This window comes from Manduca sexta, chromosome 18 (assembly GCF_014839805.1).
Source record: "Manduca sexta isolate Smith_Timp_Sample1 chromosome 18, JHU_Msex_v1.0, whole genome shotgun sequence".
NCBI lineage: Eukaryota > Metazoa > Arthropoda > Insecta > Lepidoptera > Sphingidae > Manduca > Manduca sexta.
In genome coordinates this window covers 13,684,534-13,828,712 of record NC_051132.1, presented here as the reverse complement: position 1 = coordinate 13,828,712, position 144,179 = coordinate 13,684,534, and the positions used below count along the sequence as shown (strand labels likewise).

The following is a 144,179-nucleotide window of genomic DNA, read 5'->3' as shown; positions in this document are numbered from 1 at the left end:
TGGTACAAGTACGACTACCGCTTTGAGGTCCTAGGTTCGAATCCCGGGGGGCCAACATAATTGTGACTGCATTATTCCATCTTAAAAATTACTCAGTCGCAGCTCGGAGTCCGGAAGTTGGTGGTGTGATACCCCCGTGCCTCGGAAAGCACGTAAAGCCGTTGGTCCTGCGCCTGGTCTCTCTCCGGTAATGTCGGCTTGCCGTCTCACCGAACTATGAGAGTGAAGGAACAGAGAGTGCCCCTGTGTATTGCGCACACACTTGTGCACTATAATATCTCCTGCGTACCTGGCTGATCTCCGCTAAGATTTGCTGCCGTGGTCGAAATTCGGCTAGGAGGAGGCTTTGGTTTTTTATATCAGTCGATGATTGTATCAGGAATAATTGTGCCAAGTGTTATGATCGCTAATCTTACAGCCGATTATAGATGTTTTGAATCAATTCACCTCAGAGTCAGTGAAAGTCGAGTCGTGTACAATTATTAACTAAAAAGTGTGTAACCGTCACGTTTCAACGCCATTTTTGTGTTCCGATTGAACTGTGAAATGGTCACAAAAAATACTATTTTGTGTTTTTACCATAGCAAAGATAGATGCAGAACGACAGGTGCTAAAACCTATTTAAATGTAAAAGAAAATTTCATTTTATGAAAAGTTTACAGATACTTCTTTCCTAAAATGAATCAGTAATATGATCAGATATTACGCAATAAATAAACTCGAGCGCTTCGGTAGCGTAGTCGCATGGCGTATGCGATACGACTGCTGCCATGAGGTCCAACGTTCGATGCCCGGACCGGATAGTGATATTTTTTATTGACTCGGATTTTATAATTTTATCCGATAAATGGATATAAGCTCGCCTCTTGTTACATGGCACGCAACATGACTTGATATGTGGGTGCGTTACTTTGCCTACCCCTGATAAATGGGGCGATGGCGTGATGATAAGTAAAAAATTAAATTAATCTTACTTGTGAACCTTTAAGAAAAAAAAATATCATTAATTAGTAGGGTAATTTGGTAACACCAAGAAATATTTACAAATTAATTTGTCTAAATTTAATGAACCCATTACCCAAGTTCTCATTTCTCTGCTAACTCTACATACATGCTAGAGAGATTTTCATTAAATATTTTATTAGAGTAATTACTACCTATAATATTTTCAATTCTCTTACTGAGTTCTAACTCTATAAATATCTGTTCTTCTTCTCTTTATATTGTAGCTTTATTTATGTCATCTTTTGAATCCTATTACAACTGAATTCCTCTAAAATCTCTGACCAACTCAATGGGGGGAGCAGTTACTAAGTTGGGAACGCGGCGAGTACCGGGGTACTCAATATGACTACGGAATAGCCCTCATCCATCCTAATCCTCAAATTGTTTTTATAGCTTCGTGGCGCAACAATCCTTCTGGCAGATTGTCAAAGGTTGTCATCACTTACCATCACAACGGAACGACAAGTAACACCTGATCAGAAGCAGTCGGATACAGGATCGACGAACGTTATGGCGATTGCCATTTCGCATTGCATACACAAAAAGCTCAACTGCATCGACATCTCTGCCTACCTCTTTACAGACACGCGTACTTTGTCCATCAGCTTTTGCCTGCAACTTCGCTTATATTTCTGACAAATATTAAAAAAATACCCTTAATATTAAATTTTATCAAAATCGGTTCAGTAACGCAGTGTAGCGTAAGCGTGACATTTGCAATGTTATTATAGAACCCGCAGTCGAAAGTGTCACAATGACGCGAACCAAGGTACGAGCTTCCCAAGGCAAGTCTAAATACGTCCAGAATTAGGTATATGGAAGTGTACCGCCTAATTTGTACTGTGTACCAACAGATGGTTGGAGTGCGCGGCCCACGGGTGGTCGGGCCACCCAACACGCGCCAGAGCCGTGGAGACGACGCGGTCGTACAAACATTTTGATTTTGTTTCGACTATGGATGCAGAGATGTGCGTTTGTTAGCTTGTTACTGGCAACTGGTATCTGCAAGCTTAACTTTTTTTAGATTAAATATCTGAATTAAAGCTTTAGGTTATCTTTTGACAGGTAATTTTTGGCACCCACAAACAACACCCATGTCCAGAAAAACATGGTTGTAAAATATCATGAGAAACAAAGTTTTTTTTGCCAAACTCTCTCTTTTTAACAACGTCATTGAAGGAACTTTGTCATATACTCACTCTGACGCAGGAGCTGACAAAAGACTATAAAACTCACTTACCTACATATTTATCAATTCTATAGATTACAACAATTAATCCTGGCATAGGAAAATAACTATTAGATACTAAACGTGATGTTAATTACAATGTAGTCAAAATATAAAACTCTCCAGTCACATACACGCCTTCGAAGGATCTCCAGAATAGTATCCGTCTATGTTACTGACACCACAGCCACTCCGAAACGCGTTTCATTGGAACAAGCCACTATAGAAGAGTTCTCACCATGATCTCTATTCAGTCAACAAATTATATCTAGTCCCTTCTCACTAGCAGAACAAACTCCTAGCAGACATCATATCACAGTCAATGGTACATTGATGCTTCAAACAGCACCTCTCTACTGCTTCAAATACAGAGCATTACTATTCTCAGTCCCGGAAGCTGCACGGTAGCAACATTTCAATAATATTTATATATTTAACAATAACAATACACTCCATGCATTTCTGTTCTCACATCGCTTGCGCTTGTCACCAAAACATTTGAGCCACGGCCGAGTCGAGACGTCTCACAATATCCATTCCAATTTGCATCTTGTACCTATTGTTTTAAAATCCATTTTCACGCAACGTCACTCTTTCTCTCACTGTAACGGAATTTGGTTAAGGGCAAAGCAACTCTATTTTTATATCGTTAAGATTTAGTGTCGTTTGTCGTTTATTTTTAAACGCAATGCGGTGCAGTCAGCTTTTATACGCGAATTAAAGTGGATCTTCAAGGATCGTTCTTTAGTGGATAAGTAGGGATTATAAACACTTTATTTGATCTCCCATTTTAATGTTAATAAAACTCATACTCGTTCTTCATTGGTTTATCAAGCAACTGTCTAACCTTTGAGTCTTATTCCAAACGAGACACTATGGTGTGCCATCATACTCAAGGTTCAGCTGCTCCTATATCCTGGAGACTAATGGACATTTTCAAAGACCCCAAACAAGGTTTAAAGTTCTATGTCGAAAATATGCTCTCATTCCTGGCTTCCAGAAATTGCATTGAAAAACGTAACAAAATAGGTATCACTTAAACTAAAATCTAATACACAACATTCAGTGTATTCCTTTATTATATTAGAAGGGCATAATGTACCTTACAGCAAGAATAATAAGGTCCATTGTAGCATACCACTCAAGACGCAATAGTCGTCAGAATTATGCAAGCTCGACTGACTTGTATATTCTTTTAAACTGATACAAACTGTATTAATTCTTGACTATTAGATTTGCCACACGCAACGCAAAAATCGATATGCATCGTTTGGCCTTCAAATATAAAGTATACATACTATTTATTACATATTATATCTCTTTGAGGAGGTCGCCAGGTCAATTCTAATATCAAGACTTTTCACAAATTGGACGAGGCGTGCTAGAAGTGATCCATATGTAGCTGAGTAAAGTGCAGCGTGACTGTCAATTATATGCACAATTTATTTATGCTTCATTACAATATATTACGACATATAAAAAAATCACGCCTGTGTCTCCGAAGGGGTAGGCAGGCAACCAGAACACCTAATTCTGGTCTATGTGTTAGTCGGTGTGGGGCGAGCCTATCACCATGTCGGACACAAGATCCAGACTTCAAGCAGAAATACCCAATATCACTTAGCCCGACCCGGGATTTATACCAAGGACCTCAGAGGATCATGACTCCAATACCCCCTCTCCCCTGGATCCGCCCTCGCCTAAAGATCTTTCAAGTAAATTTACACCATTTCTATAAAAAAAGTCCTTTTCTGCCTTCTATCAAACAAGGAAATGAATCAGAAAACGTCTAAATATCAGTATCCATAAATATGCACAAACGAGTCGCATTTACGACTGCATCATAATCTAGATCAAGAACTAGCTCCAATAAAATCTATAACCATCGACAAATATTTGTTTATTCTCTATGGTTGTAAAATTTATAGCATTTTATTACAACTGTTTCCTGCCTTTTGAACGTGCGCACGGTCAAACCACAAACATGTTTAACTAATATTATTGTGTGTTTGTTCGTTTTGCGAATTCACAAAGGACAGAATTGAGCTGTAGGTTATTTTTAATGCACTCTGGATCGCCAGTATGAGCATTTTATTAAATCAATTTAACTATACTACCATACCATATAGCATACCATATAGCCTTGTTGGGTGTGGAAAGGACTGCTGTGACTAAAGTCCACAAGTTCAAATCTCAAGAGCACACACCTCTGACTTTTTTAAAATTATTCTTTGTAAATTATCGTTTGCTTTAACGGTGAAGAAAACACCATGAGGAAACCTGCATTCCTGAAAAGTTCTCTATAGGAATTTTGAAGGTGTGTGAAGTATATCAATCCTTCAGCGTGGTTGACTAAGACTTAATCCCTCTCAGTAGTAGAGGAGGCTCGTGCCTAGTAATAGGACAGTATATATTACAGGGCTGATATTATAACCATACTACCAAATCAATGCTCAAGTAGTAATGAATAAAGTACAATACATCTTTGGTCAGTTGACACTATCTAAGCTCCACTCCACTTATCATCAGGTCCAGTGAGGTCACTTTCCAGTGCACACGATGGTTTTCTATAACAATGGTACTAACCCCTTCTAACGTTTAAATCTTTAGACAATCATGATCACTTCATCTACAAATCTAATTACTACCAATATCTTTATCATTCCCGTTTAATTCCACATCAAATTCGGACGATTCACTCAGTGAGTAACCCACGAGGAATTCGCAGTCTTTACGAATAGCAGGTCACTAATTACAATGCATGATTGATGCACCCATGATTCATTTGGCCATGCTTATTTAGATATGAAATGCATTTTGGATTAAGCATTGTGGAATATCAGACTGGATATTTAGAGTTTTTACTACAGATCATAAATTAGAAAGATGAATTTTGTGATCTACAAGAAGGCTCGTACATAATTTCCTTCACACTTCACGGAAACTGCCATGAAGATTTTATTAAGAATGCCTGAAAAAAAAATCTTCGTATATCGTCTTTGGTTAAGAATTCCAAATTCAAATTTATAAATGCATTTAACTGGTACATTTGAGTTTCGAAAACATTCAATTATTTGTTTTTTTTTATTAGTTTTTTCTTTAGCGTCTTCACAGCGTAAAATAGAAACCATGAAATATCGCTATATTATAAATAAAATCGACTTTGTATTCCTTCCATACAAAACGCCATTTCATATAAAACCATAGATCTTTTATTTTTTCAGAAACACGAAACCCTATCGGAACCAAATTATTTATTACAAGCATGTCTAACGCGCATCGAAGCCGACTCTATCGACCTTAATGTGTTAATGTCGACCTTCATGGTAAATCTATACTAGCATTTGCATCCGATATCTTTCCCATCTCTATATATCGTGACGAAGGCCTATTTAGGTCCGTCTGGAAATCAGGGCAAGGCCTATACAGCAGTGGACTTTATGTGGCTGATGATGATCTCTGGCTCATCCGACCTAATGCTTTTTACAGAATAAATCTCTGAAACTTGACTATCTTCGTCTTGTTTATTTTTAAGGTGGCTAGATGCGCCTAGGCATGCTACCGTAGGACTATCACCCATCGGATCACATGAAATTATGATTCGATCGATTGAAGTATGTATGTCATGGTGTTGGAATCTAACTTCAGGACATTTCTTTATGGTAAATGGTAGTGCCCTGGTGCAGATAATGCTGTATAACGTATACAAGCAGGTTCTTACAGGAAACTTGATTATATATTATAATAAAATTTCTATTATTATAATTATTTTTAAAGAATGTATACCTAGAAACATTCTAGAAAAGAACCTTTTTACAGTCTAGTCACCGGTATAATTCAAATTCCAATTTTAAAATTTTTTCAGTATTATAATACTATAATTTCAATTTCAACATAATTACTTCTTTTTATAAGGTTGTCAACGCAAATTGAATTGCGTTTCTAAATTTAAAACTCATGCTGTCATTGCCATTTTGTGTGTCAATAAGAGTGACAGCATTTTAAATATAGAATTGCGAATTGACCCTGCTTGACACACATCATAAGTTTAAATAGAGTTGAGAATACTTTCTAACAACTTTAGGGGGAGCCATTTTGAAATTTATATCAGCCATTGACGTATATTCTATAGACATGAACGACCATAAACTATTTGTTCATAACCTGAACTAAAATGGCAACCATAATGTCACTGTTATAAAGTATTTATTCACTTGAACAACAATTAATTTTACTTATTTGACTAATATTTTTTATTCACATCCAGATTTACACTTAGACTCGAGTTCTTATATTATAAGCCACTCCGTACATAACAACACGCTGTCAATGTTGAAATCATTCTAAAGTCAGGTGTCCGGATTGCAGTACAGTTGAGTCGAACACAATGAGTGTACGGAACGCCAGATCTAGTACGTACTACATGTATATTGATGTTATCAGCTCAGTCCATTCTCTAACATTATCCACAATTTTTGTTGACGGCCAATAAGTGAGAAACCTGTTATGACGTCATACTATAGTTTAGAAACATTTTAACCTTTAAAAATCATCACATATGACCAAGATCGAAATAGACAAATAGAAATCGTTACCTTTGTAATTATACACTCACTGTGTTTATGTAAATAATGGTTTTTATCAATAAACCCACTTGACCAAGGACAAAAAATGACACGCGACGACCAAAAAGTTAACACGTCTTTAAAAAAAAAAACACTCCTTAATCCTCTATGGTCTTTCGCTACTCGGTGTTTGATCACAGAGCTAGACAGAATAGAAGTGTCAATATGTGTACTATATTTGGTAGTTTCGTAAAAATATTTTAATAGTTTTATTTATGTTTATTTTCTAATTGAATTTTGGCCACTAACTTTACGAACCAAAGAGTATATTGTTCGGTACTGCGCTGCGGCTGAAATTGTAATTATTTAGCTATTATACACTGTAATATACTGGCTTCAATACTTGAAATCTTAACCCAATAAGTGATTATTTGCGGGCTGTTTGGCGGCCGAAATAAAAACGATAACACCTACTCAGACGGAAACACAAGAAAGTAATGAACTTTGTTTCTTCCTAAGACTAAAACTCAGTCAACGCTTCCTTCCGTGATCCATCTAGGCTTCTAGAAAATCTATAATAAATGATAAAGTTTCCCAAAAGTTCCCTAGCTCTTTGCGCCGCGACAACAGTTTGTGAGTCACTATGCCACCCAACGAGAGGAACCGCCCTGTCTCCCTCTAACGCATACCTCCGTCCCACTCTAGCGATGTTTTTTTATACCTCCATTGAAGAGTTTGCTGTCAAAATAAGGATTGTAAAAGATTTTTGGACGGTATTGTGCAAGAATTAGGAATATTTAGTCGGCATTAGAATATCTCTATACTATTTTTTTATTTAATATTATGGGCAGATATAAGATTCTGAATCTGACAATATAAAGGTATTGCGTAATTCGTCAGAATAAGCTATGTTTTTTTACCAGAATCTGTATTTGAATTTTAATATGAATTATTTTTATGGAATAACTTACCTACTTAATTTTAAAAATATCGTTCAAAAGTTATATAGCAGTAATCAAAAATTTACGTCACATAACACATAAAGGTAAACCAACATATTTATTTTAAATAAATCAAAATATCCATCGCACAAAACTGTCCCAAACAAGTCGAAGCACCGCATTATCTGCCAGACGAATGCACCAATCGTAATAAATATGTATATTGCATAATGCCGTCCATGTTGGCATTTAAAAAAACATCCAACAAAAGTATGGATGTGAGTGATGACTTAATTTTTAGAACCACCACAGAGTAACCGGACACTGGGTACACCCGCGCGACATCTCGGATACAGATTACATTATTAGTATTAATAAATAATTTTAGACTAGGCTACGATTATGTAATAGCTCAATATTTAGTTAAGAAGATACCTATAGCAAATCCTTAAGTATTTTTTAAATTGCAAAATCAAATGTGATGAAAATTTAAGAATATCAACCCCGTATTATTAGATACTGTTCTTACTGTTCATGCTCCACTAAAGAGGTTACAGCAGTCAAATGAGAAATATTGAAGTCGCTTTGAAATTATAACGGAAAATTCTCAAGTATAAAATAGTGTGCGCCATTGAATATTTCCTGATGAGTATCTATATGCCTCACATTACTTCACTTACGAAGAAGACTTAGGAAACTTAAGACTCAACCATATTCGGATTTTTGTAATTTTATTTCCTCTATTATAGCGTAATTATAGAATAACCTCAATTATACCTTTTACAATTCTAGTCAAAAGCATCTATCAACTCGATCTAACATATCGTGCGGGGGTGCGCGTCTGATACCCGACCCGGAGCGGCGCGGGCGCAGCAGATTTCCTCGCGTGACACGCGGTATTAATAACGATACCATCCCAGTGACCGATGACCCCGCCGACCTACTAAATCAACTGTTTTGGGTATTACATATACAAATATATACCTATTAAAGTTACTTTCTTAGATGAAGAATTTGATTCGGAAACTATGAATCGAGTTATTTTCAGTTAAAAAGCTAAAAACACTTGCAAGTGGTCTATTTATATCCAATTATGTCAACTTCATGAACGTTATGTAAATGATGTCAAAGTGATGCGTTTGTGGAGAGGTCACCTAATATACTGAGGTCATTCTGTTTGAAACGGAATAATTAGGGCTTTTGAATAATACATTTTACAAAGGACCTAATTATTCGACCATTTTCCTATCTCTCCTAATTGAATTGAGCCTTGATAGTAAAAATCATAGGTATCTATCGTTACTAATGCATTCAACGTGGTATACATTATTTAAAAATATTTTGGCATCTAAACTTTTTATACTAATGTCCGTGTTTATTATCGTTTTGAAATATTTGAAAAGTTACCACCCTGACACGTTTTGCGTTAAATACGTACCCTTTTCATCCCTTATTTACAAAAAACTAAACAGTAGCCACTAAAAGCTATTTAAAAAAATTCAATCGGCCGCGTCGGCATCATTAATCATGGCGGACAAAACGTCAGTTTGACAGCTGTCAAATTAATGTCAAAATGGCGGGCGCTTTGGTGTTCAATTAACAATGGGAAGGGATTTATTTGTTAAAACAACCTGTGCCTAAGGAGCTTTTTGTAAACAAAAATACAAACTTTTATGCTTAAGATATCTTTGTAGCTTATTTGTTAGTTTTGGTTTTGAGAATTTTCCTATCATACCGGACAAGTACTCTGGGAGACGAAAGGATGTCGATTCGATTCTTTTATGGAACATGTACTTATAAAATCCTTAAACTCTTTAAGATCAAAGCAATACCTCGTAGTTTTCAATAATATATTTTATCTACGATACAAAATATGCAATATAAAAAGCTCTACATCTTTCAAACACATCGAGAGTATAGTTGATCTACAAAATAAACGACCATTTTACCGTAATTTTAACCCTCTTAAAGATCTCCGCTCATCTTTAACTCAATAAGGACACTTCACACCTCAAACAGCCAATTAAACAGTAACAGTTAACTGTAATGTGGTATTACTCACCGCGGTTAAAATAACGCAACGCGTGTAGTTCTCGTAATACGTCCACGGACGCATTAGACACGACAAATCACATGTTAAACGTCGCCCAAAAATGGAGCATCGCGGTAGGGATGCGCCTTATCGATATTAATTTAATCGAGCTTTGGGTTCAACCTTGCTGATAAATAGTTATCGATTTTATGTAAAAAGAAAAAAATAGTAAGTTGGAATCGTATTAGTATACGTCGATCATCAATTTATAATACCAATCAGATTCATAGCACACAAGCATCCAAACTAGTTTAATAATTCAATCTAATAAGTCACAAATAAATCATGGGTTTTATTAATGTATCAAATAAATTTATATGTATAACAAACGACGTTATAACCGTCGACTGCTTTATCGACAAACTGTTTAATCGATATGCCACTATCGATACTGACAGCGCGACTTGGCGCCAAATTCTCTGTCAATCTGACAGCCGGCATGATATACGGCAATATGGCGGACTTAAATAAATGCGCCATTAAGACGCGACGAATAAAAAGTGGCTTGAATTAATAAAATTCTATATAGATGGCCACACACAGTGGTGTTTACAAAGTTTTTTTATGATCTTTATACTAATTGGTCGCAATTGGTGTTGTCAAAAATAGTTTGATGTCGGATAAGCGCCATATTAATAGGTTAGGTTTGAAGTTATAATTGTATGGAAACCAACTGGTCGGGTTTTATTTTAATTCTTTTCATAACAGCACGCGCGGAAAACTGTATTGTGATTTATTTAGGAGGGACCACTATTGTTTTATTTCTTAGCATAATTGATTTTATTATCGAATATTTACGTATAACTAGCATGCGAGCCGGCATAGCAATTTCGATTAAAGACTGCTTACCTCTTTAACCGCATTTGGATTATAAAGAGCTAACCGCAAGGCTCCGCGTAATTTCTTTTTCAAGCTATACAAAATTTAAAACGAATATGCAAATGTTATTACATTAAACTTTAATTTACATCATATAACCTATAATGGTTAATTGATTATTAAGCCGTAAACACGATGTCCGTAGCATATCGAGAATTTAAAAAAACGCATAAAAAACTATTCCAATTAAGTTTTTAATTACTTTCGCTTGACTATGGAAGTAAAAAATTGTCAGCCTCGGACGCTACTATGGACAGATAGTGTGACTGAGTATTTAGAGTTCCATATTGCTATTATTAGTGGAAAAAACCATCGACATTGTGACTTCGTGAATTATTCCTTTGCTAGTTTAATTGATTATTCTTTAGGTATTATAGAGTATAAAAAAACATTATTTTTGAACACGCGTTTTTGGTCTTACGAAATCATTGAGAAGTTATCAATTAAGTGTTAAAACATTTATATTTAAGGCCAAATTACAAATATAAATGAAAACTTAATTAGAAAGAATTATAAAATCCGATCAAATTAGAAGAACAAACTGTCTTTGCCCTCTCCACCATAAGAACAAAATGTACGAAACGAACACTTTGTATTTACAATTGAAAGCACTAATGACGAGGCTGTATGGGCTAGAACCCTTTGCCGTCCCAATAATAAAGGGAATTACAAAATAATAAAAAAAAAAACTTTGTATTTACAATGCAACCATAGACACTATATCCTCTAAAAAGGATATATCATACTTCCTAATTTTATTTCCATTAACATACAGAACCAACAGGGATCATTTAAATGTGATCCGAGCTATTTGTCGGAGTAGTTTTACACGGACATCAGTGCAGATAAGTTAAAAGTTGATGGATCGCGCCTAATAGCACTATTAATATAAGTCCCGGCTGATAAATCCAATACCACTGAGTTTTTACCAACTGTACGTTGATACTGAGAATGGCGTTTTATTAATCTCTTCTATTCGTAGTTGTATTTAGAAGTTTAGTATGATATTAAGTAACTCTAGAATCATATGAACTAAGAGCATTATTCCTGAAGATTCAACAATCAGTTTTGGTAGAAGCCAAGTTTACCATGCTCTGAGAATAAAAAAAAATTAAATAAGTTATACCTTATGTTCAGATAGAGAATGTTCTCTAATCTGGATAAAATCACCAAAATGAGGTGATTGAGGGAACAAATTTAGATTTAGGGCTTTATAAAAAATGTTATTCGTTTACGCCCTAACTCATCCCTCTAGTAACAGGTAAATTATATTAAAAACCCTACAATGGTGCCTAGGAATCTACTCCAGGGCTTTACAGTACTTACAAGTTGCTTCTAAACAAGGATGCGATCCCAAATATCTTGATTAGGAATAAAGCAGCATTCTCAACACCCTATAACGCCGTCGACGTGTGTGGTCCTTCCCACGCCTTCACCATCTCGATAAAGATATTCACTTTCAATTATTAACATAATACTTTCTCGTGACATTTTCAAGGAAATGACGAGACGAGTTACTCGCCTGGGCAGCGCAAGTCTTCTTCCTAGCTAGAGTTTAGAATTTAATAAGGATTGTCATGTACCTAATAATACATAGTAATTAGCTACTGTTCAAACTGTAACAGTGCTAGCATATTGCTGCAAAAATAGACAAAGTATTGAATTTAAACATTTTAACGATGTTTCGATTGGAGAAGATCTAAGAATCAGCTTTTAATAAAGTTTATGGACAGTTTTTCTGAAGGGTTACATAATGCACTTACTAAGGAAGCAAACATTATTTGATAAAAAAAGTCATTTTTCGGGCAACTTATAAGTAAGTATTCATGATTTCTTACTGCCCTACTCAGAAATCGTATCAATAAACTCAAAAATACCCAAATATGCTTGCAAATTGGAGAAAACTAATTTTATTACTAGTAAATCATCAATTCTCAATAACTTATTTACAATAAAATATTTTTACAAAATAAATAAAAGGACTTCGAAGACTAGTGGTTACGCGGCTATTGGGCCTTATCGTGGAGTTATTAGTGGACTCTATCGCGCAGTAACTGTGAAGGCGTGGGTAGAATGGCTTCATAGACCTCACAAGACGATAAAGTTGTCAATAACGGACAAGCCTCTACAGGTTGTTTCTCTTTGTCGATGACAATTCATAATGATACCAGCCCTATATATACTGTTTTACTACTTATCACGAATCTTCTTTACTACTGACGCGGGTTAGGTCTTACTCCACCGCCCTGGCCTACTGCAGGTTAATACTTTTGCAATAAATCATAGAAATTATTAAAAATCTCGCATTCTGGGTGAGAGTCATTTGGATGGATATCATTTATCTATTTCTGCAGCCAAAAAGCGCTGATATTGAATGACATAGCCCATGTTATTACTGGAAATGATGAGACCATATCAGAATGTCGAGAGCCATTTAGTGATTTCAAAGTTCAAGCTATTGTGATTGTCTACGAGTAGTCGTGGCGTTTACTATCAGGTTATTGCCTTATTTGTCTTACCTGGTTTATCGTATTTTTTCTCTAGTTATGTACTTATCGTCTCATTAGGCTAAATAAAAAATATTTTTTCTAAACAACTCTAAAATCAGAAGCATAATTTAACCGTTTGATTTCATAATGAACAGTTAATCAACTTGTTAACATTGCGTGCTACACAAATCATCGGGAATTGAATTACGATTTATTATTAGCTCATTTGAATACTAATTGTTAGTTTTAATTGTAGAACGATTAATTATCTAGGTCATTGTGATTACAATATTTATTCTGCTTATGTAAATGCTGATTATATGGCCGGAAAGACACACCTGGGAAAGAACATGCAATGCTATGGAATCAGTGCCATGAAGACTCGGTTTCGAATACCATTACCTTCATTATTATTTACCGCGTCACCTATAAATAAGCCCTGATTCTTAGGATATAAATAAATTTAGTAAATAACACTCGCTTGTAAATAACATTACTTAATTATATCAATGATCATCAGAATAACCGGCTTGCGTTATTGGAAGTGACTACTCTTGAAAAAGTTGACCACAAAACGCGACTTTTCGAAACGAACAACAGCGGAGTTTTCAATCAATGACAGAAATACAAAACACCACACCCTGTACACACGAATCGTAAACGTACGGGTCCTCCCACGTGGGCAAGTGTGTTTTGCACCACTAAACGTTCGCACACACGTACACTGCAGTATTGACTTTCACTTGTATCAAGTATTGATTATGTTACGGGAGTGCAGCAAGTTGCTATTTTTATCTGCAACTGGGCTGGGTCGGTCAGGCAAATGCTGGTCACCTGCCTGAATGTAAATAAGCCATAGAAACTGAATTCCATAGTACTTCTATTATAGGGGACAGAAGCAGTCGCACTGCGCTCTCAACAAACCTAATGTTAATGGTTTACTTTACCCAGTAAATAAGCTAATTAGTACAATCTCTTTTTGAACACTGTAATAGTAAACAAAGAAAGCTATTGTGATACTGGGATGAGATTTATGAAAAAAAAATGCTAAGTATATCACAGCACAAATGGACAGCCAGTTACAAATTAAGTACATGCGGAAAAATACCAAATGTATGGATTATTAATACGGGACGTAAATTGATACGTGACCATATGAACTGCCAAATATTTATGCTGATGCCAGTAGGACCAAGCCAAATGTGTATGAAGAGGTGACACGGGATGATGCTCCCGTCCACCAGAGTCGGAGCCAACGCGTATGACTTTCGATAAGACCGACGTACTTTGACGTATGTTTTGACAAATTAATTCCGCACTGGGGCTTGCCAGTAATTATATTACGAGACAGGGTTGTCGCTCGCCGAAATATTTTCGAATAAATATGATTTGTTGGAGATTTTTTATCTGAATGATGAGCATGTCACTTGTTGTCAATAACTGTTAAGTATACAGATAACTAATAACGAAATTTGTTCATAATGAATTTCACAATGCCAGGACTTGGTGCCAGATTTCATCACATGGAAATATCGGATGTTATGTTTCTTAATGCTAGCTTTTTACTGACTTAAGTATCCTTAACTGGATTACAATGGACGTTGCCACTTACCACACTGTTGCTCGGCAGTAGCGTAGTGGCCCAATCGGACTCTCGTATACGTAAAAAATAACTCTGTCTAATAATTATTTATTCAAACTAATTTTATTACCGTAATAGACTTTTCGTGCTAGTACATATTCTTTGGGTCGATTAAATAAAAAAATGTATTATATCTGTTCATAGTTGTGTAAGATTTGTAATAATAAGCCCTCTTGGAGGCTGATGGCTACCAAAGCAGATCACAGTTTTATTCCCTTGATCAGACTTTACTGCAGTTATTGCTGGGTTTGGTGGAGGATGTATTTTTTAATTTATTACATTAATATTATAAATTGTGTATGGTATTTATCGCATGTAAAGTCTTCTCTACTTATAAGGAATGAGACACAAACCAAGTCCGTTGCAAATAAGATTTTATAATTTCAATAAAACAGAAATCATAATAAATCGGAATTCCTGCATTCATAAATGTATTATTTCACCAGTGCCTTGCCTTGTCTGCCTTTTCTAAATAAACTTTAATTACGCCAAATCACGCTCCTCCATGCGTGCAATTTGCTTAAAAACGGGAACATTTTTTTCTTCACATACTAAGTTATAGATAAAAAAAATAAAAATATATTTTCCAAACTCTAGCAGCCCTACAGACCAGTCTGGGTGGCCCGCGCGTCCGTACCGTGGCCGATCCAAACAAAAGTAACAAACATGGCCTAGCGTGCGAGAGAGACGCACAATACAACTCCACATACATCGATCCCTCTCCACAATTCGCAGACTTTATCACCGCGTGCGGAACCCTTTAATTATTTTTGTAATTTTTCAATCAACTTTTATTAACATTATTATATTGTCTTCGAATGCCCGGCGGCCATGTTGACATTTGTCTGTGGATGGATCTGTCAAACTGGTCTATGTTTATCTTTTTATTAGGCAATGATGCAATTTGGCGAATTAAAGTAATACGTTTGCTGTCATGATAAAAATACTTTACGACCATATGCGTTTTTTTTTCTATTCAAATTAAATTAGTTGCGTGGCTGATTTTCTTTTGTGACGCTATGTTGTAGTAACAACTAGGGCTATTACTATGGCCTACCTTAGTCTCATTGAGAATCCCATTGGCTATTAGCATTGGCAAGCAGTTGACCCATATCGAGCACAATTAATCTGAATTTTAGTCGTTTCGTTAAATAGTGGCTCACCACATTATAAAAATCCTGATAATTGTAATATCCAAGTTCCTGAACACGCCTGCGAAATACAAATAAAACTAACTACAAAAATGTGTGATGGCAGCATCTAACTTTGTGAACAATGCTATATCATACGGCCCATAACTAATGATACGGAATCAAATTTATCAGCCGCGTACACTGCACGCTTTGAATTTAATATATTACTGTGCGTTGGCTTGTTTTTATATTACTACGATGAGTCAATGGTCGCTTTTGAAGTACGCTATGAAATACTATAATACCATAAACTGGGAATGATAGTAAATCTATTAATATTCCCAAATAGTAAAGCTATCCATAAGATATTTATTATTTTGTTGTGTGACCGGTAACTTTATCTAATTCTCTTTTTCTTTGGCACTTTTAGCTCAAGAAAATTTGGGCAACCTTGGACTTGATCTATCTTAAAATATTGTATCTTATTGATACATTATGTCTTTGTATTCTACTAGTTATATCAAGATGATGGTATAGGTTCTAGGCATACCTTTTGCGCCTATGAAAATACTTTACCGATTGTTACTGTCTTGTTAATCTTCTGGCAGATTGAATAAGCATAATACGGATTCTGTTTCTGAAACACGAAGACTATATATTTTTTGACTACTGCTTGTATCATATTTTTTATGTAAACTGTGCTATTTTACTAAAAAGGACGAATTAATGAATTTTTCTCATCGGAATAGCACATAGAGGCATTAAATATTTTGAAAAGTCATAGCTAGATACATAATTAAAAATAGCTGGCAATATAATGATTTGATCCAACAATGGCCAAAACATTTGTTCTAACATTACCTAAAATTCTTAATAGTAACAAATACATGGTTTTTGTAACGCAAAATTACATATTTTTTCCGTAACGTAAGTAATTACCGTTCGTTAACAACTAGATACACATAATTGTACTGTCGACGCCTCCGCGAGTCGAGCGTGTCTTGTAATTAAACGTTAATTACATTTAATTACACACGTACTGTTTTGTAATCTGTGATTTTTTGTAATCATACGATACGGTGTTATAATAATGGTTCGATATATTTTAGGTTAGGAAAATAAATATGGACCTACATTATTTTTTCGTATGAAATTATACCAATAATTACATATTATGTGAGTTGGATAGGTACTTTGATTTTCTTACGCATTAAATAGATAAAGAACCCTGTATGTCGAGAGTCGACAAAATATCGCTCTGCGGATAAGGTGCGGTTGCGATCTTTCTGTAAAAAAACAAAACTATCATTGCCCAATGTTCATTTCAATTGATTTTGGAGATTCTTTAATTTGTAGTCTGAAATACTTTTAAATGTAAAATACTAAATAAGAATTAAACTTATACTTCCTGGCAATCCTTGAGAATAACGTTCAAACCAGGATTGAAATTTCAAAAAAAGAAAAATAATTAGCCCGCATTACATCTCATTGCTGGCCACATTTAACAAGATTAAAAATAAATCGATTTAAAATAATTAATGTTATTAATGACGAATTTCCGAACGCACCGGCACGGCGGGGCGAGGGCGCGAAACTTGTCAGTGTCAAATTTGACAGGCCGCCATCTTGGCGCGGAATTCCCGACGTTTTACTCTCAATAATGCTCCTTGGGATAATTACTTGAACGATTAGTCAAGTCTTTAGCCAAACCTTTACTCACAACATAACGTAATTTCTGTCAAGAAAGTTGGGTTAAGATTCATCAATTTATTTCCTTCAAAAGTTTTAATGACATCTGATTTCATTACAAAATATAATAATATAAAAATATATACCGTTACAGTTTCGACATACTAGAATAATTTTTATATTTTATACAAATATGTATGCACATTTAGTTATTTTACCAAGTTATTATAAATGAAAATAATCACGTCAAATATTTTAAACACAACTGTGGCATAGAGTCATGACATGCAAAATCAAAAAAAAAACTTTTTCTAGTCATATTACAACAGAAGTAAGTACTAAAGTAGTCTTTTTAGGCGTAAAAACTAAAATAGTATTTTGTATACAACTCCAGTTTTCCTACACTTCGGTGTAACAGCAAGCCATCGGAGTTCAAGAAGGTAAGCCAACAGAGCTAACATCCATTGCCTTTAATTATTGAGTCCGCTGCACTGACGAGGCACTTTCTTACACCCCCCCCCGCGCCCTGCCGCCACCACACCGCCCCCCTCTGTGACCGACACCACGTGCCAACTTACGGTAATATGCACAACTCATTAAGTGTTTGAAGTTGTTAATAGACGATACAGTTATATTTAAGATCTATAGTTTAAAATAGATTTGTTTGTAGACGAAATGAGATACTAAATGTATTCGCAAACACTGTAATGGTTTTTATGTTAATAGCAACCGATAATCACCTGATAGAGGAATACTATAACTTCGAAGGAGAAAGATTGAGAATTGGGAAGGAGAATATTACATATGATCCTGCCACCTTACTTGGCATACGAAACGCTAAAGCAGTTGTACTGCTCTGTTTCTATGAAAGTCTTTACTGGTGGTAGGTCTCTCATATGTGAGAGTCCGCCTGAGTAGCTACCACTGCAATGTCTATTTCTGCCGCCAAGCAGCTGTGTGTAATCATTGTTTTGTTCCGGTTAAAAGAACATTGTAGCCAGTGTAACTACTGGACATTATGAAACTTAACATCTCATGTCTCAGGATAGCGAGCGCAGTGGAATACCAAACAATACTTTGTAATTCAATGTGTTGGATGGTGTTTCTATTGTTTATGGGCGGTCGTATCGCTTACCATCACGTAAAGGAAAAGCTCGTCTCGTCATTCAAAGTAATAAAAAAAACTTCCGTTATCACCTAGGTCACTCTTGTTGTACATAAACATTGTTTACAACGCAGCTTCCCTGTTGGGAAAGTGCGTAGATTTTCACAGAGGCGACAAATCTCGTTCGTGTGTTTGCGAAGTGCGAACGTCTCAAGCATATCACACTCTCAATAAAATAATGATCTATTTCAAAATTGTTAATTTGTGGCAGTCGTCGGAAAACTAATTTTTGTTTGGTACCTTTTTTTTAAGTTGCTTTAAAATTGATTTTATTAAAGACAGGTAAAATATGAAACCTATAGCATGAAAGAGAAGGGGAAAAAACTAAAAGGTCGCAAACAGAAATTGGTTGTTTGACGATTCCCACAAATTGGCAATTTTGGAATGGGTAATTATTTTATTAAGTGTGCGATATACAGTGACCGCCTAACATCAGAAATATTATTTGCATCATGATCTATACTAAAATCGTAACAAAATACATGTATACCATTTTAAACCTATTAAGGTAAGGTTTGTAAGAGGGTACAAGTCAGCTTTAAAACTGATCTGGTTTTGAAAATTCTTTTAGTAACATAGAACTGGATTATTCAAATATAGGTTACTAGGAGATTTTGATTGATTACCAAAGGTATCCAAAGAAACTACTAGACATTGTGAGACTGTTAAGTCATTTGATTATGAAAGTAGTGGACAACTAAAACAATTTAGCAATTGGATCGCGAACAACCTATAAATGACGGATTTACTAAAATACAAATGATGGACTAACTATTTCTACAGGTTTTTACTACTAATAGAATTCTAATATCACAACATGAAATTAAATTAAACTGCAAAAATGTGTAAACAAATAAAAAATTTCAAATCATTTATACAGGCAAAGGTTTTTTCTTTTTTTTTACTTAACTTAAAATTAAATAACCCTTTTGCAGTTTATCTCAGCACTAAAACAATTTCAGCCTCCAATTTCATTCACTTTTTGTAACTGACTGTACATAAATGCATAAAAAATTACACATTCAAATATTCCCTTTTACACTGCGGAATGTTAGAATTTTTTCTCACACTTTTAAAACATGTCACTGCGCAACGGTCGTAGCGATAAAAATTCTAACTCCCATTTAGTACTGTTATAAAACAGAAAAAGGATTCAGTGGAAAATTAGCAACCGGCCGTACCAACGGCAAATGCTATTAATTACGACGCCCACGTTACAAGCGGCAGCAAGTTCATAAGAGAGAACAACATAGCGTTTTATTTTAATATCGAACTTAAAATTGTGGTTATGTCGGTTCGTTTATTATTTTCTATCCGAAATAACTTATTGCTAGCACCTAAGACTAAGAAAGCTTCTAAAGAGTGAAATAGCTTAAAGTGTCTATTACGAGAACGAGACGCAAAACTCCCACTTCACATATTTTTAAATTGAATAGGCAATACTTATGTTTTGTCAATTTTTAAATTGTTATCCTCGAAATAAGAACAAAATACTTAATACAATTCTTGAAATTAGATCATAATTCATATTTTCATATGAATTAATGTTTTTTTTTTAAATTCATATAAAAAAGAAAAAAAAATAATACTTTTAAAATAAAGAGAACTTTGGTTGGGAAGAATTTTAAACAAAAAAGATCTGAAAACAAACTTGAAAATTAATGCTTTCCAAACTAATACGATATCAATTCCAACATTGTCCCAATGATACTGGCAGTCATAAATTGATAAAAATCTCTTTAGTAAATAAAAAAAATATTTATCACAGTGAAATATTATTCTAAACGCCCTCTCTCATCATTTACACACTTTAGGAATTAAACTGGAACAATCGATACTGGCATGCAATTAAAATAGTTTCATCTTTCTACGTAGCGGGCACTCGTTCTTAACAACGCTGTTCACGCGGGCTCACTCGACACGCCATTGTTTCACATTCATTACATAATTGTTTTAATGTATGATATTAACATAATGCTTTGACATTTAATGATAAATATAATAAAGTACTGGTACTATTGTGTTTATGTTTGAAAGATATTGTTACTAGTTTACTGCGATGTTGGGCATTATATTTTTGAATGAATAATAGAAGTATGATCTAGGTCCGCTAAGAACTTTAAGTTATGAGCGACATTGCGTCTGTATAACTATGGCCAAAAAATCCATTGTCAGATCATGATCATCAGATGATGATTAAGTTCAAATCATATTACAAAAAAAACAGTCCCTAATTACTACACTAAACAGGCGCCTTTGCATAACTCGAAAATAAACATTAGTAAAGCCAATTACATATATTTATTATAACAATAATTAATTAAAAAAATCTTCCATTAATCTTCGCATCATTATATTCTACCAAAATTACCCAAAAACAACACATTCTTAAACCCCATTCCAGGCCTCATCCCAACCCCGTGAAAATGCCAATCGGAGCCAAAGTTTCCCAATTAAAAGTCCGTCAGACTGTATTAAGCCGTGAAAACTGTTTAATTGAAATTACCTTTCACAACTGGAAGGGTTATTTCAGTAAGGGGCAAGAAATAGATGTCAGTCTTGTAATTTTAAATTGGAATCCGTTGGAACTTCAGCAATCTTACTGAAAGGCAATATAGCTGCTTCATATCTGTTTTTGTAAGATTTTTTTTTAAATCTTTTTTTAAGCAGCTTGGTCGTCATTCTAAAAGCGGCGATAGCCTAGTTGGGTGTGGAACGGACTGCCGAAACGAATGTCCGCAGGTTCAAATCCCAAGAGCACACACCTGTGACGTTTCTAAAAAATCATGTGTGTATTCTTTGTGAATTTACCGTTCGCTTTAGGGTGAAGGAAAACATCGTGAGGAAACCTGCACATCTGAGAAGTTCTCTATAGGAATTTTGCAGGTGTGTGAAGTCTACCAATCCGCACTAGGCCAGCGTGGTGGACTAAGGCCTAATCCCTCTCAGTAGTAGAGGAGGCCCGTGCTCAGCAGTAGGCAAGTATATAATACAGGGCTGATATTATTTATTTATAATTATTGGTCGTTATTCTTGCAACTGATATAATTGTGTCGACTGGTGCAGGATAATCATCTCTCATGAATCAACACTATCTGGTCCCAACTCTACTTACCATCAGGTGCAGTCCCTTTGTCGTGCCATATAAAACCCGATCGGTTTTACTATCAAAATGTCCGTGCTGTGACATGAAAGTATTTTCTTAGTATGATACTTACTGAGACGGATATAGCTGACGGATGTGACGGATACAGCATAGGTTAAATCAATGAGCCTAGAAGTGTGATAGTTTGCGTACAATGTCATTAAATAATATTTATGGGTATTATTATTGCAAAATTTTCCCCTAAAATTTTTTGAGATTTTTTTTCTTTGAGAAATTGTCTCCGACATACAGTATGTAGAGTAAATATACATTTATATATACACTTAAAATACATGAGTGTAGAATATTTCTCATGGGGGAGAACCTAGATTCGACCTTCAAATCACGTAAATACTTACAAAGTTTTTGCAAGGTATATGCAAGGCAATGCAAATAAACACGTGAAATTCTACCATTTTATTTTGTGTTCTATATGTAATGAAATGAAATGATTTATTTAAACCCGTAAAATGTAATACATTATTTAGATTCCGGCAATATTAATTCTACCATCAGTTCGGTAAGCAGTTCTCACCAGAGAAGAACGGACAAGAAACTCTGGTTTTATTCTTTTCAAAATCAGTTTAAGGTATACAATACATTTAATGATAAAAAGTGCGTCATCCAGCACTCTATCAAATTACGAAACGAAATGAAACTCGGCGATCAATAAATACACTTTTCATCTCTGCCTTCCCCATCTGATAGGCATGAACATACAATATAATCGCCTCCACACTGCCGTGTCTCGATATATGGTTAATAATATAATGTGCGGTTATAATTGTGATTCATTATCAAGCTCACATTGTTATTAAATAACAAGCACTCATTACTTCTTATATAGCTTTGAAATCTACACAGTAATGTCATGAATTATGTAAATTGCCTCGTTAGTGTAGTGGCTTAGTACATCATTGTGGAGTTTTGGGTTCGATACCTAAAAAGGTTAATTAAAAGTGTTTTTTGGAATCAAATTAAGTATAAACAATAGTTTACTATCAAATACATGCGCGTTGTTCTTAATTAGGGTCGTAAAAGTAGATCTCTCGTCTTTAGAGGTAAAGGCAGAAGCCCATGCTACGTATCTATAATCAAACCGAAGACAGACATAACTCTGGTGGTCGTAGATTGATGACAATTCCGTAAAGGTTTACAATAATATATATTTTGTTCTTCCTACACCATATCCAATAGGGGAAGTACAAGTATTAGTAAACTCCAAAGGGGGTGGGGGGTCTATGATTTCGTTATTTTCGATGACATGAGGTACAGGGGGTTTAAGCACTGATGACATCTGCAATATTTATTTAATTATTTTTTGATACAGATTCTGTAAAATTATACCTATCTGTGTTTACATAAGCAAGGGAGAAAGGGGTGAGAACTTTGTTAACTTTTGCAGACGGGGGGGGGGGATACTAAAATTCGTAATACTTGAACTCACTCTTATAGCTATATGCTATACTGGTTATAGTTTTAAAATAACTATACATTTTGCCAAGCAAAAAAACTAATGTTCTATCACACTAAATCACTGTTCGTTTCTTTGTTGCTATATCTATATATATAAAAGAAAGTGGTGCTAGTTACACTATTTATAACTCAAGAACGGATGAACCGATTTGGCTGAAAATTGGTGGAGAGGTAGCTTAGAACCAGGAGACGGACATAGGATACTTTTTATCCCGTTCTCACGGGAACGGGACGTGACACAAGACGTGGTATAAGAAAGCAAAATTTGGTATGGAGATAGTATAAGACCCTGAGAAGGTTATAGGCTACTATCCCCGGAAAATATATAGTAGGACTTTTATCCCGGAAAACTCCTTCACGCGGGCGAAGCCGCGAGCAAGAGCTAGTTTAGAATAAAATGTAATATGTTATAATATTGATAATATTCTAATTTGAATGCCGTTAATACTAGTTTTATCTCTACTGACAGGCTGCTGTTATCACTTGTCACATTAATTTTATTGCTTGTAAAAATTAGCTCGAAACACTTTATTCGTTGGAAATGTGATAAAAAGGTTTATAAAACATGTTTATTATTGACCGAATCGATGTTTTGTTTCTAGTCTCAAATTATTTTATGGTAATAAAATTAAATATATACTAGGTCATTTTTACCTGGGCTTAATGAAACCTCATATTTCTCTTTACCTCTGCTAACAAAGTGCCAATAATTATCTATTATTGACAAATATTTTCGCCAAAAAAAACTGTATTAGTGTTCTTTTTTTTTAAACAACTTATAGTTTGCGAATGTGGGGTTTGCGTGAGTGTATCCTGACTGAAAGTATAATGACGCCGATGCGACGAAGGCTCTTATAGTGGGATTATTGAGGTAAGTAAAATTGTAATTACTTTTTATGATATTTATTTTGTCCAAAATTTTATTTATTATATTATATCTATTGTTTGAATAACTTAGTAAACTGTTGTGTTCAAGAAAAAACTATATGATTTTATTAACGCAATGTTATAGTTAAACGGCGACTGAGAAAATGTTTTAATCTACATGTAATCGTGGTTCTATATGAAGTAAAATTTATTTTTTTCAAAGAGTTCTAGTTGCGCGGCACATTAAATTCATGGTAAACAAGCCCTAAGAATTCAGCTGCGTTACTGCCCCGCAATGTGGTATAACAAAATACACAAATTTTAAAACTTAGAGGGCACGTATTATTAGCTTAGAAACAATTACGATAAATTTAGATTAGCAAATTCTTGCAGCAATATATTGCTCAATAATTTCCACTTACAACCTACAACCAATATTGTATTAGGTTTAAGGTACCTGTAAGGATATTGTCAAAATGATGATAAATAAATAAATAAATAAATCTATTTCTACTCTCACCTCACTACACTTACAATCAGGCAGTGGGGTATTTGGCCGTGTCCTTAAAAAATATAGATAAAGTATTTTAGTTCATGAGGCATATTATCGACATGATCCACCGACACCACTACATCCCCATCGGAACAATCCATTCCGATCCATTAGGCCGGCACTTCGTTTTTCCCAACTCTAATTCCGCTCTAGCTACCATGAAATTATAAAATTACATTTTCGATTGAATTCTTTTTATTTTTCTCTTATCATTGTACGCCATTATGTAACGAAGATTTTGGATATACTTTTAGAAGGATTTCTTTTTGAGTATATTTATAACCTTGAAAGCGATCATTAGCATTTTTATAAATTATCAATTATGGTTACTTTTATAATTCCAACATTTTTCCTATTAATATTATAAAAACAGGAACTGCTGAATGGCTTTGGATGAAATTCACACAAATAGACCAAGTTCTAAATAGCAAATTTCAATAAACAATTCCAATACCAACCGGTCCCAAGAATAGATAAATCAAAATTATCTTTATGTATGTCAAAAAATACTCTGTTATATCAATGAAAAAAAATCAGTTAGTGTATCAAAAAGGCGTTAAAGTCACAAACTTTTATTCTAAAAAGGAGTTCCACACGGCCAGACTTGTGTGCACAAAATAGTACTTTAACTTAATTAACTAAAGTATAATATCCTACCTCTCATTTGAAGTCGTGTTTGACATCAAGTTGAAGGCATTAAGTTAGTGGAGTCCTATTAGTGCAACAATTCAGTCACATCCAAGATCCTCCATTTAGATAAAGCTTTGCCATTTAGAGGTAATCGCCTTACGTATTTAAGTCATGATATAATACTACCAAGGTTGTTATCTGTACGATATTCTAAATAGGATAAGCAGAGGTGCAAGTACAATCACTTTTCGCTGTATTCCTTCCCATAATGTGGCGCGCGTACCAACATATAAGTACTAATTTCATACAACGGGCTGATACTAACAATAATCATTATCACGGCCGGGATTCAAACCAGAGACCTCACAGCAGTAGTCGTACCACAAATGTTTTATACTACGCTACCAAAGCAGTCGAACAATAGATAAATATATTTCATAGAACAAACGAGAAGGTAACTTCATTTTATGATACCATAAAAATCCACAATATTCAAGGCGTAGCCAACCTTACAAGAATCAAAATTTACGAGGCATAATGATCCATATTCACTCACGCATTTCGAAAAAGGATTAGGCAGGAACGACTAGAAACTACGAAAAACTCTCTTATATGACAACCAGAACTTTATACAAGAGTCAGTCTGGATAAAACTCCACACAGTCAAGTAGATTAACGCTTTGCTGGCATCGTTGTCTCAATAAGGCTCACCATAATTAATATAAAAATTCATTTTCTAACAGAGCATTGAGAAGTATAACTTAATGCAATAGATTAAAACTTAATGTCATTTAGTAGTAAAAGAATAATAGCTAAAATAGACTCTATTACAAAGGATTAAAACTAAACAAAATTAAAGTCCCCAATAGACAAGTAAATCCGCGTGTAAACCCTACAATAAACAGCAAAGTAAAATACTGAACGAACACTCAGCACTCAATAACTTAGCGTGATCTCGGATCGCGCCAAAACACATATTCAAGGGGAGCCAGTGATGTCACATTGTCGATAGATTTGATTTATAGAACTTGCAGTTTATCGATAATTTTTTATTGCGCCGGCGAATGTACAAGTGGATAATATTAAATGACCTACATCGATAGTAACTTCGTATAAAAAAAATCAGGGAATAGTTAAGCAAATATGACAAATGAAACGTAAAATAGCAAGCTTGATAGTTCGTAATATGCTTAGTATCAACCTGGAGTCTGGAATTTGTGCCCGCTATGGCGATAGGCTCGCCCCCTATCATATCATCGGACGTAACAAACATAGCAAAAGTGTATCCCTTAGTTACACCTCTGCCTACCCCTTCGATGACAAAGACGTGATATGTGTTCGTTTTTCTTGTTTAATACTTGACATCAATTTTCTGTGGGATACTATCCTAGTACAAAGTATTTCCAATATGACTGAAAAATCTATTTTATTAAAAGTAACTTCGACTGGAATACAGAGCCAAGCGAAAATATATGCAAATTGATGTCTGCCATTGGCTTGCGAACCAAATGCTTAAGACTCTCAATTAATTACTGGTCACATCATTAATCAAGAGGAATTTAGTCACTGTAGACTTAGTGATACTTACTATCTGAATATGAAAATAAACTGAAAGTAAACAAGATGTTCTTTTTTATCAACGGTGTTTGAAGAAGGTCCAGAAAAACAATTAAATATAGTAAGTCTAGGTGATAGTTGAGTATTAAGGATAGTTGTCAAAAACAGCTTTTCCTTCGACCAATTTTCTTTTGCCCGCTACTTTTCTCATCTTTTAGTACTGTCGTGTCTTATATTTCTCCTTGCAAAGCACAAAAAAAATGCTGAGCTGTCAGTCAATCTTGACTAGTTAGAGAGGCATTACAAGAAGAAGAAAAAGAAAAACCGCCATTGATGCAATGGCTCAAGAATGGCTTTCGTGATTTTAAAATCTGTATATTTTTACTAACTATTGTCGAATAACCCGAGACCAAAGGTTTAGGCATTATAGCGAAATTAGCTAATAAGAACTCAAGTATTTTGCTTATTACTATTTTAAATATCTCGAAATGATTGATATATTTTGCTGGTAGGATATATTTTATATCCGGCCGAATAGCGACCACCGTACAAAGTGTTGAAACCCGCCATAGTAGCTCACGTAAGTGTGTCGCGTTTAGGGAACAGCCTGTGTATATCCGGTTCCAACAGAACGGCATAATTGTACCGACTGCCGAGGGGTAATCGTGTCTCGTTAGTCGACATTCTATTGGGCAAAAAAATGCGTAGCTAGTCCTAAGTCTGGAAGTATGAAGGAAAGTTCTCTAAAATATAAATATTAGTATTCAATCAGATATAACTAATAAATAATTATTAAAAACACAGTTATTAATATCAGTCAGACCATAAATATAAAAAAGCAGCTAAATATGTAAACTCAAAAGTAGTTACCTATCAAAAATAGCCAATATCAAAAACCGCTATCGATAATTATACCAATAAAGCATTTATATATTAAATACCGACCCATCTCTGAAAGAAAAATATACTTCAACAAAATTTTCACTTGAGATTTAGATTTATGCACGAAAGAGTAATTTTCCTTTTTACGTTATTACGCATAGTAGCTTCCTTAATTATAAACATGGGACGACAGCAAAATAATCAAGACATTTACAAGTTGATCCTAATTATTAAATTACTTACAATGAATATGCTCTGGTAGTCTGTATTTGGTTAATGCTGCCCTTATACGACACATGAAATAAATAAAAAAAATAAATGAGATTCATTGGATGCGTCTTAAATCGAAAACATCAGTCGAAAGTGTACCTAATTACAACTCAAACACATTAAAATGCAAAAAATTATCGCTTAGCTAATTGATGCCAAAGATACATTGATACGCATAATTACTGGTCATTGTTGATATGTGCTATTAATTAACTTACAACCTTGTTACACAAACATAGACTTTAAGTCTCTAAATAAGAGTTCGTAATGCATAACCATCCTCAACTTCACCTATCACACGCTAATTAAAGATTGAATTACAAGACGTGTACTTTATGCTGCTGTAAATTGAGTTTATATTTCATTGTGTTTTTTTTTCATCAGTCAAAGTTACATATTGACTCGTAGTAACTCGGACAGTATAATTAATGGCTAGATTTTTTCCACATTTAATTCCTGCAGACGTTTATTTATTGGCCTTTTAGTTTTGCACTGATAACTCTTTTTTAATGTACTGATTAACTGATATTTTTAACTGTTTCGTTTAATGACGACCGTTTAATAACAAAGTCGTTCATCCAAGAGTTTTTCTGGCTAGATCTCTCGTACGTATGTCTGCTTCAATATCATTTACCACATCAATATCTGTTTATACTTAATATTAAATATGGCAGTGTAGCCATTATAGTACATTGTTTTAATTAAAAAAATCTATTTTATGAGTAATTGTTACGTCAAGTATCGCGTAGGTTAGCGTTTTCGTCATCCTGTTCGTTATTGTGTACAGGGTCATTTTATACATATTTCGTTACTAAATGAAACCACGTACTTATTTTCTTGAAATTGACTACAATAAGTTATTCGTATGGCATAATTAATACGCTTAAAATTATCGAACTTATTTTTTATACCCAGAGATGGAAACTATAACCACACATAAAATCCAACTAACATACCATTTCAAATATATAACCCCCTGGAATAGAACTTTCTGGTGGTTGGTCATATGTGAGATTCAACTGGGTAGGTACATACCACCGCAATGTCTATTTCTGCCGCCAAACAGCAGTGTGTAGTCACTTTTGTTTACCGGTTTAAAGGAAATTGTAGCCAGTGTAATTACTGGGCATAATAAGACTTAACATCTCATGTCTCAGGATAGCGAGCGCAGTGGAATACCAAACAATACTTTTTAATTCAAGGTTTTCGATGGTGTTTCTACTGTTTATGGGCGGTCGTATCGCTTACCATCGCGAACGGCAAACTCATCTCGTTGTTCAAAGCAATAAAAAAAATAAACCCAAATTTAAGTTTTCCAACGAGTACAAAATCTTATGTTCATGACCCAAGTACACGGGCATCATAATCGATTCGTATTAATAAAAACCCTTCATACAATTAACTGAGCAAGGTAACTATGTAGGCACAAGGTGAAGTAACAATTCAATCAGTACGAGCCATAAATCATTGATCTGATAATCATTTTATTAACAGTGACAGCTATAATTACAGCAATTAATACATAAATCAGTTACTTCGTGTAACAGGCAGTGCATAAGGTATTTTATTAAAGATCATACTTGACGGAAATCGATATTTTTAAGATAATAAATTTGGTATAAAGGTAATTAAAATTCGTACAGAATGATTCATTAATGTCTAACTGGAAGGACATTGTTGCCTATAATTAATCGGTATTATGCCTTAAAGATAAATGAATAACGACTCAAATGTTGAGTGCAGCGCAATGCTACTTCGTAATTGCACAAAATATATTTTTTAATGAATTTTGTTTTTTCACCTATTGGTATTTTAAACAACTTTACAATAATTTAATTTAAGGCATATTTATATCATAATAAAAAAAACAATTACCTTTTTTATTACATTGACAATGATACATTGTCAAACTCTAACAAAAGCATTATTTGATAAGCAGGTGCTGTTAATTTCCACTGAAACCGATTTACTTATATATTTAACGTTAAAAATAATTTACAGAATTCTATCGACAACATATGGGAGTCCCACATCACTAAAAACCAATTTTTCTCTACCCTCCCGCACCCTTATAAATATTTATCAACTCCAGCCAGCTTCATGCGTAATGATTTCTAATTTGATTAGTTTCCCGCGTTTGCGATTCAACACATGCTGAATTACCTTGAGATATTTATTTGAAACTTGCTTTAACTTGGGGTCTTTTTTCGGGGCTCGAACTAACATCACTAACGATAATAATCGATCTTGATTCTATCTGTTATTCTATCCCGGATAAACGAATCAAAATAAGTAACATGGGAAGGTAACGATCAAATTTGATTCTTTTTGGATCGTAATATATCCGCGATCGATGCTGAGATATGATTAGATAAGATTGCTTGTTCATTTTAGTAGTATTTAATTAGGTGTTCTCTTGGATTTAAATCTATTGGACCAAGTACCTTCAGAGTGTCATTTGCGCTGTCAAGGAGTGTACTTGATCATTTTTTTACAGAAAATGTTGTATTAAAAAATATAAGACGTAACACCTAAGCTCTTAATGTGAGGAAGGAATGCAAGACTTCAGATAACTCAAAGATCCGATGGTGTTACTTGTCTTGGACAATCGAGCTGTTGCTCATAATTCCAATAAAAATTCTAGACCTTTAACAGTTCATAAATATCCATGAGTAAATAAAATGATTCTCCTCCACCGACCCTCACTCGTCAGAGGGACCGCCCCTCTTATCTCGCAAAACATCCCCGCGGGGCTGTTACCGAATTATTGTTTATTATACGTTTCATTGAATAACACTTGGGGTGGGGGATGTTTGCGAAGATTAATTTGTACGGCGTACATTTTTTGGTAATGTGCTTTTGACTAGTGGACTTGTTATTGACAATGGTAGTAAAGATTAAACTTTTTTATACGTGCATGATAAAGTTACCCCGCTGCACCTGATGGTAAGTGGAGAGGGGTCCAATAGAACGTCGACTGACGAGAGATGATTACCCCTCGGCAGTCGACACAATTAGGCCTGTTGGAACAGGATGTACACAGGCTGATCCCGGAACGCGACACACTTACGTAGGCCAATATGGCGGGTTTTAACACCTTGTGTACGCTGGTCGCTATCTGGGCGGATATAAAATATATCCTACCACCAAGCCGAACACAGTCAGTACCTCCCTTAATGATGTCACACTACCTATGAATGATAGCAGCCCAACTCAGCATTTTAAATAACAAAATAATGCAGTTGATGGTATTAAGCTACAAAATGTAACCCAGGAAGGTTTTTGCTGCTTAGCAAGCTTGATACCAGACAGATTTCAGATACCTATTACCTAGTCAAAACCTAGTCGTGAAATGGATTCTAAATAGAGTTATAGACTTACCCCTTTATTCATAGAGGTTTTTTATGTAATGCCCAGTGAATTGCTGTGATAACAAGTCTGTTTCTCAGCTTTGTTTATCTGACAGCTTACTATTTTTCAAGTTTGTTTATCTGACAGCCAACTAGATTCAAGTTGTATCTCAATATTAGCCAATCACAACGGCCCTATGTCTACGCACTGCGAAGGCTGCCATGCCGTCAGCACTGAGAAACAGACTTGTTATCATAGCAATGCTCCGTCGTTAGATAAAAAACGTCTATGAATAAGGGGCTTAAGCTATTCAAGTGTGATAATCTGATGATTATAAGAAGCAATGTATAATAAATCAGAACCGAAAACGAACCTCATAATTTTCTATAGACACATTAGGGATCCTGGTTAATTTGTACAAAATGAACGACTGGCGATCTAAATTAATATCAGTTGGCTATTAGTAATTGATCAGCATGTACTCACCGGAACTAGGTCGGTCGCTGTACCTGGTGCAATATACCCAGGCAGGCCACACCATCGACCCCTCGCCTGCAGCGGCACCTGCCGAACGTCACGTGTCAAATATTTAAGGTAACCCATTCCCAGAAGTAAATTGTTTGCAGGGTCTTAGCGTGACTCCTTATATTTAAATCATTTATTTTAATTACATATTATATTCTAGGTAATGTTTATTTCGCTGTGATTATTATGTATTTTTTCCTTATTCTTAGTCTATTTTAATTGCACTTTAAAATTTATCTCCAACTGACGATAGGAAGCGAAAAAAAAGTAGCAATTTTTTATTTTGGATGCCTTGGACTTAATCAAGATGTTTTCGTAGGAAATTGTGTTAAATAGGAAACAATCATTTTAATTTTCAGACTTCCAATTAGAAGCTAATAATCTTTTGAAAAAATAAACTCACCGGCGGTAGAACCTTGACTACTCCCGCTGTCTTCCTTGGACAGGTCTACGGCTCCCTTCTCTCCAGGCTTCACCTCCGGGACCCTCGGCTCGTCCAGCTTTACTGGTTCCTTCACCGGAGAACTCTTCGTCTCAAACTGCCGGCTCTTCACTCTTCTCTTGTGCAGAGGATCCGTGATCCTTCTTCCAAAATCCGCTTTCAAAATATTATCAATACTAAATTTCAAGCAGTTCTGGTTGATGAAATCTCTACCCGATTCCTCTGGTTTTGGGTAATTAAACCGTTTGTCATCTCTCATCCGAAGGTCTTGGGTTTGACTCTTCGATCGTAACCCAAAGTTCAGTCCAAAACTTTGTTCCGTCATACTCGTTTGCGTGATTGGACGGTTTTGGAGATTCATTCCTTTCAGATCCTGCGTCAACATGGGATTTTGGAAAAGCAGGGGTTGGTTCAAAAACATCAGAGGGTTTGGTGTGATTGGACTCGGCCTTAGAAGTAAGGGCTGGTTTATGTTTATGTTTTGGCTTAGCTGAGAGATGGCGTTCAGATGCGTCTGTATGTGTTTGAAGGATGTTAGCTCCTGGTGCTCCTGAGGGCTCTTGTCCTCGTACGTGGACACCGGCGCCTCGTTCCCGACCGACAGCACCGTGTCATCACTGCAGCAGGAGTTATCGTCGTCCACACTGATCTCGGCTCGATCGTTAGTATCCTCGTCCACTGGACTCAAGCTCGCAGTGGCTCTCTCAATGTTCTCTTCATAATTCGGCGTGTTCTGCAACAGTTTATCTGTTGAGAACACATTGTCTGGGCTATTGCTATCTCTCTCTTTCTTCAGCACATTATGTATGGAGAAAGAGGACCTATGTATGTTTCGATCTTCGGATTTATCGTCGTCATGCGGCTCGGGGCTGGTCGTGTCCCGGGTCGCGGGTGAGTATGCTTCCTCATCGCTGTGTTCTTGGATTTTTATCGCGTCTTGTATGTGAGCTGACGAGACGGCCGCCATTTTGAATGACAGTTACGCCATCTGTTAATTAAAAATAAAATTAGGTAATAAGAAAATTTAGGAAAAATCTATCTTATAATAAGTCTAAATATTTTGTCTCAGTCACAACAAAATAAACTTTAAAACCAAAGATCATTACCAACTTGAATTGTTATCATTCAATTCACCAATCGTTAAAAAACCTTCCAAAATTACTACTCAAAATTTTGATTTATCTGCCGTCAATACGATATCTGAATGTCTGACCCTCCCAGGCATGGTACATAATGTTTCACAAAATACACATTATTGTGTAGCGAGAGTTAATAACCACAAAACGTAACCACTGCTCCAACGACCACTGTTGCGGTCGCGGGCGCACGCTGCGGAAGTAGCTCTACCAACAATATTTTGTTGTTGCCACTCTGATACTCTAAAAACCCGTTATTGATATCCTGTGGCTCTCTGTTGGTATATTTTTTTTAAACCATCAACAACCGAAGTTATATTATCCAGTTGCGAAAGGTAACATTTTCCAAAAGAAAACCCGACACAGCATATACTACTAATGCATAAATGTAGTTTGCAAATTGTTCCAATGATATTAAGATTTTATATAAGTTATAAAAGGGAGTCAGGCAGGAATCGAGTTATACGGACCCTTCGCCCTGATGTGATCAAACGCCAATCAATATTTTTAATTCTAAAAGAATCACGATTGCGAAGTCGACCTTAAGGAATAGGGACTAGAGTCGAGAAGGTGTTAAAATATACTGCACACAACAGTAAATTAGCACTTGATGTTGCTTTTAGAGAGAATGGTACTAGTCTGATTAAATCGTCCTATTAATGCTGTAGACAAATATGCCTACGCCGTAGCACCATCACTACACGCGGTTGTTGCGACCTTAGAGTGAATGATACTATATTTTTTGGCAAGAGTTATACTTTATACACCAGCTTAATAACCACCGAATAATTTTATTTGTTTGAAAATGACTTGCCATGATGGTAAAAGTTACCATTTTCCAAAAACATGTCAACCAAACAATCCATCAAACAATCATCTCTTAATTATTTAACTAGGTATATAAAATGGTATAAACAGTAGGTACTTGTTTGTTTGCTAGCATATATAAGTAATAAGGTGAAAGTGCATACCTATACGTGTAAGAATATATATTATTCAGTTGAAACCATGACAGAACGATTAACCAATTCAGAAGTTTACGATGATGTTCATTTCACTCAGTATACACATAATTAATATATTTTCCTAAACATTAATTCTATATTATAATTTACAACCTTTCCAATATGAATGCCGAAACATTTCACAGTATCTGAAATCAAACAAATACGTAATAAATCAAGTGGAGCGTTGGCCGGACCGTTGCCACCGGGACCACACACGTCGCGGCGCGCGCGCACCCAAACCAGATATTTCGCTTAATCTCCGCGCAACCTTAGCGTCTGCCGCCGCATCACCCTATAAACCTCATAAAAACCGCCGCTTCTCCGCTCGCTCAAACGCAAAAACATCTTTGCCCCACTTGAAACCTTAGTAACCAGTTGATACGCAAAAATTTACTTTATTACTACCGTGATAGGGTTTAAATAATTTTCCTTTAACCAAGAACATCATTATGTGTTAAAGTGTAGTATTGAGTCGTTTTATTTCGGTATCACGATTTTGCAATTTCGTAGGTGTTGGTTATTTGCTATTATGGTTTTTATAATGCATTTTTAGTTCGGATCGAGATTGACAGATGGCGTTGTTAGAAAAAATTGCTACGTCGCGTTGTATGATTGCTGATGGCGAGTTATTACATTTTGATTTGAATACGTTTGAGTATGAATAAAATTACAGAGCGAAATGCGACCCACTTTTATTCGAGTTGTACTGTGACCCGGCCACCTATATTACCCGATGTCGAAGATTGTGGTTCAAACTTCATCATGCGGATTTAGGGGAGTTGCCCACCATTAGACCATTTTTTATTGCTTTGAATGACGAGACGAGCTTGATGTTCGCCTGATAGAAAGCGATACTATGGCCCATAAACAGTGAAAACACCATCCAACACCTTGAATTACAAAGTATTATTTGGTATTCTATTGAGATGTTAAGTCTTATTATGTCCAGTAGTTACACTGGCTACGATGTCCTTCAAATTGGAACAGAAGAACGACTACACACTGCTGCTTGGCTGTAGAAAAAGACATTGCGGTGGTACCTACAACATTGCGGATTCTCACATAATATGAGAGACCAACTACCAGTAGGTTTTTGGAAATATTTCACTTTTGAAATAGTTCATAGTAGATGTAGACTTTTCTCTTTCTATTATGAACTTTATGTGACATGTTTCGGTATTTCTATTTTAATCACAATTCATTTAATAGAGTACCTAGATACGATGACAGCGTTGACTATAAAAATCTCATTGGTACCTAAGTCACATTGGTACCTAAGGTAAGGTAAATTGGTACCTAACCTTAATAATCTTCAAAGATTTTGTCGGAAAATATAAGATGGGTAACGTTAGGTATATAGCTCTCATAACACGATCTAATGTTCTTTGTGTAAGACTTTCAATGCAATTTCTAACTTCTTTATATTTACTGGACGTGTTCGTAGAAGCTTGACTGTCCCTATGAAATAGTTATATTTCGTTTGTATCAAAAGGCGATTTTTCAAGTAGAGTCGCAACACTAAATTCATTAAAAAGCTGTAACTCATCTTCAAAACACATTGTTCTAATTATCTACAATTAAAGCCGCTGAAGGTAAATTCACCAAAATAATATAGATTTCATCTAGGGAGGATGGCACTAAAACCTCTCTCCCCGTTCCCAACCCCCTCTTCCATGCTCCCGGGAACGCCCATAAGCGATACGAGGCATCCTTACTTATTCTGTTAAAAAAAACAGTTAAATTCCATAATAAAACTGAATGAAAACAAACATGCGCGTTATTGTAGTTAAATTTAACATTTAAGAGTCGTTAATGTCGAGCGTGATTTGTTTTCGTTTTAAATAGCGGCAAAAATACCGGTAATGTACCGAAGTTATTTTCGTTTCATTCATTCATTCGTTCATTGATATACACCATTCTTTCGGTCTTTGCTTGGTGCGTGTCATTCGTGTTAGTTCAAATTCGGAATTGTTAGCAGTAAAAATGATTGCATTGTTTAACAATGCGGTGATTATGAAATATTAGGTTGTCTATGACCACATTGAAACAAAGGAAATTAATTATATTTTACGATAATTTATATAAACTAATGGAGGGAACTAATTATTCGTGTTTGCTAAATGAAATCTACTATTGCGATTCTATTCATTACGAAGATAAATATTACATTCTTATGGAAGTTTGTTCTAAAAAATCTTAGTTTATCTTTGACTTCATACAATATTTTTATACAAAAATACAAAAGTGAGCAAGTCACCTGGTGGAACGTGATCACCGCTGCTCGCATGAACTACATCCCCAACGCGAGATTCGACGTGTTTCTGACAAAAAAGATCAATGAATGATTCTTGAAACTATCACTCATACCCAACAAGACTTATCAAATTATCCATCAAAATAAATTTGTTTTCTATACCTCTACTTTTAAATAAAAGAACAAACACAATAAAATAACGATAGCTATGCATGTTACAGAACCCTAGCGGTCATATCGCGTTTATTAACTAAACCATTATGCGATATTGCAAGAAATAGCCATAATAAGATAAAATTTATAGACCACGACTCATGCCCGACACTGTAATCGAAACATAAGGTGCTTTATCAAGAATCTATCGGATCAATAAATCTCCGATCGCACGTTTTTGTAACCTTTCAACGCCATCTAGCGGTGCGGTTGGGAATCATATTTTACGCGGGAGTTGAAACGACTTTGGTTTTAAAATAATACAAATGAGTATGACGCCTAAAAAATTGTTTATATAATAATAATAAATAAAAATATTTTAGCTAGATGTTTTTTATATAAATGTTTATTTTCATCTACGTTGCAATTTGATAGCGATCATTTTTGAGTATAAATATAGGTTTAATATATGAAGTATGTACTAACAAGATTTTTTTTTTACACACGGCTTACATTCAAGAATATAAAATCTGTAACATAAACAACTGGAATTTTCACTTGTTTAACATGACACTATCAAGTGACAAAATAAAGTGTTATTAATACATAATCATTTCTTAAGTTTACGCGAATTAGACATTGAAATAAGACATTTTTTCGGATTTTATCGTGGTTTTTCATATTATAATTTTTCTACCGACGTTTCGAAGACTGCAGCCTTCTTGGTCACTGGAGGTTGAGGTGTTGGTCCGAAAAGTCAGTTATAATATCTACCTACATTTTACAATTATATATATAGAATGAATATTTCTTTCAAATTATAATTTATAGTATCATAAAGAATATTGAACACAATAGTACCTATTGAAATTAAAAGTCTATTTGCAATTGAAAAGAAGTAGTATTGACAAATTAGCAATAGAATATGTATTGTGTAGTACCTAATCATAAATTTTTTGCTAAAATAAACCTTATTATAATCAAAGTGTTAGAATGTCAAAGACGAAAAAATATATATAATCATTTAGGTTATTGTATTTTTTATACTTCAATCAATATTAATAAACAAACAGATCAATTTTTTCGCGTGGGCATACCCAAAACATACTCATTCTACTGTGTTATTTTTGTTAGATAAAAATATTTTTCAAATAAATTATACTTAGACTGAAAAGTAATGTCAATAAAACTACCCATTTTATTAATAAAATTTCTTTTTTTATTTGTTTGTATTGTATGTAATTTACCCATGAATTGTTTTTATTTTATTTAAAATCAAATTTAAACACGCAGAACAGATTTTTTTTTTCCTAACTGAATGTTAAACTATCCCCACGCCGCCTTAGCTCAAAATTTTCATGTTATTTAATTGCGAATTGGTACAATTTTCTTAAGCGATAATCCATCTATGTCACCACCGCATTATAAATAAGTAGATATTTATAATAATACTCTATATTTGGCACAGAAAACATTTCATGAAGTAAGGTACCATTGTAAACTGCTAACTGCAGTAGTTACTATATCTGTGTCGCAGTTAACAGCCCCCATCCGAGTTAAACATTACGTGGATTAACTAAACAGAAAACATTAATAAAATTAAATTAATATTGAGGAAAAATAAAACAATAATTAAACTTAACAAAAGTAATGTCGCCCAGCAGCGGCGTGTAGAGAAATAGTGTTCCCGTTTGAAGGAAATTGTTGTCAGTTAATTTACTATGCTTTATATAATGTCTTACAAGTTCGCTTCGCAAAGCGTAAGTAAATATTTAGGGTAGTGTTCCAACTGTTCATGGACATTGCACAGCCGTGACCTAACAAGTAGGCGAGCATAGCCTATTGATTAAAAAAAACTTATAATTAACGAAAATTAATCATCACCAAATTTGAGGACAAGAGATTGTCCATTAGCGCCCCTAGCAGATTACCGAGGTACTATACTGCCGTGCTAAGCTCAAAAGCGGTATTTCAAAAAAAATAAAAATCTTGATTTTTATGTCGTCAGATAGCTTAAAGAAATACCCATCCAATGAAGTTACCTAAATAACGGTATCTTGTTTAGAACTTGTTAAAAAACCCTAATAAGAGTTTCTCTATCTCTGTTTTACATACAAAACTATAAAACTATATTTACAAAACTTCGATTATCTCGAAATAAGGTTTCCCTGACATGCCGCTTTTGCGCTTATTATGGCAGCATATAGGTACATGTTTTCATATTAATAAAAAATAGACTCAAAAAGGAGAAAGTCGAATAGAAAACCGTAAATAAACAATTTAAAAAATTCTTTCTATTTAATCAGAAACATTTGCATACGAATTGTATATGTACATACCCAGAATCTACATAATTATAATTTACAAAAGGTTAAAGTAAAATACCTATAAAATATTATTAAGTATTGTTATTGTTTGTATTATTAAAGCTCTCATTTTTTATAAAGCAATTAGTAAAATCAAAACCACGCAATTCCTTCTTGCAACGCATATTAACAAAAAATAAACCATATTTTTCTACTGAGTTATAACAAGAATGATCTGTATAACCATAGTATTTATTACCTATTACTGATATAAATTGCCCACGTCATGTATTTACAATCTTTTGTATAACTTCATTGTGACATATTTCATATTATTGAAACAGGTGCGTCATTTCATAATTAATATGTCGAGTTTAGCACAATAAATTACTTGAAATGCGTAATCGGCGGCAAATATTTAATTAATATCGCTGGTTTTGTAAAAAGTAACAAATTACAGTTATAAAACCACACGACACTGTATTCTACCAATGTTTTTAAAGTAATTATTTTTTAGACGTACAATATTTTTTAAAACGAGCACGGATAAGTTACCCCACAGTGGCCCGTGTCTACATAAGTGTCTTAATCTATACGTACTAATATATTATATTTATAGACGGGTAAACTGACACGTGACGTGACAACACTGATGGTGAGTGTAAGTAAAGAGTTAGGTCTAATAGAACGTTGACTTACTAGAGATGATTATCCCTCGACAGTCGACACAATTACGCCGGCCTGTTGAAACCCGATATACACAGGCTGATCCCGGAATGCGGCACTTACGTGAGCTATTATGGCGAGTTCTAACAACTTGTGTATGGTCGCTATCCAGGCGGATATAAAATATATCCAACCACTAGCAAAATGTCTACCATTTCTATCCTTTTTTTGGAGGATGGTTTAATTAAGTTAGTTATTAACATATCCCTTTAACCATAAGCTTTAACTGATTATATAGATCCTGTCATGTAGTCCCTTAATTGAAATTATTTAAGTCTCAAATACAAAATCTCTGACTAGGTCAATTCCGTATTAAAAGCGTTTCATGTTCACCAGTTAGATTCTAATGAAATAAATTGATACTAAACTAATAGGAACTAACTTTGCAACATATATATTGATTGAATATAGAGACGATAATTACACATACAGGTGATAATTATTTCAATTTGTGCTCAATTTTGTGACGGGATCGCTCCCTATTACACTATGGGATGGAATAAACAGCGAAAAGTGAGTGTATAAGTTGCGCCCCCTGGCCATTTGGAGCTAAAAGTCGAAGTATTACAAGATATAGAAGATCGTCCAATGTATCCGATATCTCCGATATTTGTTAGAAGTCTCAACCCAAGGTTTGAACTTAAAACTTATATAATATACCTCATAAATAAAAATTAGTTATAATCAGGGGGCCCTATACCTCTACGCAACCATATACATATTGGTTATAGGATATATAAAGAGGTGTGGCGAAAGGTTTATATAACGCGATTCCTACCGGCTTACCTTTTGTAATTGATATAATAATAATATCAGCCTTGTATTGTATACTGTCCCACTGTTGGGCACGGGCCTCCTCTATTGAGGGAATAGATAGCCCTTAGTCCACCACGCTGACCTAGTGCGGGTTGGTAGACTTCACACACCTTCGAAAAATTCCTAATAGAGTATTTCTCAGGCATGCAGGTTTCCTCACGATGTTTTCCTTCACCGTCAAAGCAAGCGATAATTCACTGAGAATACACACATATTTTTTTTAGAAAAGTCAGAGGTGTGTGCCCTTGCGACTTGAACCTGTGGACATTCGTCTCGGCAGTCCGTTCCACAACCAACTAGGCTATCGCCGCTTCCAATTTCGTAATTGATGTAAAATCTAAGTATTAGAATGATTTGCAGACCGCATTAATTCATAGTATATGTTGTGTTTGGTTCTCTTTCGAAAAATTCCACCCTTCGCCACTCATAGCCGTATATAATAGAGGTGTTTTTGATTATTACACAAGGCTGTCAAAGCTGTCCTTCCAGAATGCCCGTAATTGCAAAAAAGACTTCGTCCCCGTAGAATAGAGCCCCCTGACTATATATTTTAATTAATATGTGAATGGATTAAACTTGCGAAGTGTCCGGAGTCACTCGCGTGAATTATGATCGTTTAGCGGGCTACTTAGCGGTTATTTATGTCTCCTAACTGGCAGTAAATAAACTAAAACTGTAAAAGTACAATGGCTTTCTATTCGACGAAAAATGGGGGATAATTCTGGGAATATTAGTGCAGTAAATAGGTAATGTTTTTCGGGGTTATAAGATGTCGTTGGTATTAATTTATAATTTATACGTTAAAGAATTATATATAGCTAAGTATACTATATCGAAAAAAATGGTATTTGAAGTTTGTCACGCTGCAGTAGGCCTACGTGGAAGTCGTTAGTGTCAAGTCTAGCCTAAACCCTCTCTGATATAAAAAATTTATGATACAGGGCTAGTATATATGTGTACTGTGCACCCACAACACACGTACGATATTTTAAATTGACTGTGAATAATAGATATCCTGCTACTTAAAAATAAATGTTATTATTCTGTTATAGTGTATTTAAACGATAGTTGCCTGTGAATGATCTCAATATTGTTATTTATTACTTAAGAAAAGAATTTTATTTTGTTTATTGTTTTTAATTATTATTTTATTTTTATGCAATTTAGTTGAGTCAAGTTAATAAAAAACAAATAACTTTATGTGATGTAATAGTTAACATAAAACTTATACCTATATATTTGTACGGTGACGCAACAGCAAAGCATAGTGAACAAATTATGTATTTCTATAACACCTGTAAACTATTTATGCTTACAAAAAAATAATTTGATTTTATTTGATTTTCAAAAGTCCCTTAAACATTACACGACGCTAGTGCCACCTATTTAAAATATATTACTTCTCATGGAAGCCAATTACCGGGATAAAAAGCCTGTGTGTTAATCCAAAACAAGGTCTACCTTTATGCTAAATTTTATCCAAATCCGTTTAGCTGTTTCTGTGTTTACTTCTAGCAAACATAAACATCCAAACATAACCACAAACTTTCACATTTATAATATTACTAAGAGGAAGAAGTAAAATAAGGTAGTAAGAACTAAGATTGAGGATTTTTAAGATGTTCCTAATTGTTTATATTAATATTTCTTCTCTAGAAATCTAAGTCACGAAAATATAACGCATATATTTTGTGTTATACTGGAATTCCACCATCCCAGAGCCAGACGTATCTGCAGTCAGATCACAGGGAACATTAGATAGGCGGATCACAGACAGCATACGACTCTACCATAAAATTTATAAATGACTAGACTCATTGAAGGCCTTCACTAATACGAAACTCCGTAATTATATTCGCGAGGTCTTTTTATCCGATATCGAATGAGATAATATTGTTTCCTTGAAGCACTAGGTCTTATATAGTTGATCCATTTGCCACGCCCGAAGACCGCCACTGACTTCAGCCCTCAAATCCACCATGTCAGTGGTAGAGACCAAGTAAAGCAGCAATGAAACTAAGAATATGTCCAAGAAGTCATTGTGAAAGCATTATGTTACCCCAATGTGAATTGATTAGTAATTATTATCTTATTTGTGTTTTGTTTAGCCTTTTCGAAATTCATAAGGACCCTAATAATTTCCAACAATTAGAAAAAAGAGTGAATATTTTAAGTAGTATATTCATTTCTGTAAATCAAATGATGAGTGTGAAAGAACTAAATTCCAAATTAATTAAAACTATTGATAAACGAATATAGCGTAAGAAAAAATACTAAGTAGAATTTTCGATTACAATATTCGTAAATTTTATTACAAAATATAATTATACCCAATATAAACCATTTCAAAACTCTAAACCCCAAACAAATACATTATAATACTCAAATCAACAATATAATTTAATCATAAAATTATACTTTATTTACGTTAGCAATCAGAGCTAACACATTAATCACTTAAACAAATAAATTGTAATATAAAACCAAATGTTTGTAACACCCGTGTGGTCCGGCACAATGGCGGCGACATTTGTTCAAAGACAGGGTTTGTCAGCCTTTGATATACGGTCGATTATTACACAGGTTCGCGAATTTATTATGAAAATTTATATGCGAAATCTTAGTATAAGTACCAAATTTTTTCCATATTTAGTATTTCTACATCGACAACCACACAACCTTCATGGACTAGTCTATCGATTTTCTAACTAAAACAAATTAAGAACAACAAACTAACAACTTTACTGGTGGTCGGTCTCTTATATGCGAGAGTCTGCCTGGGAAGGTACCACCGCAGCGTCTATTTCTGCCGCCAAGCAGCAATATGTAGTCCCTGTTGTGTTCCAGTTTGAAGGAAATTGTAGTCAGTGTAACTACTGGACATAATACGACTTAATATCTCATGTCTCGGGATGGCGAGCGCAGTGGAATACCAAACAATGCAATTTGCAATTCAAGGTAATGGATGGTGTTTCGACTGTTTATGGGCGGTCATATCGCTTACCATCAGACGAACGATAAGCTCGTCTCGTCATTTAAAGAAATAAAAAAAAAAAGTTTGTCTTGGCGCTATGACATGTTCCTCTTCAAACCGATGTTTCAAAGGCTATCACAATAGGCGTCATCTTGACTATGCTGTGATTCTTCCGACGCACACAGGCGTCGGTGACCACTTACCATCAGGTAGGCCGTTATCTCACCTACGGAGGCAATAAAAAAACAACTTGTACGCTGTGTAACGGCAGAAATAAACATAGCTTTGATACCCATACTTTCGCATTCGCTATACCTACCATTGTTTTTTTATCCCGTTTACCCCGCCGGATATTATATATAATAGCCCAACCACATAAAGCCGTTGGTCCTGCGCCTGATCTCTCTACGGTCATGTCGGATTACCGTCTCACCGGACTATCAGAGTGAAGGAACAGAGAGTGAACCTGTGTTGCGCACACACTTATGCACTATAATATCTTCCGGCTGTTCTCCATTAAGATTGGACGCCGTGATCGAAATTCGGTTAGAAAGATATCACATAATAGCCCATAAAAAACTACTACAACTACCGCGTAACTAAGTGCAGATACTCTTACCAAAAAAGTCACCACGCGGCAATGAGCTCAAATTGTTTGCCGGCTATTACAAGTTCCTCTCGAAGTTCGCCGAAGTTATGTCGGTCTGTCTGTTTATATCCATCAACTTTGACCCTTATTTATGGGACAATATTTTAGAGGGTAAAAGGCTATTGAATAGGTTTCCGCGTCGAGTTATGTAAGTGAGAATATTTTCCGCGGATTCCTGTTAATTAATTTTGTTTTATAATACATAACTTTGAAAATGATGTGTTTGGAAAATTCGAACCATTTATTAATATTTCAAGAGCTTAATAACATTTTAAATGTAAAGAGATATTAATGGTTAAAAAATATATTTACTTCTCTAACAAAAAATTATATTAATTACTGTTTTACTAATCATTTGTCTATCTGCCCGCACCTTACGTCATAGAGATTAAGAATGACGATAAGTAATGCCCAATTTATAACTCTATGCACCTTTACCTTATAGGTTGGATTAGGTACTAAATGTGGTTTTTCAAATCAGAAAGGATATATTTGAATTAATGTACACGTAGAATAATTAAATCGTAGTTTTTTTTACAAATTAGTCATATTTTTAATCTAAAAACGTGTATAGGTAAGCTATACAGTGACCCTGGGTTTGCATCGCAGATCAGGAAAGACTATATATAGTGATTCAATACGATTTTGCCGGGTAAGTTACGAGTAAAGTTCTCCAGAGAAGGTTAACGTCAAACAGAGTGAATGTCCACGCTTCCGGAAAAATACCCATTAGTGGAAAAAGTATCTACTAACCACTTAAAGGTTTTCGTCAGAAATTTTCATTCCTTATGATGTTACAAAAGGCGTAACCTTTTTCTATTATAGAGGACCTCTTATACATACTAAGTTAGCCAATACACGAAGCTGTTCTAGCGTAATAAAACAATAGTCAAGAGAAATTAATAAAAGCCTTTAGATCCGTTACATGCACTTACTTAAGCTTTTGATGCTATGAAACAATTATAATTAAGTAAAAAAACGTATCTATTGCTAATATATCTCCCTTATAGTTATTCGTTAATCTAAAAAATATAAGAATATGTACTAATTATTTACCAACATAGCGCAATTTTTTTTTTAACTTCTGTTATCGTAAGGTTAACTTATATACTTACACAAAATATTAAAAAAGGATGTGTTAGATACATTCCTACTTTAAATCACATGGATTTAACTTTATACCTATTGAATAAACCCAAATAATAATATATAAAAGGTCCCTTTTCTAAATCTAAATGATGGAGATCGAATTTTAATCATTTATAATTTTCCCGTGTAGAAGAGGCTAAAGTATCATAGCTCATACTACCATAATCGTGATTAATTTGCTTACAGAATTATGTATGAACAATTTAAAAGTTATTTTATTTGAGTGATTGGAAAGTTCGGAAACTACAATAAACTATTTTTTTCATAATATTTTATCGTTTACACCATATACAATCAATGCATAGTAATTTTTTAATTCTCAAGTCTTCTTTAGTTCCTGAACAATACTAATTATTCCTAGATATTACATAATTAAAATTATATAAAAACCAATTTATTCATTACAACAATTTTATGTTTTGATTAAATATACCTTTTTATTAAAAAAGTACATAATATTTTTCTTATTAATGTTATACTTAATTCATGTTTTATGTTAAGTTTTGTTTCTTTTTACATTTATGTTTTTAACACAAAACATTTTTATTTATAACGCCTTTTATTATCTTTGATATAGTGGTGTAGTTTTAAATGAACTTAATCATACGAGGTATGAAATTAAACAGGACTTAGCAGCATGGTCATTGACTTTAATTGTAAGTCAAATTTAAAAATATCAAATTTAAAAATATACATAATATTATATCTGCTAAATTAACTAAGATTTTAGCAGCTACCGTGATTTACGGTCTAAAATAATAATAAAGCCACATATTGTAGATTATTTTCTTCGGAAACCCAAGGAATCCATGCTCTTGGTTAGTTTTCGCGGTTTTCCACGGACTTTTCTATCTTTTCGGTCGTGTAGTACAGCTTTGTCTAGGTTTGCCACCAAGCACTAGTATACTTGACAATTGCGTGGTTTAACAAGAATTATTAAATTTATTTATATAGTCTACCATTATTATTATTTATTACCTAATCTCTCAGAGCGATGAGCGCAGTGCAAAATATTCAGTCATTCGTAATTTGAGGCTTTCATTGATATTTCTACAATTTATAATGACTCGTGGTGCTATAAGTCAGGCATGTCATTCAAGTAATTAATTTAAATAAAAAAGAAATTTTAACTTTTAGCCCCGTACGACTTTTTAAAAATACATAACTTTATATACATATACCTATTAATAATTTAGTTAACGGTCATGTATTTTGCTATCCACTACCAAGTAAATTGATTTTAGTACCTACTTCAGATTATAACGTCTTGATTTATTTGAAAATCGAATACCTAAAATGTTTTATTGCTAATCTAGTCGGATGATTTCATTTATTTCATTTGTGTTAAATTGAGTTATTAATTTCAAATAAATGAATTATTATATGACTAATTTGCCATATAATGTCATATTTATTGTTTCATTTCTTTATTTAATTTATGATTAAATGTTATTCGCAAATTAAAGTAGCGGTTGATTGAACTGAGTTGTTTATGTACCTAAACTAAGGTAAGTAAGTATGTATGTATTTTGGTTTAAATACTTTATTTATGCCTAGTTCGTTATCCTAGGCAGATTCTCATATTCTTTAACGTGAGATTTATGAATTCCTAGTACTCGTGAGCTTTTCCAGCACATACTTTAAGGTTTAAATTTTTTCCCATTTTTTCTTCGATTTTACAATTTTAATATGATTTTTTAGTGTTTACGCTCTACCACTTAGGAATTCGACATTCCAGATATCAAAAACAACTAAAATAAGCTACTTTCGTATCAAAATTAGTTTTAATGGAATCCTTATTCCAATAATAAAAAACATTATCCCCATAATCCAATAAAAACATAAAAATACCTTAATCACATAAATCCCGCAACAACACAACGACACAACACAACACAATCCTGGCAAACTGGCAGATTTGGCACACCGTCACCCAGAACACGCAGACGGGCTGAACAACGAGCACGCGGGACAGTGGTTCGCGAACCGCGAATGCGTCCGGACTGGCGGACGGCGCTCCCCCCACTCTAGGCGTGGCCCGCCGGACCTGGCAGGGCGGGGCCACCGTTTTATATTCTTACGATGTAGACGCGTCTTTATTTCAGATTTTAAACATTGATTTTTGTTATTCTATGTTTGTTTATGTTATTTTTTATTTGTAATTAATAAATGGGAAATTATTTTTGTTTGTTTGAATAATTGTTTTATGTTTTATTTTATATTTTGATGTGAGTTTATTTTCTATTAATTCTTATTTTTTTAAAATGTGTTTTAGTTAATAACTTTTGTTTGTGCTCATGGAACTTAATATCAAAATCCATTTAATTTTCTTAATAATCAATTTAACTTATCATAAATTATGTAAGTAAATACCTACAAGTGTTCAAAATTTCATGAACTTTTCAGTTCACATATTAAACATTGTTATGTTAATTTGTTCGTAATAATTAAATTAAAATTGAAATAAAATGTTTATTGTCAATTAATACTTGAAGTTATTTGCGTAACAAACGGTGACTAATTTCTGTTAATATTACAATACTATATGTTCTTAACAATTGTATATTTAGAGGTAAATTAATATTTATCACAATAATGTACATTTTACATGTTTTTGTGTACAATAACACATGTGTGTATTATTGCTTTGATCTTTAAATAACACTGACTTATCATATGAAATGAACATTACAAAAAAGAAAACAGTCTTGACTCTTTTATTTGATCAGCGTTTTAATTATAAGAATCAAATAACTGACTCTATCATGCGGCACAGTTGAATAATTTAAATATTTTATATATTTTCATTATATACGAAATTACGATAGACATGTAACATATAAACCGCATAAAGATTTCCAGGTATTTAACATTCTTTTAATAACAAAATATTTTAATTTCTTGTATGAACTGCATCCTTAAACATACAAAATTATTAGATTTTAGAGATTATATTATAAAATAAGATAAAGGAACCGCTCAACTTTGAAACCTTCATAAAATCGTTTCAAAAAATATATAAAGAAAAAACATAAACTAAATTGCAATATATAATATTACCGCATTAGAAAAATATAATTAAACATCTACAAAAAATCTTAGTATATTTTTACATTAGGTTTCTACATTATAATACAAAAAGAAACATAAACGAATGGTGGTACATGATAGGAACCAGAATAACTTCGGTCACACTACCTTATGCAATACAATTATACAATTATAAATAACGACATAGAGTCAATTATAAGGCCACAACTTCAAAGAAATTTTCGATCCTAGTCCCTTGAACATTGCATTAAACATACAAAAAAATGTTGTCTTAAATTTTCCATTAACAGTTTTATTTAAATTAATTATTAGTCTTATCAGTTATCAATGATTGTTGGAAATGCATTTTTCTTCACTGGTTACAGACAAATTAATTCTGATACCTACATTGCAGTTGGTAGGAGATATTATATACCAGCTCAGATAGCGACCACTGTACACATGGTGTTAAAACCCGCCATAGTAGCCCACGTGTGTCGCGTTCCGAGATCAATCTGTGTATCGGTTCCAACAGGCCGGCATAATTGTGTCGATTACCGAGGGATAATCATCTCTCGTCAGTCGATCTATTAAACCCACTCCACGTACAATCAGGTGCAGTGCGGTCTCTGTCGTGTCCGCATAACAATGCAGCAAGAAATAAAATAAATAAAAAAATGACAGTATAATACCAGAAAAAAATAATATTTACCACAAACATATCATTGTAAATAGGAATTAAAATTAAAGATAACCATCTTCAATAAAATTTATTATATTTCCGGATAAAAGATTCTAACAAACATTTTATTTTATTCAAAAGGTTTATAGTTTATTTAACACAAATTGACGTAAGGAATAAAGTAACAAAACAGTTACCACATAAATAATTTATTAACGTATATTTGTACAGGTTAATAACAAAATGTTGTCAGTTAATTCAATACATTTTTCTCCCTGAAGTGGACCTAGACTTCGTAAAAACGGTTCTTTTGTCCTTGAAATCCCAGTGAATATAAAATTGGTACATAAATAAAACTAAAATCTCATCACGCTTTTATCGCCGAAGAGGTATGCAGAGGTGCACCCACATTTCGTCAACCATGTTCTATCCCATGATGTGATAGAGAGCGACCAGATACAACCTCCAAACTCTGGGCTGATGCTGAAAAGAAAAATCCGATAACACTTTGCCGCACCCGGGATTTGTACCCTGGACCCTAGAGCGGTGTCACACACACTATACCACTACATCAATTCTTACCTAATATTACGAAATAAATAATATTATATTGCTTAATGCATACAAAAATTCAGCTATGATATATTTTAGTTAATAACTAAATTGTATTTATTTATATGATATCAGGGAATATAATAGCATTAATTCAACAACAGGGATATGTATCAAGCAATACTATTAACGCCATTACATACAACGAAATTGAAAATCTACACCAGCCACATACCATCTGATTATACCATTACATTCTATGAAACATTCAGATCGAACTTTTATACCATCTGATTACTGAACACGGCCCTCCAATAGGTACTGAGAGAAATGAACAGATGAAATTAAATTGGGACACTAACTAACCATTAATTTGTTGACAATTAGATCAAATAGATTAGTTTAATGTTACTTAAAATAACAGTCTTGTCGGAATAGACTGTCTCCTTCTTCAAATAGATACAACCGTGATCTTAGTATTTTTAGTACAGCGAAATAATCCAATGTACTTCATAGTAAGCAGAGTGACGTCCTTATAGAATATTGACTGATAAGAGATGATTATCCTTCGCCAGTCGACAGAATTACGGCGGCTTGTTCGGCACCAGCTTACCTTACACATTTATATATATACTAGCTTTTCCTCGCAGCTTCGCACGCATGAAGGATTTTTCCGGGACAAAAGTCCCGCTATATATTTTGCAAGGATAACCTTCCCAGGGTCTTAAACTATCTGTACACCAAACTTCATAAAAATCCGTTCAGTACATTTTAAGAAAATCGATTACATACATACAGGCAGAAAAGAAGACTTTGTTTTATAATACCTATGTATTTTTTTTTTTAGAGGCATCCAATTATCACAAAGGACAAAGACTCTTATGCTGCGTACAATCTGCACGGTATGCCGCGTCACGTTTCGCGCTTGGAGCGGAGAGGGGGAAGGGGGGATGGCGACGAGAAAATAAAGAAGGGAGCTTTTTAATTACTCACCGCTTTTAAGTGTTACTTTAAGTTGCGTGGTGTGTTTGGACGTGGATAGTAGGTGGTGCTAGTTACTTGCCTATCTTATCCCATTCCCTTAGGGTCGTTCAAGTATTACGTAAAATAATTTCCCGTAAAACGTTACGGCGTGTTACCTAGAGGTGTGAGGAGTTAAAAATACTTCAAAAATTGCGTTACGTAATACTTGAACGGCCTCTTACTTGATGCTGTACTTAACCTAGCACAATATGTTCAATGGTAAGATCAATGGTTTATAATCATCTTCATCATCATCAGCTGCAGGATGTCCACTGTTGAACATGGGCCTCCTCAAATATTTCCAGATCGACTTATTAGAAGGGGTCCGCATCTAGCGACCTCCTGTGACTTGTATGAGGCCATCTGGTGATGATGGTGGTGGTTTATTAGGTGAATGGTTTATAATATTATAGCAGGTGACGTTTTAATATAAACCCTAAAAGATATGATATGATATGATTGTGTCATCATTATAAATTAGGAAAATGAATAACACACAAAAAAAATATATAGGGGAATAAGTACGTATTTATCATCGAATTCGTATACATACATTTATATAATATTAAAATATTATATCTCACATAAATAGGTACAACGTTTATAAATTAGATGCTGGTTATCATGAAACCAGTTGATTGAATATAATACAATTTCTATCGGCTTACTACTATTTTATCAAACATCTTTCATGCCATTAATTGCCAAATATTCTTAGAAAATGAGATAATGAAAGTATTGGCTCTCTATTTGCATAATTTCACCCTTCACCTACCTTTCCAAGGGAGTAACAATACGTGTAGTCAGCAGGCAAACTCAACGCGCCTCAAGACATCCAATAGCTTAAGCGAAGAAAAAAATTCGCCAACAAATAAGACTTTTCCACTCGTAAAGAAGATAATGCTTCGTAACATCACGCCTCGGTATGAAGAGCGGACGGTTTTAATTAAAACTTTTTTTCTGACGAGTCACTCGCCACTCTCAAGTCTTTAAAAATACAAATATACCCCATTTCACTCCATTGGTCTAGTGATTGCTTGGATTCTACAGCGTGAAGTCCTTGATTCGATACCTAGATTTAAAAAAAAATGTTTCCGTACTCTTCACTCACACACTCTATTGCATATGACAATTACCCTAGTGCGCATTTCTGTGGACTTAGCTTGGCACTTATGTCATTTATTACGACACAAGACTTGTCAAACTAAAATTCAACCCTTCCCCGCGTACTTGTAGTGAAACTTTGGATGGAATACATTAATATTATAATAACTATTACTTTAAATATTATAATTGAGATAGAATAGGTAGATAGGTACCTAAAAACAAGTATCGTATAAATTATAAAAAATACATACAAACAAAACGGTTAATATTGTGTAATAATTAGCTATTAAAGTAGTTATTTATATTCCTCATGCAATAAAGAATATTATATGTAATTTCCTCCTTTATTTTTCTGCAAAATAGTGAATAATATCAGTGCTACATCTTGAGTAATGATTTAATTAAGTGCTAAACAGGTGAAGAAAAATTCTCGGTGTTAAAAATAGCGAGATAAGAACGAACAAAAACATGATAATATTTTAATTTCCATAAAAAAAAACAAGTTGTAGCACGGCTCGCTGGATATCCTCGAGTCTAATCAAATATTTTGCAAATGATACAGATATAAAGACATAGTTTGCACGAATAATTAAAAAGATAATAATCTCTTCATTGAAATAATTTATTTTGAATTCATTACCACTTGCGCCATCTAGCTAATAATAGATAACATATTGATATTAAATAATGCGCCATCTGTTATCGATTGGAAAAACTTATACAAACGATAGACTACATCTAAAAATAGATGACGCTTTACATATTTTTAAAACACAAAATGTTATGTGGACATCTACTGGCCAATAGCTTTAATAACAAAGTAAAGTAATAATCTAAATGACTAAAGATGGCGCTAATATACAAGTAATGTTATTGATGAAATGCTAGTTGGCGCCATCTGCTGTAGAATAGCAATAAATCACCTAATGAATAGATTTTACTCGACGAAATACTACATTATAATATTATTTTATAGTTACAGTATATATAATGCTATTACACGTGCATGGGCGTTAACTTCGGTCAGTGCCCTGAATACCTCCAAATAGGAAAAAGAACAATACATTAATAAAATATATAAAAATAATAATGATAGTGTATTTCATTGGTCGTCAAATCTATAATTTATTAGGTTCCTTCAATAATTTAGGATGAGAGTACCTATAACCATACCTAATTTATCCATAAACTATCTTTCGTCAAAATCGTTTCTTGATATTTTCCTTCCGAGATTTCCTTAAATTACTTATCTCCTTCGGACTCCTGGTTTGGCATAGTTAACAATGGCTACATAGTTGTTTTCTTGCATAGAGATTATGTTTCAGCTAAGGAGTGACATGCGTCTTTTTATCTCGGGAAATGCATGGTTCCTGTAGGATTTATGTTCTAGGAATTAGAAAAAAAACATAGAGAAGTCGTAAAATCAACAATTATACATTACTAGACATTGAAGGAAGTGAGGCGTATGTAAGACATTCGATTTCAGGAAGATCAGCGAGGCGTTAAACACGTATTTAGCATAACATTAACTACAGTAAACAATGTTTCAATCTTTTAATAGTCTATATATCATCGTTTACTGTCACACAAAACTTACTTTTTTAATTATTAATATGGAGACGTGAAACTGCAGTAAAATGGTATCTTGCGTGATTCGTCTAAAATTCACGATTTGATTGCAAAGATCGGAAAAAATTACCGTAAGCGAGGCCGGCATAAAAATAGTGATCGTCGCATAAAGTAATGTACACTGTAGCCTAGCAAGCCTAGCAATCATTTTATGAATTCATCAAATATTATGTCGCGAAAACCAATTAGCACCTAATATGGTTCTGAGAAAGAGTGACGACAGCCTAGTTCGTAACAGAACAGACTGCCGAGGCAAATGTTCACAGGTTCAAAACCAAAGGGCACGTAGCTCTGAGTCTTCTGAAGTTATGTGTGTGTGTGTATTCTCTGTAAATTATCGCTTGCTCGGTGAAGTAAAACTATGGGAGAAAAATTGCTTACCTAAGTTCTCTATAAAAAACATTGAGGATATGTGAAATCTGGCAATCCGCACTAGGTCAATACAATTATAAATGTTTTAAATAAAATATTGCAATACATAGACACAAATTATTTTTAAAGAAAATTGTATAGTTCTTGAATTCATTTTTGTTTCAAGGTTTTGTTACTTTATCCATGTAAGTGATCTTTTTCAGGAAAAAAACACTTGTCAGGAGATTTTCCTCAAATATCCAACTTGTATATAACAACCTTGTTAAACAATCCATACCAAATTTCTTCCAAATACAGACGACGCAGTTTCTTCATTAATTTCTACATAAAACTTGACACAGTGACTTTTAACTTGCCAACACGGAGGACCAATTATGGCCACCACTCACCTTTTTGGCGTATGTGTAAATCATATTATAATATACTTTAAGAAATTGATATTTTTAACGTTAAAATCCCTGAGATTTATAAACTTCGAATAATTAATTCCGTCCATAATTTGTGATTTTCAGCTAATTTGTTATCGCTATCTCAAACACTTCATCCTATTTTACTTTTATGCAAGTAGTGTTCACTTCTACAAAGTTGAGCATCTGGTTCCGTTCTTAACTTTTTACGTTCTAAATTTGGAGTTTGTGACAAGTTTAGTGAAAATAAAAAAAATATAAATATTCACAAACTTTCTTAGCATACAATTTCGTAAGATCTATCTCTTGTTATCTATTTGCACGTGTTCAATACAAATTGATTCAATTGATATATCAATTGACAGATCCCTGATAAAATGACAAAATGTGATGTTAAAAATAATTCACGACGTCGTCACCGGTCACAGATAACAAGAGATGACATCTGACAGGTGCATTATATAGCATCTATCACTGCGATATCGTACTTTGAAAGGTATTTTTATTATACGCGACAAGAATAGAAACAAAGTTTTAAGTAAAATAAGGATAATATATACTGTAGGTGACCCACATAATGAAATTGTCCTTGTGCACGCGACGTCAAGATAACTCAATTATTAAGTAGAATTTATCCTGTAAAGACGTCTTCACTAAGTACTTAATAAACATCAATTATTATAGTAGATACTATAATTCTCTCCTTCACCTCAAAAGCATGCAAAGGCCCTCTGCAGCCAGTTTGGTGCACCAGTATTATCCCTAGCTTATTCCCATGTAAGCGTCACACTTTCCCACATCGAAGAACTTACAAACCTGGGAGAAACTCGGAGTATAACGACTCACAGGCCAGATACGCGGTCACTAGACCAATGCTACGATAAAATACATACATACATACCTACATAACATCACGCATTTATCCCCGAAGGGGTATGCAGAGCCGCAACCAGGGCACCCACTTTTCGCCAAGTATGTTCCGTCCCATGATGTGATAGGGCGCGAGCCTATCGCCATACCGGGCACAAATTCTAGACTCCGGGCTGATACTGAGCAGAAAAAAACCAAATATCACTTTGCCCGACCCGGGATTCGAACCCAGGACCTGAGAGAGGCAGTCGATATACATAAAGTCGATATGATAAAATATACTAATCAGCTAAATATCTAGATCTCTTATTAAAATGTTCTGCAAAAAAAAATAAACAAACATATTAGACCCTCTATCATATTAATATCGCCCCACATCCTACGTTGGTTCAATGACAATTATCCGTAAATATTATGTTAACATCCAAAACTTAACATTACATTAGATCTCACAACAGGGGCCTTATTCTCTATCCCGCACGTTATTTTAACAGTGCGTAACAAGCACGTAACACAACGCATCATGTTTAGGACTATAGAAATTTGGCTCGCAGAATACCATTCCACGCACATTTCTCGAAGATAACATGACACGGCCGCGTTACGCGTTTACACTATCATACAGAATAAGGGCCCTGTATGACAAACTGCCAATCAATATACTTATTTTATCAACATGGGCAGAGAATAATTAAATTTGTAGAAGTGACATTAATCTGACACAGTTTCTGTAGACATTCACATAAACAATTGACTTTTGATAAAAAAAAATACTAAAGGATTTAGTAACTAATAATCTAGATATCACATTCATAGGTATTCCATAATAACTTGTCACTCCCATGGCTGGGCACAGACATTTGTTACTTCTGAGAGGATTCAGGTACACGGTAGCCTAGTTTATAATGTCGTACGTATAAATTTCTTATATAACATGCTGAGCTTCCTATTGTTAAAGTTTTTATAGTTTTAAAAACAAGGGCTTTAAAAACTCATATTTATAAACAGTAAAGATGACCCCTCTCAGAGACAGATTGCTTTCTGCCTTTCTAGGGATTATTTTCCCATTTAGCATACCGGCACTGCAAAGTGACATTACGCGTGTCTCGGAAAATAACCTTATTATGTACTGTATAATGTTATATTCCCGTGACACACACGTAATGTCATGTACTGCATGTCCGGCAATAAATGGGTTAATATAGCACGACAAAGGTATTTTCTTTGCATAACTGATGGCATGCGGAATGCGGTCCAAATAGTGCCAACTGTCAGTGTCAGTGTTACACCTTAAGTAAGGTGGTCGCTATTCGAGTGAATATATAACCTACCGCCAGCAATATCGTACATAATTATTATATACCAAATATCAACTGTCGCCTCGGCATTACTACTCTTTGACCAAGTAAATACGCGTTGTGCCGCTGTACCGCGCTCAGTCGCCTCCCGCCGTTCATATACAAGGACGTAATCATGGCGCAGGTTAGTGCATTATACTTTTATTTTATCTTCTTTAATTTGCGGACATTTTGTTGTAAAAGCCGGCAAGTACGTAAGTAGGACGTTTGATATTAAATCTCTATCGGCCATAAATAAAACATTAGAAGAACCATGGATGTGTTTCCGGCCTTTAAGGAAAATAGGTGTAATGAAAATCTAATGTACAAAAAATGACCTTCACTTCGCATTGCTAATCAATGAGACAGTGGGTATAATAAATCATTGATGCACTATAGTCTAGACAAACTAGACTGCCTCCGTGTCGCAGTTGCTTAGCGTGCGCGGTACGATACCGCCCTAAAGTTCTGGGTTCGAATGCCGGGAAAATTGATATTTGGAGTTTTATGTTCAATCAGACCGCAGTCTGGAATTTGTATCCGATATGACGATAGGCTCACCTCTCGCATCTTGGGATGGAATACACACGGCGAAAAGTGCGTGCACCAGTTATGCCTCTGCCTACGCTTTCGAAAATAAAATGTATGTATGTTTAGACAAATATACTTATGGCGTAGCTCGGGAAAGATGTTTGCTGAATTACCTGCGACAGTTTTAGCAGTTTCTTTATAGCTCGGCCGACATCGCAGACGAAGGGTGTAAAAAGACCGTTTTGTTGTCGCTTGAGATTTCGGGAATTGAGATTACGCGGTACGACTTTCGTGCTGTAGTCTAATAATCTGGTAATGTATAGGCTGCGCATCAGCCCGGAATCTGGAATCGTGCCCGGTAAAAGGCTGTACGATCTCCCCATTATTATTACTTATATTATAGCGGCCACTGTACAAACGGTGTTAAAACCAGCAATAATGACCCACTAAATGTATCGCGCTTCGGGATCAGCCGGTGTATATCCGGTTCCAACAGGCCGGCATAATTTTGTCGACTTTTGAGGGGTAATCATCTCTCGTCAGTCGACATTCTTTTGGACCTCATTCCACTTTCCATCATGTGCAGTGAAGTCATTTTATATTCATAAAATGAAGACCTAGATATTGTCATGGTACTAGATAAAATTTCATTCGTTTATTGATCACTCAAGGCAAAAGCAATTATATACCTAAATACATTTTAATGACACAAAAAATGAGAACAAAATAATTATGGTTAATATTACATTTAAACCAGCTATTTTCTATGCTTCGTGACAAAATATATTATTCAAGCTGCTAGTAACTACTTTATAATTATTTTTATGATGATGCCGTGATATTAAGTTTACTTACATGTAATGTATATTTATATAGTATCATTGTATACTAGGATCGGCCTGTCCAGGAAAATAAACAGCCTGCCTGTGGACGCCATTTTGTATATTTTCGTCTGAAAGTTATCGTTGTCATTTAAAAAAAAATAGTTATATATTTTATAAGATAATTTATTTAAATTATATTTACAGTTAATACGCACACGCCATATTCGCAATACAAAATAGTAAAAATAAGAATAAAAAAAGGCAGTTTTAGAGTGAATCACACAAAAAATAAATAAAACAAACCGGATTACATGTCAATTTTATATATTAAGTCATTATTTTAGTCATTAATAACAACGATATTTGTAACAATAGTGATTGTTGTTTTTAATTTAGGGGTAAATATGTCAGGCCATATTTAGGTACCTACCTAACCGTTAAGTATAATAAATGTCACACTGATTATTAAGTCGTTTAAAAAATCTAGCCTTTACGCGCAGTGGCCTTGTATAGAGTGACCTATAAGACTCAGGAATATTTTAGATTCGTATTAGTCAAATATTTTTATCATCCAAACAAAGAGCTAAGTAGCGGCGATAGCCTAGTTGGAAATGGAACGGACTGCCGAGACGAATTTCCGCATGTTCAAAACCCAAGGGCCAATACCTCTGACTTTTCTAAAACTATGTGTGTATTCTTTGTGAATTATCGCTAGCTTTAATGGTGAAAGAAAACATCGTGACGAACCTACATACCTGAGAAGTCCTCTATAAGAATTTTGGAGATATAAGTCTGCCAATCCGCACCAGGCAGCATGTTGAACTAATACTTACCTAATCCCCCGGTAATAGAAGATGTCCATGCTTAGCAGTAGGACAGTATATAATACAATGTTGATAATATTTATTACTAGCTTTTGCTCGCGGCTTCGCCCGCGTGAAGGAGTTTTCCGGCATATTTCTTTCTGACGTACTTGATATGTATCGTTATATTATGACCAACTTACACAAAATCATTATAAATTATAGCTGATGTGTTATTCTGATGTATAAACAAATCTACTGTAAAGTTTCATCCGATTCCGTTCAGTAGTTTTTCGTGAAAGAGGAACAAACATACATATACATACATCCAGCCTCACAAACTTTCACATTTATAATATTAGTAGGATTAAAATCAAAGAACGAAAGTGGCTCCTCAGCTGTAAGTAATATTTTACTACGTGGTAAGCCTCGGTTGTACGAAACTAGGTAGACTTGCAGCATTATGTATTCTGGTCGCCAAGCAACAGTTTGCATGCCAGTACCTATGCAATTATTTATCATTACAAACCTTACCGTGTATTAGAATGCAGTCATAGTGTAACATATTATAATGGTATAAACAAAAATACAAAAAAAAAACTTTCACGTCGACTTGATAACCTCGAGGACTTTTTTTGAATCCGATTAATAAAATAATTAAAAAATAACAATCAAGTACCCTTTAATTCATTGCAGTGCTATAGCCAGATTACAATGTCACTCCTAAATGCGTATAATTATATTCAAGGTTATTTCGAGGCTTGTGCGGTGACCAGGCATTGTACTTAGATATTATATTGTCATCTTTTTATAGCTGAAGGCTCGCTGATGCCTTATTTAGGCACGACGTGATTCCACATGGTAGCAAGTGGAGAGGGGTCCAGATAATCGTGACTGATGATCCGTCGCCAGTCGATACATTTACGCTGTCTAATTGAAGCTATACAGATATGTACAGGCTGAGCCCGGAACGCGACACTTACGTGGGCCACTATGGCGGGTTACACGTTATGTATGCAGTTCTCTATCCAGGTATACTACGACTACTGGTGTTTGGTATGCAAACCGTTCTATCAATCCAAAGAATTATTATACACATGTTACTATGTTCTCCTTATTTGATAATGACCGTATAATAAGTAATATTAATACGAGAATATTTATATTACGCAATGTAAAAGTAAACATAAGATAATTATAATTATTACATACGGTTATAATAGCACTTATCTATTCGTAGCGGTAGTATGAAGTTCACGTGAATGTTAAAATAAAACGTATTTCACGTGTTTTTTTGCGAGTAAATTATTTCCGATATTTCAAAGGTTATTTAATCTTCCTGCGATTTTAGCTATAATTAAAAATACTAAAGGAATCATCTGATATATAATGGAATATAGAAAATAGAAAAGGTAAATATTTAATTGCTAAGAGATTATCCCACGGAAACTTTAACTTTGGTTGTTAATTTATTTCAGCCAATTTAAAATAAATCAAAATCATATTTCTTTCTTTTATACTTAATATTTATACATGTTTTTATCTAAAATTATCTTCTAAATATATTTAAATTTCCCCTTATTAATAGCAAACATAAACTTAATTTGTATTCCTGCTTCAAAAAATAACCATAACCTATTTAATTCAATATCTCCGTGCAAAACATATAAAGAAATTCCTATTTAAACATGATTATCAGACTTACCAATGAACTTGAACTAAGGAGATATCATTGGCCTTGAGGGTAAACAACAGTTGTTATCATTACGTAGGAAATGAACCTTACTGCGATAAATATTAGTGGCATTTTTGAAAGAACATTTCTTTGAGATCCTATCTGCCCGGATTACGAGTACAAACAGTGTAAAATACACTGTAATTGTCCACGTAGGAAAGTCGCGTTCAGGATTAGCTTTTGTTTATCCGTCCGGCATAATTGTGTCAACTGGCGTGTAATTATCTCTCATCAGTCGGTACTGTATCTGAACCCTACTAGGACCACTTAGTGATGCAAAAAGTCCACTTTATTGTGCCCATACAAAAACACTGCCTGCCACAATAGACTAATTTTATTACTGTACGACTGCAATGAGGTCTTGGGTTCGAGCTCAGGGTCGGGCAAAGTTATATTAAATTTTTCTACGAAGCATCAGCCCGGAAACGAATACCCACGGCAGAAATTGGGTGTAACAGTTGTGCCTCTGCCTACCCTTTCGGGGATAAACAGACGTGATTTTTTGTATAAAAAAGGATTAGCTAAAATAATTGATACTTTGTCATCAATTGACGCGTTCTTTCGCACCGTCGAGTGTATTTCAAGTAATAGTAAAAATACAATATTGATTTTCAGGTAAAAATCCCCACAATAAAGCTGAACAATGGAGCTGATATGCCAGTGCTGGGTTACGGCACGTGGCTCGGAATCAGTGAGAAGGTACAACTATACATTCGTACGTTCATGGATAATATTTGTATTTTTACTAACATAAAAGCTTCCCTTTTCAACAATATTATCGGGAGTACAAATATGCATACTACATATTGTGTAGAGTTCGACTAACAAAGTAAATGTGATAATATAATTGCTAAGTAAACAGTAGAGTGTGGACGTAGATAATAAGTATAACTTAGTGTGGGGATCAGGGCAATGAAGGGTTTAATTTGCAAATAATTTAAAGAATAAAATATAGTACTGAAAGTTTGCCACCTTCTTGACATGGTAGAGTATATTTTGTGTTTCGTCTTCTAATTCTGGGTCGGGCAACACTGTGTTTTCTAACAATGTCACTCGGGACTAAATTGTTAAAGGGGATTAACTTCAACAAGCGTGTAGTCGATAACCAAGCTCTTTGTGTAACATGCTTGAAAAAATGTTCGCCAACTACACAGAGAAGTGAAATAAGGGCAGGGATGTATCAGTACTAATCAATGGATAACTAGATAATGACTCATAGGCGCCGGGAGGGGGGTACAAGTAGGTGCACACACACCCCCCCTAACCAGAAATAAATCACTGAATAGCTCTGCAACAATGAGTACTATCGACCACAGAGAGATTTTCTATGATAAAGCATTTTTAAAAACCGCATGATTTGAAAAAAAACTACTACAACTTCTTTAATGCGTAGTTGCAAATGCACCTCCCTAAAACTTAACTTGGCGGCGGCCATGTAACGAAAATCTTTTTATTTCAATAAGTTTTTTATTAAAGAACAGAAAAAGAAAACACAAGTACAAACTAAGCTTCGTAATTATCATTTGTTTGTGATATTTTTCATATACATATTTAGGTGGTAAATTAGTCAGTCAGTCAGTCAGGGGGTGAATAACATTTGACCCTAATATCTAAAAGCAAAACCTCTCATACTAATGTGTAGCTATATGTTTGAGCCACCACTGGGTTTTAGTGTGTAGTTTTGCACGTTAGCATTATATTTCCATTTCTAACATTGTTTTATAGGCGCAAGCAGCTGGTGACGCCAAGGAAGCCTTTTCGGTATGTAGGAACTTGTTTATTACAACATATTTTTTTATATTAAAATCTTCTTCCGACGTTTCGAGGACTTTGCAGCCTTCATGGTCACGTATGGGACTGTGGTGTTGGTCGTCCAAAAAGTCTATATACTGTAAAAAGTATATAACACAAAATTAATTATAAAACCGAAAAATAATTTTATTTCTATTTCTAACATTCGCCTAAACATAATAAGTCATTATAACGTATATTTACTTATGTATGATAATGCTAAGTTATATAAAAACATTTTCAGTTTGACTTTGACGTGAGTGATGCGCCAAAAATGGTCGAAGCTTTGTCGTATGCCATCGACATCGGCTATCGACACATCGATACGGCGCATCTCTACCGCATGGAGCCTGAAGTAGGGCAAATTATCAACCAGAAGATAAAACAGGGTGTTGTGAAGAGAGAGGAACTGTTTGTTACGACAAAGGTGAGGGTCTGGACTCCTGAATTGAATCCTTGAAACAAATGGCACAGTAAAAATTACGGTCTCATTAGTTGAATTTAAACGAAATGTATGGAAAAGTTTTTGGTAATTTTTTACCTCAAGAGTTTTACTCAAACCTTGGATAGTCCCAAAGATTGTTTTGGCTCTTATAAGCATAAAGATCGATTGGCATCAAAAAAAATATGTAATTAACTAATTTTATTGCCGAATCAACATTTATTTTTAAATCGGTGAATCCTTATATCTCAAAAACATTATCGACAATCTCCTAAGACAGTTTTGTTATAGTTACAGTGCTATCCACTCTTACTGCCTCATCTCATGTATTATAATTTCTGGGCTTTTTTCACTTCCAGCAACTTCTAAACTTCCCTTTCTATATGAAACCATAGAAAACCGTTTAATTTTCGAGCCTAGTTAAAAATATTGGCAAGTTTTAGCCCTACTTGGTATGATACTTTGCAGGTGTGGCATCACTTCCACCGCGAGGCTGACGTGGAGGTGTCCGTGAGGGGCTCCCTGCGCCGTCTCAATCTGGACTACGTGGATCTCATACTCATGCATTGGCCCATGTCAATCTCTGTAAGTATTTAAATCTATATCTACATTTTTTAACAGACAAACAACAGCACGGCAAAGCAACCCTGCATCTGGTGGTAAGTGAAGTGGGGTTCAATTTAATGTCGACTGACGAGAAATAATTACCCTCAACAGTCGACACAATTATGCCGGCCTGTTGGACCCGGGTATACACAGGCTGACCCCGGAACGCGACACACTTACATGACAGGTTTTAGCACCTTGTGTATGGTGGTCGCTATCCGGGCGGATACGAACTAATGATTTTTCTTTTCGTTTTTCGTAAATCGGAACGTACTACATTCTTCGACATATGTTTTGTAAAAAAAATTAACCCCGGCTTTAAAAATTTAACTCTCCAAGCTATTCAAAATATTTGTTTAATTTTTTATAGCAATATCTTCAAATGGATTTTTTACAATTTCCAGCAAACAGGCGTTGACGAAAAAATCGATTATCTGGAGACTTGGCGCGGGTTCGAGTCCGTGTTGAAGAAAGGCCTCGTCAAGGCCATCGGCGTTTCCAACTTCAACTTAGAGCAGATGAAGAGATTACTGGCCAACTGCAAAGTGCCACCAGCGAGCAACCAAATTGAGGTATTTTAGATTAGTTTCTTATATTTATAATATAGATGGCGCTATAACACAATTTCATAAAATGAGGTAAAAAGCAAGTTTTAAATTAAATGGAACTTACTAGATGGCAAGTTTTTTATACGAAAGAATCCGTCTATAGTCTTATATATGTAGTTACCATTAATTGTGTTCGAATGTAAGTTAATCTAGAGCCTAACTGGGAAAATAAATAACCATTCTGCAAGCCATGTTGTGGTAAAATATAGAACTAATTTATAATTTAATTTATTGTACTTACATCGTTAACTTTCAAAGGAAAAAAACGTTGCGCCACCGATGTTATAAATGCTTTTGTATTTTACTGATCAAACTATAATTAGCGTAAAACTTAAAAAGCGCTTTATCATGCAGTAATTTCGCAATAAAGCATATTACAGAGAAAAAATAATATATTTCCAGATCAACCTGAACTTGGGCCAGCCGGAGCTGGTAGAGTACTGCCAGTCGAAAGGCGTGGTCGTGGTCGCCTACTCGCCGTTTGGCACAATGGTGCCGTCACGAGCCGCTCCGAACAGCCCCGAACCAAAACTCAACAACCCTACTATGGTGGCCATCGCGAAGAAATACAATAAAACAGTCACGCAGGTCACTTTGAGATATCTGGTAAGAAATAGCAAATGAGATTTTGTGTTTGAGTTATGTGATAGCCCCTGTTAATACCCAGCTGTGGATCGGAAACTCATGGGTTCCAAATTCATTTCGAACAGGCCAAGAAATTGTGTACAAAAACCCATACAATGTCTTCAAACAAACAAGGAAATAAATCCAGTGAGAATGTAAATTATAATTCTGGCAATCATCGAAAGGCGCAATGTCTTTCATTGGTCGAAATTATGTTTGTCACGGAGCCATATTCCGTCTAAGGGGCAAATCTATCTTTTAGCTTTTAGCGATTATACCTGACCTTAGTTACATTGAATTTCTAGGCTAGATTTAAGCATCTATTTTCTAAATATTTATATGCTTCAAAAGCAAATGTCATACATAAAACCAATGTAGGTACAAATTGACCCGATATCATAAGTAACAATTTTGAATATAAATTTGAAGTTAAAGAAAAGTCCTCCGTGTGATATTAACACTATAATTATAACATTATTGATGCATGAATTTATTCTGTTCCAGTACCAACGCGGCATCGTGTCCATACCCAAAACCATAACGAAAAGTCGAGTGCTCGAAAACGCGTCGATTTTCGACTTTGAACTCGACCAGGGCGATGTCGCTACGATTGCTAAGTTCGACAACGGGTACCGGACAGTCCGTCCAATTTTCTGGCAAAACTACCTCAACTACCCCTTTGACAAAGTACCGGAGAAGGCTGAGATACCCAAATCACTGATGGTTTGGAAAAATGGCATCAATCTTGATATTGATTAAATTGTTCAAATAAATAAAAATTATTAATGAGTGTTTTTATTGCAAGAATTGTTATTGGTGATAAATTAAATAAAAATTATAAATAGTGCTGATATACCGTACACGTGGCAAGACCTTTTTTTTATATAGTGGAAAATATAGAACAGAGAGACTAAGGAACAAAGAGGTAATCCACCTCATCAGTGTTTTGTTGGTTAAATATTTTTTTACTTAAATAAAAAATAGTGACGTAAGTTGTTCGTTATGACGCTTAATTAATATAAAATTTATTGAAAGTTTTTAATAACGTAATAAATACCTACTTGAAAAATTAAGAACGAAAAATGTGCTACGTGTACTATAGTAATGTTATTATAATAAAGAGAGTACCAGCGTAGAACAAAACTCAATTAAACTAAATTAACCTACTAAAACAAAGAAATTAAATAAAACTAGTATAACAGCTACATAGCGTTGTAGTTTGTGATTGGAGGTACTCCCGGAAGCCATTTATTTTTTATCGATTCGTAAAATGTCAAACGTGTTTATCACTAAAACAGTACGTAATGTACTACGGTATTAATATAGCAAAGTACTTCGTCAGAGTTACCGCGCGAATATATGAATTATTCTCATGTAATCTTAACTAATAGGTAGTATAAAAAGAAAAATATAAAGTCTGGAAATATGGGCTAATCTTTGAAACTAATGATATAATTCTGAGTTTACCTGTTTTTTATCCTATACATACCTGTTATCTATATATGTTTAGATTATATTTTTTTTATTCTGTGACTTGAACACGAACTAAGCTTTAGCAAAGGAAAGAAATGGATTTATTGCACGATTTTTATTTCGTTTCATTCACAGTTTAATGATTGAATAAATATTACATTAAGTTGTTTTATTTATTTCTATTATATTCTAAAATACCGTATTCTTAAGCCCCGTCTCACATGCAAGTGGTGCTTGCAAACAGAGATGGCGTCACTTTCCTTTAAGTTTAAATCTACCTGTATGAAACTATCACCTTACTTGTAGACTACGAGCGTGATAGACCGAGCCTTTGCAGTAATATTTTATTTGGCAGATATTATAAGAGTATTCAAAAAAACATTCTATCCATACCACCACATTTTTTTATTGTGTTGCATTTTCCTATGTTACTGATTAGATATTTAAAAACTCAACCATTAGTCTGTAATACACGAACTGTGAACTCGACTGTCCTGGGTTCGATAGCCAACTAATAATAAATAAAAAAATATCTAATAAAAGCTCTAAAATATTATTTCGCATCGAGCAGGGAAAATGTCCGCAACATGAGAGGCGCCACAATATAAGTAATGCAGCCGAAAATAGATACTAGCTAGCCTGGATTAACCGCTATGATTTATGTATGTGCTTCTTTACAATATTGCCGAGTTCATTAAAATATCTAGTGTTACATTTACAACCTACATAATGTATCTGAGTACTCTTAAAACTTACTACGTAATCTTGCATCGTTAAAACGAATAGTAAATATAAAACATTGAAAACTAGAAAAATCTCCGACTTATAACAGTATATCGGCGGTCAAGGCAATGCCGTCGGAAATATATGCAGATTAGTATTCTTTGCATCGCGTGTTTGAAATAAATCCTTCGACAACAGAGCAAGTCGTCTACTAGAGATGAGACGCCGTCCGACTCGTCCGAAATATTTTTGTAACAAATCCGGAAAGTTGAAAAATATTTGATTATAAAAATTATACATAACTGCGTTTGACCTTTTCACACACAAAAGAAGTAAGTAATAAGTTGATATTCCTCGTATTTTTAAACCTGAGTGACATTAGCAATTCTATAAACGTAAATATTTGATGATCAAGAAATGATTTTTCTAGTCTCGGTCGGACTAAAGATTCCACCTATTTACCTAATTTTAGATGTTTAGAAGTTAAAACACAATACAAAATACATCCCTATAATGCCATCACTGTATCGTAAACATATTTTCATTATACTTTACCTTAACTAATAAATAATTGCACCAGCAAACATCTCATGAATCTTATAAGATATAATCACGAGTCACGCGCAAGAACACTAACGAAAAATAATTGCGTGAACATGTTTTATGAGGTTCTAAAACAATTGGGACCGACATCTCTGATTTATTCATTGAATTTTTGCATCCGTCGTATGGAATGATGGTTCACCTTGTTTTATGATATCAACTGCTCACATAAACCTAGAATCTCATAGGAATCATGAATGTGTCATAGTCGAAAAAGAAATGGGGTTTAGGAGAGTACGTGAGCTGTTTGAGTCTGCGGATATTTCTTTGTACTAATGATAAAACAGGCGAGCCGCTCGCCTGATAGTAAACGACGCTACTGCCCATTAACAATAAGTAAATTAGACGACCTTTCAATACACTACGCTCGTCAACCTAGTCATTGCAAGTCTATGCTAGTAATTAAACTTTCTACATTGTCTTAATTTGAAACACAATTCTTTCACAATATTTTATGTTGAGGAGCTCCTTCTCCGCACTTAGCCCGTAGTAGGTCGGGTCATTGTGCGTGAATTCTTTCACAATATTACTTGGAGATACTAATAGACATTGGCATGGTACCTATCCAGCCGGCTCTTGCATATGAGCAACAAAACAAATTTATCATGTATCCAATTAAGTCAAAGTAAAAACGTTAATTGCAACAAGATCCCACTATCTGCTCGGCTAGTTAAAAACAATAGGAGGTGATGTAATAAACATGGAATTAAATGATATCCTATGAGTCATGCAGGCTCAGAGATTAATGGTGTCGACAAACAGCAGACGCTGACGGAAGTGAACTTCTTTTTTTAATGCTTAGAATGATGCGATGAGCTTGCCTTTCGTCTCATCTCAAGCGATACGATCACCCACATACGGTAGAAACATCCATCCAACATCTTGAATTACAAAGTATTGTTTGGTATTTCACTGCGCTCGCCATCCTTAGACATAAACTGTTAAGTCTTATTATATCCAGTTACACTAGCTACAATGTCCTCCAAACCGGAACACGGTGACTACACACTGCTGCTTAGCGGCAGAAATAGACATTGCGGTCGTGTCACGTTCCTGCCCTTTGGCTGTCTGGCGAAACCAATGCAATACTACTATACTAAACTAAATGAAAAAAAATAACTAAAAAGAAAAAGTCCAATATGTTATAAAAACATGTGAGTTTGTACGTGTAATTTACTCTGTAATTTTCTACGTCAAAACAAGCAAATATATTATTTAAATTTAAAACAAATGTAACCGTAAACGTTTTAACATCGGACAGTCCGGCAACTCCACCTCTATTTATATGCGGTGTCGGCGCAAACCAGTCCAGTGCGGAACAGTTCATTGTACTGACAACATGATCCTCTATGCTGTTGTGATCGGTGTGTTGTTGCGGGATGTGGTGAGAATATTTTATACTCAACTAATCAACTGATGAAAGTAATTAACTATACTAACATGAAACCGTATTATTATTTTTTCTAATACAATTGTACTGACCAAGACATGATCTGTGCACAGCATACACCTTTTGTAGTTAGGATTGTTATGGGATTATAAAAGTTACAGTTATACCAAATCAATACAAATAAGTGGATAACAGATATTATGTTTACATTTCTGGTAAATATACTACAAATGCTGTGTGTAGATTTAATATCAACAAACTGCGAGGTTCGCCAGAATTGTTACGAACTTTTAGCTATAGGCTTGTAGTGTTAACCGCCCTAGGATCCTTTGCATCTGCCGCTCCTACTGAGCCTTATATTTATGATCCCGCTGCCTATCTCGCGGTTTAAGGAAGGTATATCCCTGAGCCATTCACTAGATATACGCCAGAACTCTTCTCGCCGAACGATCCACTATAAAATTAACCAGCCCTGAACAAAAGAACATCAGAATCCCTTCTCAAACGATCTACTAGGAGACTTCTCGCGTTAAACTCGCCTGCATCTACAAGCTAAGATCGACAATGATTTTATGACACTGAGTGGTTAAGCTAGGCGAGTCTTAATAAACGCAAATTTGTTTTGGCCGAAAACGAAATTAATCAAACAGAAAAATAAGGAAATAGGTAGGTTGTATGTATTAATCGATTTTATATGGCGCGTTTTTAGCATACGTAATGAACTCGTTTTGAGCAATTGTGTAAAAATAATTAAAGTACCACAACTTACTTTTCTGGGTTAATAAGGTTATATTATAATATTTTCCATAACTCAAGTTAAATCTTTTTGGATACCGGGTGTTGAGCCACCGAGTGTTTTTGTGTATAAACGTATTGAATTTAACATGTTAGTGTTGTTGCGTCAGTCTAATTATATTTGTAAAAGGTTATTATTACTATATTATTTTAATTCAGGGTGTAATCTATCTGAACGCCAAACTTCACCCACATCCGTTCAGTGGTTTTTGCGTTTACTACTAACAAACATACGAACGTTGTACCAAACTTTCACACTTACAATATTAATTAGAGGTTTAAGTATCTACGTTATATCTATATTTACTAACTAAACATTTGTATACTTCAAGTTTAAAAATATTCTAAGTATTAACAAACTACTGCATATAAACATATTACTAGTGGGTACCCTAAACAACGCAAGGCCCCAGGCGAAAGCAAAAACAAAATAACACGAGTCTCTGCGCGGGTTTTAAAGTTTTAAAGTCAAAAAAAAGTTCACGGGTTTTAACAGTTTCTTCGATTAGATCATAAAATAGCTCCTCCAAGGCATCGCGCGAGGCACCTGCAAGTCTAAGGTTGCGGGTCGTTGCCAAATTCGCTTCCCCCTAAGGTCTGCAGATTACTCACATTAATAGACTTAGTAGCTTCAGAAATTTTTTATTTGGGAAACAAACAGAACAAATTATGACTAAAAATAAATGAATGTAAATTAAGGTTCTTAATCCAACACAGTTTCCACTAATAGGTAATACATACATAGAAGAGAGTAGATATATACCAAACAAACTTTATTAAAAGAGATATATTTTGTTTGTTTTAATTTATGAAGCTACCGAGTAATTATCTACATTATTTAAATAAATAATGTAGATAATTTAACTGCAATACACAAAGCAAGTCGCGTGTTAGGTTCAAGGCAATATATCTAATGACATGAGGGAATTATAAAGTCGTGTTTGTTTACATCTATTATCCAATTTCCTACATTATTATTACACAAAGCTATATTTTTTATCGTTGCTATTGGTACTCGATAAATATCAAGTTCTATTCTTGTCAGTTTTTTGTAGTATGCTAGTTCAACTTTTTTATAGACTTCCAACTAGAACTGGTTTAAACAGGATTTGCTAACATGTTTTCTATGGCACCATGGTGCTTGAACTCATTTTTTTTACCCTAACTCGACAACATAGCTTCCCAACTTAATATCAAAATGGAGCACAAAGACCTGCACGAGGAGTTGCGCCGCACAACCCAAATATTTTAGCTGCCTTATTGAATACCGGAGCGTGACTCCTCAGTACGACTGGGGCTCTGTTTTTGTTCGATCTCCAAAAAACATTACCTAAGATTTAAACCCTAAACATTTCTGTTAAAAATGTTATAATATATGTTTTATGGTACTTCATCTTACACTAGGAAAATTCCTTATAGGTGCAAAAACCTAACCTTAAAGTCATAAAACAATTTTTTTGCGCTAACACGCAATTTGTCAATACAAACCAATACCTGTTTATAACAAAAACTTCCGTTAAATACATTCGTCTACAGCCTGTTAGCCTTGATTCCAACTATATATGTCTACATAGAATGACAATCACTATTTTTGTTAGGAACTATTGTAACTTACGACATTGTTATAGGGACATTGGCAGCTAGAGTACGATAAATCGGGTTCTAGCAATGAACATTTTAATTATTCAATAACTTAACAGTGTTTTAATTTAGAATCTCACATTTTTTTAAGTCTACGCGTTGCTTTAGAGACTTCTGTGACCACTGATTATCGAAACGCTCCTCTGACTTCCCGGAGCTAAGTGCGTGACCATTTTATCGTTCGCTATCGGAGAGGATATCCAAACTTGAGACATCTCCAAAAAAACTTATCTATTTTGGAATTTAATCAAATTACGTCAGTTTTTTAAGATAACGTAGCCTTTTAATATTTTTTCTTGCAGAGTAGCTGATTGTACAAAAATATTTTGTTTTTTATTTCAGTCCTGTGACGCCATGGATGGCGGGAAACCTCCAAGGATACCACTAAACGATGGGAACTCAATACCGGCTATGGGTCTCGGCACCTTCCTGGGATTCGACCAGGTATATAAATAACCATTACAAAGTCGAATTTGTTTTATCAGAATAAAATCGCAGTTAATTCAACATCTTTTCCAGACTATGACCTGTAAAAAAATATATACTTAATTAATTTATTATTGAAACGACCCTATCAATAATATAATATCCTTTAACCTATCTTAACTTGACTTTAAAGGTAAACGATACCATTTACTTCACAATAATAATAAATATTTTTTAATGACAAGTATTATATGTCGATTACCGTAGTATTACATACTTTCAAATCAAAATAATTACAAATGTTTTTTCCGTCTAGAGAATGTAAATAAAGTTGCAATTAATTAACTGTTAATAGCAATAAAACAATCAATTATATTTATTTCTCTATATCATGTATTATAGTTTACACATTAAACTGATTGTGAAAATAGCAACACCAGAGTTCCTTGCCCGTTCTTCTCTGGTGAGAACTGCTTTCCGAACTGGCGGTAGAGTCAATATTTATTATTCTAAATAATGTATAACATTTTCTAAGTTCAAATAAATTATTTCATTTCATTTCAATTCAATTAGTCTTATTTTGTAGAGAGGCCCGCTGACTCCACAGTCTAATGAAGTTGAATTGGCCGTGAAATGGGGCTTAGACGCAGGCTACAGGTAGGTTATACATTACATACTAACTCCAGTCTTGATGACCACTCCTATTTTTGTTTCTTTAATCTTTTATATTCTACTGAATGTTCACCGCCCGAATCTGGGTCGTCATTCGAGAGGACAAACTTATGAAAAATATATTTATCTATACGTCGCTAATCATTACAAATTTCCCAGTATACTCTATTCGATATACTTGTTCTAGCAGAAAAATTATAAATACGGCAAAAAATCATCAACTGTTTAAAAATTCCAATAGCGGCACCTAGCGGATAATGTTTATTTTATTTTATTACACACAAAACAGGTTATAATCGGGTACGCATTGTATACAAAATAGCTTAAAGTTTTTAACATAATTATAACCCAAAACTTGTGTTCCGGAATGAATATTAACTATTAACGAGATAACAAAGGTGAGATTATCTAAACGTAACTATTAATGCTAACTACACTGGGTTATACCAATGTTAAGTTTCTAAGGTTAAGTATATATATTTTTTTTTTGTGAAATTGAATACATAATACAAACAGGAGTTAGTGTTGAGAAATTAAGCTTAATTTAAATCATTAAGGACATTACGGATCAGATTCTTATATGAAGTCATATTGATGTTATGAAATAAGTCTATAGAGGAATTTTTATTTTTAGTTCATTATATAGCCGACACATACGTACAATAGGATTGAAATAAGATGTATTATTGTTTGAATCACTCCTGTTGGAGCATGTTGATAACTTGCTTTCCCTTTCAGGTTGTTAGATACAGCAGCCCTGTATAACGATGAGGATCAGGTCGGAGCCGCCGTTCGCTCGTCAGGGGTGCCGAGAGAAAACATATTCCTTGTCACCAAGGTAGACTCCACCAAACTTTGTTCCGCCTGAAATTTAACAAATAACTATTGTTGTTTTAGAAAACTTCTCATACCTAGTTCTAATTTAAATATTTTAAACCCATATCCTTGTTGTATTTCGGTACGACTGCAGTGTTGAGATCTCAGGTTCGATCTCCGGGTCGGGCAGAGATATTGGGTTTTTCTAATCACTATCAGCCCGGAGTCTGAAATTTGTGCTTGATATGGTGAGAGACTCGCCCCCTATCACATCATAGTACGCAATACCCACGGCGAAAAATACGTGCACCAGTTGCGCCTCTGTCTACCTTTTCGGGGATAAAAGCCGAGTGTCTGTCATGCCAAAGTTTTGTCACACCACAGCATGAATATATGAGGTCTACTAACCATGACTACATCCCTTCTGATATCCCCTTTTAGATATACACTATATTATAAACTTGTGACCGTAACATTTATGTTCATTATCCTGGAAACAAAATACTACGGTATTTGCATGTTGTTTAATTGACACCAAAAATAGACCAAATGGACGGACTCACTTACACGAAATATCTATTACTGTCTAATTATTCCCATCCCAGGTAATGCATACTGTCTCTTATTTCTAGCTTGGTGCAAACGAGCAACGGAACGTTCTCCAAAGCCTACAGAAGTCTCTGGAACGGCTAAACTTATCCTACGTGGATTTGTACTTGATTCACACCCCCATCTCCTTCAAAGTGAGTAAATTTTTATACTATATGATTGACGAACGAACATATAATTAGAAATGATTGCTGCCACCCTTAAACACGTAGCCAGAGGAATGGCCGAACTTTACGGAGAAAATTGGAAATGCGCAGGCTCATCCAACACACGCAAAGATACTAACGGGCGTTTCCAAACTATCCCGACCCCTAACTATGACTAAATGGTATAAATAAACTACAATAGCTCACCTGTAAACATGTCAAATAATCTTTATTCTGATTGGTAGATCTGCAGTATGGATCTGGCGGTAGCAGTTAATATCATTTTAAATGATCATGATAGTACGCAACGCAAGATTTAATACACTTCAAACCATTTCTCCGTGGCATGAATCTGGCGCAACCAGCTTGTTATTGCTAATATACTTAGTATATTATACTGTATTGATAATCTACAGCTTAATGCTGAAAGCAAATATTATAGTGTTACTCTGCAAAATTTTACTTATAAGGTCTTAGGGATAACTTGTTAAAGACACTACTGCCTAACCCTTTTGAGGATAAAGGTGCGATGTATGATTGTTTTTGTTAAAGATAAATCTTAAAAGGAAAGTCCCGCAATCGTCGAATCAGATCATTAAGCCATTAATTAAGATTGTCATCTTTTAATGGAATTAATTATTGCCAATGATTAATGCAGATTAATATTACCGGCTTGGTGACGACAAATCTTAAGATAGCTATTTATTCGCACACGCGACTTCAAGGTCCAAGGTTGTTACCACTAATATGACCTTCTGCATTTAAAAAATTTAATAAATTGTATGCGATATCGCAAAATAAATACAATTTTAAACTTTAATCAGACTAAACAATATGTATATCTTGATACAATATAGTGTATATCTTGTCGCTTGATCCTATACAATATAGTGTATATGTTGTCGCTTGATCCTACACAATATAGTGTATATCTTGTCGCTTGATCCTACACAATATAGTGTATATGTTGTCGCTCGATCCTACACAATATAGTGTATATCTTGTCGCTTGATCCTATACAATATAGTGTATATGTTGTCGCTTGATCCTATACAATATAGTGTATATCTTGTCTCGAGTTTAAAAGCGAATAGACAAATTTATTGGTATTCCAATAAAATCGCTACAGTACTTATAAATACTTTAAATACTAATTCATTAGTTTTCAAAAACGGTTTAGTACACAATTAAATAGACGACGAATCTAACTCATTTTGCTGAAATGGACAACAACATCTCTCATGATTTTTATCTAGTAATCATCATCATCATCAGCCACATAAAGTCCACTGCTGAATATGGGCCTCCCACAAAGAATTCCTGACGAACCTGTCGAAAGCGGCCTGCATCCTGCGCGTTCCTGTAACCTTATTAATATTTAGGTACATTAATTACTTCGACTTTATTAGTCTCCTGGGTCTAATAATATCAGAAGTAAAACTATATAAGCTTGGTATCACTTACAGCTTTCTGTATTTCTTTATTTCAGCCCGACTTCTCAGGATATGACGACGTGGATTACGTGGACACGTGGAAAGAGATGGAGAAAGCGAAGAACATGGGCCTTGCTAAGTCGATTGGCATCTCTAACTTCAACATCAGCCAGATCGACAGACTCCTGGCGAATTGCCAGATAAAACCGAGCGTGTTGCAGGTTGAGGTAAGATAACTTGACAGATATTACTTTTATAATTTAAGCAAGAAACTAAACAGATAGGTAATGCAGGTAATTCTAATTGGTAATTTAATTGAGACCTTTGTTGATGCCTTCTTATCGAATAGAAAATTATTTAACAAAAATCTCAAGTTGTGTGTTTATGATCTCTGCTTTTACCGTGTCCTAAACATTGCAAACTCCAGAGTCCAGTAACATCATCGATGACATCGGTATTCGACAGTCATATAATTTTACTGCATAGAATTAAACCGAAGAAACGGCTTGCATTTTTTTTTGCGGATTTAATAACGAAACATCGTCGTTCGCCTGATAGTAAGCCATACGACCGCCCATATTGTATACATTTGAAGCTTGACGACATCAGATCATGGTTTATGAAATACAAAGATCATCAGAATATTACCACATCGAACTTTCCAGGTGAATTTAAACCTAGGCCAGGATAAACTGATAGAACACTGCAAGAAGAACGACATAGTTGTGATGGCGTACACTCCATTCGGCTCCCTGTTTGATGGTGACAGCCCCGCGCCACCACCACGGGCTAACCACCCGACCCTCGTGCAGATAGCTGAGAAATACGGGAAGACTACCCCGCAAGTAGCGCTGAGGTATTTGGTAAGTGGGGTGCAGATTTCTAGATATTTTTAAGTTTAGTTCCACTGCAGTTAGGATGGGATTTTATTTGATTCTTTTATATCCAACTGTAGAGTATTGTCCACCTTGTATAATCGTCTCCTTATTAAATTATATTAAAAAATAACAAGGTAATTTTAAATAAAGAACGAAAAAAGATTTTAACAATGAATTATTACTAAATTATCTCGTAAACAGACAAATTAAAGAAAAAATATTTTAATAATCACTAATTATATTATAAACATACAAATTAAAGGCAATGAATCAACTTTAATAATATAAGGTCATTTTTGTCACCTTCTAAGATGTCATTTACATTTGTTGACCACACCTGCATGCAAACTTAATATACACATACGACTTTATTTTATAATAACCTTAAATACCATTTTAACCCAACTATATGTTATCTGACTGCAATATAATTTCGTTGATTGCTGATACTGATCTGTTGATGTTAATCTACAGACGTGTTCGATTTTTTGATAATCATTTGATCAATTATTTAAGTGAGCATTGTCCTTGTGGTAATCTTGAACAGGAATTTGGAGGTTTTCATTTGTTGACGAGCATGAAGATGATTAATGTTGTTAGATATGCTTGTCGTAAATCAAAGTAAAATATTCACTGTACAGTCATCCACAAAAGTAGTTAAACAAATTCAAAACTTCAGAATAGTGAAACACATTGACGTCCATCGAAATATTTTTTTATGGAATTCTTTTTCTAAAATAAAGTAAACTCTTTAAAAATGAAAAAAGTATTGTTGATAAGGACACAAAACTTTGGAATCAATTTGAATTCTTTTGTAGCTGACGTATATATTTGTAATTCACTATTCTAATTTTAAAATACATACGAAAATCGCATGAGTCCGTTAATTTTCGCACTAAACAATAACTAACAAATTATATTTCCAGATGCAAAGAGGTTTAGTTCCAATTCCTAAATCGTTGAAGAAGAGCCGCATTGAACAGAACATCGATCTCTTCAATTTTGAACTGACTGCTGAGGAGATGGCTGAACTGGGTAAGCAAAACCATTTATTATCTGTGGCATTCCAATACACGATATCCAGAGTTATGTAGAACTTCGCGCACCCACACATTACGATAGTGTGCTATTAGTCTATACTGCTGACTTGGTCGATTCGCTCTGTAAGACGAACATATACTACATATAGAGTGGCTCTATCCCTGTAAAATCATCTACGTCTTGCCGAAAAATAACAATTTTCGGCAAGACGTAGATGATTTTACAGGTAAGACTGGCCCATTGGCAGCAGCTCATGGTCTTAGATGGTTTTCGTTATAATTTTAACAATGTTATTATAAACTTTATTTGGGGGGTTTAAATAGATTTTTGTAACCGTATTTCATTACAAACTTATGTGTCTTGCATTGTTTTGTTTGGGTTAACATCTAAACTCATCTGTATGCGCAATAAAAGTATTAAGGTTTGCTTTCAATCTCGCATGATTAAAAATATAATATGTAATTATAGAAGATATAATTTATAAAATATTCCTTTCTAGCCAAATTCAACAAGAACTTTAGAAAAGTATCAATGGAATTTTGGCAAGATCATCCATACTTCCCGTTTGAGAAGAAGGATAATCCCTTACCTGACCCGTTCGGGTTCAATAAAGGTAAAAATACAAAGCAATGAAGTCCAGAGACTGAAGCGAGGAAATACCATGAACCTATGGAATTACGTGGATCTTGGACGTCCTGAAGTAGTTGACTTAATATTAAATACACTTCCCAATTTTACCAGGAATTATTAACGTACTCCACCTATACAGACAATAAAATTGAAGAGTAATCTCAACTGACATATGTAAGATGTAGGAATAAGTGCCAAGAGAATATTTAAATAATAAATATTATAAAAAACAACCTATGTTTCCTTTTTTTTGGGACTGCCCTGAATAAATTTATTATAGCATAATAAAAATATAATTAATATTAGTAGATATATATTGACTGAGGAAGCATAAGTCAAAAGGGTAGCTTTAATATATAGCAGTGTAATAAAAAACATTAATAACTATTTTTATTTAATATATTAATCATACCTTAATAACTAGTGTGAGAAATAATTAAAAAACCTATTTACATTGTTACATTTTATTACACATCGACAGAGTAGGAGCTAACATGAGTATGTTCAATAAATATATAAATACAGGTCGCCAGATACTTCATTTTTAAAATAAAGTTTTACTGAAATAAAAAATAGAGCTTTACCAAGCAGACTTTCGTCGCGCGTTTCGATACTTTTTTTACATTGGCCTTTATAATCATAAGCACAAAGTTTATTTTGCCTTTTCCATGTATAATCGCTAACGCGCGGTAAAAGCTCATCACTTATCTTTCTTCTAAAAGAAGACATTTTTTATCAAAAGCTCTAAAAAAGCCTTAGATGCCAGAAATATAAATATGAATACAATGCTCCTAAATGCCAATATAAATAATATTGAGCAAGAGGACAGTTAGTATGGATTATTGAAAATAAATCGTCCCTGATGCCAGCATGAATTATGCAACTTACAAAAGTGTCGTCTAGCCCAATAATGAAAATTTAATGTCTTGCATAATTTATTTACTAGCGGAACTGGGAATTATTATTGGCCAGAATGTTATAGCCCCATCATATATCATAAGCCCCTAGTTAAGGGCAGTCAATGTGTGTATAAGCCTTACAAGAAGCCCGTACTTAAAGGCCGTCAATATCTGTGAAACTCTGGTTAATACAAATCACAGAGCACGTAGACGCCAAGAACCGTATTTTAAAACACTTCCAATAATTTAATACATAGGGGCCTTTTCAGTATTCTAAGGGCACTGTCAGAATTTCAAGGCCCCTCCCAGTCCACCAGCGAAATTAAACCTTTAATCTAATGCTTATTGTACACAATAAATTCTCCTTGGAGCTCGTCCTCGGTCTGCGCCACACACTTGGCATTAGCTTCGTAATCACACTGCTGTGTTTGTTCGTTGAAGAAGAGTCCGTCGGAGCAGTACATTGCTTGCGGGACGCCAGCCACGCACCGCCAGTATCTTTGACAGTCACCCCTGTAGAGGACAACATATTTTTATATCGAAAACATGACGGAAATTGGGAAAGGTACCTACTAAAGCGACGAAAATTTCAAGAGTCTATGTTAATATTATAAAGGTAATTTGTAAGTATTGGATATCGGACCAACCAATAATATTTAGAAGCTTATGCTCGCGGCTTCGCCCGCATGAAAAAGGTTTTCCGGGATAAAAGTCCCGCTTTATATTTTCCCGGAATAAAATATACCCTATACAGAGAACTTCTCAGGTGTCCTCACGATGTTTTCCTTCACCGTTAAAGCAAGCGATAGCTCATAAATATTAAACCGATTAATTTGAATGTGCTTTAAGTCTCACCAAAACTGTTTACTCACTTGTAAGGCACCTGGCGCGCGGCGGAGTCAGCTCTGTGGCAGTTCAGGTCGTGCATCATGAACCTGGCGTTGACCGGAGAATTGGGACGGACCGTGCCCGCTGCGTCCGCCGTCAAAACCTCTGTGACGATCGTAAATGTTATTCGGTTTCAAACAAGCCGGCATAATCATGTCGACTGGTGAGGGGTAATCATCTGTCGTCAGTCGACACTATCTAGATCCTACGTGCCCTTATAAAAGGTGTATCGTCTATGCGATTTCGAGAAGAATTTAAGACCGCATTTGTAACAATACTTATTTTAATAAACATATTAGAATTGGGAATTCAACAACGTTCTAAACAATATATAAAACCAAGGTCAACGTTTAATAATAATATAAAATTTCTATCATTAATTAAAACGTAATCTCACCAATAGGTCCATTTTCTATTTCCTCTCCGAAGATACCGATGGTCTCTTCTCCGGAACCGAAGCCTGACCCTTCCGTATCAATGTCCTCTTTCGGTACCCTGAGAACGCAGTCAACAGCCCACTTCCAATTGCAGGTCTAAAAGCAATATTTAAATAACTTTTATCTCGTCTATATAACAAAGGTGAATATTTTCTATGACGTGTGTTCAATCATCTCGTGTAAAAATAGGAGGTTTTTTTAGTGTATAAGGTCTGGATTAGGTGGATACATTGTGGGTGTAGTGAAGTGGGCGCAATTCCAGACTCAGGGACCTTGAGACAATGATAACAATAACAATAATATCAGCCCTGTATTTTATACTATTCCACTGCTGAGCACGGGCCTCCTCTACTATTGAGAGGGATTAGGCCTTAGTCTACCACGCTGGCCTAGTGCGGATCGGTAGACTTCACACACTCTCAAAATTCTTATAGAGAACTTAGATATGTAGGTTTTTCACGATGTTTTCCTTCACTATTAAAGCAAACGATAATTCACAAAGAATGCACGCATGATTGTAGGAAAGTCAGAGATGTGTGCCCTTGGGTTTTGAACCTGCGAATATTCGTCTCGGCAGTCCGTTGCACAACCAACTAGGCTATCGCCGCTACTAGATAGTACACTACAGTAGAAACAATATTACATCAATAAAAAACACCACTAAGCTATAGAACCCTCGTCGAGTGCCGACCTAGAATAAACACTCTTATTACCTGCTGTGCAAAGTCGAAGATCAGCCCCCCGCTGCAAGCGAACTCCACTTCTTCACCGTGGGCACACATGTAGAACTTCGCGCAGTTGGTGAAATGCGGAAGCAGCATGAACACCTGAGGAAAACCAACACTGAGTCAAACTGAGCGCTGAATAATAGAAATAGGTAAATAATAAGAATTGCTAAATGTATATAATGATATATATATATAATTTTAGCAATTAAAATAAGCCTTAAATATAAGATGAATAGACTAAGAATATATATAAGAAAATACAAGTAGATAAATAGATTAAGAATATATGTAAGATAATAGCCGTAGATAAATAGTTATGTATAAACTCAGAAAAAATGTAAAAAATAATAAATAAAAAAGAAAAAAGCTAAAAAATACCCCTTGTCCTGGATAGGGGGAACGAGGGAGGGACGTAGAGTCCCTCAAAAAAAAAAAAAAACTGAGCGCTGCCGTCACATACCTAAGGTTCTTAGTTCTTTATAAGAACTTTCTTACAGTTTATTTATTATTCTAATCAATATGTTAGACTTAACATGCTTGCTTGCTTCACTAATAGGAAGATACATTATTAATTACTGCTATATTAGGCTACATATTATCCCGCCAACAATATTTACCTACTTTTTAAAAAAAACATTGCCGGCGAATGAATTATTACGCGAGCAAAACCGCGCGTAGTATTTATACCAATATACAAAGCTGAAAGTTAGTTTCTTTGAACGTGCTAATTTCAGGAAGTACTAAACCGATTTTGATTTTGTTTTCACAAATAGGAAGCTACATCACTCCTTAGAGGCTAAGTTATATCCCGGGAAGATATTTATCTTGGAAAAACTTTCACGCGCGCGGATCCGCAGACAAAAGCTATGTACAATGAAGAAAGAATACTAATATATTTTAATTACACTACATTCAGTTAAATTATTAGTTCAAATAGATAGAATAATTGACGATACTCACGTGTCCTTCTGGATCACAAGACAGTGTGTTAGGATCAATTCCTGCGTAGGCTTTAAAGGTGCCGCCCGACCTCGAGCTGTCTGTCGTAGTAGTGGTGGTAGTGGTATTGGTAGTGGTGTTATTGGCAGTGGCCACCACTCCCACCAGGAACATGAAACTCAAGATTTTACCTGTAAAGACAAATTTAAACGAAACAGGCATGGTAATGTGACTCCCTTGTATCTAATAGTAAGTGGGGTGACATCCCAATAGATAATCGACTAATGAAAGATTATCCCTCGCTAGATACAATTATGCCTGTTCGAAATCGGAAATATGCAAAGTGATTCCTTACAACGTAAATTAGCCTAAGCAGGTCGCTATGGCGCGTTTTACTCCTTGCTTACGATGATCAAAATCCAGGCGACAAAATGTGTATCTACCTACATACTACCAGCGGAATGATATATATATAGTTAGCGATTGCCGTAGTCTACATGTTAAGACACTGAACAGTTACGAATAATCGTCATCGATCACCAGTAAGCATGCAGTCAGAAAGGTCGGCATAATTATAATGTCCAACGAGAAACGCAGAATGTATTGTCATTTGCTAAGTATCTATAAGGTAATTGTATAGATTAGGTCAGTCCTGGATTTTTAAATGGGCCGTATAGGCCGCGGCCTATGAGCGGCAAATTTCAGAGCACGCTCCCTCCATTTAATTAATCATTCGTTTATTTAACTTTAGTGCCTTCCATAATACAAACAAATGGTAAATTATTAAGTATTTTAGAAGCCTACATACATAAATACATAAACCTACCCACATGGGGAGGCGGAAATAAAGTGGCCTACACTCATAAAAAATATAAATCCGACACTAGATTAGGTATTTATATTTTGAAAAGTCATTTCTATTTCAATAAAACCGCATTAATCTATTGCAATAGACTTAAAAAGTACCTATATAAATTATCCACAAGTATGCAATTTTAGATTTAAATGATAACTAAAAAGGATTATAGCGGAACTAATAAAAAGCTACTCAGAATTATATTATCATATAAGAAGCTTATGCATCATAAAAATAATATTATGCAAGTAATAGGCGCCTACAGTGTGATAAGTACCTACCGCGACTTATATGCATGAACGCCACCAAGAATACTTTTAGGGAGGTGCATCTGCATAAGTAGGTACTACATATAATAATATCAGCCTTGTATTATATGTATTGCCCCACTGTTGGACAAGGGCCTCTTCTACTACTGAGCGGGATTAGGCCTAAGTTTACAATTGGCCTAGTACGGATTGGTAGACTTCACACGTTCGGAATTCCTGTAGAGAACTTCTCAGGTGTGCAGGTTTCCTCGCGATGTTTTCCTTCGCCATTAAAGCAAGCGATAATGCACAAAGAATACACACATAATTTTGGAAAAATCAGAGGTATGTGCCATTGCGTTTTGAACCTGAGGACATCGTCTCGGCAGTCCGTTCTACAACCTACTAGGCTATCGCCGTTATTTTACTACGGTTCTACATAATATCATTATATGTATGATTTTTTTTTCAAATAAAAATCGCGCGGTTACTTGCATATGCTACACCATAATCAAACGTCTGTGATCTAGTGTTCCTATTGTCATTCAGTTATTTTTATTGTGATTTGTTCCAGGGGAGTGCACGTGCACCCCCTTGCACCCCGTACCCGGCGCCCATGCCTATATGTATCTCGAATTCAGATAAAAAAATGTTTAAAGCTATGGACATTGTTTTAAAATAATCTTTAATTACTACTAAAATCAAATCAGATAAATTTCAAGAATTTTTATTATGTTATTTAGTGTATCTTTGATACAACTGCCCTCGGGGAAAACACGCTACAGTAATAAGTAGTTTTGTTTTCCAACGCTAGATGGCAGTTTTGCTTTGCTTTACGTACGACCAAATGTTGAGGTCATTTTATACATGCATACTAATGCCTTTCTCGCTTAAAAGGGTAAATTATGACATTAACAATGAACCTAGGCGAAGAGCTTGTTGGAGACCTTAAAATGACCTAATCAAAGGACAAAGACCAATCTTTGGTACATTGTTAAATAGCGACGATGATCGCATAACACTCATAAATGTAATCATGCTGTAAATGATAATTTTTTCCTTTTGTTAATTATCAATCAGGACGAGGGTACTCTATGTAAGCAATAAGATTTGTATCTTAGATCTAGACTGGACTGATAGATATCATTTTATTTGTAATAATGTCAAGTCAGTGACTGTTGAGTTACGAAATACTATGTAAGTAACAGGAAATGTATTTCACATTTTACATGACAGGCAATAATAGTGTTATGTTTATTTCTTTGTTGTCTCTTAACAATAATCGGTCGAGACCCTAAGGAAAGCCGCTATCACTATTTTCTGGATTTAATGATATAAAAACAAATGCTTGTTAGAGGAAATAAATGAAAACTTTTTCAAATATTAAACAAAATCATATAGAATATTAGGAATTTATTTCGGATAATTGATGCTTTTACAAATGAGTTATTAATTTCGTGTTCGTGAGTATCTTGTAAGGTTTTGATCTGTATTGCGTGCCAAAAAGACAACCTAAATACGAGTATATTTATACGTTCATTAACCCTATGTTGTAAATTCTAGTTATACCGAAACAAAATCGGATTTAAACTACGTATTCTAGAGTCTCCTAGCCACATTTGCAAGTTATTGGCGCTACCCTCAAAAAGCCTAATTTCTCAATAATCGTACTTAGTCGATCATTCGGATTACTGCGATAAATTAAAGTTGGTGATAGTAATAATGACAATTACCGATTGCACCACGGCGATAAAGATCTCGCAACACAGTCGTCGCGTCACTATGGACCCGATATTGCAAAAAACATTATTTAGAAAGTTCTTTGTGTAGTACATCCTTAGACTGTCTAGAAAGTGCGCACCATGTGCTTATTGCCGCGAACAAAAACTTCTGTCACTTTTAATGTAACTGCAACACAGACATACACATAAATACGCCATGTCGAGTCATTATTAACGCATACATAAATAAATCTTAAAAACTTGTCTGTTTTACGCATACTAATCTGCCACCATACTTGGTGCTACATGAATTAAAATTCAAACCGGGTCGTTTATTTATATTGTCTAACGATCAAATCGAAAGAAATAATAATAGAGACTCTCTTCTAGTTTAAATACGACCTCAATTAATCATATTATGAGACTTAAAACCTAATATCACAGGATCACCAGCGCAGTGCAACAGCTTAAAGTCTTGCCTGACATTATTATTGTTTACGTCTGCCGCTCATCATTAGGCTTCATCTCCGCTCATCAACTGGTCTCTTGATAGTATAAAAATATAACCTGATCATTTGTTTTTCCTTAATTTTTTATCCTAGTCCTCTTTATTGGGGCGTTATTATTTTAATCGGCGATAACTTTTATCAGAAGATTGATTACAATCATTTAGACACATTTTCTACAGAAAAGTTGTCAATATTTTGTCAGATAAAAATGATTTAATCATTAGACGAATTCGCTTAATAATCAGTAAATGTTCGATTAATATTTTGCATATATATAATATAAGATAACACGTTCAGACAGCGGTAACGTACTATCAAAACCTCTAAAGTTTAATTTTATATCAACACTAAGTATTTGGAAGAAATTAGCAATAGGGCCTAATTTTTACTTAAACCAGAAACTGACCTTAACTTAAAAAAGTAATAACTGATTTAAAATAAGGCATATCGCCTAACGAAATATATCAATTAATCGATAATAATTGGATTAAATTAAAAATAAACCCTATCGGATCGTGCAATCGCCAAACAACATGAATTGTAAGCATGAAAACATGACGAAAAAAATCGATAAATTCCTTTTCTTTAAGTCAGCGCCTTAGAAATGAGGTACTAGGTAATATCTAATCATAATCTTTTAGATAATGATATTTAACGAATATTGCTTGATTAGTATAACATTATTTATTACTGTATTGTGCACGATTTATAGTTACTGTCATATCCGATCGGCAATACTACTAGAGTAAAGTCACATACAACCTTATAATTTTATTATAGATACCTATGTAAAAAAATTGTGAACGTTTTTTCATGATTGTTACAAGTAGACTTATATATTACTGGTGGTAGAGACTTTCCCGCCCTTACCCTTGCCACTACAACTTCTATAAGTCAGGATCAGCAGTGAACACTATTGTCTTTATTCCGTAACAAAATTAATCAAGTGGAAAGATAGGCAGGAGTTGAATATAATAATTATCCACTTCCTTCCATAACAGAGCGAAGTTGCAAAAAGCAAATTAATGAACTAAGGAGGCATTTTAACCTCGAGTATAAGGACATTTACAAATTTCTGGTCGTAAGAAATACCAGATAGCGACCCCCATATACATACAAGGTCTCCCGCCATAAAGGGCCAGGTAAGTGGGATACATTCTGAGATCAGCCTGTTTATTACCATAGGCGTAAGAATGTGTGGCTGCTGTCCGCAGCATACATATTTTTATATGTCCTTGATTTGACCGCTCCCCCCCAAATTTGAGGTTAGCTCCAGCTCCTCTGAGGTGCACTATGTAATATTTATGCCAGGAAAGCAGTTTCATGCGAGTAGAGCCGTGCACTAAAGCTAGTAAAATATGAATAAATTTATTAATGTGTCGAAGAATCCAAAATTAAATAGACCTAGCTAATATTAAAAAAGATAAGTTCACAACATGAAAGTATTTGGATGCTGTAGTTGAGTAATTGTATTTTGTATGCGGTACCACACCAAGGTCGGGCAACGGTCGGTCAACTCAATCTAAAATTTCTGCCATGGGTGACCCCTGTCAAACCATGAGACGAAACACATAGCGAAAAGTTAGTGCCTTCGTAATTGTACCCGGCATGCATTTGTGTGTGTTTGTTTTTGTTCTATAGTAATTAATTTCCCACTTTCATTTCATTTCATTATTATTTCGTTTTTTATAGTTACAAGTATACGTTAATAGATGGCGTTATATGACAATTGTTAAAGTAGACATTGGATTGTGTAGAAAATAGTTCAGTCTTCTACATAGTCTGTGGTTAGTGCATACTCAACATTTAAGAAATATCTGTCTCTTTGGCTAAATGCAACTTAGTGCAGAGTCGTAAAGAAAAAAATATCGGTTGTCATTTCTGAGTCGTTGTCGAAAAAAGTGAAATCACTTCTTGTTATTGTTTTGAGATCACATTCTAAGCAAAGAATATTACTTATTCTATGGCATTGACATTTTATGGTACATTATTTACTCTATGATCGCTAATGTCAAACTTTTATTCAGAGATTCAAGTTATGTATGTTTTCAAATTTATTTTATGTTTAAAGTGGCGAAAAACTTATTAAAAGTAAAACATGTCCTCGGATTCGGATGACGATAGCTACAGTAAAATTGCTCAAAAACTACAATCCATGAAAAGCGACTATCAAGATAAATCAAAGCCGATAAATTTATTAGAAGACAGTTTTGATATAACAGAGAACTTAACTACCGATAACAAATTCCCTAAGATAGATTTAGAACAAACAAAGTTCAATGTAGATAAACAGACTAAAGAGTTAACATTAGACAGCATTATTGAACAGAACAGCGGTAAAAATAAAACAAGAGGTCGGGGAAGAGGACGTGGCCGCGGCCGCGGACGCAAGCGGAAAAGTGAAGATGATGAAGCGGTCACCCCTGGTGAGTCAATAGACAGGGGGAGGCACAGGACCAGCAAACGGTTATCACAAGATAGAGCTAGACTCGTGGCGCACGTGGACGAAGTGATTAGTGAGTTATCAAAAGTGACCAGTGTTGACGACACATTCACCAGCCCGGCACGAGGGAGCGCTCCGTCGCGTAAGCGCGGGCGGGCCGCAGGCAGAAGCCCAGCACGAGGACGGGGGTCAGGAAGCAGCTCAAGGCGGGGGTGTGTGGGGACACCGGCCCGCAACGGTCGCCGAGGGAAGAGAAGACACAGGCCAAGTCAGTCTAACTCAGCCGTCTTTAACTTCTTCCACTACAACATAGGGAACACTGAAGAGTATGAAGACTTGTCTGAACAACAAGATCTATTCTCATCAGATGCTGGTAAAGTTATTGTATTGGACGATGACACAAATAATGAAAATGTGAATGACCCCTTAGATGAAAATGAAGAGCTTAATGTAAAAGTGTACTGGCAGAGTTCTGAGATATACAAATTCACAATAAGACAGTACCAAAAGTTCACACAAATGTATGATTACTTTGCAACAAAGGAGAATGTTGGTAAAGAGAAGTTGTTGTTTACGTATAATGATAAAATACTGAGTGCAGATGATACTCCAGATACCATTAATTATAACATTTGCAAATTTATTGATGGTGGCATTGTTAACCAAAGTCTTAGTTCACTGAAGAAACAACAGAAGCAGGTCGTTGTAGTGAACGGCATCAAACTGAAGTTCCAGTGCCAGAATGTGCGGAAACCATGCGAGATTGTCACCGAGGCCAATGATAAACTGTCTTTAGCATTTATGAAGTGTGCCGAGCACTTTGAGAAACCAATAGACAAGTTAAAATTTTATTTTGATGGTGATTTAATATCAGGTATAAATTCCTTTTAAATATTTACTGAGGTGAAAGGGAATGAAAGGGTTTTTATGGATAACAATGGACGCAGATAATTTCTCTCTCATCTAATTAATAAAACTATAATTGTAATAAAGCTCCCAATAAAAGTTTAGTCAGTCTGTTTGTGTAATAGCAAACAAATTTCATCCCTATTCATACTCATTTACCAAATTAGTATGAAATTATTGAATACATTCTTTATTCCAAATTGTTTTCCTAACTGGTCATATCTTTAAACGATAGACACATACAACTATTAGTCAATCCAATGTTTGGATTTTGAGGCATTTAAGCTTCTTTTTCACACAGTTAGAAGTAAGTTTCAATGTAGGGTTAAACTTTGAAAATACTGCTCCTAATCTGAAAATTCATTAATAGAAAGATACAGTAACCCCTAAGTTTTGTTACTTTATCAAACAAACACAACTATTGGTAAATATTTTCATTTTCTATAGCCAGTTATCATAGTTAATCAATATTTATAATCCATGTGTTTATTCTCTTATTCTCAGCTGCGAAATACAATAAGTATTTTTCATGAAAATTGATAAGTTTATTGTTTTTGCAAAATCCATTGAAATATATTTATTGTTACACATTCTATCGGAATATTGTTATTGAGTAGCTGAATCATTGTTGTCTCAATATATGAAGTCCTTAATTACTGACATAGATTTGTGATAAGATTTTTATCAAGTATGTTTTTTGTTGTCTGAATGTGGTTTAGTAAAGAACAATAGTTTTAAGTAACCAAAGAGAAAACTGATTTAAAAATATTTCTTTATAGTTTATGTATACTTATGCTTGCATTAAACATTTTTCAGTAGTTTAACTTGCTAGAACTAAAGAGATTCAGTCTTTAACATGTTTGTTTCAAAGTGAATTAAATAATTACTTTTTGTTTTATTGTGTTATCAAATTACTCATATATATTATCATAAATAATTCTTCAAAAAGCTTATTTTTGTTTACAATTGTATTATTTATCATATTACCAATAATTACTAGGAATTCAGTGGACGGTAAACAATGTTATTCATAAGGATTGTTTGTCATTGACATGAAATTTTATTGTGTTTAAAAAAAATAAATTAAAACGAATTATACAAATAACATTAGGTTAATAATATTAGATTTTTTTATTCAGTATAAGTAGTAGTGATTATACTGAATAAAAAACCCAATATCACTAGTCCGAGTCGGGATTCGAACCCCAAGAGCCGAGACCTCAGAGTGGTTGTATTAAGAAACTAATTTTAAATTATTTTGTTTCAGGTAAAAATACCCCGAAAGACTTGGAGCTGGAAGGCGGCGAATGTATTGACGTTGTATTTATTAGCTAATGATAATTATATTTAATTTTTATATAATTACTGCGTTTATTTTTTTTCGTCTTGAAAAAAGACGCGTATTTCCTTTTACCCTCACTCGCTGTAGAAGCTAGTAGCTTCATGGAATTTAATATTACGTACAAAACAAACTAAATGTGGACTCCTGAGATTTTAGAAGACACGTCGCGTCGCATTCTTTAATACTCACTACTCTGCCGTACTAAGCTCAAAAGCGGTATCTCAAAAAAAAAACAAAATCTTGATATTTATGCCGTCAGATAGCTTAAAGAAATACTCATCCCATGAACTTACATAAATAACGGTATCTTGTTTAGAACTTGTTAAAAAACCTTAAAAGAATTTCTCCATCTCACTTTTACATTCAAAATTATAAAACTATATTTACAAAACTGCGATTATCTCGAAATATGGCTTCCCTGACATGCCGCTTTTGCTCTTAGCACGGCAGTACTATGGGTGGTTTTTTCGTGGGGGGGTCCTTTTGATCTGCGTGTTGAGTGTGGCATTTCTCTACACTGCAATCTATGCTATACCCTGAGACATGGTTCCTTAGGTGAATTGTGCAAAGAAAACTATCTGCGACCTATCTTAATTACATTTTGATTGAAATTGCGTGAAATGTCAACGAACTAATGTTGAAAAGAAACAACTTGAAGACTTTACAGACTTCATAGTTACGGGGCTTCCATGAAAATTGTAGTCTTCGAAATATCGGGAGTAAAAATTAAAGAAAAAATTGTTAAGTAGTTTTATGTCAAAGACATTTCGCGTAAACAATAAATTATGCGAATTAATAAGTTTAATTTACAAATAGGTGATGATATTAATGTGACAAAACAAAATATTTTAACGCAAATGTAATTAATTGTAGTAATGTAGCGCTAGTGAAATATTAAAAAAGTTATGTTTCCAATTTTCTTAGAAATGAAATACACCACATTATTGCAACCTCAAATTAATGGACAATAGAAATATATCTATAACATAAATAATAGATTAGATTCCATCGTAACATGTACTCATAATGAAATAGTTTAGCGCCATATAATCCTTCGCAAACTATTTATCGTGTTTTGTTGTTAGAAACACTAATAACAGTTTATCTATGCGTATCAATATTGAAGATAATGGGTAATTCTAGAAATCGTACGAGTGAATGCCATGAACAGGATCATCGAGGTCTACAGTTTAATCAACTGTTGTAATCACAGAATTGTTAAGCATTCAAGTCTTGTCTGCTAATATTAACCAATTATTCTAACATTAGATAAGTTTGTGCTTTTCCATGCAGGAAACTTTGAGAATGCGCATGCTGATGGGACAATACCAGATATATTTAGTCCCGGAATAGATAGCTTCTATACAATATGTCGACTACTGGTGCCAGACGGAGCGCATGCAATTTAAGACAAGCAACTAGACGTTATACTAGCGGTCAAGCAGTTCATACAGACTATGGAGTCTTAAGGAAGACAACTAAATATCAAAATAGGATTATGTATTGGATCTAAACATAGTATCCTCTTTACAATACTCGAAGGAAGATTGATAGATAATGAACTCACCACCTACCTATATAAGGATTTAATATTCATATATCACGTGAATTAAACTCTTCCAATACTTTAAAAAAAATTCCAATCCGCAATACATTTATCTCAATTAGCTCATGCTAACTTCGCTGCGATGAAAAAGTGGAAACAAAACATCGGAATCAATGTCTCGGTCGTCCATTAGACATTGGCCGTTATTTCAATATGGCGGATTCTAATCGATTAGAAATACTGATAAAGCAACAAGTGTCACGTTTTATGTAATCTTGTAGTTAGATGATAATATTTTTTAAATCACAAATAAAATCGGTATCTGTCGAATTTATCAAAAAATACTCAAAAATCTAAAATAATAGGTAGGTACTTATATGTAGCACTACCTAAATAGGTAATGTTTACCATTTTCGTGATACCTACTTTAGCCAATTTCAGTTATTTTAGTTATATATACCTAATACATTTTATTTTATTAAATTGAAGCCAATCTGTAGACAGTTTTGTTCGCATACTAGATGAATCACAATAGTACTACTAGGACTGTCTAACAGAAAAGTTTAGTATGATCAATGAAATAGCTGAACATCCAAAAATCCCTATCTTCTTTGCAAGTCAATTGGTACTCGGTAACCATTCCCTTTATTTTACTATGCACCCATAATTTTTCAAACTCTAGGTGACCAGGTGAGACATCTGCTTTATCCGTCTACCGAAATAGATCACAATTTTCTCTGGTTTCTTTTTAATTCAATTTGTAACATCGAAATAAACCAAAACTACCGATAATTGTAATCATTATTGCGTATTTATTCATTTTATTAGGTTTAATATTGAATGAGGATAAGTAATTTAATTCGTTTTTTTCTTTACATAGACTTATTTACAAGTTCCAAAAATATAAAATATTATCTAGAAACAAACATATTTTTTGCAACAAAAGAAAATCTATCTAAAAAAATTTTAAATTTTTCAGCAGAGGGTCATTGAAGTGTTCTTTATTTTTTATTTTTCTACTAGTGTGCAAATTATTTTAATTTAATTATTATCGTTGGATAATGGAATTCAATTTGATTCACTTTTGTTTAAACCATTATATAATCAGGATATTTTATTAAAACGGACCCTAAAGGATATCAATACCCCATTTAACCTTACATGTCGCCAATTAATATCGTAAATTTTTAATTACCAAATAAAAATTACTCACCTATCATGATCACAACAAAAAATTATCAAAAGTCACAACACTTAGCACTCACACTGAAACAGTGGACAAAAAACCGTAATTAAGCCTTGTTTTATTCCTTTATAGACTACGGTCTGATGACATATCGCTCACTATCTGATAAACGCGGGTTTGCTCGTCTAATATCCAAATGTTTTACCCGCGTCTCCAACTGCGTAAAGTCCGCTGCCGTGATAAAAAGTATATAGAAAAGCTGCAATATCTCCTATCGATCGACGATATTAGATATTCGTATTGTGAGTGAAAAATTTCGATAACATTAGAAGTACTTTCAGAGGTTACTTACATTCATCCAAGTTTACGATTAAAATTAAAATTTATTGCCAATAGCGGAGGACCTAGAAAGATCTATATCCATCTTAGCATGCTGCTTCCCTCTGTTATAGGTACGTATTTCCAGAAAACAATACAATCTAAAATATTTTTACTTTAGTAGCGATTGAGAAATTGTATTATGCGTAGCGAAATTCTGGTATGATTAATAGTAATGGGAAATTATTTGCAAGTGTTAACATAAAACATCCTTAAACAATTTAACGCAACAGAAAGACAAACATACTTTTAATTGTGTAAATAAAGAACAATACGATTGTGCTACCAAAGAGATATAGGCTTTATCGTTTTAAAAATAAGAATTATTACTATTAATTGATTAGCTTTATGCGACGTAATAAATAAGGAAGGAAAGTTAGTTTATATCTATTGATAACGCGAGATAACGATTTACAACTTTTTAAAAATCCAGATGGAGGATGTCATCCCTTTTAATATTTACCGAACGATAAACATATTAAATAAGAAGGAATAACCCACAGTTTCCATTTTATTTTTAACTGCTACATTCAAATATGAAAAAAGGTCGTATATTGAATACTTATATATATTTTTTTAATATGTCAGACAATTAGTTTCACTTTGATATACGGGTTAATAAATACTGAGTCCGTCACTAGGCACTGCTTCTAACATCACTAATTGCGCAAGCGCATCTTGGTAATTTCCTTAGTCATACCTACCTTTATTGTCAAAGGGTTACGCGATTAAGGTATACACATTTCGCTGCGCTAGAGCATGAGTCTAAGGCTATATCAGTACAAATTCCATTAAGATAACATGTTTCAAATTGAAAAGTCTGAGAATAGCACCCAACATCTTGTAGTCCATAAACAATGACTAATAGTCCAAAGAAACGTCGGTCCGTCTCCTATATAGCAAATCTTATTCATATGACAGGCAACTATAGTCTGGCACGTACGAGTGTCGGAACGAATTTACAAGGCAGAAGTCGCAGGATCAATTGGATAACCAGGCTCAGTCAGAGTTTATGAAGTTATATGCGTACTTACGTGCAAAGAAGGATATTGTGCTTAGACAATTCTTGAGTCTTAACATCTAATGGCTCAGAGTGGCTAGAATGGTGCAGTATCACATAGTGTATTTTAGGTAGGTAATTCAAAGTTCTAGTGTTAGTACTATTGTGAGCTGCTTACTAATACAGATTCTCGGAAGTAACCTTAGTGATATAAGGCTATTATTAGCATAATTAAAACATTCATTTATTTTTATTAAAATTGCATTTTATCTGTAGCGGCCGCCCTACATCTGGCATTTTGATTACTGCAGTCGGGCCATCAGTCATTGCACAAGGCTATGATGATTAATCAAGGATTTTTTATGTTTTATCAATTTTAGAGCCCAAATTAAATCATTTTTCATTCATTATTAATTTATAAAGTGATAAAGCCGCGCTGTAAACATTTTTCTACAGTATGTACGGGTCAGGTCGACTGAGGTAGCAGCTAATGTCAGGAAACGATGTAAAGTTTTACAATGCTAATGCGTTCGGTATACGTACTAAGAAAATTTATAGTGCGATAAGATGGGTCACCTCGATGGGCTAGATTCAGTCTCAGAAATGTATGAAGTAATAGCTTGTCGTATTTTATTTTTTTTATTGAGTCACCAGTTGATTGTTAAGAACTAAACAAAAACCAAAAAAACTAGCACTTAAAGCATACTACCCAGTTGCAGGCAACCACAACTTACATAATTAACATTAAAGTTTACACTATTTGTTTTAAATATGCCAAAAATAAAGATGATACAAATAAAGGTTTATAGTGATTGAAATTTATAGAGGCTCAACATCGACTCCGTATTTTTTCTATTGGCCGGCGTCGCGTTCATGATTTACAAATATAGCTTTTTTGAGCGGAAGAAATCACTAAACATCTATTAACCACATGTTGACTGGTTTATACATAAAAAATTTAAATGGTTTAGTTTGAGTACGTTGAGATTTCCAAAGTTCCGAAGACATACGTTTATGTATCATCTGAAAAGTCTTTTGAATGCTGTGGTATTGATATACCATCACTTCAATGTATTGTTATTTGTATATACAGAATACCGGGATCAAATGTATCTACCTTCTTTGATAAATTAGAAACGCTCATGCATAAACTTAATTTTAAGGAAAATAGACGAATCGTTATAACTGGAGATTTGAACATAAATACATTGAAGAACGATGACACATCTTATAAATTAAAAGACTTTCTACTCTCTCATAATCTCATATCACACATAACTGAACCCACACGACAACAAACCTGCATTGATCACATTCTTAGTAGTATTAAAGGAGCTGTAGGTAAAGTACATCATCTATATTTATCTGACCACAATACTGGTCAGAGTTTATCGTTTCCTATGAAATGTGAACAAATAAAACCACTATATATGTATATTACTAGACGAGATTATGATGAAGAAAATATAGTAAAATTTCAAAATTGTATATCAAGTTTGTCATGGCAAGAGGTACTAAATGAAGCAAACTGTAATAAAGCTTATGATCTGTTCTATGAGACATTTCTACTATTTTATGATTTATGTTTTCCGGTAAAAACAATTAAAACAAGGGTAAATTTAACGACACCAAAATGGTTAACAAAAGGTATAAAGATATGTTCTATTACAAAAAGAAAACTAAGATACATAAGCTATAAAGATAAAAACGATGAAACTAAATCTAATTACATAAAATACAATAAACTATTTAAAAAATGTATAACATGTTCTAAAAAGATCTTAAATAACAAATATATTTTAAATTCTACAAATAAATGTAAAGCAACTTGGGACATAATTGGCGACAAACTAAATAGTACACAAAATAATAAAAATATAAAAGAGATCATTCATAATGAACGATTAATATCGAATCCAATAGACATTGCAAATACATTCAATGATTTTTATATTACAAAAACAAATAAACCTAAAATACATACTCCTAACTACAAATTAATTAACACTGTTGACTCTACTATTTTCTTAAGGCCTTGCACCGAGTATGAAATATTAAAAACTATTGTGTCGTTAAGAACTACAAACGCCGTAGGTTATGATGCAATATCAACTAAAATAATAAAACGATGTAATAGCGAGCTCTCATCAATACTTTGCTATATTGTAAACCTTTCCTTTGAAAACGGCGTTTTTCCCGAAAAAATGAAAATGTCCGTAGTTAAGCCAGTACACAAAAGAGACAATAAAGAAAAAGTAAACAATTATCGTCCCATTACGCTAATTCCAGTATTCTCAAAAATATTTGAAAAAATAATGCACGCCCGTATTACCACATTCCTAAATAAACATAATATTTTAACAAAAGAACAAAATGGATTCCAAAAACAAGTCTACCACACTAGCGGCCTTCTCTATAATAAACACTGTGACCAAATCTCTAGATAAAAGAAAACGTGTATCAGCGGTATTTTTGATATGTCCAGTGCTTTCGATTTTGTCGACCATCAAATATTGCTGCGAAAATGTGACTTATATGGCATTAGAGGGAAGGCGTTGGAATGGATTGACAGTTACCTGAGTCATCGAAAGCAATGTGTGGAGATTACCCATGTTGACTCGAATTTAATGACTACGTCACACAGGTCCACTTATAGGGAAAAAATAAATTCGGTGTCCCCCAGGGTAGTGTTCTAGGACCTCTATTGTTTTTAATATATATAAATGATATTCCGAAAGCAACTAGACATAAATGTACATTATTCGCAGATGATATTTCAGTAGTAATTACACAAGATGATAATAATTTTGACTATACACAAACCTTAAATAATACAATAGAAAATATATCAAAGTGGTTAGATGATAACAACCTAACTGCTAACATAAATAAGACAAAAATAATTCAATTTAAAAATTACAATAACAAGACTAATAGTTTAAAAATAAATTATCATAACCAAGAAATTAATGAAGTAAATGAAGTAAAATTTTTAGGTATCACACTAGACGAAAACTGCAACTGGAAAGCTCATATTAAAACAACTTGTACCAAAATAAACAGATTTGTATACGGACTCAGAAAAATAAGAAAACTAGCTAGTGAAAAACTGCCTTAATGGCGTATCATGGATATGTCGGATCCATACTACGATACGGCATATTGTTATGGGGAAACTCAACAGATATAGGTAGGATGTTCGTAGCACAAAAAAAGGGTCTCCGGGCAATATGCGGGGTCGCACCACTAGATTCATGCAAACCACTGTTCAGAAAATTAAAACTGCTCACTCTAACTTCAATATATATATTAGAAATTGGTATATTTGTCAAAAAACATTCTGAGTTGTTTGAAAAAGTATGTCAAAATAATAAATACACTATCAGAGATCCAACTAAGCTAAAACTAAATTCAATGTCAACCACTCTGTATAAAAGAAATACCGGTTGTATGACCATTCAAATATATAATAAAATACCGAAAACCTTACGTGAACTACCTTTTACCTTATTTATTAATAGATTAAAGAAATGGCTCATAGATAAATGTTTCTATACAATTAAAGAATTTTGGAATGTAAAGATATATAGTAATATAATAGTAACCCCCAGATGAACATGGGTTTTATAGTTAGATATAATATAATAATATTATGTATAGAAAATCATGTAATTGGTATGAGTAAACTACACCTAAAAGGGAATAGATATATTAATAATAGGTAATTTGCCTAACTTCGTTCTCTAATTATAAGTACGTATATAATTTTTTTGCATACCGTTGAAACGGTGAAACATGTTGCACATGTAAGATATTTAACATCATAATTTATACCATGTTTTATGTAAAATAAAAAATTGAAAAATTGAAAATTGAACATAACTTCATTCAGATTGTGCACGGCGTACCCAGGTTTTAAAATCGGAAATTGGGGTTATGATAAACAAAACAACTAACACATGCATTAAATGACATTCACATTCATTTCATGAAATTAACAGGTCTTAAATAGTATAAAACCAATAAATTGCTAGTTGAACAGTGAACTAACTTAATTTCCGTAGAGGGGAGCTGACTACGCCCATGATATGGCGATTAAGCGAATCAGATTTAATTTAATATCCTGGTTGCAGTTAGGCTTCGACTGCATAACACTGCATTTTATGTCCTGATACGTATCATCACGTAGTTCGAACTTAATTAAACGGTTATTTTTGGTTGTGCGATAATTTTCTAGCAAATAGTTTCGCGGAAGCTTATCTCTATCAGTACGAAAACGTTTTGTATAATAAAACTACCTGAGAAACCTTTTTAATCATATCTTATTTACCTATATCTGCACAATATGCTATTACTCATAAGGTTATTAACCCGTCAATTATACGTTATTTTGAATCAAAACAATTGTTTTGAACAAATAAGTGAAACTAAAATGTGCCGAAACATCATACAGACATAAATAATGCATTGAACAATGTCACAAAAATACCGTCGTTTTAAATATAAACGATCCAAATTGCTGTTTTAGTTCATCGCAAAATTGGACCATAAAGAATATTTTTTTTACGTGCATACAAAATCATTATTCAACTGTCAACATTGTAGTCTAATTAAATTGGATCCGAAATACTGCACTCACTAAAGCACGCTGGCTTAATTTTAACCATCAAGAAAAGTAACATCCTGGGTGGCCTGTAGTCTAGAATTTGTGCCGAATATGGCGATAGGCTCGCCCCCTTTGACATCAAAGAGCGGAACACACATGAGGAAAAATGGATCCCGCGGTTGCATATAAACCTATCCCTTCAACTATTAAGTCGAGATTTAATTCTGACGACGGTTAAAAGAATCCTTGTTGGTACACATTATAATTCCACAATCAACACGTCAGTGCGTTCGCCAGAACTCTAGGATCACGTAGCATTATTTCAGATATAACGCTCAATAAAGATAGATATTTAGTTATAAAAACTTTTAACGTCGTATAATTTAGGAAAGTAAGAATATTATCGAACAGTATTAACATTATTGTTTTATTATAGTGATTTGCGAACGATATCGCATTTTGTACGATTAGAAATTAATTACAATAATGCATTTAGTTTCTAGAAAGGATATGCAGATAGTATATATAATTATTGATCTACGTCACCAACAATCCTTTACATATATTATTGACAGCATTGATTCTATTGGTGCTGAACTGGCTGAGAGACAATGGCTGCAATGCTGCATGGAGACAAATGTTACCATAATTTTTTTTGGACTTAGAATAGACAAATCTGAAATTTTGATCCAAAATTTGCTCCTGGCAAAGCGGAAATTTTATGTAGATAGTCTCAATAATTCAATTAGGTACTTAGTACTTACATACAAAAGTATGTACTTGTATTGAATCCAAGAGACAGCTGCTCTCCACCCCCGACCAATCCAGGATACGCCCATACCAATACCTACTGTCTATCGACATTAGAAATACCTTCGTTACAAAGAAAATGAAATAAAAAGCCTTTAATTTTTTCTCGAGACCTCTACTATAAGGTTAGCCTTCTACCTTCGCCTGTGTAAGACGAAATATAGTTATTTATTCCAAACCGACCGAGGTGCAAGGTTAACATTAGGTACATACTTACACTAAAATGTTTATAAAATGATAAAATTATTTAAAATAGATTCAAATCTACAGATTTTTATCAACAATTAGTCAAAATTACACTATGATTTAATTAATTATAAGGAATGATAAATAGATACTTTTATATCTGTGAACACAAATACTTGCGGACTTTGTGAAGGCGTATGGTGCGAGACTCGGTGTTACCATGCATGTTGCAGGTGAGTCATGACGTAAGCACTCTTCAGTCTGGTTTCAATGCCATCGGATCTTGGACCTAGGCACATAGGCAAAGGATGGGAACACCGTAGGTTTTTAGTCAGTAGAAGTCTGACACGCCCTCCCGCCCATCCCAAGGCGGGAGATAGTCATTTGATGATTTACCTACGTTAAAAAAAAAAAAAAAAAAACACTCTTCAGTCCACGTTTACGCGTTTGGGTACCGCGCCCGTATTCATAATGCCTCTGTACATTAATTGAATATGATAATGGCTTATTCTAGCAAAAAGATATGACAGCCCAATCATTTTATGTTTTTTAATAGCGTTTACGATTGTAGAAAGGCTTCTTGTTTCTAGCAATGAAGTGTAAGTATGAGATTTCTTAATCGAACACTATCTTCTTGATACAAAATTAAAGGTACCGCAGCGTTTTAGTATCAACCTCGGATTTATAACTATACATTATAAAACACCGTAAAGTCGTCAGTATTCCACGTGTAGAAAATCCGAGACAATTACAATAAATTATAAAAAATCTAAGCACTTCCTATGGACCTTAATAACAAAGGCAGGCCGGTAAAAGTTGTGTTACAAAGACATTGTCTCTTGATCAGCATGAATTCCAGACTCCAGTGTAATAATTTTGCCTATCAGAATAAAATGGGATTACTTACATGTGCTATCGAGCTGCTGCAATCACCTCACCCTAATTATTAGAGTCTAATATCTCGTCTAGACGTTTGTATTATGTGCCAATAGTAATGGCAACTATAAAAGGGGAATTTATTACTTGGCAGATATATTTTGAGTGTAAGTGAGTATTGGTACAACATTGGTGTGAGATCCACTTGTTATTGGTAATAACATCAGCCCTGTATTATATACTGTCTCACTGCTGGGCACGGGGCTCCTCTACTACTGAGAGGGATTAGGCCTTTGTCCACCACGCTCGCCTTGTGTAGATTGGTACACTTCACTCACCCTCAATATTGCTATAGAGAACGTCTCAGGTATGCAGGTTTCCTCACGATGTTTTCCTTCATCGTTAAAGCAAGCGATAATTCACAAAGAATACACACATCATTTTATAAGAATCAAAGGTGTGTGCCCTTAGGTTTTGAACCTGCTGACATTCGTCTCGGCAGTCCGTTGCACACCCACCTAGGCTATCGTCGCTCTTTGTTGTTTGTATTTTAACAAATATCAAAGGATTTTCGGTTAACAGTTGTAGGCCGCGGTGTTACATAAGTCAACGTACCCTAAAACGGACATAGCTTACTCAGATGTGTGATAATACTTACTGCTGACTACTGTTTATTACAGTTAAAATTTATTTTGTCTCTTGTGTTTTATATGTAATGCCTTATAAATAGGTTATATTTGTTCACGTATAATTCCCCAGTAGATACTGCATTTTATCTTAATCCATTTTCCGTTGTTTATAAGTGTTAGCGGATGTGCACTATAAATCATATAGATATTAAATATATTAGATTAAAATAGTTGACCGATTCGGCGACGTACTTATATTGCGTAGATATGTTATGCCGTGGCTGGTCAGGCAGTGGATATTGGTATTTTCTGCACAGTTTAAGCCCGAACTCTTTAATAGTACTCTGTGATAAATGCCAAAACTGCCACTTGTTTAATGGGACCTTACATAGATAACATAATATGGGTGTTAAACACATAGACCAATATATAATACTGGAAAGTTAGACCTCTACTACCTTTAAAAAGGAGAAAGGTATGTACTGTTTAGGTAATACTGTTGATATTTGGTACATTTAGACTTCATATTATCTGTATCTCCTTTGAACTAGGAAAGGATTTGAAGGGTAAAGAAATAAAACAAATAATAATCTCATTAAATACTTTAATAGATTAAACATTCGAATACTTATTCTATTCTAAATCGAACATTTGATCGCTATATACTTACTTCACTAAGCATTTATTCGACATAATTTTTACTTATTTCCTTATAACATCGACAATAAACATCTAGAGGAGAGCATTCACATACTAACATCCGGTCATAGATACACGCACCGGATGTTGATCAACATTTCGACCATAGACAACACTTTATAGAAATTATAAAGATCTCAGTGAAGTCCCTGTAAATAAATTTAATAGCCGAATTGATTCAGAAATCGCTATTTAAAATAACCATTTCAAAGTATTCCTTCATCCCTTCATTATGAAATCATAAAAGTTTATTAGCTCATTTATTCTGTGAGGGCTAGTACCACAGTATATTATATTTTTTGCAGCAATCCACATTAATGCAATAACAAAAAAGTGTCTTGCTTTAAATCAAAGTCGCAGCACTTATCTTTAATAATAACCAATGAAAACTTCCTTATTTCTTATACTTTTGCTTTCATAACCGTTAATATTTCAATACTTCTTGTCAGTATTTCGTCACGAGATATCAAACGTCAGATGTTAAATAAAATTAAAACTTATCTTGATAACACAAAATTCCTTTTAAATCACACAATCAAAATAAGCTTTTATTTTAATCCAAAATCTTATCCATATGAAATATCTAAATAACGCAGTAAGTCTCACGTTTTTGCACTTGACTTATACGTATGAATACATACTTCAACAAATATGAGATTCCATGATATCAATTAAATTTTTGGCATAAATTTTATACACAAGCTTACAGACATTAGTGTCTTTGTTTCAATGAAGTCATCTGAGAGAACCCTAGTTTCTTATCATAAATCATTATTTTCAGAAACAACTACGTGCATTATTTAGGGACTCCAAACAGACCTTAGCTAAAACATCAAATTACGAATAGAAAAATAAATAATTCAAACAAAAACATATACTCGAACTATCACTTAAAATTTTCATTAAACAACCCTAACAACAATGTATAAATACTTCGATATGCGAATGCTCTTTATTACTCATACAGTCGCAATAAAACAATATTTCGCAATTTCAAAACAAACATGGCGTAAATACTTACTGCTTTACTAAAGTCGGTTGCAGACCAAGAATTAGGCTGTTACCTTAGCTCACACAGTAACAAAATTACAAATAGTACATAAATTACCTTACATAGTTTCCGGGTAGCATGCATGTATGTAAACATAGCAGCTATGCTAAACTAATTTAGCTTTGTTCTTGGCCTGCAACTTGCATGATAGACGTTTTGCACGCGTGTAAAGGATATTCAATGTTTTGCATTACCATGTTGAATGAGTAACGTCGGAGCGAGACAAAACGTATCACAAACGTCTGCAGCGTTTATTAGTAAGGAACTCAATTTATATTATTTACGCCATCTTTTTCTGAACATTTTGCGTCCAGTACCAGGGATGCTGAATGACTATTTTGTTACATTAGTCATTGATTGGTAAGACAAGTAAATTAGATTATAAAACATACTTGTCTGCCCCATACTGTGCAGGATATGCGTGATGACGAGACTACGATCAGCGAAAATATAACAAATCTATACTAATATATAAAACTGGAAAGTTTGGACGCGCTATCTCAGGAACTACCAAATCGAATATGTTTTTTTTTTCTATAGGAAGCTACGTTACTTCTGAGTGCTATTGGCTACCTTTTATGCCCGGAAAAGCTCTTTCACGCTTGCGGAAACGTAGGCAAAAGCTAGCATTATAAAAACGTGATCACACGTCTTTGGCATTGCTTATTTGCTTGAGTTGTAATTTTCTCTTAGTCTGACATACTAACGTCTCGTTATCATTTCAATCCTGCACAAGTATATGTGGCCAAACCTTAAGGGTTCCCCAGCAGCGGACGGGATGAACTGAACTTTCATGATGGTAAACCTCCTATCTCCTACAACATAACAATTAGATGCCCTTGTTTCAAAACGAGTTTTTTTTCCTATCCGAAGTATATACACACAATTTTGTCACAATAAAAATCGCTTAATTTTACGCATCTTTACATCGAGGCTTTAAACATAGCATTAATATTTATGCGACGTGTATTCACGTTCTAGAACATATTCGTTGACGTATAAACACAATCAACTTCGACCTGGGACGTGATTACACGTCTTGACTTAAATGAATGACGTGATATTCTGTAAGTTTAATACGGTTATTTGATACAGCTAAAAACATTGAAATTAAATCTAGTGGACGTAAATAGAAAAAAAAATATCAAAATGAATTATACACGTACAGTTTTGTTTCATGGAATAAGTAACTTGAGATTGCAACAGCATTGTATAAAATTACCGAATGGGCACAATGGTAAGAGCACCAATTCTATCTATAAACTACTTTTAGCGCCTTATTTATAGCAAACAATTCGATATATACTAAACAACGAGTCTAGAAGTATTATAAGTGTAAGCCAGGAGGCCTTTGTCCAGCTAGCAGAACATTGAAAATAAGTTACTCAAACCACAAGTCAAAACGTTGAATAGACATAAAATACACAATATCAGTGTTCCCTAAATTCAACCTAAGTGGACACTTACAGTCGTCACAAAACAACGTGATGGGACGTCCCACCAAGTTAATTTGTGTTGCGACCGACAGTACAACTCATGTTAATCAAAGGTTGGTGAATCCAGACATATCCTAGTGTAAATATTGTACTCTATTCAGCCCTTTGTTAGAATAACGACAAAGTAAATCGATGGGCGAGATTTTAGCAAAATCATTAAACTCATGGAAACCAGACGTATGTATGATGTTAACACCCTGCTCTCATCGAGAGAATAACTGAGTATGAGTTAAACTTCATAAAACGTAGAGCTGCCATATAGTTACTTAAAAACAGAGATACATAGCTAGAAGTCGATTTCATACAAGTAATAGAAATGTACGAGAAATATTCCTTTTCACTGTCAACAAAACTTGCACACATGCCTTAATATAGCTTGTTGAATAAGTTTAAAGCTTTACTCGCTTATCGCTGGTAATACGACAGTCAGTGTAAGTGCGCACGAGCAGCAAAATATTTGTCAGCTAAATTATCGGATATTTTACCGTTCTGCAAATAACGCACGTGTGCTTTTGGATTTAAGGGCTGAATTTCGTCTGCAGTATTTAATTATACAACAATAGAGCACCTGAATACATGGTGAGTATATACTAAATAATAAAAAAAACGAATGGTCACGCACACAATCTACATTAAAACATAAGTAAAAATCTTTTCGTACTTTTGTACAGTATAAAAAAATGCAGTGATATCCGAATGATAATATTGTATTTGAATAATGACAGTACCGTCTTGTTTGGCGATTCGTAATTTTTTTTTTATCACCAGATGAATATTATCCAACAAATCAGTTATAACCGGCCTGAATAATATTGTAACACAATCAAGATATTTTATTTACTTATACTAATTTATTAACATTCAATTTCTTTTTCTTAACATTTATCATTGTTAGAACTTCTATCGGATGATTGGAAAATCAGCCTTAAATAGGATAAGTTTAAATACCTTATCCATTACACCCAGCATGTTTGGTATTGAAAATTTTGTTTCTTTAGAACTTAGACAATGTTGAAAAAAAACAAACACATCACACTTGTATCCCCGAAAGGGTAGGCTGAGATGTAACCAAGGCACTCACTTTCTGCCCATATTCCGTCCTATGTGATGGGGATGAATATATTGCCGTATCAGGATTCAAACCCAGGACCTCAGAATGGTGTACTGCGAACGCTGCACGCCACCGAAATTGAAAATGTAATAACTGAGTGCAATAGACAATTCCAACAGTTCGATTAAACGAAACTTTTTATAAATCTCGCAAGACAGTACCACCAGTTCCAAATATCTCTAACCCACGATTAATAATACGAATACCAAATGCGTACAATCTAAACACTTTAGAATACAATTTTATAATCACAATATAAAACACATATATTTTGTGACGTTTGAAAGTAAGGCAGACGGCGTGAGGGACACTAACTATTCAACTAATGAATGAGTTTCAAAATTAGTTTCTTTTTATTTTTGAAAGAATTTCGGACACATCTCTTACTTCTGCAATTCATTTATATCCAACTGAATTTCGGCTATGGTATATTATGGCTACAGCCAATCTCAACTGAGATTAGCCTAATACTCCGAGCTGCCACTAATTCCTATCACAAAAACCCATTTACGGTGAGTCACCCAATCTTCTTGGTCTTTTAGGTACTTACCACGAGATTACCGAGGCAGTCAAAACCATTGACGTATATTCTATAGACACGAACTTCCATATAAACTATTTGTTCAAAATCTGAACAATGGCAACCAAAACGTCACTGTTATAACCTAAATAGGTTCACTCATTCATCACTTGAACAAATAATTTTACATATTTGACTAATATTTTTTATTCAAATCCAGGTTTACACTTAAACTCAAGTTCTTATATCAAGAGCGCCACTCCGCACACAACCACAAGCTGTCAATTTTGACCATACTAAAGTCAGTTTGAATGGTTGTAGTTGCTCAATTGAATTGAGTTGAACACAGTGAATCTTCGGAACGCCAAATCTAGTACGTACTACATATATATCGATGGTCAAATACTATGCAAATTTGACCGTAAACACTTTACATTCGATCACTCACTTATCTCATTTCATTCAAAACACCCTGGATTCCGTTTCCTGTATGTTTCCGAAGTGTGAGCTATTAATTAATAACGCCGATTGAAATTATCTGCCTGCGCATCGTTGGACAAAACTAAAAAATCTTAGGGCGTGTTACTGTTGTTTAATGTTAAATACAATTCTCAGTGCGTATTATAATAATGCCTGTTATTATCAAAATATTATAGTCACCCTATATTAGAAATAAATAAGTCGTGGTGGATGCTTCTTTGCCGAGAAATGTGTTATCCGTAGTCATTTTGGGTTTTAGCTCTTGAAAGTCCCTAGTTATAAATACCCTAAATATAAGACGTGTATCTAAGTACTCCTACGCACTTTCAATAAACTAACCCAATTCCTAACTCCGGAGCAATGGTAAGTATAGACCAATTAAAATAAGATATCTACAAACTTCTCATGCGAACTTCATTCTAATTGGTCCATTTTCGCTATCAATCCGAAGAAACAGGATAATGTTGAATATATTTATATTGTATTGTTACACCATTGGAACTCTCCCGTAATACCTACCTGAATGTGGAAGGTTCGATAATGGAACATTCTTGAAAGATCTTGATATTTCCAGAATGTCGTGGAAACTCGATAACGAACCTCAAATTTCCTAGAGAGGTACCGACCATTCCGGACCATTCGAGAATGTTCTACAGACATCCATGGTACATGCGGCCGGGTATATAAGGAGCGCGCGCGGCTGCCACAGTCAGTCTTGTTTGCGACGCGATCATCGAGTTTCCACGACACTCGGGAAACATCGAGATCTTTCCAGAATGTTCCATCGCCGAACCTTTCACATTCAGATAGGCGTTATTATCGGCGAGTGTCTATGGATGTAAGAGTATTCTTTATCATTGATGTAAATAAGCATACGTAGTCTTGTCGCATCCCTCACGTCGTCCACCTTCGCTTTCAAACACTCACCATTGAACAGACGAAACAATTTATTTCAATTGTTAACACAAGTCACCGAACTGATTTACAATGTGACCATATAAAATACCTTAGCTCAGTTCAAAATGATTCAATGCTACATTGAATATCACTGAAATTATGAAGAAATCTGCATACTTGAGTTCTCTATAAGTAATTTGAAGGTATGTATGTCTACCAGTATACATTATGCATTAGGCCAACATGGTGAACTAAGGATCTCTATGGTTTACACGGGTTATTAGTGCCTTCGCCAATGGACAGGAGTAATATACGATTTCAAATCAATTAGCTGTTATATTAAATATTATGAAATTCTAGAAAAACATGAGAATCCTATTATAATTCAGCTCAAATGTCATCCTTCATTAGCAAAGTAACCACAAGCCCAGCAGTGGGACAGTACCCGTCCACACCGGGGCTGATATCAAGCGCATATATTACCAGCTCTGTATTATATACTGACCACTGCTAAGCATTGGCCTTCTCTAGTGCAAGTTGACAGACTTCAAATACTTTCAAAATTCTATAGAGATCTCTCAGGTATGTGGGTTTCTCACGATGTTTTTTTTCACCATGCTAGTTAAATCAAGCATGTTAAATGCAAATATCGAGTCATTTTGAACAGTTCAAACCAGGTGATGCTCTACGAAGATCATGGATCAGTGAGCTAATACCATGATTATATGTGATGATGGTGAGCCCCCAGGGCCGATGATGGTCGGAGTCGGTGACGGTGATGGTGGCTGGTCAGTTTAATCTGGTGGCAGGTAGCTGAACAGCTTGTATTTGTCACGGATGTACGGGCGGACATCATCTTTCTGCAAATATTATATACATGATGACCCTCTTCAGACTTACACATTAGGGCCTGTTTCATATTGTTCAAGTAAATTTATTTGACATCGTATTAAATGTAGTATTTTGTTTTGGGGTATTCGGGGAGCTTATGGCAATTTTTACAAAATAAGTTATAACTTAAATAACCATACGCCAATTATCGCCAGTGCTCGTTTTGTAACCTTTTTATTTGGAAGCGTAGAGTAGTGTGACTTTTGTATTTAGTCGGTTTATACATTTACGTGACAAGTATCATTTACTAAGAATTTTGTAACAAGACTTTAATATATTAACTGTTTCGAAAAGCCAAGGGAGAATCGTTGCCTCGTCAAGACATTTAAGTTTCTAAAGGTTGTTATTAGTTTCCATGAGGGACTATCCCGCCCTCATGCCCATTCCTGCAACTGCTGTAATCCATGATCGGGAGTTACATGCACTTTATAATACCGAGCGGTGAAGTTTCGGCGAGTTTCGTGTTATCTCTCAGGGTGAGGAACAATACCTTACAATTCAAAGTTCTGTGTCGTATTGCTACTGTTTATTGGCGGTCGTGTTGCTTACCATCAGGCGAACGAAATGCTCGTCTGGTCAATCAGTTTCAATGAAAAAGGTCTCTGTATCACTAATCAATCATTGACCCGCAAGCCGCAACGTTTTTATTATACTAATTGCATGTTTGCTTTATCCGACACTGACAAAAGCGTGAGCATATTTTATTACTTCAAAAAAGTATGAATTATTGAACCTTAAAAAATATTGTTTTTACTCACAGTAGCCAGATGTTCGAGGAACGGCAGCAGTTTGAGCAGCTCATTGTCGCTGCGGTCAACGAACCAGCTGTCGATCGGAATCCCGTTCTCGAGCTGATAGCCGAACGCCTGCGGACTGTTGTCCACTATGACGGTCTTGCGCAGGTCGCGGCCCAGGATCGACAGATCCTTTACGTAGTTGCCGTTTACGAGCAGGCAGTGCTCGCGGAACAGACTGCGTGATAAAGTATAACTAATTATTGTTTTTGCCATGTTATCTTATGCAAAATCTATCATTACATTATGTTCTAAACAAAGACATGATTTCTATTGTGAACCGGGCGTATGAGAAAAATGGCTACATATTTTAATTAAAGTTATAATTCCTAAAACATTGCTGTTGTGTTTTAAGTACAAAAAAGCAACGAAAAACTTCCACAACGCAATAAACACTTGAAATGATAATGAGGTGAATGTTGGTACTGACCGGTACTTGATCCACCTCCTGGCGGGGTCAAGCAGGTTGAGCAGGCGGTCGGCGTACACGCGCTTGCTGGCCGTGAACAGGATCACCTCGTACAGCCGCGACACGCGCGACAGGAACTCCGCGAAGTGCGGGCGCGTGCGCACGAACACCTGCGACCGTGTACACCGTCAGTACTTAGTTATTTACAAAACGAGAAGAACAGAAAAAGGGGTTTGTTAATAATATAAGTGCAAGTGTTTTTACACTTATTACAGACACTGATAATAGCAGATAATGATTTTAGATATTTGTCAAATAATAGAGTATTTGACTCATTTTTGTTTTTTACTTTAATCAAATATGACACATAAATCTAAACAGAAAGAATGATTAAAATCTAGTAAATAATCAACAAGTTATAAGCCCTTGAAATTCGGAGAAGTATCAAGAAACGAGAAAAGAGGCGCAATACAGGCACGTGACGTCATCGTCAATTTCTATGCGTGCGAAAGAATGAGATGGAGCGATATCTCTACTACGTGCCCACTCTAACATATTGCAATATGTGAAATTTGAATTACTGTTGCATTTCTTAACCAATTTTAATGCAATTTTCATAAAAGGCATTCATTTTCGTATTACTTGTTGTGATATACAGAATTGTACATAAGATGAAAATAAGAAAATAGCCTATTGCATACTATAAATATAACATATTTAGTTAGAAATATATCCCTTTCTCACTACACTTTCATAATTTATTTAAATAGTTAATTGGTATGTTAATTATTTATGGTCTTTGGTATAGCACTTCTTATAATATCATAATGGTTACTGGGATTACTCACAGTGTATCGGCAGTCTTGGAAGAGCACAGGGAAGTGGAAGCTGGCGTCGGGCAGCTCCTGCAGCGAGCAGTGTACCAACGTCTCGTCCAGGTCAAGCACCTACACAATATTATGAATATTTTGTATGGAGATAAACATGTGTTTTTTTAAAGTGATTTCAATATAGCCATACTTGTTAGCTTTCAGCAAGACAACATAGTCAAAATTACTTTTCAATGTTAGGTAAGTACTGATCTCTAGATATTAAGCGGGATCTATCATCTCAACGTCAAACTTCAGTCTGAACTTCAGTTATTATCAAGTATGACAGTAACTGTTAGTGTAAATATGACAGTACATGGGGACAGTGGAGTGAGGGTGTGTACGTACGAGGCTGAAGTCTGGGCTGGTGCGAGTCTTGAGCGGCAGCGCGGGGTAGCGCGCACGCAGCGCGCCCGTCGCCACGCTCTCCAGCGGCGGCAGCTGGCAACACATCGTCAGTGAGACACCATGACAGTCACTACAATTTCTTTATTTATTCTACCGTAAAGCAATACGCATATACCATACCATCCAGTAAGAAGGGCAATGTAGCCAATATTAATGTCACTAGGAGTACATTTAAGTCCCAGTGTCCCAACAATGGGTCGTGTTGCTATTGTACCCGAAGCAATTACTAATTTAATTAATAACAAAAGAACCTAGTATTTAAAATTTAATTTTTACTCAATCAGATATAGTTTTGATCTCCGTAACTCAAATGAATAACTCAAGTCCTATATAAAGTAAAATCTAAGTACAACTAGACCCTTTTATATACGAACTTTTGACTTGGATCTAAGTTTTATATTGACTAAAAGTTAGTCTAGCTTTGGTTAATACAACAATTAAAGCAGTTGTAAACGTCGCAAGTTATACTTCTACGGCAACAATTCCCTGCAACATTATCCAGTGCTTTATGGTGAACCTATTACTATATTACTAATGAATGTACAATTAAATTAGATAAAATTATTGTAAGTTTAACCTAGCAAATTCTAGCAGCAATATATTGCGCAAAAAGAACTGCGAATATATCAATAATGCTATACACATGCAACTCGCAGCAACTGTTGCAAGCTTCAAAATTTACAAGTCAATTTGCTGTGACTGAACTAATTAATTGCTGCAAGAAACTAATCTAAACCCGTTTTAAATATACCCAACTAATATTTTCGAAGAGTGTACTGGGAGCAGCTGCTGGAGGCCTATAGCCTCAGGTATGTCAAAATGAAGGACATGATATAAAACTCTATCTCATTGCAAACCTCCAATTTAACAACTATGCAAAAACGTCATGTATCTTGTTTCGAAAATAAAAGGCTGTTTTATTTTATTATTATTTTATAATATTTTGGAAACATTTGCGACGCGAAATACTCGTCGGTATTATTGTACCGTGATAGTGTTGATAGTAACTCGCCGCTTTATATATTCAGAAAAGGCTTCGAGCGCCACGGACACCTGCGTCGGTAACTAATCGATTTAATTTGATTAATCGAATAAACGGACTAATTAAATGTTTATCGGAAGACACTAATTAATCGCTCGCGAGGATTAATTGGCTTAGAAACAATTACGTTACATTAGCTGTACGATTCATTCTCTACTTATCTGTTGTATGAGATAATTTTAGGTTGGAGTACATCTAAACTCAGAAATAATTAAAAAAATATTTTTTGGTAATGGTGACTCCAAATTCTGTAAAAAGACTGATATACTAACCTGCTTGATGAACAAGTAAGGGTCGAAGGCGTCCACCCACGAGGATATCTGCTCGCAGTCCACGCGGCTGCTGCATGACGAGATCACGTCTGCAGCCTCCTCCTGCATCAATGATAGAATTTAGATTATATCCCTTTACACTCATGTACAATTATTCACTGAAAACATGTTCTTATCCTACTAGAAAATGTAAGTCTTAAGTGTTTATAAAAAAACAATCTAACTAGTGTTCTTTTCACGGCTTAAGTTTCGAGTGTGATATATATACATATCCGTAAAAGCATGATATGATTGATAATGGGTAAGCAGAGTGTATATATTACCTCGATGTCAGAAGGCGTTTGTTCATCGTGACACGCCAGGGAAGACTCATCGGCGACAATTTCCGAACCGTTCTGAAAATAAATATTTTTTTTAGCAAAGGAAAAGCATTTTTTTTAAATAACTCTTGGTTTGGTCTTTCAATCACACCAAATATAATGAACACTATAAAAAAATTTTAGACATTTGTTTCCACTGTTTTCTAAAAATACTATTATTGTATAGTTTCCAAAACTATCCCACATTTTGTGCTATATTCTTGCAAGAGAGTTTCAATTACAACAGCTAACGAAAATTTATAATATGATACATGGTTCCATCATAGTAACCTGTGATGGAGTTTTATGGAGCAAAGATCCAAAGACTCACCCATCCAGCGGCCTCAGCGGCGAGGCTCTGACTGATCTCCGCCAGGAAACCAGTGCTGGGGCTCCTCGCAGACAGCGCCTCGAGGCTCTCGATGGCCGTGCCCTGCGTATCGCACGTCGACGAAATCTCGCACTCCGAGTCGCGCACGTACCCGTCCTGCTCTAGCATCGTTACGAAGTCCGGCTGAAGAGAGAGACAGGTATAGTTTGATTGGAACACTATTGATATGAATTCTATAGTATTGCAGTGAGTTATTGCAATACTATAGAAGTACTGTAATATAATATTTGGAATATTTCAGACTTCTTTAATATTTCTACGAGTCATTTTCAAATGTTGATAGCATTACAAGCGGTAGATGAACACAATGTGTCTAAATTTTTCCCCATTTTTTAACATTAGCTTACTATAAGTACATGATGGTCACTTTCAGTATTTGCAAACATCCTGTATACATAGTGTAATACTGATACATACCTGAACATATTTCTCGCCGTTGGTCAGGAAGTCCGCGCAGTTGTCAATGTCGTCTGTGGTGGACGTCGGCTGGTACATTTCTAGGTCGTTGCTCGACTTCCTCCGCTTCAGGAGACGCTTCTCCACCGAATTGGTGCGTGATTTCTGGCAATATCATTTTGCTGAGTATTTTAACATGTTTAAAGAAGCAGGGTGATCAAATTAAGTCTGATTATAAATGCAGAGCAGTGCAACAAGAAACAATTTGTATCTGGTCAGCATAATCATGACAGACTATCTCAAAAGATTTATTAAATATTTGAGTGTTAGCATAAATATGGAGTTCACTAAATAGTCTAGCATAAAATATAGTCGCTATGCTAACTGTATAATAATTTTTAACCAACTTCCAAAAAGGAAGGAGATTCCCATTTGATATATTTGTAGTATTTCAATGGGAAGTAAAGGTAAAGCTGTGTTGACCCTATACGTCTTTTATTTGTAGTTAACACCTCTTATGCTAGAGAGAAATATTATCAAGTTACTTACCACCACCTTCTCATCTTCCTTTTCAGTGGTCATCACTCTAGCAGCCTTGTCAGCAAGATAGTTGATATCATCATCAGTTGTCGGCACTGCATCATTGATCAGCCTGGCACATTCAGCAATTGCTATGAAGTCATTCAGACAATCATTTGGCAGACACAATTCTGACGATTCCACATTATCAGTGTCAGACTCCTCTGATTTTGGAGTTGGGAAGTCCACAAAAGTTGTGGTGTGAGCCTCATACATAGAAATGTCATTCTCATCACTCCAGCTCGGCTGGTCTACTGGGCTTTTCTTGGTCTTCTTTTTTGGACTCTCATTAGTTGAGCTCACTGTTTTAGGGCTGGTGAGGCCGATTTGACGGACTTTTCGTATTGGTGAACTGTTCAGCGAGACAGACTTGTTGTTGTCTATACGCCTAGTCTTCCGAGGGGAGCTGATCGCGGAAGATATCTCTGGCTTCCTGAGCTCTCGGTTTAAAGAACTGTGACGAAGTTGCACACTCTTTGTGGTCCTCACTTCCCTCTTTGTTGTGGTTGTGATTTTATCATTTTGAGGTTTCTTGACCGATGTAGATGAGGATACCGTTTCCTTATTCGGCCTCACAACAGTCTGAAAGATGGGCTTTGTATTCTTCGGTGTATCTTTATGTTTGGATTTGTTCTTATGCATATCAACTGCCTTCTCCATGCTTCTGATGGTTCTCACAGGCCTTGTTTTCAGTTTTTGTGATCTTGTTATGCAGATGTGTTGGTCAGACAGGGCATTTTTCACCGTGTCCCGCTTCAATGCCTTCTTCCACGCAGGAGAAGGTTTTGGTAATGGTTTGTTAATCTTCTTCTTCAATTTTGTCACTTTAGTTGCTTTCTTACTTGAGAGCGGCCGCTCCCTTTTTCTACTTCTTAACCGCATTGCAATATAAGGTGGAACCTTAACCTGAAAACAAATTCCTTTTATATGAAAAAAATTCTCTGTACAGAAATCATTATATGTGATATGAGATTTAAAATGCAAATAAGTTATTACAAAAAAAAATTGAGTTTATGTTATAAGTACTTTATGTTGTAGTTTTGCACATTTAAACAAGTTAGAAAGTCAGGTTTCTTATTTTGATCCTGTACCAGGTGCTATCAATCAAAAGCTTATGGTCTAAGAATATTGGATGTGAATGATTAATAAAAAATGGTTATAAAATAAATTCTAAATACAAATTGAGATTTTTTCGGATGTTCTTAATTTGTTGTGTTTGTTGTGATATTGTTTTTTCTGCTAAGGAGAAAGTTTGACTTGGTACAAATATTTATGTTATAAAGTATCACTACAAATGTACTATGACCACATTGTATGATAGTCAGATAAATATGCTTGTTTCAGTCCCAGCTTCTTTGTTATTTTTAATGAATACAGGATAATAAATAGGTATTATTGGTACAAGAAACACAGACAATTGCTTTAAAATAAAACAGTGAAAGATTACAGTATTTATATGTATCTTTTTAAACAAATTGAGGCAAAACAGACAAAGTACTAATGTAGAAGAATTGATAAAAAAATATATACTCACATGAAATTGTTGGATATTTATTAATAATTATTTCACCATTTGTTAACACCACGATATAGAAATATTTGTAGATTACACTATAATAATAATATTACTTATTAGATTTACACAAATAATTATTTACACATAGTTTCATTTCCGCAATTGCACGGTGGCGCGGAATCTCTTCGCGCCTTTTTCACACACCACTTTTCGACGCATATCATTGGAAAAGTATATAAAAAACGTTTTAAAAACACATTTTACTTAATGTAATTATAGATTAAATCGCAAACTATATATTTATTTATAGAATTACTAAGATTTTTACATCTCAACACAAAAAGAGCGGCACTGGTGCGTTATCGATTTTTTCACCATTTAACATATGCGTTTTGCAGTGATGCGTAAGAATTTATTCACCCGGCACACGAACAAAATAGTTAAATCACGGAAATACAACGAAAACACTTTCGTAATAGTACATTACATGATAAATTTTTATTATGAACACACAAAAGCCAAACAAATGTCAAAATGGCGGCGTTTCTTTTTAATTATGTAGTCGGAGCTGCAGATGGCGCCAATGCCACCGCGCATGCGTTTTGTAGCTGCTAGCAAAAGTCGATAGCAATGTATTGTAACTTTTCTACGAAAACATGTGTATTTACACTGTGTATTTACAACTCATTCCTTTACTTTATGTATAAAACGATTCGAAGAACAATAAATTAGATACAGAAATAAAATTATTTGTATTTTAAGCTAGTGTATTTAATGCAAACCCATTATTATATTTTTTAGCAAAAATAAACAGGTACAGTGTACCTCAAAATGTCGTCTGTCCCATTCACTCGCATAGAAAAGTGCAAATGAGAGAACGTTAACCGCGTTTCATAATCGAATCTAGCAGTTTCAAAATACTGTTCGTGCATGTAAATCAAAATAAGAATTTAATTTGTTATATTTTATGCTTAGAGAATTTAATTAATATTATATGTATTTTATTGATGACAATAATAATTATTGGTTGTATGGCTGTAACTTCCTTAGTGCATATTTAACTATATTTAAAAAACGAATATTTATAAATTATAACCGCCAAATTGAGTTGCGACTTGTAACTTTATATAAAAAGAAATACGTAAGACTAGGCAGTATGGTCGTAAGACTATAGCCTGTCCTCTAAGGACGAATTATAAAAAAAAAAAAAAAAATTGTAACTTTATAATTTTAACCAGACTTTTAACATTTAAAAATTTCTTAACTTTAACATCTTATTTAAAATTTTCTCATTACAATGTCTACTGTGTCAGCAAATTCACCTAGTAAGCGTGAGGTAAATATCTTGTGTACTTATCATAATAAATTGTCTGATGCGACATACCCAATGTTTTATTTATTTACCTACATTTATTGTTTTATTGCATCAAGAATATTATGTATTTAGTTGAAACATGCTAGTAATACATAAATATACTATTCTTATATCGGCTTTGGATTTAGAATAACTCAAATTTTTCAGAAACAGCAATCAGATCTGGCTCAAGAAGTAGAATCTATCAGAGCTATGAATAGCAGCCTCCGAGCTTACTTGGAACATCTGAGGGGTTTCAAAAAAAATCTACTAGCAATGAACAACAACTACACACAACTGAACAAAGTTAATCATCAATGGATTGATATTGTCAAGGAAATGAAATGATATTTATATGTATATTGTCTGCCTGATTATGCATAAAGAATGTCAAAACCAAGACTAACAACAAAAGTTAAAGACCAAAACAAAAATCTTACTTGTGGATGAGAAAGTAATGTTTTCTCCTAATGTGAATACAAATATTCAGCAGATTATTATTAGCATAAGGAATTATGAGATTATGAGCATGAACCTCGAATATCATAAAAAGGCATGAATTGCAAAGAATGATGAGGGCAAGGTCATTTGCTAAGGGCCATACTAGGAAGTTATAGATTAAACTCTTGTATAAAAATAAAAGTAAAGGTTGTATATACATATTTTATTTTGTATAATTTTTTGTCAGAATGATCAGTATTCTGAGAATTCTTGTATAATATTATGGAGATTCATATCCATCTGTAATGTTCTCTGCATTCCCTTTAGAAGACTTTTCTGTAACAAATAGAGTTTCACATATTATTCTACATCCAGCAAATGATTATGTACAAGCCATAAAAGTAGCTAAAGAAATTTGAAACATCAAATGGTGCATTACTTCAATTGATTTATTTTAGTGAAAACAATTTTTTATATACATAAAAACTAAAGGCTACTTGAAATTTGCATTTGTTGAGCTAGTTTTGTGGCTGATTGTACTTAAAGATAAGCTCTTTGTCTACCAATTTGGTTTTCAAAGGCTATAAATAATACATCCAAACATACTTACCAATCATACATATAGAATACTGTGGAGTATCGCATGGTAGCCCATAGACCAGGCCGCTCAAATGGTCCTGCCTGTCCAGGTTCAAGCAGGAAGAGTCCATTGTGAACTCTTCATCCAACCAGGGAGGCATCTAGTAACAAATAGTTAATATAACTACAATGCATTGTGTTATAACACCATACTGAGGTCTTGGGTTCAATCCCAGGATCAGGTAAAATGTCTTTTTTATTGCTTTGAATGGCGAAATGAGCTTGTTTCGTCTGATGGTATGCAATATTACCGCTCATAAACAGTACAAACACCATCCAACACCTTGAATTACAAAGTATTGTTTGGTATTCCACTGCGCTCGTCATACTGAGACATGAGATGTTAAGTCTTATTATCTCCAATAGTTACACTGGCTATAATATCCTTCAAACCGGAACACAGTGACAACACACTGCTATTTGGCGGCAGAAATAGACATTGCGGTGGAACCTACCCACGTGGACTCCCATATATCGGAAACCTACCACCAGTAAAATGTTTAATTGTCTGCTCAATATCAACCTGACGATTTAATGGGCTTTGCTCAATGACTTGAAACTTAACAGCTGGCTTAAATTAGACGTGAATACACCTCTACAAAGCCCTTAAAAAGAAAAGCTTGAGACTATGATATCCACCCAAGACTTGTAGAGGAACTTACATACAAACCAAGAGTAGAGTCACCAGATTTATGGTCAGGGATCCGTTTTCCGTTACTCGGATTGAACCAGCTGTAGGAGACACCCTCTGTGGCGACATCTTTTGTCATGTTTAGGCGACCAGAGACCCAGACGTGCTCGATAGCTGCAATTTTTGAGGTGTCCTTATGAAAATTTTGGTTAGTTTTCTGTTTGTCAACGTATTATACCGCAAAACATCGCTTTTAAATATTAAAATGTATTTTACTTGTTTTAGGCATTTTAACAGTTTCGTTCCCATTATGAAAAATAGATGGCGCTTAATGCAATTTTTCATACTTACGTTGTTCTTTATTTTCTCCCATCAGAAGTAGTAATTGGATCAAAATATCGTTATTATCGAGGCTGGCAAGCATGCCATTTAATTTCAAGCAGTTTTCGTAAGCATGTTGCCAATAGAATAACTGGCGGACGAGTACGTAGTAATACACGTCGTCACTAGGTGGCGCTACTCCAGTTCTCAATGCATCTTGACCTGATAAATGAACGGAATAATGATAAATGATATATTGTATTCTAGTATTTTCATACTGTTTTATTTCAAAGGAGACGAGAATTTGCCCAATATGTTGTATAAGGTAAAAATCTGATGGATTAAGTTTTGCCTAAGAATAAAGAAGACTGAGTTGTCCATTAGCTATTTTAGATTTAGAGAAGCAGGATGGTGAACAAACATACAATAACAGAACATTGATTTGTTGCCTACATATTTGAAAAAAATATGTAATATATCTTAAAAGTCTCGGAATAGTATAAGTAATCAAAAAGCAGATAATTCAAGCAAAAAACCACAGATGCATGGCGTAGACAATACAGCAATATTTAACTTAGAAATTGTATCTCCTTCATTACATAATCCAGATTCTACCTTTTGAATATGGCAGAGTGACTCCAAAGCATGTGACAGGGGAATGTCGCCCATATGGACACAAGAGTATCAATTGACAAAGGTTTTTATATCTTACAAGTCATCCCAATTATGCTGGCTTGCAGGCGTACTTTCGTATATGTGATAGTACGGTTTGACCGTGTCGACTGGACATTCATTCGACATCCTATCAGGTGCAGTGACGTCACTTAACGGAGCCCGTTATACAGGGTAACTTTGACATTACGTTACTAAATGAAACCATATACTTTTCTACTTGGAAATAGCACTTCACAATAAGTTATTTTAGCCTTAGATGTAAAATGAAAAATTTAAAGTTTCGAACAAAATAAATATTAATAAAAAGTCATTTTAATTTTACGCGCCCTAAAACCACTACTACAACTTCAAAAGATTTCGTCGCAGCGAAAAAAGATTCGTTTTTCGCTTAACCTCTTTATAAATAAACTGTAAATACTAGCTGTTACCTTGGTAGCAGATGAACTGCATCTTCCTCTCGCACCTGGCTTCCATGAAGACTGGCGGGTGCGACGCGTGCCGGTCCAGCTGCAGGCATCCGCTCTGCTTTATTGATCTTATGTCTCTGATCAAAGAATATTCCTTTTCCATTAGAGTGGTGTACTTAGCTTAGTTATTATTAATGTTTATAGTAGATTGCAGGTGAGAATAATCCATTTTGATAGGTTTTGGAGAGAGATTTTGGTAGCTATAAGCGTTTTTTTTATCCTTCTTAAAGGAGCTTTTTGATATAATCATTGATTCATTTATATCCCTTTTCGTGAGATTCAATATTGTAGAACGGCACTCTTGATTTTAGAAATTTCATTAGATTTTTCTACCATATTGGCTATGATTGTGTGGGATTTCAGCTAATATAAAACAATGAATCCATTTAAATCTATTAGAGTATTACAAAAGGCTCTTTATATTTAACACACTAAGTATTGCATTTTAATACACTAACTTTTGCTCGCGGCTTCGCCCGTTTGAAATAGTTTCTCCGAATGAAAAAGTTCCCGTTTTTTCGCGTGAAAACATTCCAGATTTTCCCTGGATAAAATGGAATCTATATTCCATGCAGTACATTATCTTACCTTTACCTTAGTTTCCAAAATGTCGCTCCGTGGCGGAAATACACCTATGACTTGTCCAGGCGTTTGCTTGGTGGCGGAAATAGTTCTACGACCTATCCAGACGTTCTCTTGCATACGTAAACTACTGTTACCTGTCATCTAGAATATACATTAACCTCATGGGTGGCCACTGTTCCGGCTGCACGTCGAGCAACACCGGCGGCTGGAAGATGCTCAGCCCGGAGTCGATCCAGGTCCATCTGCCCAGAGCTCCCTTTGCGCCTACCCATGCGTTCTCTATGCCTGTAGGTGTAAAGCTGAGTTTACACTAGTAAATTCTAGCAGCAATATATATCGAAAGAATTTTCATATGTTGACCTTGACACTAGCAGCTATATTTCAATAAATAATGTACATGCGACTCATCGCAAGTCCTGCAAGCTTGTCTACACTGTAAAATTTCCTGCGAAATTGTATTTCAAGTATTCTTGCTTATCTTAACCTAAGTTAAGGATAGTATGGCTTGTTAATCACAAGTAACTATACTCCATATAAGATGGAAATAATGCGGTACTAAATATTTTTATTAAAGTAATAAACTATCAGCATCATTATCATTTCAGCCGGGAATCGTCTACTGCTGGACATAGGCCTCCCCCATTGAGCGCCACAGGGACCAGTTCTGGGCCGCCCTCATCCATCGGACTCCGGCGACCCTCACCAGGTCGTCGGTCCATCTCGTGGGGGGCCTGCCTACGCTGCGTCTCCCGGTTCGTGGTCGGCACTCCAGAACTTTTCCGCCCCAACGACCATCAGTTCTACGAGCTATGTGTCCTGCCCATAGCCATTTGAGTTTCGCAACTCTAATAGCTATGTCGGTTACTTTGGTCCTCGGATCTCCTCATTTCCGATTCGATGCCGCAGGGAAACTCCGTTCATAGCCGTCTCCATTGCTCTCCAATAAACGATATTTATATTTAATTGGTTGTCTAGGTTAAAGAAATTGCTTCTAGGCTAAGTTTAAAACTAAAGCGTAGAAGTGACACCCCTAAAGCAGGTTTTTTATATTCCTGGTCAAGTTATATGTACTTACTGGGTCTCGTTTTGAGCATAGTCATGCCAAGCTTCTTCAAACACCGCATGCTCGCGATATTCGCTAAACTAAACCAAAACAAAATAAATTAAACTTTCCTTGCCTTTAAGTTATAGTTAACATAAATTATATATTAGGATTTACGGAAATAATCAATTTACCACAGATCAATTTGATAACAACTAACAGCTGAGAAAAACAATTATTGAACAAACTATAAAATATAATTGTAAATTAAATATCCGTTTTCACAACAGGACTTCTTTTTAGTACTAATTTTGCTGTGACATATAAAAAAATGCACAAAATTAAACATAGCCAATACCCATTGTTACGAAATAGTGTCGTTACCTCATCTTCCGAAGCACGCAGTAGGCTGCTGCCTGGTGCCAGTTCATCCAGCCATCATACACGTGGTACAGCCCGGATCTACAGCGCACGGTCTTCAGCTCCGATACTGGGCTTTGGTAGTGAGAGTCTGGCATGCGCATAATATACTTTCAATCATGAGACACCTACTAGCTTTAATAATAATAATAACTTAACTTTATTGCAACAAAAAGAACACAGAAATAATAACATCAAGAACTACATAAACAATAAATAGCATATCTGAGTTTAAGCATTTCATTTATTGTCAGGGGTCCCAAAACTAGGCTATGCCTGTATCTTGCTTTCGCTCTTCAGTTTATTTTAGTTAGTTAAAAACCAAGAGCGTCGCAATGGATATGGAGAATAAGAAAAATATGAATTTTAGGTTAAGTCGAGAGCACAAGTTCCTCCCAAACTCCCCCTCTCCCGCTTTAATAATAACATAGAGCAGAGCGTAATTGAGCGTACGGAATATTAGGAATGGAATTGATGAATACATTCGAGTTTCGACGTGCGGGAATGATCGATCAAGCAAGTCAAGTGACAGATTTAGGACTTTGGTTGCTTTACATTTATCAATTTTTTTAGAATCACTAGGGGCGGCAGCTGCCCCGCCCTGCACCCAACTTTGTATAAAACACTTAAATAAATGTAATAAGAATGTTTATGAATGTTTTAAGAACCTATTCCATGTCTAATTATTGTTTTTTAAATTTGCAATGTTTTAATGAAGTTTCTTCTTGGATATATTGGTATTTCGGGCTGATACTACATCATCGAGCACCATTACTGAGATGTTTGTGAGGGGATCTCGTAGTGGTCAGTTTGAGGTGGTGATCCCTATAGCGGATATTTGTAATAAATATTTTATGTATGTTGAATGGGTACATTTATATTTGTTTAGGGTAACATTTGTTAATATGTAATTTAATTTGTTTTTGTGGCAACACGCCTCCACTTCCTTCTTCCTGTCACGGGCTGCCGGCGAGCAGCCACAATAATGTAGTTCTTTTAAGTTTATGTTTAAGATATCAAATTAAATAACAGTGATCCGTCATAGTGGTTTTATTAACATGGTAGCAGAGCGTGGTTGCCTGCAAATACAAAGAAGAAAAGAAGATATTTTCGCAAATAAAGTGGAAACGTGCTATATATGCAATAAGCAAAAATGGCGTTTACTAAATGCAATGACGCAGTTATTCCAATATTCGACGGATCGGATTATAGTATCTGGAAAAATACGTATACTTAAGTTTTTGGAGTTTAAGAAATGTAAAGAGCGCTGCCATACGAATCAAAAATGATTCGGATGATGTTGCAAAGTGGGAAGAGATGGATATCCAGGCAACGAACTACATTTATAGTGCAATAAGCAACAAGCAACTCGAATATATATGCGACTTAGATTCCGCATGCAAAATATTGGCAAAATTTGATGAAATGTACCTGCAGAAATCATCGGCACTACAGATTATATGTCGCAACAATGTAGAAGCAATAAAATTATCGAACTATTCGCAAGTAAGTGTATTTTTGACGACTTTGAGAAATCAATAAATCAGTTAAAACAAGCCGGCGCGACGGTAAGTGAACAAGAAAAATTAAATTATATGTTAAAGGCCTTACCTCATAATTACAGTCATATTGGAGATCTAATAGACGTTTTACCAGAAAAAGACAGAACTGTAGATTATTTGAAAAGTAAAATTATGTTAAAATCATTGGATAAAGAACCTGAAAAATGTAATGAACCATCACGCGACAACTCAAAGGTTTTTAAAGCTCACACTAGTAGTTCTGCATCACCTAATAAAAACTTTAAATGTTTTACCTGTGGAAAACCTGGCCACATGCAAAGAGATTGTCGACACAGAAATGTTAACAGTGGTAGAGGAAATGGATTTATTAGATTTAATAATAATCGTGGACATCAACGTGGATCATATTATAATTCAAGAAATATTAGAGGAAGAACTTATAATAATAAATCCAGTAATGAGAGTGGTGGTAATAATTTCCTTGCAACTATTGAGAATAATAATGTTTCAACTTCAAGTAAAATATATAATATTGAGCAGTCTGGCCACTTAACTTGGTTATTAGATAGTGGTTGTACAGATCATATAATTAATACTGATGAGTACTATCATTCATGTGAAATATTACAACAACCTATTAAAGTAAAAGTTGGTGATGGAAGAATATTAGAAGCTACAAAGGTCGGAAAAATACAAACTTATTTTATGGTCTATGGAAAAAGTCTGAAGTTGTTTTGAACAATGTTTTCTATGTCAAAGAGATGAAAGCAAATTTATTGAGCTATTCAAAGATTACAGACAATCATAAAATTGTTTCCAGGGGACGCACAATCAAAAAATATATAATGTCTATGGAACTATTATAGCTATAGCAGTGAAAGAAGATAGACTGTATAAATTAAAAGGTTATATAAATGCAAGTACATTACATGCTAATTTAGTGAAGAAATCAAGTATGACAGTGAAGGAGAAATTACATAGGATGCTTGGTCATATAAACTTTAACAATTTGAATACTATGTGTACAAGTGAATTATTGAAAGGATTACCAAAGGAGATTGAATGTAAGTACATGAAATGTGCTATATGTATTGAAAATAAAATGCATAACTTGCCATTTAAAAATAATAGAAAACGAGCACAGGATATATTAGAAATTGTACACACAGATTTAAATGGGCCACACAGAACTACAGGTTTTAATGGTGAAAAATATTTCTTAAGTTTTATAGATGACTATAGTAAGTTGGCAAAAGTTTATTGTATTCCGTCAAAAGATAAAGTATATAATTGTTTAATGCAGTATGTTAATGAGATACAAAATTTAACTGGGAAAAATATTAAAGAATTGAGATGTGATAATGGAAAGGAATACATTAATAAAAGAGTGTTTGACTTTGCAAGATCAAAGGGAATTATGATTAAATCTTGTCCGCCATATGTGCATGAATTAAATGGCACAGCAGAGAGGTTCAATAGATCAATAATGGATATGTCAAGATGTCTATTGGCAGAGGCAAAAGTGCATAAAAGATTTTGGCCTGAAGTGGTTATGGCCGCAGCTTATTTAAAGAATAGAACATTAACAAATGGCACTATAGAAAGGAAGACGCCTTATGAGATATTTTTCAAACAAAGGCCAAGCATTGAAAATTTAAGGATATATGGAAGTAAAGTATTTGTTAGAACACCAGAGGAAAAGAGAAAATGTAAATGGGACAGGAAAGCCGAGCTTGGCATACTAATGGGCTATACAGATGTTGGATATAGAGTATTAATAAACAATAGAATAGTTGTAGCAAGACATTGTGATATAATTGAAGATGATGTAATGTGTATTGGTCTCGATGATAATAGAGAAGAGAAAAATGATAAAAGTAATAGCCAGCCGAATAAATTGGAAGAGAAAATTATAGAAGAGAAGAAAGAGACTAATGCAGAAGAAAATAATGAGAAAATTAATGAAGATTTGAATGCTGAAACAAATGAAAGTTATGATGATAATAAAGTAATTGAAACAAGAAATCGGCGTAAAATCAAGCCACCAACTCGGTTTGATGAAGAATTTGGTTATTATTGTATAACTGTTAACTATTGTGATGCTATGATTCCAGATAATTTTCAGGAGGCAATAACTAGCGATGAAGCAAAAGAATGGACTGAGGCTATGAATCGTGAGATGAACAGTTTGGCAAAAAATGAGACCTGGAGACTTGTAAGTAAACCAGCAGACAAACAGCCTTTAGATGTGAAATGGATATACAGAAAGAAAGCCGAAAATAAATTTAAAGCTAGGTTAGTAGTAAGAGGTTTTCAACAAAAGATTTTATTGATGATATATATTCACCCGTTGCTAAAATGCAAACTTTAAAATTGTTATTGTCTTATTGTTGTCAAAATAATCTTAATATACATCAGATGGATGTTGAAACTGCTTTTTTAAATGGTAAAATTTTATCTGAAGTTTATGTAAAGCAGCCAATTGGTTATGATGATGGCACTGATAGAGTTTATAAATTAAATAAAACATTATATGGTTTAAAAGAAAGCCCTCGGGCTTGGTATGAATGTGTCAATAAGTTTTTAACTAGTCTTGGATTTCAGAGAAGTAAATATGACTTTTGTTTATATTTTAAATTGGATACTAATGTGAGTGTATACATTTTGTTATATGTTGATGATTTGTTAATATGTTGTAAAGATGAAAAGGTAATGAGTAATATTAAAAACAAACTGTTAAGTAAATTTACTATGAAGGATATGGGTAAAGTTAAAGAATACATTGGAATACATATTGATTATGATTATAAAAAGAATAAGACCATGACACTGAGTCAGGAATCATATATAGAATCATTAGCTAAGCGTTATAATATAATAAATACAAAGTTATATACTACACCAATGGAAGTAAATCTTAAACTAGAAAACTGTAATATAAATGAGAATGTAAAATATAGAAATTTAATTGGAGCACTTTTATATATTAGTTCAGGTACAAGACCAGATATATCGTTCAGTGTTAATTATTTGAGTAGATTCCAAAATTGCTATAATGAGACACATGTTAAATATGCTTTTATGCAGTACTTAAATATCTTTACTTAACAAAACATATAAAATTAATTTATAACATGAATATAAATTCTGATATGTTAGATTGTTATGTAGATGCAGATTTTGCAGGAGATATTGTCAGTAGGAAATCAACAACAGGATTTGTAATTAGATTGTTTGGGAATGTAATATTTTGGAAATCAAAGAAACAAAATTGTGTAACAAAGTCATCTACATTTGCTGAATACATTGCGCTGTCAGAAGCTGTTACTGAAATTAAATTTATAGTTTGTTTAATTAATGAGATTTGTCAGAAAGATTGTAAACCTGTAAAAATATATGAAGATAATATTGGAGCTCAAATTATTGCTAAATACGGAAATTTCACAAAAATTCAAAACATATTGAAGTTCATTATCATTTTGTTCATGAAAGTGTTAAAATTGGTTTAATTGATGTTATAAAAATTGCATCTGATCAAAATATAGCTGACATTTTAACAAAACCATTGGGAAGTAATAAATTTAATAAATTTAGAGATATGTTAAAGTTGTTGTAAAAGTAATTTATCTTTCAGATGGATATTATGTTGAGATAAATATTGGTTTAAATTGTTTAATTAAAAGATGATAATTGTAATATAAAAAAAAAAAAAAAAAAAATAAGTTACAATTAATATGTTATACTGAAGGTAATGTTTATAGAGCTATTGTTTTAATTTAAAATACTTGATATGAGTAGTGTATGATATGATTTAGTTAAAATATAAATGTAAGGAGGCATGTTGAATGGGTACATTTATATTTGTTTAGGGTAACATTTGTTAATATGTAATTTAATTTGTTTTTGTGGCAACACGCCTCCACTTCCTTCTTCCTGTCACGGGCTGCCGGCGAGCAGCCACAATAATGTAGTTCTTTAAGTTTATGTTTAAGATATCAAATTAAATAACAGTGATCCGTCATAGTGGTTTTATTAACAATGTAGTCCGTAATTCAGTCTATAGTGTAAATTAAGGATCTTAAATATCTAAATCAAATTACTACGTGCTCTGCGATCTTTAAAGGTGTATCATTTGTGATAACCGATTTGTGACAATTATTTTAAAATATATATGTTTTTACTCCCGGATGAAGGTCACTCCGTACTAATTTATTCAAAATTAGTTCAGCGATTTATCCTTGGACGCAAAACAGACATACTTTTAGTTAGATTTAGGTGGTCCATTTTTTTGGCTTTTAATCTGCTATTAATCTTGTCTAGTTATGATTTTTCCGCAGTTGAAGTGTAAAATAATTAATAATCATGGATATTTCTGCCTTTAAAATTTCGTCATATTAAATTTTAAAGGCCGAAATATCCATGATTATTAATTATTTTACGTTTTTCTTTCAACTGCGAGAACTAATCACTAACTAGACGTGAATTTAAATTCTTTACTTGCCAATACTTGTTTAGTTACCCAGATTAAAGCCGAAACAAAATGTATGAAAATGGACCTTGAGCTACCACCTTAAATAAATAAATAAAATACTTTATCACGTAGGCGAATAAAGTTGCACTTATGATACGTCACAATTCATAAGAATAATTACTATTATTTCTAAATAACAATTAAAATCACTTATACAACTACAGACATTTTAAATTAGAGATAAAAATTTTAAGCAATACAAGGCAGTAACCAGCTCGGGCCGGCAGGAAGGAGGAAATAAAAGGATTTATAATATTACTAGCAAAAACCAACGGTGAAGAAAAGAAATTGCATTAGTAGCTCCACCTAAGATCAGGATGTTCCAGAAGCTTACCTCGCTCACACACAAATGGCCTCTCCAAGCTGCAGGGGAGGTCCAGAAACACGGGCTTGTCGTGGTATACTCTCTCCAGGGCGACGCAGTCAGCGCCCCCGTCTGGCACCGGGACATGGGTCCTGTTCAGCCACTGAAATAATATTAATAACTATAAGTCTATAATTAGGTATCATATATACTTTCGCAAATATTATACTTGAAGAAAATAGAGTCGACGATTTTTTTATTGCTTTGAATGACGAGACGAGCTTGCCGTTCGCGTGATGATAAGCGATAAGACCGCCCATAAACAGTAGAAACACCATCCAACACCAATGTCCTTCAAATCGGAACACAAAAGTGACTACACACAGCTGCTTGGCGGCAGAAATAGACATTGCGGTGATACCTACCCAGGCGGACTCTCACATATGTGACTTACCACCAGTAGTACCTCCAGTTTGTTGTAATATTTTGGCGATCAAATAATTACACGAGGAAACGTGATTAAAACGGAGCTAGTTTTTCTACAACATCTATTAAATTATATTCACAAAATATATTTTTTGTTGCCTAGAATCAACCAACAATAGTAAGGTAAGCCGATCACCACCACCTAAAGTGTATAAAAAAGCCTGAGTTATTGATCTTGTCAGAAATCGACGTTTATTATTCTATAATGGGTAATATAATAATGAAAAGTTTAAACGATTATTACTAACCACAGGATAATGCCGAGCTACATTGCTGTCTCCCTCACTCCTGAGGATATCCAACGCGGTCCTCCTGAGTTCCACGCCATGAAACCACCTGTACCCTTCTGGATCTTCGGCGGAATCTCTCCTGGCTCCAACCCATACTGATTCTATAGCTAAAATCGAAACTCAATCAAAACTATAATGAATCACTTTCACCATCACATGTTATAACATAAGATCTTGTTATATTTTTTCACTTCTTATTATATCTTTTTTTGTCTGTTTTGAGTTTCTACTTATATATCTAAATCATATTTATAACAAAAATTAATATTTTTGCCGCTGTACCAATATATAAATTTGCATGTTGTGATCTCCTATAATTGAAGAGGCACGTCACATTGCTAATTGTACAAATGCTACAACATTGTATTTATTATATGCCGTGTATCCTTTGTTGGAGGTCCTTAAATAAATAAATAAAACTTATCTATTGGATTCTTGCGTTGACCTTAAACTGCATCAAGAACGAAGGACCTGGCGAGAACTTAAATCTAAGAATTAGTAATGACTTTGAGCTTCATACAATCATGCCTTGGTCATATTTTTTAATATATTTATAGATTAGTAATAGCTGCTAAAAATGAACACTTATAACAGTTTAACAATAACTTACTAACCAATAACAACTAATCAGAATATACTAAAAAGAAATTATATTTCACAGTCGTAGAAAAAAAAAAGAATCGTTAGGTTCAATTTACTCCTCAGTTAATGATGTTAGAATAACAAGCATATGTACGAAATAGTTTATGAGTAAAGATGGCGAAAAAAGAGACTCACAAAACTGCGACTCTGAAAGTGCTTCGGCCAAGAATTCTGCTTTATCTCTCGTGTCCAAGATGGCCAGGGAACCGTTGTGGTGGCCGCTGTTATGAAAAAATTAATAAAACATTGATATTATGAAATCTTGTAGTATTATCAATGTAAAATAGTGTGCGGATGTTTTGGATATAAATTATTGTTACGTAGCTAATGACGCATATACAGTGGAATGGTTTTGAATGTTTATTATAGTGTTATATCAAAGAATATTATTAGTATGTACTTATAAATTATAATTTCGTCTTTAATTAACATAATGATAATATTTGTTCCTACCGGCACAATATCTTCGCGTTTTCCCAATTTACTGGCAAATTTTGTATTAAATATTCCTTTTCATTGAAAACGTACGATTCCCATTTATCCGATGAAGCTTGAGGCACTAGAAATAATACAATATTTATAAAATTTATTTCCTGATAAGGTGAACTCTGAAAGCCTTTACCACCTTCGTCTTCATCTACACTTTCCATCAGGTGAGATGGAAGACAAACGCCTATTCCATTACAACTATATAAAAAAAAAATACATTCACTACATGTAAGAGCTGCAGTATAAGTTCTTTTCTCTACAACCCAAACGGATTGGGTCGATCAGTGATTCCACTGCCAAACAAAAACCTTAAGGAAAAATCAAATCTATTATTTCCCAAAAAACCTTGATGCTCTTGTATTCATCAAGTTTATCTGTGGTAGACAGTAGTATACCCGTGAAGCACTCGCCGGATTCGGAAAAAAGTATTTTGATATTTTTTTTCTTCCAAGTCACACAAGTACCGATAATATGGTTATAGTCTATAAAGGTTCGTGAAATCATATGATTTTTTAGAAATAAGCATAACGAAACATGGATGTCCTTATTTTAACTGCATGAGAATATTAAACCAATATACATACCTCTATATTGCTCATGGTAGCTCGCCAAACAGAATTTAAAAACCAGACACAAAGGAATTATTAACTCCATCCTCCACGACGTTCCAAAGTAGTCCTCCGACTGCCAACTGCGAAGCTCTCCCTTCCAGTCGAGTTTTCAATAAAATTATAATAGAATATTTTGAAAACATACTATGAACTATCAATAACCTTTATGTAGAAATATAAACATTATTACGTAAGATCCGAGTTACCGGGAATCGTGAATGTAAATATGAAATAGTAGAACAAATGAGTGGTACAGAATGATGTTAATATAACTAATTAGTGGGTAGATACATAAAAGTGTGTTGCCGCGGATGCAGTGTAAACTGCTAAACTAACTAAATAAAGTTATTGCCCTTACAGATTGTCCACTGTTTATTGTAAAATAAATGAATAAAGGGATATAAAATGACACATACATATAAAATTAAACATGTCAAAATTAAAATATAAACTTATTAAATTCCTGAATATATTATGTATGTACATATTTATTTTATAAAAACATTGTTTACATTTCTAATACTCTATGAAAGTGAAATATGCTTTCACTTATTAGCAGATTGGAATTATTCTGGATCTGATACAGAATGCTCGTCAACGTGATTCATTCAGATTATTCAGATAAATGAGAATCATACTCACTGAAAAAAACAGCATGCGTGTAAGGTAACTCCAAATCGGATCCGAAGAGGTCTGAATTTAAATTTTAAATTGAGAAACATATTATTCACAAAAAAAATATGTACATGCAAATGCAGATATTTTTTTATTTTGTATATATTTATTTATAAATTTTGGTTATTATATCTAATAGATTTAATTTATTACACATGTAACGATGCACGATTAGTTTTAAAAAAATTAAAAAGAAGAGCGGTGAAGCCAATTTTTGGCCCTCGTGTAAAATCTAATTTTTAGAGCACCGGCTGTACTCCGATAATGTGGCGAGACGACCCTAAACGTCATAAAATCCTACTGGACATTAGGATTTAGACTAAACACACTATTTCATCGTTGCGGGTTAACACATAAGCAATTCTCTCCTCGTGTCTCAGTGCTCATTAATATGAGTGTCATTGACGATTTTCGCTTGCACGTTGTGTTACACAAGCGGGTGACGCCAACATAATCTACTCTCTAACACCACTCCTAGCGTCGGAGTTTATACCAGTTTATAAAGATGTACTGAAACTGATGAAAAATCGCTATACAGGAGATATTGTAAACGGTATATTGAAATAAATAGCCCTGAAATTGTGTTCGTGGACAGCGTGGACGGCGGTATGCAGAATTGCAAACAGGCCGACATAATTGTGTCGATTGACGAGGGGTGATTATCGTCACTACACTATCTGGACCCATCTCTGTTTACCATCACGTGCAGTGGGACACCAAAACAAAATGACAACTATGCCGAGCCTTTATGAAAATTATGCAAAAGCAGGCTGATATCATTTTGCCGATTTTTTTAAATTATACGTCTTTATTGGTCGTAACTGAGACTATGCTGTATTGGATGCACCTAGTTTTGACATTTATTATACTAGTGATAATAGTGATGAAGGGGAAGCTTAATTAACAATTTTAATTAGGCACCGACTCAAAATTGGTATCCAGTAAAGGCCTATGACGTGAAAGTATTTTTTGGTTTTGAGTGGTTTTTGAAGGCGGTTTCATTTTTTGTTAAAATTATTTTTTGCTTTTTTGTGTTAGTAAAAAATAAACTGTCTCGATGGCCTAGTTGTGTTTTGCTCACAATACGACTATCGCGCTGAGGAGTTACACCTTTGCCTACCCCTGACAAGGGGAAAAGGTGTTATGCTATATGTATAAGTATGTAAGAAGTACACTCAACCAAACTCAAGGCAAAATCATAACTAAAAACGTCACAAGAAAATAAAATTTGCGATTTTGTCTACTTAGACAACATAATTATTCTAGTTTTTTTAATTTTAATATTTTAAAACCTTTATGGTACCAATCTGGAGGTATATTGTTTTGAATAAAAAAAATCCAAATGGGTCCGTAAATGAGAGAGTTCTGAGGTAAAAAAAAAAAACATTACAAAAAAAATCACGCCGAATTGATAATCTCCTCCGTTTTTGTAGTCGGTTCAAAATACATATTCATTCCGTAACCGCCTGAAACTGTTCTAAGGTTATCAGGGTAAGATTTTTTCTTAAGATTAAACTATTTTTAAGGTTATAGCTTAAGGTGGACAATGTGAAACAAAATGTATGAAAATGGATTTTCATACATTTTGTTTCACCTTTAATCTGGGTAACTAAACAAGTATTGGCAAGTAAAGAATTTAATTTTTTTTTTAATATGACGAAATTTTAAAGGCCGAAATATCCAGGCATATTAATTATTTTTACGTTTTTCTTTCAACTGCGAGAACTAATCACTAACTAGACGTGAATTTAAATTCTTTACTTGCCAATACTTGTTTAGTTACCCAGATTAAAGGTGAAACAAAATGTATGAAAAATGGACCTTAAGCTATAACCTTAAAAGTAAACTCGTTCACAGCAGTTGGTTCTTTACGGCATGAACAGATCCACCGTGTTATGACGGCGCATCGTAGGCAGTTTTATAAACGAACAAAAATCCCTTCACAAATTATTATTTTCGCATTATTAAAACAAATACATTTAAATACAAACTAAATCCATGACTTGACATGTCCGTCTTAAAATGAGGTTTATTTTTTTTTTATTATAGGCAGCGGCTTGACTGTTACCTAGGTTTGGATGACGTCTATGGGCGACGGTGACGTTATATATTGGTCTATAACGGTGACTACTTACCATCAATCTTTAATGACTCACTTCCTATCTTCAAAAAGAAAATATTGAACTCGCTTGTTGTAACCTTAATCTAGTTATATATTCAGTCTTATATTTAGAATATACTGCACTTATGGTGCAGCCAATTATTTATTGTTATGTAATATGTTCATGCTGTGACAGCCTGTAATTAAAACAGCACTGAATTGTTATAAAAAAAAACTATGTAAGGCGTATGTTGTGTTGGCTGTTCAAATAAATAAATAAACCTTACTCTATCTACAAAAGAATATTTCAACGTTAATTATATTTAAGCACTTTTTAATCAGCGCTCTTCTCAAATAATATTTATTAGTATACGTTCACGCTTTTATAATGTTCTTATGTTCGAATGTTAGACATTAAAATTAAACTATTTTTTAAACGGTGGAGACCCGTGACCACGAAAGCAGTCTTCGAAACATCGGCAACAAATTAAAATATTAAAACCACGATAAAATCTAAAAATTAGTTTAATTTTAATATTTCCATCTTTTATCTCAAAACCGTTGAATTTAGCATGAGGTCCTCAAAATCTCTAAATATAGAAATTTATACTTACAAGGTTCTTATTATAAGATTGTGTTACAACCTGGCAAGGTGTGAGGTCGAATGGACCGCTTGCAACCTTTAAAAATTAATTAAGTTATTTATAACCTCATCTTAGCGCATTACCATATTCCTGGTAACGTTATGAACCCTATCTGCGGAATATTGTAGAATATATAATTGTATACTCGTGGATATAGTTAAGATCCATCAAAAGTTTTAAGAGAAGGGCTTTAATACCGAGAGCTCATCTAAAGGTTTGTTCGGATGCTGCGTAACATTATTTTTTTATATTGCTTTTAATGACGAGACGAGCTTGACGTTCGCTTGATCGCGTGATGGTAAAAGATTTGACCGCCCATAAACAGTAGAAACACCATCCAACACCTTGAATTACAAAGTATTCCACTGCTCTTGCCATGCTAGGACATGAGATGTTAAGTCTTATTATGTCTAGTAGTTACATTGGCTACAATATCTTTCAAACTGGAACACAATAGTGACTACACACTGTTGCTTGGCCGCAGACATTGCGGTTGTACCTACCCAGGCGAACTCTCACATATGATAGACCTACCACTAGTACTGTACATGTTACTGGTGGAAGGATATTCGATATTTGAATTTGAATGCTTAGGCAAGGTGAACCCACAGCTGATAAATCAATCAACCATGGTAGCTGATAGTTGCTTCGACTAGTAATTTCAGCAAACTTCAGAATGTAGATCTAATATTGCTAGCGAAGCGTCTAAATCTCAAGCTAGCATTATTCCATTTTTGACATTATATTGCACTATATGTCCTTGAATATTATTATATTCCTGATATTACAAAGTAGCCTTTTCACTGACACAGCTAATACGGCCAAATTACGCGGAACCTAATTGTAACGCGTAGCCCTGTAGAGCACTTGAGTGCTACGATAAAAGTACCCACCAAGTAGTCCTCGTGCCGTTGCGTCGTGTCGTCGACGTTACGTTTCCGTGCGCGACGTTGCGAGGAAGCGTTTAATTACAAAAAGCCGAAACTGCCGAGCGGCGCGCGACGCGCCCGTGCCGGCAAGATGCGTTTGTCGCACCAACATTATCAAACTACGGAAACTGTGGAGTCGAGTATTGATTTTTTTAAATTTTGTAGTTCTATTCCCGAGCACAGAACCTTCTAACTTCTCAGGGTTTAGATGGTAGTCAAAGCTGTCTAATGCCGGGTGATGAATTACCAGTTTCGAATCACATAACTTGCAAAACTACGTGAAAGTGAGGTACCGTAGGCCCACAGTTGCTGAGACATTGGGATAAATGTTATGATCTTTTTATTTTATAATAATAGTTTAACAAACGCCAGATCCCTTTCGCTCATCACTCATAGCAGTGCCGTAGCTGGGGCGGTGCCAGCGCTATTCAGACACTGGACGCAGGCCCTGGGGAGGCACAGAAATTACCACAACAGGATCGAGTCTTAGATGATGCATGGGCGCAGTTATAAAAGCTTGAATCGGTCGCAAAAAATACTCGTTATGGCCCTGTCCATAATGTTCTGGGAAAAAGTATAGTCTTCAAGATTTTTCTTATTAGAATAGCATGATTCACGATGCTACATTTAAAATTATGACCATTCTGGTTAGGCCGCCCATGCTCCATAGTACAGCGCCGCTCTACCAACAAAAATCTTATAGCACTAGCATAGGTATTGGGTACTTAGAGGTATAATGGTAGTTAATTTGAGTAAAAAATAAGATTTTAACGAAATATTTTTTTCAATTACGTTAAGGATATGACTGATTTCAAAAGAAATAAAATTCTAGGATAGAACAAAGCATATTTAAAACTTAATTTATTACAGCCTCCACAATATTTTTCCAAAACTTAAGGTCCTTAGGGTAACCAAATTAAAAAAATATAATGTCCGTAATCAGGAGTCTCTCTGAACTCTGTGCCACGTCCCGCCCACCTGTCGCGCATACAACGCATGTGGCCCATAAAAGCCGCCGCGTGGCCTATCCTACCCACTTCGGAGCCAAGCCGCCAGCGCGAGAGGTCTTCGGGACCAGCTTAATTAAACCAAGTCGAAAATATCAGGTACGTGCCTTATAATGTTTAATTTTCGATGTCAGTGTATTTTTGTACCTTTTTTTACTAGTGATTTTTATATTTCGAAACTTGTTCTTTTTTTAAATTGTTGTATTTTATGGCCATTGTGAGTTATGACGAAGAAGGTTTCTTTAAATAGTTTTATTTAAAATATATAAATAATTCAATTTATGTTAAATTGGTCTCTCAAAATATGTAAACGTATTTTTATTATCACATAGGAATAAACCATAATATTTTGATTTAATCACTAAAGATATTATGGATTCAACTCAACATAGAGTAATTAAAAAAAATGTTATAGCGGAAGACATGTCCGCTTTTTGCATGGGCGCTGGTCATTTATTTCAAAAAAATTCCCACCAACCGTAAAGGTACTGGATAAATGGCAAAATCTTTAAAAGAATACTTTTAGACCCATCCATTTATAAGAAAGAATTGACTTGGCAGAGTAACTCAAAAAATAACTTCATCGATTCGTCAAAAGACGTGGAATCTGTAATTACCTAGTTTTTTTTTTATATATAAGTAGCTGCCAGTTATTATCATTTAGGGATATAAAGGAAAGACTGAAATAAATCATTTGCGGTTATTCTTAGAGCCAAATAAACTTCAAGTACCTATTTCCTTTTTGGGGATACATTCCAATGCAAGAACAAAATATTTCGAAAGGGTATTAAAAGCGTTCAGTTTAAGTTTATGTCGAATAAAAAATCGCTTTTGGAAATCTTACAAAATTATATTGGCTTGATGCGTCTTTCAATTATACAGAAATATTTTATTTATATCATTTATAAATAATATTTAATGGAACAATAATTAAGCAATTTTTTTTTTAAAAGCGATGCCATCGAAATATATGTAAATAATAACAATATTATTCATAATTCAGTACGTTCCATATTAGCGTGATAAGTTCAGTAAACTGACAAATGAAACATTAGCCTTTAACAGTTTTTTTTACGTGTAATAATAACTGTATCACCGACTCTTCACGTGAGACCTTATTTGCATTACTTTTCGGTGGCACATATATTTCATAGCCTGTAATATATTTACTGAAATTTCGCTTAACATTATAATTAAAGATTTTTCGCAATTAATTCGGCCATTTCATGTCATGTCAAATAAATAACTGATTATACTTTTCTATAATTAAAAATATGTAAGGGTTAGATATACAACTATTGTAATATTTTATATCCGCTTGTGAGCGTTTTTCCCAAAATATATTATGTTATTGTGTTCAAGTTACAAAATAATTAGTTTCGATTAAATATATTCCGGCGGTATATAGTTAATGGAATAAAAATATCACGCAAACATAATGTAAGTAACTATTAATTAATTTTTAGAATAGGTTTAAACTTTCGGGTTCCAGTGATTAGAGCGTTCAGATGAACAACAAAAAACTATCTCTTCAGCTATAAATACTACAGATGTGCCTAATTTATAACTTATAGTAAAAAAGGTATTCCCAGGACCTCTAGATATAATTTCTACGTCTTTCAAATACACTGCAGTTTGGCGGCAGAAATACACAATGCAGCGGTACTCGCCCAGCCGGAATCCCTCATACGAGAAGCTAATTAAAAAAAAAGAGAGGCTAAATATAAAATTGTACACACAAACATCATATCGTTATCTCCGAAGGGGTGCAACCAGGGTACTCATTCTTCGCCATGAGTGTTCCGTTCCTTGATGTGATAGGGAACGAGCCTATCGCCATATTGGAGACAAATTCCAGTCTCTCGCTGATACAAAATTGTACTTTGCGCCTGTCTCAGGATGAAGACTACAGTGCAGTGCCATGTAAATTACAATGTTCTGTAATTCATTTCTGGACGGTATAGTACATAGCCCTATACTCGCGTCTTATTCCCGATGGGATTGACAGAGGCGCAACTACTACATTCACATTTTTGACGTGCATGTCGACTGTCGAGGTGTAGTCATCTCTAGTTTTGTTAAGATTAAAATATCTGGAGAAATTTAGAACTACAAATCGCCGATATATTTCTTATCTACACAAAAATTATTATTCTTATCTGAACATGGTCTATTTTATCTTTTACTGACTTCAAAAGGATGATAGCACTTGATTCGTTGTAATTTTGTAAGTTTTGCCTTCATTTTCTGCGTCGTTCTACGATTTAATGTTTATTTTAGATAAAAAAAACACTATTTAAATAAAAACGTGTAAAGGCGATATAATTATTTTTTTACTTTTGAATATGTTCGAATTTTTCTGTTTATATGCTTTAGCTATATGTATATTAGTATTAGATAGATAATTTTTTAGTATTATTTGTCTACAAAGTCTAAAAAATCCAAAAACAAACCAATGAGGAAACAATTTTCACTGCGATATTTGCTAAACGTTGTAAATAGATTATTTTGATAAAATACAATCAAGTTACAGAGTTTCGTTTCCAAATTTCTAAACAACAGTTATAATTCTATTTGTATCGATCAGAAGTCATTTTATGGAGCTTTGGACACAGATTATTATTACCTATTATACAACTGGATCAACAAAGGATTTTGAATACTATACCCTTTTATCATAAATACTAATAAACGTAATAAGTTTTTAAACGAACTAATCATAGTTTTGTCACTCCTTATCAAATATTATCAGTGATAGATTGTTTTGTCGGCGGAGTTTCTTGGTGATTCGATTTTATTGCCGATATGAGAGGCTCGCGTCATAATAATATTATCACCTTGATCATAAGACAAGGAGAAATAGGAGCGTGCATTGCTTGCAACTTTGTCTACGTATTTTGGTATATTTTTTTTTATGAGACTGAATATAGAGACGAGCAAATCACGGCTGATAGATTGAACTACTGACCACACACAAATGTATTAATTGTCAAGCATTAAGAGGCTTTGTAATTCGCTCGTCACACTGAAGAAATTATATTTTAGGATTCATAATGATCAGGTATTACCTTTATCCGCCAAATTCAATAAACAATCCCAAACCCTTTTTTCGTTCGATCGCAAAAATGAATCAATCAAAATAAAGTATTTTTGGTGTACTTATAAATAACTTATTTTGATTGGTTTATTATCGGGATCGGAGTGCAGATTAAGATTGGGATCATTTATTAAAATCGGCCATAAAGCAAAACAATGCTCGTACGTGGCTTCATTGCACCAGAAATAGATTTTTCTACTGTAACGACCCAGTAGTACTTAATACAACCATGAATTTTGTATTTTATTGTTTGCACTTCGAAACCACGTAATACTTAATACCAGGTAATACAATCCACAATATCCTTTAACCCTGAAAACAACTGCCGATTAATTAAATGTATTGTTTCATCAATAATGTGATTGGAACAACGTCAGTATGTGAAGTAGCCTCTTCAAAAACACGCTGTACAGTCTCGACACTCAATTCAAAATAGCCTAGGCATGTCCACAACCTACACCCACCTCTCTAAGCGACAAGATCCACAGGAACGTATTATTGAGTTTTGGTAGAGTAGCACATTAGAGTATTTTATTTACAGTAGACCAGCATGGTGATACTATAAAAATGTACAATAATAAATTATACATTTATTTTATTACTGTCGACTAACAATTCTCAAACTACAAAGCAGTTCCCATTAGAAGAATTCGATTTAAAACCATTATCTAACGTTGATCCAAAGCTTGGTGAAGGGCCGCTAGGGTCTTGCCTTTTAGCTTGCATAATTGCTAGGACAACAGAATATACTTCAACTAAATCATAGTTCAAACTATAAGCCAGCCAACTCGTGCATCAAAGATCTTGGTACAATCTAACGAACGGAAACTATTGCAAGATAAAATTAAAAATATGTCATCCAACAATAATAAAAAGCGTTACCGTTTCAATAAGCACTCATTTATTTATCAAAGTAATTATCAAAACAGGAGATTATAACCAGGGTTTCCTTCCATTCATCCGGTAAGAATACCCAAAACCAATCAATCCCCAATCCTTCGAAATATAATAAAACATAATTGGAATAAAAGGGTTTATCGTATAAATTGTGTAGGACCCTGCATTGTCCTCTATTTTTAGCGGTTCTATTTAAACGTGATGTTTATCTCAATAAGTGTACGACAGAGTACGCCGCTTACGGCATTCTTCATATTCTCCATTTGTTAATTCAGCCCGAATTGCACGTGGAATGTCGTAACCGCCACTTGAAGTACAACTCTTTGTGAGGGAAAGTTAAATTGGCATTTTGTAGAACATTAGACGTCTGTGTAAGGATTTAAGAAGGGTTCTGTATATAGCGATGTCCCAGGTCGTTCACTTTCGTTCGTTCACGTTCGTTGCGCCGGGTTAATGTGTAGTAATATTTATATTCTTAAGAATACACTCATGTGTGGTCTCCAATATAAAAACGGACGGGCTTATCTTAGCGACATCAGACGCAGTGCTCAGGTGGAAAAGGCATTCGCAGAAGTTGTGCTTTTATTTAATTCCCCTAATACGAAGGAAATTCTCGCGGCCAAGTTGTAGGCACAAGTTGTAAAATCAGATTAAACTGTTAATTAAAGTAAGAACCAAAAGGAAAATGTCTCAAACGCCAAAGTAACTCGAATCAAAGGCCTAGAAAGCTATAAACCGTTTAAATTCCATTAAAAAGGTCTTAAATATTTTATTAGTGAGCTTAAATTGAGATCGCACATGTCTTGAGTGTTTTAAGCAGTTGATTTCCTTCGGGGACCATTTTGTGCGAGTCGCCAGAAGCGATTGAAGATTAATAGGCAATCGGTTAGGACAGTGAATTTTTTGGCAGTCTTTTTCCAGTTTCATTATGAATATAATGTACTTATAAAATGTCGATATAAAACTGAAAAATATGATTGTATTTTCGAGGTTTTCATTTCAAAATGTATACTTGAAGTTACATGAAATTGTACAAGTAAATATTTTACTTTTATTCTATGAATATAAAAAATTATTCTTAAAAATAAAATGAAATATTTTCTTGCCGATTACAAGGCATTGAACAAAAAAACGGTACTAACATTTATTCTTGCAAATCCAACCTACATCGCCACTTTTAGTTTAGCAGAAAGCAAGAGTAATTACGTCTGTTAACAAGCAACGAAACTTAAAACTTTAATGCGCTAAAGTTGTCGCCATTTCTGCCGCCGGCCCGCCATATTGCCTCACGTTCCGTTTTCTAGTTAATGTGTTGCCAACCGTGAAAATAATATCCGACGTTCTATGAATTTACGCCTTTGAGTTGGCCACATTGCAAACGTGGGACGTTTGTTATTCAAAAATGGAAACCGTGCGTTAATTTTAAAATAGTTTCTAAATGTTGTACTTGAAGTTGGTTTGCTTTGCGTGTAAGGCATATCTGAAGAAGCTTCGTGAGTAAACTTAGTTCATAATACGTACAGGAGAATAATATAAATCAACATTTATTTTTTTTTTCAATTAAACTTTAACCAAACTTTATCTAAGGTTATGAGTAACAGCGCCACCTCAGGTGGACTGGTAGAGAATGCTTAAAAATTGCAAATATATATATATATATTTTTGCCGACGTTGAATCATCGCTTGTATGAGCATTCCCGCTTGGAATAATTCCCCTACGCTTGATGCAATAATTAAACCGTTATGAATGTTCGAGGTTTAGCTTTTTTAAAATATTATCTGTTTTTTACATCTGAAACGAAATATTTTTTATTCAAAAACATAAGATAAAGAAAAATCCAAGTCGTCGGAAATGTCTGCCATTGATAAGAGCATCTATTCAATAGAATAGCTTCACACCTACACATACTACGAAATATTTGACGTCTAGACGCGCCTGCCCACTCTACTTTGATTACTTTAAACCATGCTAAAAAGATTTAATCCTAAGAGTTATCAGATAACAAACAAAGACGAACAACATGAAATCTTTTAAAATTTCATGCATGTAATGGTGGTTAGGTATGTTTTTTTTTTAAATTTGATAAAATGGAAATTATAGAATTAAGAATATTCCTAAAAGTAATGTACATTCGGAGGCAGATTTTACCAGATGAATATTTTGGAGGTGCTTTGCGTGAATATTTTTTTGTTTATGAATAAAATTTCTAAAATAGCGAACACTCACACTCAAGACAAATACTTAATTGAAGATTACACAGATCATACCAACATGTATTGGTAACGGAATCAAACGTACTGCCTGCCGCTTCACAGCCGACTCAACACTCACTACGCCACACACACTTCCAAATGGACAAACAGTGAGCACCTATATAACAAAAAAAACATATGAATGCATTACAATGGTGGATATTTAAAACAATATTGACCTACGACTTTTTAAAAAAATCATTCTGATGAACTTTTACAATAGAGTCAAATATCAATTGGCAGATAGTTAAACGAAAAATACAGGTAAAAAACCGTTAGCATCGACGAGAAATTGTATGCCATTGTTACTAACTCGACAAATCAACAGCGTAGGGATGCGATGCACTTATCGACATCGTATCTTTAGTAGAACTTATAGAAAATGTATATTTTAAACTTGCAACATATTTAATTACGAAATTTAATAGTTTATCGATGGTTTTAAAAATGGCATCTTTTTTTAAATTTTACACGAGAGGGTTGAGTTTTAATTTGCTATAGCGATTTATTTAGTAAATGTAAAATGTGTCAAAACATTTAGTAAATAACTTCATCAGATGCATAATATGTATCGCCTTATTTGCCTTCATAATAATAAAGAAATCAACAATTAAGATTAGATTACATTCTTAACAAATTATACAATTAATATTGAGTATACACTCTCTTATAATAGGTGAGTATCCAACCTAGCTGTAGATATTGCACTAAATTCACTGCTTATGCTCTAACTAATTATCGATATCGATAAACTCGCAAAACTACATCCCTACAACTTGTTGAGCTGGGCGTGCGGGTAAATTCAGCCGCGGCGAGTTGCCCGCGTTTCACAATAACCCGCCAAATTGTGGGGCAAATTGTTCTTTACAGTTTTATCGTGCTTCGAGATATTAATATTGGATGTGGGGATTTAAATTGCTTTTTAGATGGCCAACATTGATTTGTAAACATATATGGTTTTGTATTTGAATATACTTATAGGCATTTGGGCAAACGAAACAAAACGGTTAGGTGCTTTGCGTCACTAAATAAATTTATTACTTTCGTAGGCGAACCTAGTTTCACTTGTGACAGGTTAAGATATATGATAATTATAATTATTAGAATAAACAGTTATATACTTATATAAATACGTATATTTACAAACATTTAGTGCTAGAAGTAAAATTAAAAAAGCATAATGTCACTAAAAAGCCAACTCGGACTGGGATTACCTCCCAAGGAGAAATATACACCTATATTTTTATACAAAAAATCCGCTGTGCTCACCGGTGAGGATAAATAGGCTCTAACCTAGCTATCCTACCAGCCTTTCACTAACTAAGTGATGACTACCAGCGACGAGCTTCCGTATAAGTCGATTCCTGGTTCCCTTTTACAAATTTATTAAACATCTTTTGCCCGCGGCTCCGCCCGCGTTATAAAGTTTTTCAGACTAAAGTTTTCCGTTATAAAAGTAGTAGTTTCCCGGGAGCCTATGTTCTTCCCGGGGTCTCAAACTGTCTCCATACTAAATTTCATCTTAATACGTTGGGTACTTTTTGAGTTTAACACGTTCAGGCAGACAGATGCAGCGGGGAACTTTGTTTTATAATATATTTTTTAGAACTTTTTAAGTGAAACAATCCCGTCATACATCATTGTTGCATAACTTTAACCGTTTACGCAGCGCAGGCAACGGAAGCGCTCAAAACTCATAATTTTCCCCGTTTAAGCAACATGTTTCATTACTGCTCCGCTCCTATTGGTCATAGCATGATGATATATAACTTTGAGCACTCCACAACAAAGGACTATTCAACACAAAAATAATTTTTCAGTTCGAATCGGTAGTTCCTGAGATTAGCCATTACTGCTCCGCTCCTAC

At 34.4% G+C, this 144,179-nt stretch overlaps 8 protein-coding genes and 1 long non-coding RNA gene across 12 annotated transcripts in view; 5 read left to right on the top strand and 4 right to left on the bottom strand.

Moving 5' to 3' along the window:
• LOC115448621 (homeobox protein invected) overlaps positions 1–47,717 on the bottom strand; it is a 57,858-nt gene extending 10,141 nt beyond the window's left edge. The window contains exons 1-3 of one of the 2 annotated variants that reach the window (XM_030176105.2): positions 47,548–47,717; positions 32,488–33,514; positions 32,046–32,123 (exon numbers count right to left, since the gene is read on the bottom strand). In XM_030176105.2, the coding sequence (XP_030031965.1) occupies positions 32,046–32,123; positions 32,488–33,493 (1,084 nt within the window). In that variant the 5' untranslated portion in view covers positions 33,494–33,514; positions 47,548–47,717. The remainder of the gene's footprint in view (positions 1–32,045; positions 32,124–32,487; positions 33,515–47,547) is intronic. The other variant, XM_037440179.1, reaches the window with a different exon arrangement.
• Positions 47,718–56,725: 9,008 nt separating this feature from the next.
• LOC115448612 (aldo-keto reductase AKR2E4) lies at positions 56,726–65,455 on the top strand. 2 transcript variants are annotated; one of them, XM_030176085.2, is made up of 8 exons: positions 56,726–56,850; positions 61,214–61,297; positions 62,324–62,359; positions 62,634–62,816; positions 63,300–63,416; positions 63,842–64,009; positions 64,448–64,651; positions 65,174–65,455. In XM_030176085.2, the coding sequence occupies exons 1-8, from the start codon at positions 56,842–56,844 to the stop codon at positions 65,426–65,428; spliced, it is 1,056 nt and encodes a 351-aa protein (XP_030031945.2). In that variant the 5' UTR covers positions 56,726–56,841; the 3' UTR covers positions 65,429–65,455. The 2 variants fall into 2 exon arrangements, with proteins under 2 accessions (XP_030031945.2, XP_030031946.2); XM_030176086.2 differs by lacking the exon at positions 62,324–62,359.
• A 3,289-nt stretch (positions 65,456–68,744) lies between these two features.
• On the top strand, positions 68,745–78,178 carry LOC115448611 (aldo-keto reductase AKR2E4). 2 transcript variants are annotated; one of them, XM_030176084.2, is made up of 9 exons: positions 68,745–68,852; positions 71,637–71,738; positions 72,307–72,377; positions 73,131–73,230; positions 73,841–73,951; positions 75,453–75,623; positions 76,062–76,259; positions 77,201–77,309; positions 77,815–78,178. In XM_030176084.2, the coding sequence occupies exons 1-9, from the start codon at positions 68,754–68,756 to the stop codon at positions 77,946–77,948; spliced, it is 1,095 nt and encodes a 364-aa protein (XP_030031944.2). In that variant the 5' UTR covers positions 68,745–68,753; the 3' UTR covers positions 77,949–78,178. The 2 variants fall into 2 exon arrangements, with proteins under 2 accessions (XP_030031944.2, XP_037295779.1); XM_037439882.1 differs by lacking the exon at positions 68,745–68,852 and adding an exon at positions 71,467–71,550.
• Positions 78,179–78,924: 746 nt separating this feature from the next.
• LOC115448614 (probable chitinase 10) lies at positions 78,925–92,746 on the bottom strand. Its single transcript, XM_030176087.2, has 6 exons — positions 92,621–92,746; positions 81,858–82,027; positions 80,883–80,996; positions 80,130–80,265; positions 79,717–79,837; positions 78,925–79,357 (listed from the first exon to the last, which is right to left on the bottom strand). The coding sequence occupies exons 1-6, from the start codon at positions 92,625–92,627 to the stop codon at positions 79,180–79,182; spliced, it is 726 nt and encodes a 241-aa protein (XP_030031947.2). The 5' UTR covers positions 92,628–92,746; the 3' UTR covers positions 78,925–79,179.
• Positions 86,985–89,879, top strand: LOC115448610 (uncharacterized protein CG4449). Its single transcript, XM_030176083.2, has 2 exons — positions 86,985–88,487; positions 89,787–89,879. The coding sequence occupies exons 1-2, from the start codon at positions 87,269–87,271 to the stop codon at positions 89,852–89,854; spliced, it is 1,287 nt and encodes a 428-aa protein (XP_030031943.2). The 5' UTR covers positions 86,985–87,268; the 3' UTR covers positions 89,855–89,879.
• An 8,919-nt stretch (positions 92,747–101,665) lies between the features above and the next one.
• Positions 101,666–115,831, bottom strand: LOC115448608 (CTD small phosphatase-like protein 2). Its single transcript, XM_030176081.2, has 11 exons — positions 115,277–115,831; positions 113,713–114,648; positions 113,185–113,328; positions 112,708–112,890; positions 112,341–112,412; positions 112,018–112,119; positions 110,644–110,736; positions 110,275–110,373; positions 109,448–109,596; positions 108,982–109,195; positions 101,666–108,192 (listed from the first exon to the last, which is right to left on the bottom strand). The coding sequence occupies exons 2-11, from the start codon at positions 114,622–114,624 to the stop codon at positions 108,127–108,129; spliced, it is 2,034 nt and encodes a 677-aa protein (XP_030031941.2). The 5' UTR covers positions 114,625–114,648; positions 115,277–115,831; the 3' UTR covers positions 101,666–108,126.
• A 548-nt stretch (positions 115,832–116,379) lies between these two features.
• LOC119189737 lies at positions 116,380–117,270 on the top strand. The gene is made up of 2 exons (XR_005112579.1): positions 116,380–116,594; positions 116,781–117,270. It is a non-coding gene; the product is annotated as an uncharacterized LOC119189737 (long non-coding RNA).
• LOC115448609 lies at positions 117,262–130,978 on the bottom strand. The gene is made up of 13 exons (XM_030176082.2): positions 130,683–130,978; positions 130,063–130,168; positions 129,745–129,830; positions 128,926–129,074; positions 128,222–128,354; positions 121,798–121,924; positions 121,447–121,514; positions 120,530–120,656; positions 119,748–119,863; positions 118,675–118,866; positions 118,355–118,497; positions 117,664–117,793; positions 117,262–117,389 (listed from the first exon to the last, which is right to left on the bottom strand). The coding sequence occupies exons 1-13, from the start codon at positions 130,750–130,752 to the stop codon at positions 117,334–117,336; spliced, it is 1,503 nt and encodes a 500-aa protein (XP_030031942.2). The 5' UTR covers positions 130,753–130,978; the 3' UTR covers positions 117,262–117,333.
• A 5,094-nt stretch (positions 130,979–136,072) lies between these two features.
• The window catches only part of LOC115448624 (pro-neuropeptide Y), a 14,667-nt gene continuing 6,560 nt past the window's right edge, over positions 136,073–144,179 (top strand). The window contains exon 1 of the mRNA XM_030176111.2: positions 136,073–136,164. The gene's annotated coding sequence lies outside the window, so the exon portion shown is untranslated. The remainder of the gene's footprint in view (positions 136,165–144,179) is intronic.

Coding starts and splice junctions, on each gene's coding strand:
- LOC115448612 (XM_030176085.2), top strand. Junction 63,417..63,841: donor ATTGGCCCATGTCAATCTCT/GTAAGTATTTAA, acceptor TACAATTTCCAG/CAAACAGGCGTTGACGAAAA. Junction 64,010..64,447: donor CAGCGAGCAACCAAATTGAG/GTATTTTAGATT, acceptor ATATATTTCCAG/ATCAACCTGAACTTGGGCCA.
- LOC115448611 (XM_030176084.2), top strand. CDS start 68,754: ATGCGGTGTCGGCGCAAACCAGTCCAGTGCGGAACAGTTCATTGTACT. Junction 73,952..75,452: donor ACACCCCCATCTCCTTCAAA/GTGAGTAAATTT, acceptor TCTTTATTTCAG/CCCGACTTCTCAGGATATGA. Junction 76,260..77,200: donor AAGTAGCGCTGAGGTATTTG/GTAAGTGGGGTG, acceptor TTATATTTCCAG/ATGCAAAGAGGTTTAGTTCC.
- LOC115448610 (XM_030176083.2), top strand. CDS start 87,269: ATGTCCTCGGATTCGGATGACGATAGCTACAGTAAAATTGCTCAAAAA. Junction 88,488..89,786: donor TGATGGTGATTTAATATCAG/GTATAAATTCCT, acceptor ATTTTGTTTCAG/GTAAAAATACCCCGAAAGAC.
- LOC115448614 (XM_030176087.2), bottom strand. Junction 80,266..80,882: donor TCTTCGACTTTGCACAGCAG/GTAATAAGAGTG, acceptor TATTGCTTTTAG/ACCTGCAATTGGAAGTGGGC. Junction 79,838..80,129: donor AATAGAAAATGGACCTATTG/GTGAGATTACGT, acceptor CGATCGTCACAG/AGGTTTTGACGGCGGACGCA.
- LOC115448608 (XM_030176081.2), bottom strand. CDS start 114,624: ATGCGGTTAAGAAGTAGAAAAAGGGAGCGGCCGCTCTCAAGTAAGAAA. Junction 112,891..113,184: donor ACGGCGAGAAATATGTTCAG/GTATGTATCAGT, acceptor CTCTCTCTTCAG/CCGGACTTCGTAACGATGCT. Junction 109,597..110,274: donor TCCAAGACTGCCGATACACT/GTGAGTAATCCC, acceptor ACACGGTCGCAG/GTGTTCGTGCGCACGCGCCC.
- LOC115448609 (XM_030176082.2), bottom strand. CDS start 130,752: ATGGAGTTAATAATTCCTTTGTGTCTGGTTTTTAAATTCTGTTTGGCG. Junction 128,355..128,925: donor TAGCTCGGCATTATCCTGTG/GTTAGTAATAAT, acceptor ATATTATTTCAG/TGGCTGAACAGGACCCATGT. Junction 117,390..117,663: donor GTATTCTATATGTATGATTG/GTAAGTATGTTT, acceptor TATTTGTTACAG/AAAAGTCTTCTAAAGGGAAT.